The sequence below is a fragment of the Canis lupus genome, chromosome 1, assembly GCF_011100685.1.
Source record: "Canis lupus familiaris isolate Mischka breed German Shepherd chromosome 1, alternate assembly UU_Cfam_GSD_1.0, whole genome shotgun sequence".
Classification (NCBI taxonomy): Eukaryota; Metazoa; Chordata; class Mammalia; order Carnivora; family Canidae; genus Canis; species Canis lupus.
The window spans coordinates 802,856-928,842 of record NC_049222.1 but is presented as its reverse complement, the minus strand read 5'-3'; the positions used below and the strand labels follow the sequence as shown (position 1 = coordinate 928,842).

Genomic DNA, 125,987 nt, shown 5'->3' with positions numbered 1-125,987 from the left:
GGTCCCTGTCTGTGCTTTGTCTTGGTGACGTTACTTTCTATCCCAGCCACCGGCAGTCTTCAAAACAGAAATGGAATTTTTACTTGTGTGTTTGGAAACCACATCTATGGCTCCTATGAAACAAATTTCCCCAGGATTCTTTTATCTGACAGGCTAGAAAGTCATTTCTTTTTAAGGCTGTTTCTCCCTAAAACGTGCTTCCAAGCCGCAATTACACAGATCTGAGATGTGCAGCTATGCCTTTGCTGTGGCCTCACAGTGGAGCCTGTGGGTGTGGTTAAATTATGATTTTTATTCTAAGGGGAGGCTAAGAAACATCTGCTGCCTGATGGAAACCATGTGTTATTACAAGACACTACGTCAGGCGTTTTAACATGACATATTCCTTACAATTGCACTTACTAAACAGAACACCATTACAGAATTCCCACTAATGTTCTCATCACACACCAACTCAACAGCCTTCCCCTGCAACTCACAGGGGATTGATCAGTGCAATTATTTTGTAAAGGTCTTTGTCAGTGGATTCAAAATAACCAGAAATAGTAATTATTATTATTTAGGATTCAAGTGTTAATTTTCCAGCTGAGATGCAGCCTCAGCCTTCCACAGCTACAGGTGTGGATAAAGTGGAAAATAAAGCCGTGTGCACGGCACGTCTTCTGGGGGAGCACACCAGAGTCTCCCTTTGTCCTGTGAGCGGGGTGCTGCTCCTGCGGACGTGCATCAGAAACACGGCCCCGAGATCCGTAGGGAACCTTCCGCCACCAAGGCCCAGGTCTTCAAGGCCCAGTTCACCTTCCTCAGCTGTAAACCTCAGACAGCCAGGTCGCTCATGGGGCAGACAGGAGTGTCAGCACCCACAGCCCCGGGACGGCCCTCAGGCTTCCCCACCCAAGCCGCCGAGCTCCACGTCTGAGGTCCGAGCGGGGCACACAGGAAACCAAGCAGGTCTGGGCCAGCTGTCTGGCCACAGGCCCTCAGGGCCACATGGGGCGGCGAGGCGGGAGAAGCTAGCACCCCAAGCTCGGCCTGTCCGGGGCCCACTCAGACATGCAGGCAGCCCGAAACGGCAGCGGCAGTGCTAGGATCTGGATGTCCTGAGCTGGACCGGCCAGGACAAAACAGAGGAGGACTAGGAAAACCAGGGACGGAAGGGGGGGGGGGCCTCTCCTGCCGCGGGACACTGAGGGCCGTACAGGACTGTTAGGGACAGCACTGTGCCAACGAGGATGGAATGCCCACGTCCCCAGAAAGACAAGTGAGCAGAACAAAATCTACATCTTCTGTGTCTCTGTGGAGCCTCGCAGTCCTCCTGGAAACCCAGAGCCTCAGAGGACCCTGCAGGAATCACCCTGACGCCAAAGCCAAACAGAACATTACAGGAAAACTTCACACCAGTGTCTCATGAACACGGACACAAAACCCTTAACAAAACATCAGCAAACTGTATCTAAAGGCATTTAAAGGATTAAAGGAGTGCCTGGTGGCTCCATCGGTTGGGCATCCAACTCTTGACTTTGGTCATGATCTCAGGGTTGTGGGGTTGAGCCCTGCATCGGGCTCCCCGTTCAGAGGGGGTCTGCTTCTCCCTCTCCCCCTGACACTCTGCACTTTCTCTCTACATAAAGAAATAAATCTTTTTAAAAAATCTTTGAAATGATTATAAACCATGACTGATCAGAATTTATCCCAGGAGTGTAGATTGAATCCGAAAATAGGTCCATCAATAGCTGTGGGAAAATATTATTGACAAAATCAAATGTCTACTCAAAAAAATTTTTTGACATTTTATTTATCTGCCAGAGAGAGGGAGAGGGAGAGAGAAAGAGCACGCACAGGCAGGGGGAGTGGCAATCTCCCCACTAAGAAGGGAGCCCAATGCAAGGATTCGATCCCAGGACCCCAGGATCATGACCAGGGCTGAAGGCAGACACTCCACCCACTGAGCCACCAGGGTGCCCCTAATCATAGCAGTTTTTGAAGAAAGACTTGAGTTCTTTCCCTCCTTAAACTGTGAACAAGGAAAGAGCATCTGTTCTCACCACTTCTACTGAGCTCCTAGTCTGCACAATGACTACCTCCCCTCAAAGAAAAGAGGGGAATGAGAGAAAGGAGAAGAAATGAAAGCCATAAATACTGAAAAGAACAATAAAACATTTATGGATGACCTGATCATGTTTATAGAATATTCTAAGAATTCTACAAAAGAACAAAACACACAAACCAAAAAGAACTACCAGAACTAATAAGCAAGATTATCTCATCAAGATTGTGGATTACAGGATGATCATGCAAAAGAATCAATCCTATTTTCACATAGTATCAACAACCTGAAAATTAAGAAAACAATTCCATTACCATAGCATCAAAAAAAATAAAATACCTTACATTAAATGTTAACAAAAGAAGTGCAAGATTTGTTCACGTAAAACTACAGAACATCGCTGAGGGGAATTATAGAAGATTTAAATAAGAAACATTCCATGTTCGTAGATGGAAAGAGTCAGTATTGTTTAACTTTCAGCTCCATGCAATCACTACCAAAATCCCAGCATGTTTTTGCAGAAATTGACAGAGCAATCCTATTATTTTTATGGACGAAAAGGACCCAGAATAGTGAAAACAATTCTGAAAGAGAACAAAGTCAGAGAATTTACACCATCGGTTTTCAAGCTCACGCTACAGCTGCCGCAATCAAGATCAGCTGGTGTCGGCATAAGGACAGACATAAAAATCGGTGGCGTAGAACTTGAAATTACAGGACATTCATGGTCTACGTGGCAAAATGTAACACAGAACAACATTCTAAAGAGCCGCTGGAGAGAGATTTCTTTCTATTAAGGACCCTCTCAGCCCTATAGTACCTTCCATGTCTATCTCGTGCTAGATTCGAAGCAGGGCATGAACGGACAGCGGCCACCCCCCATCCTCTGTTTCGAATTACACTAAGATGTTCATCCTGGGACCTGTTTTTTTTTTTTTTTTTTTTTTTTTTAATAAACTCTCTCCTGTGGCTGTTATGGAAACTTGGTAGTCATGAGGGGAGAAGCAAATTAGAAGGTAATTTGTACATAAATTACATGTGGAATTTATACAGGAAGACTATGTCCTCTAACACAACATTTAACATTTTTTATTATGAAAGTTTTCAAAACATATGCAAAGATCTTGATGTTGCTCTTACTAGTCCCTAAGTATCAGCAGAGAACCTTCTTCACGCCAGCTGCATCTGCCATTCCTTGTGCTGGATTCTGTAGAAATAAATCCCAGGTGCCATATCATTTCATCTCTAGGTATGCCAGCCTATGTCTCTAAGTGATAAGGATTTTTTTTAAACAAATCATCAAGTAAATCAGCATTAAGCTCCCATAGGAATTATTTTAATAGGGACACCTGGGTGGCTCAGAGGTTGAGCGTCCACCTTTGGCTTGGGGCATGATCCCAGGGTCCTGGGATCAAGTCCCACATCGGCCTCCTGCAGGGAGCCTGCTTCTCCCTCTACCTGTATCTCTGCCTCTCTCTCTGTGTCTCTCATGAATAAATAAAATATTTTTTAAATGAATTATTTTAATAAACAGGAAAAAAAATCCACACATGGACTATCCACATTCAGTCTATAAAGTCTAGAGTTCTTTTTGAAAAGCCTTTTTTACACTCATCTCATGATGTAAAGTCAAATGAGTGCTATGCTTATCTTCCCAAAAATATATCCTTTTCCCATATGCGATGGTGACCAACCTGTTGCCATTGCCAGGGCAGAGTAAACCCACTGGGCTGCAGGGGGTACATTGGGGCTGTCGGTGTGCTCACCCTATGCGGCACTCGGGGGCTCTAGGGTAACCACTGCGGAGCTGGGAACACTGAGGCTGCCTGCAGGCTCTTGGCCTAGGAGAAAGGCTTACTACCCAGATCTGAACCTGATAAAGCAGGGTTTCAAATGAAAACTTGGGGCTTGGGGAATCAGATTCATTCTAAAGTATGTTTTATTCACACCTGACTTGAAATAATAATTTTAAAAGTTAAGCCTAAGCCATAGGGGCAGTGCAAGCCCCCAGAGCTACATCTCCCTGCCGTGAGGAACACACCTGGGGGGAATCTGAGACCAACCAGGCTCTCTCATCCCCTGGGCTGTCACCAGATCATAATCCATAGATGCTCCTGCGGAACTAACCCCAGACTTTACAGCATCTCCCTCTGCTGGGAAGTATGAACAACAAGGACAAAGAGCAGGAAGCGTTGGGGCCTATTTGCTGCCGCAGTTACCTGGTCGCTCCCAGAAAGGAGCTGCCTGATGCAGTCTGGACTTCCACAGGCCCCGAGCGTGGGTCCTGATGCAGACGCTCCCTTCCCGTCAGCTTGTGGGGCTATGATTGACAGTCGAAAGGCAGGTGTGCTAGCCCCTGCCCAGACTGGCATGCACACACCAGCCGCTTTCACCAGCAGCACCTGCCTTCTCCCAGGGGCCACCAGGGCCATTTCCCATCTCCCGGCTATCTGTCCCCTTCCACAATTCACACAGTGTGTACTAGTGGTTCCCTTAAAAAAGAAACAACAACAAAAAAACACAAAACATAAAGGTAGCATGTTCCTTTTAGCCAAAATGCATCTCTTTTCATTGTCCCTCTCTTCTGGAAGAGCCATTCTAGTGGCAGTGCTGGGCAGCCAAGCCCAGGGGAGCGTCGGGGTGCAGCCGGAGGCCAGGATGGTCCCAGGGCCCACGCAGTGGATGAGGGGCATGTCTAACTGACTTGTATCTTATGTGGTGAAGCGCGAGTGTCGTCAAGTTAACCCATCACACAGGATCATCCCATACCCAGGTGCCTCATCTGTCTGCAGGCTGCTTACCTCCCAGAGCCCCAGTCTCCAAGTGGCTGAAAACTCTTCTGTGACAGCGTCTCTCCTTCCCACGCGGGCGCATTCCTGTCTCCACCTTTCACTCAGCCCTTCATTCAAATAGAAGGGACTGGGAGCTGACGGCTCCTCCTGGGCCACAAATGGCCACAACAGGCCAAAAAATAGGCGGGGGAGTTCCCTGTTGGTCTCTCTGATCCAGTTAAACACAAAGAAAGAAAAATCAGAAAGGAGACTTCTACTCCAGGCAGGAGGGCCATGGAGACACTATGAAGGGCCGTCACACTACAAAACAATTAGATTCTAAGACTTGATTTTCATGCCAGAACTGGGTTTAAAAGTAGCAGGGGCATCCTGAAGATTCCCAAGCCAGGGAGACCCTCCTGAACTGGATCCAGGGCAGGGAAGGAGAGTGGGAAAATACAAAGAGTGGGGTGCCCTCAGGGAACCTGCCGGAATCAGGATGGCTTGGGGTTGTGGAGGTGGGGAGGGTCAGCAGCACAGGTGACTCCAGACCCCTGCCCACAAGGATGTGGTAGTGCCCACCGCAGGCCCTCTGGCTCTGGCCATAGTGATCACCATGTTCCCACAGATGACTGTCAACTGAACACAAGCTCACAAACAGCACCAACCAGGAGAGGAAACCATGTATATGAACTGAGTCAGTAGGAATAACAAACAAAACAGACAAACCCACAATCATATCAATTGTTCAAAGGATCAGACTCAGAATCTTAAAAATTAGGTGTAAACTATTAAGGGAAAAAGACAGAATTACCAAAATAAATGAGCAAGTAAAAGCAGACAATAAATGAACATACATATTTGAAAAATATCCAAATACAGCTTTCATTAGTGAAGACTATGATTTTTGAAGCCTCAAAAGATGAGTTAGCAGATTACACACGGACGAAGGGAGGCTAATAAACTGGAGGCACATCAGAAAAAAATGCACCTAGTGCTGAACAGAGACATGGGAAGAAGGAAAATGTAACAAAGATTGAACAGGTGTTACAGCACAAGAAGGCTTAACAAATACTGATCCATTCAGACTTCCATACAACTAGAAGGGAAGAAGTATTTAAAGACATAATGCGTGAGAACTTCAAGAACCAATGAAAGTCATGAATCTAAAATACATCCTAAACAGAATAAAGGAAAAGAAACTCACCCCTACACTGATGGCAATGAAATGAGAGAACATCAACGACAAAGAGAAGACAGGTCACCTACAAAGTCACAAGGACCAGACTGACAGGCTTTCAACAAAGCAGGGAAACCAGAATCCAACGGGAAACGTCTTCTAACAAAACAGATCTCTGCTGCCTGATGGCTCTATGCTGGCCAATGCTAGCCTTCCTCAACAAGAGCAAAATAAGACGTTCTCAGATAAACAGTTTCCCTCCACCATAACCTTGGAACCTCCAAGAGAGTGAGCACCAATGCATGAGCAGGCTGCTGATGGGGCGCATGTACATCCACGTGTCATAAGTAAGTGATGTTACACGAACGTTTTAGATATATGATAGCTAGCCCTTATTTCAACAGTAAGTTTCTTCTCATTGGAATGTTTCTCTTCCTAAAAATTAGTTGTTACTTAAAAAAAAGGAAGACATGAAATATAAGAAAAAATGGTGAGCAAATAAACTGATAAATATACATCAAATAAAAGCAAACATTGTCAACAAATAGTAAGAGTACCTAATTTGGGGATGTAAAAATGCAGAACCAAAATACTGGACAATTTCAGCATGTAAGTCTAGAGAAGTGCCAAGGTATGTATAAGTCCTTTAAGATCTATATATTGTTTGCAAAGAAATCGGAATATTAACTTTACATTAAGTTAGGAATTTCAATGGTGATAAGCAAAAGAATAAAAATGGAGTAAGAAAAAATAAAATAAACAGAAAAGCAGATGTCAATATATCAAATATATCACCAAAGGGGGAGAAGAGATAATAAAGGAGAAAATACACCCCTAGAAACATGAGGTTAAGGGACGCTTGGATGGCTCAGCGGTTAAGCTCTGCTTTCAGCTCAGGGCGTGATCCTGGAGTTCAGGGATACAGTCCCACATGAGACTCCCTGAGGGGAGTCTGCTTCTCCCTCTCCCTCTGCCTATGTCTCTGCCTCTCTCTGTGTGTGTCTGTCATGAATAAATAAATAAAATCTTAAAAAAAAGAAACATGAGGTAAATATGAACGTCTTGGACTTGCAGCTGATAGTGTGAGAATAAACCATAGAAGTCTAGCTACATGTTGTTTATAGCATAAATATCTAAATGTAAGGTACACAAACATTAAAAGTAAAAATGAAGAATATACCAGGCAAATATTTATTAAAAGAGAGTTATGATAGTCATGTTACTTCAGACAAAAACATTTTAAAGGATAAGCATTGTTCAGGGTACAGAGAGAGGGTTCCACACAATGAAAAAGGTTCAACTGATGAAGGATATAAAAATTCTAAATTTGTATTCTTTTAATAACAGCCTCTCACACACAGACACACACACACACACAAATGCATGCACACATACACAAACCTGCACACAAACGTGTACACACATACACAAACACACACATGCACACACACACCGTTAATAAAACTACAGGGAGAGATTGGCAAATTCACAACCATAGAAGAGATTTCAACTTCTCTCTCAACCATTGCTTGGTCAAACAAAAAAATATGTAAACTTAGAAGATTTGAATGACACGTTAGCTTTATTGATTGGGTAGATGTAGAATCCTGAATCAAATACGGGAAAAATACACATTCTTTTGAAGCACATATTAACCTGATCCTGGAATTATGCCAATTGCATTAAATTTCAAAAAAATTATAACATTCAGATTATGTTATCTGACTATAATGCTATTAATTTAGAAATCAACCATAAAATGATGGGAGAAAAATCCCCATGCATGTGGACATTTTTAAATACACTTCTCAATAACTGATTTGTCAAAGAAAAAGATCATGGTGGGGACGCCTACAGGGCTCAGCAGTTGAATGTCTGCCTTTGGCTCAGGTCATGATCCCAGGGTCCCAGAATTGAGTCCCACATCAGGCTTCCTGCATGGAGCCTGCTTCTCCCTCTCCCTGTGTCTCTGCCTCTCTCTCTGTGTCTCTCATGAATAAATAAATAAAATCTTTAAAAAAAACCATGGTGAATACAAAAGAATAACTGCATGATTGACAGTAGGAAGATTGCATATCAAAACGTGAAATGAAGCAGAAGTAATGCTTGAAAGGACATTTATGTCATTGAAGTTTTCCTCAAAAAGGAAATTAAATGAATGAATGAATTCATTAAATTAATGAATTCACCTAAATTAATGAATTTAATATAAAAAACTTTTTGAAAGATTAACAAGTTTAACATCAGCTCACAAAAATCTATTGCATTTTTATATGCCAGCAACAATCAACTAGAAAAGGTTGGAGTGTTTTCTTTTAAAGTATCATGTAAAAACAGAAGTGTCAGCAAAAAAATAAACTAGGAATAGATCTAACAAAAAATGTGCAAGTCCTAAATGGAGAAAATCATTAAAATCTTATTAGCAGACATTAAAGAGAACCTAAATAAACAGACTGATATACTGAGTTTATGGACGAGACAAACCAAGTCACAAAAATGTCACTTCTCTCTTAATTGATTTACAGACTCCAAACAGGTCAGATCAAAACTCTAACAAGTTTTATCAATAAAACTGACACACTAATTTTAAAATTCATGAAAAAACAAAGGCCAAAATATCCACAAAACATGTGAAGAAACTTCCCAGATACCATGACTTATTGTGAAGCTATAGAAGTTCAAGGATAGAGCAGAACAGAAAGTCCAAAATAGGCTTGTGCATCTCTAGAGACTTACTGAATTCCAGAGAGGCGTCACAGATCAATGAAAACAGGATAAGCTCTTCCATACACAGGGCTGGAACTGGCTACCCCCGTGGGAAAGACATCTGATCACTGCCTTACACCATATACAAAACATCCATTTCATATTATTTAAAGTCTTAGCTGTGAAAGGCAAAGATTTACAGATTTTAAGAAGTAAAAAAAGGAAGCTATCTTTATAATCCCAGATTAGGCAATGCATTCCTAAAATGAAGAACTGTTCATCAAAAGATTTCATACAGATAATGAAAAGGACAAGGCAAAAATTGATAGATGATGTGGGTAACATATAAACACAGGTAATCAGAAGCCATGAGGAGCTTCTACAAATCAATAAGAAGACAACCCAATAGAAAAATGAGCCATCAACATGAACAGGTAAGTCAGAGAAGATAAAGCATGAAGGGCAAGAAAACAATAGGAACAATGATTTGGGCAGATGGCCATTGGGAGACCACAGATCTTCACCCAGACCTGCAGAGCCACCCAGGGTGCAGTGGAAGTACAAAGTGAGACGGCCATGTGGGAAAGTGGTTTGGTGTTGCCCAGTAAACCCGCACTTGCTGACCCTGGGACAGAGCAGCTCCACCCTCAGACTCTAGCTCAGGGGCACCAGGACACGTGCAGCACTTTTCGTAAGAATCCCAAACCACCCAAAGGTCCATCTGCAAGAGAAGGTTAAATACATCTTGTCAGCTTCCCACATGAGCTATTAAATAGAAGTCATAATGAACAATAAACCCATAAAGTAATATGAATTCTGGATACATAGTGATGAACGAAAAGGCCATTCAGAGACCACAAACTCCCCATATATGTGTGATGCGCTTTTATAAACCTCAAAAGCAAGCATAGCCACACAGTACGTTTGAGCATCCCTCCACATGCATGCAGCAAAGCCCCCATGGAGGCAGCAGAGCACATGCCAAGTTGAGGGGATTAAGGGGGTGGGACGGCAATGGAGAGCGCAGGCAGTCCTAACAGCACTGGTAATGCTGGAGATTGCAGGGTGGCCGATGGGCTCGTTTTAGGGTTAAACACAGATCTCACTGTCTGCTTAATTTAGATAATTTTTAATGGGAGGAGTGAACAGAGAAAGAGAGATCCCACTAAAGGCTGTTAAAGGTTACCCCTGGGTACAAACGAATCCGTGAGGCTCACCTGTGCTTGCCCCCCCGCCCCCCCCCCCACGCTGCCCATTAACCCCAACTCCCTCTGCAAACCCTGCTCAGGCCCCATCCCACTCCCCCCATGGCCACACCTGGCCTGGTTTCTTGTGAACTCTCCTCGGCCTGTGCCACCACTGGCTGCCCTGCCGGCGCCCCCTTCTCTGCCTGCACCCCCTTCCTCGGCGCCCGCTAGGCCACCCTGCTGTCCCTAGAGCCCACATGCCAGCCCTGCCCCCCCACCTACTGGCGGCTCGCCCCTGCACCCTGGCAGCTCCCATCTGGCACGCTCTCGGCGGGGGAGGGGGGACACTCCTGGGGGACATGCTCCCAGGGAACCCACCGGATCTGCACGCACCTCTCCGCCTCCCTTCTGGGGGCGGCTGTGACTCCTCATCTCACTAACCTGCCCAGCAAGTGACACACTGCTGGTTGTAGCTCAGACACTTCAACAACCACTGCCATCCATAGGGACGCCCTGGGGCTGGGGCTCTCTCTGCAGGCCCCCCACCCCCACCCCCACCCCCACCCCCACCCCTCAGCTGCCAGCACTGCCTGAGCAAAGACCGGAGCACAGGCCAGAGAAGCTGAGACATTTGCCCAAAGGTGCGTGGTAACTACCCACTGCCTGCAAGGGTGGCTCTCCCACCCAGCAAGTAAGCTCGGGCCACTCCAAAACCAACAAAGTCAGGGTTCTTAAGCATCCTAGCCCTGCTCCCTTCTTGCCATACAGGACTCCATCACGGGATCCCCCAGAGCCCCCATCCAGGGTCCTTGTGGGGGATGCCCGTTCCCCTTCTGCCACGATCCTGTTCCCGGTCCTCCCCAGGAAGGGTGAGGCAGGTAGAGAGCAGCCCCTGCTCCTGCCCCAAGAGCTTGGGGGACGTGGACAACTGCAAACACCAGACCGCTCTGGACAATAGGGGGCTGAAAAACAGAAAATCCCAGGGGGTGGAGCTGGTCCTCAGCAAACCGCCCTCTGTGGCCCCTCGGGTCCCTGAGGCAGCTAATGAATCGGGAAGCCTGAGCTTAGGGCAAGGGTGGAGAAACCCCGGTGAAGACACTCGGTGGGGGGGGGGGGGGGGGGGGGGGGAGGATGGAAACAGAGAAGCCAGAATGCAGGCTGGCTCTCTTGGGACGCCTGCCTCACGCCCCCCAGGAGGCCCGCACATCCTAGGGGCGAGGCCAGGCCTGGGAGACAAGCTTCCTGGAGCAACAAGGGCCTACATGGGAAGTCTTCCTTCAACAGGCTTGAAAGCAGACACAGACTGAGCCACACTCCCCACTGCCCTGCACCCGCTTCAGTTCTTGGTGGACTGGAGGCCACCAGCCCCTCCCCCACATGCCTACAGAAGGTAGACTGGGCTGTTGGGGCTGCAGACGTCCACATGTGGCGCTAGGAGCTCCCAGGACAGCCCATACGGGCTGCACGTGGTGCCTCTGAGAAGTCCACGGAGGGCACCAGGCCTGCAGACCACATGGGAGGGAGCGAGGGGGAAGAGTGAATCCTGAGGTCCCCCTGGGACACAAGCTGCAGGAGTGCAGAAGACTCTTTGGAACCTCCTGAGACTTCTGGGGCTGTTTGGGGTGAGACTGGGAGAGGGTGCACCAGCCAGAGCCTGAAAAAGCAGGTTCCCATGACAGCTGGAGTGGCCTGAGGATGGTGAGGGGCTCAAGGGTCACCTCCTCTCATCAGAAGAGGATTCGGGAATCAGAAAACCATGAAGGTGGCACTGCCACCAGGGAGCTAAAGTGGAGCTTGCAAGGGGCTCTTCTCCTGCAGACTAGGGTTGGGAAGAGCCAGCAGCCCCTCCTCACCATGATATGGAAAATGTGTTGCTCTAAGGTCAGGATCAAAATCCTGTGAATAGGAAATACTCTTGGCACGCGGCTACCCGGTGTGAATTCCAGAAAAACGGCACTTGTCTTAGGGCAGCACACCTGCTGCCCAGGCAAGCGGAGGAAAACAGCCACACACTCCCTCCACGGCCTCCCTCAACACCTGGCCGTGCGGGAGGACTCAGGGCTGGAAGGAAGCTTCCAGAGACCACCGGAGGGTCATCGGTGGGGACCAGGGACAAAGAACTTGTGCTCTGGAAGGCCCCTCGGAGTAATATTTGGAGAAAGTGAGGCTCCTTCTATTTGCCTGTTAGAGGCCTACTCGTGTTTTGTTTCTTCCTCAATTTCTGTATTTTTGTTTTTCCAGGAATTTATCCATTTCACTTAAGTCACCTCATCTGTTGGTACGCAGTTGTCCACCTTATTCCGTCATCATCATCTTTATCTCTCTAAGTCATTCCTGACATCACCAAAGTTTCCCTCCCTTTCCCCTGGTCAATCCCCTCAAAGTCTGGCCATTTGTCCGCCTTTCCACCAACTGGCTGCCGGTTTTGCAGGGTCTCTCCGCCGCCTCCGGCGCGCTCCACTTCGGCTGCAGTCGGTGCTTCCCGCCCCTGCCCGTGTGTAGTTTGCTCTTCCGATTCCTGACGGTCCCACTAGGTTCCAGGGGTCGCCTGGACACCGCCCATCCTGCGGGGGGGGGGGGGGCTGGTGCGTGTTCTCAGCCCGAAGCCGCTGCTTCCTCCAGCTTCCTTCCCTGTTGGCTCAGCGCACGTCCACGCTCCGCGGGCAATGGGGGGGATGGGGGGGATGGCCGGCGGTACAACGGGGACGGCGGGGAGGCGAGCCGGGACAGCGAGGGGAGGGGGAGGGGGCCGGGGGACAATGGGGGGACAGCGGGGGGGCAGACAGCGGGGGGGCCGGGGGACACGGGGGGGTGGCCGGGAGGCAGCGGGGGACAGAGGGCGGGGGGGAGCCGGGGGACACAAGGTGAGGCGTCAGCAGGAAGGCAGCCGGGCACGGCCGCGGACCCGAGCGGTCACCGCCGCGGCGGCCGGCAGGACGAGGGCTGGCACCCCGCGGGCACAGGTCACGGCCCCGCAGGCCCGACTTCGCTCGCGGGGGGTCACCACGACACCCAGTCGCTGAGCGAGGCCCGGAGGCTGCGGGGGCCAGGGAAGCCTGACCCTCCGCCCGCGCCCTCCTGCCCCAGCGGCCCAGCGCCCTCTGACCCCGCACTGCGCACGGCACGCCGGGACTGTGGCGCTCCGACGCTCGCGCTGTCTGCCGGGACTCGTAGTCTCTTCGCAATGGGCCTCGGCGCGTGACTACGCTGCGGACGGCGGCCCGCGCGGCATGCCGGGACTCCTGGTTTAACGACCCCCCGGGCTTTGGTGCACCAAGGGACTCGTGGGACAGGGGCGCGCGGCCTGCCGGGAAGTCGCAGTGCATGCCGGGGTTTCTGGGCGGCGGCGCGCGCTGCACGCCGGGACCGCAGCCCCTCGCCGTCGGCGTCCCCGGGGCCCATGGGGCGTGGCCACAGTGTTCCCGTCCGGGCGGCCCCACGCGCTCGTTCCCAGGGCGCTCCGGGCACCCGCGGCCGGCGCCGCGTCTCCCGCGTGGGTGTGTGTTTACACGCGGGCCCAGCGACGCACACGCGCGGCGTCACGCGACGTCAGACGCTGTCCCGGAAGTCGGCGCGGGCCGGGCGGCGGGTGGAAGCCGGTGCCGGAGCGCGAATTGCCGGGCGGTCGTCTTCGCCTCCCGGGCCGGGGCCGCCGTCCCGCCCGCCCGCGATGGGCGCCGGGCCCTGAGCGCCCAGTCCGCCGACCTTCCCGCAGCGACCCCGCCCGGCCGCGATGGAGGCGCCGCCCGCGGGCCGCGTTCCCGCCGAGGGCGCCCCGCCGGCGGCCGTGGCCGAGGTGCGCTGCCCGGGCCCCGGGCCGCTGCGCCTGCTCGAGTGGAGGGTTGCGGCGGGCGCGGCCGTGCGCATCGGCTCGGTGTTGGCGGTGTGTGAGGCCGCCGCCTCCGCGCAGCCCGCGGGGTCCGCCCCTGCCCGCGCCGGCTCTGGGGGCTGCGTGCGCGCCGAGCGCAGGCTGAGGTCGGAGCGTGCCGGTGTGGTGCGGGAGCTGTGCGCGCAGCCGGGCCAGGTGGTGGTCCCCGGGTGAGTGCGGCTCGGGGCTGGGGTCCTGGGCCGGGGCGAGCTGGGGAAGCCCGGCCCGCAGTCGGCACGGGAGACGTCGGCGGCCTTCAGTTGGGTTCCCCGTCGCCGAGATCAGGCGCCGCCCGCGGGGGTCCCGCAGGGGCTTCCCCTGGGGCTTGGCGTCCGACAGTCCTTTGCTCTGGCCTCCGCCCCTCCCGCCTGGCTGGCACTGGCTGCGGCATCTGCTCCGCCTCACGCCCCGCCAGACCTCCCCAGGAGCCTTGTGCTGTGTCCACCTCGCCCCAGCGTTGTTTGCAGAGGGCACCGCGGTCGTGGGCCTGGGGGTCAGGGGCGCAGGCTGCCGGGTGAATGCAGGCACTCTCCGCTGAGCTGTGGCTGGCGTCCTCGGAAGGGAGAGGCTGGTTGGGCCGTGCTGGGGGCGCGCTGGGGCGCGCTGGGGCACGCTGCCGTCACTGCTTGGAGGTCAGAGTCTTCTGACCATCCCGGGCTGGAAAAGCCATGAGCCCACCGTTGTGGAGGGAAGCCCAGTGCTGGTGTCGCTGTGTAGGAGATTCCTGAACTGAAGGGCTCTTTCTCCAGTGACCCAGATGAGGCCAGGAGCGCCCGGACTAGTCAGAGACCAGTTGCAGCTGGTTAGTGAGAAAGTCCCCGTGCGGTGCTTTGATCGCGGCCGCAGAACTAGCAAATCAGAGTAACCCTGTACTTAGCCTCACCCGTCAACCACGTACCTCCTCCAAGAACAAGTTCTCTGTGCTGAGAAGTTTTCTTTTTTTTTCCGTGTTTATGGTGTTTGAGGTTTAGGGGGTCTCTCTGCTGTGGTTCCTCCTGGGCCTGCGATGATCGGGTTCTCCTGGAGTGCGGGTGGGGGTGGATGCAGGGAAAGCACCGAGCAGCCAGGCTTGCCTGGCCGGAGCTGTCCTTGTCCCCACCACCACAGCATCAGCAGGATTGCTCCTGACACATCCACGGTTATCCTCAGGCTGCAAACAGTTAGTTCTGGGAACTGCTTCTGGTTGTGGTTGACTATTCTGATCTGTAACAGGATTGTATGTTTTTGTATCTGTGCTCAGGTAGAGGTAGGAACCGCACCCTTGTCCTGGGACCAGGATAGGGTGGGCAGGGTGGGCAGGCACTAGGGTCCCAGGGGTGTTGACACGTCCAGCACCTTGCCTTGCTGAGCTTCTCAGCAGCATCCTCCTCCATGCTGCTCTGTCCTTGGGCCGAGTCTCATCCAGAGAGTCCTGGGGTGGGGAAGTAGACAGAACGTCTTCATAATTTCCACCCGGAAAAACAGAGTTGAAAATATTCTGGCAAGGCACAATCTGTCAAACTGAACCTGTTAATTATCACTTTATCTAATGATGTCTTTCCTTCTCACCTGTGTGCTTTCCTGTCTGTTGTCATTCAGTGGGAGATGGTGCAGTCCCCAAAGGAAGATCCATGAAATAACCTGGGAACAAGTGTGGTGGTGGGTAAGGACCAACGGGGGTAGGGGCAGGTGTGCGTGGTGTCCACCCAGCTCCCTGGGCCCCCTGGTCTGTCCACAGAAGAATGTCTCCATCAGCCAGGGTCTGGGCTGAGTGCTGCCGGGCAGGGTGACGGTACCAGGCTTGCTTCATAGGCTTGAGGATGAAAGATCAGAGAAACTCCTAGGGAACACTGAGAGTCCAGCCAAGATTGTAAAGTAGAGTTAGGTTATATAGGGTTTAAAATTCTGAGTGCAGTCCACTTAGCGCCCCGAAGTGCTCATCTACAGAGGTCTTGCCTTTGGAAGTAAGGAAGTTACTTTTCCATCCTGGTATTGACATCTCTGATGAGCTAGCCAGAACATTCTTTCAGTTAAATGATCTTATCCTTCCCTGTTGACATCTGCACTATTTAAAAGATTACTCAGTTAAAAACTCTTTATGTCTAAAATTGGGAGAATTGTCACTTTATTTAATTGAACCCACTAAACAATCTGTACTTCAGATGAATTTGTGTGGGTTTTTTTTTTTTCCAGTTTTCACTTAACTACAAAACTATTGGCCTTTTAACCAACTTTATTTGATATACATGCATGGTTTATTTTTATTGCAGTTCTTTGGATTTTTAGGTATCTTTTAAATAAAGACGTTTGAAGCAAATGGGTTTTGAAGCATGATTGGTCTTAAAACTGATGGGTATGCTTTAAGAGGTTATAGCATGTGTTACCATATTTATTTCCATTTTCATGTTTAAAGTTAATTTCAAAGCATATAATATGAAATCAAATATCTGGTTACAGAAGAATGGAAATCTCTAATTTCATGTGTTTTTTTTTTGAACTGCATGAATACTGATAGTAAAGCCAAAAATGATAACAAATAATGTAATAATATGTCAGTTATCTCAGAAAAAGTGCTTTTTTTTTTTTATTTTGAAGAGTGAGAATCTAGACAAATCAGTTTCAAAGTATTTGTGTGGTATCTCAAAAATATATAATTTCTAAAGGTTGTAAGTAGATCTTACAAACTTCTTAGCACTTTATATTTACAAAATTCCTTAGAACTTCAAGAACTTGAGCTAAATGTTGACCTATTTAGTCTTTGTATTTTGAAGAAATTTAGAAGACATTCATGGCTTTATGGTGATGCTGTGGATTATGGGTGCTGGCTTCCTCCTGTCCTCACCGGTCTCTCATGCTGGTGGTGAGTCGGCGGGGGTGATGGAGTTCAGTGTGCTGTGTGCGATGGCTGGTGCGTCCGTGCCCTGCGGTGCTTTCATCGGAGTGTGGTGGGGGGTTGGAGAGCGGCTACTGCTTTTTAAGGCTGGAAGCATTTAAAATTGCAGGGGTGCATCCTGGAGATGATGTTGAAATTCTGAGGCCGTGAGTCCTCCCCTGCCTGTGTAACCCAGCAGTGCAGGGGAGCCTTGGTGCCCCTTGCTTTTGAGACTTGGTAGGAAAATAGAGTTTTGTCAGAGAAGTCTTAGTAGGCCACACTGGCCATACATCGAGTTTTAAGAGAATTCTGTAAAGAATTGCTTTGTGGAATCTCAGTAGCTAAGTCTGGAGATTTTTTTCTGATAATGGGAATGGGTGTTGCCCACTGTTTTTAATTTAGTTTCTTCCGATGATTTGGTTTTGTCTCTTACAAGCACACTCAATCACCAGGCCAGGGGTGGCCGACGTCGTCTCAAGTGCCCTGTCCTGGCTCTGAATGTGCCCAGCTTGAATGGCTGGGATGGTGCTTCAGTCACCACCGCTGCCCTGTGGCCTGTCGCTGGCCCATCACTCAGTCAGAGCAAGTGTACGTTTTCCCTTTTTTGTGAACATAATTCCAGGGCTAGAGAAAAGTTGCAGGAGTAGTACCAAGAGTCCTCATTTTCCTTCCTAGGGTTGAGGAGTAAGCTGCAGATGTGATGTATTTTATCCCTAAAGCTTTCAGTTTCCTAAAAAATATTGTCTTAACCTAACCATCATATGATGATCAGAATCTGAAATAAGGTCCATGCAGGGCTATTTTCTGCTCGTTAGATTTCCCTCTAACGAGCCACTCTTGTCCGAGGAAGCACAGGAAACCCCAGATGTGTGTTAGGGTCATCGTCAGAGCTCCTGGGTCTCTAGTGTCAGGTGGCCCCTCCTCTTCAATCTCATCATCAGCTGGTGGCTCTGCAGACTGGCTGGCCACCCACTCATGTCGTGCTGTGTGCTGAGGCAGGACTTGCTGGGGCCGAGTGTGTCCTGAGTGGGCCACTCAGGCAGCAGGTGTCCCCAGTTTGTCCTGTTCTGCTTTGTCAAGGTGGTGGCTGTCATGAAAAGGTACTAATTTTCCTGTTGTTATTGTGGAGTATCTTGTGAGGGGTACTTTCTTCCTCAGTAAATATCTTTAATTCTCTCATCCAATGGCATCTTGATGATTCTTGTCTGAATCTCCTGTATTTTAATCAGGATCATCCAGTGGTGACTTTCTCCAGTCTGTCACTGCTTTTCCTTTTTTTTTTTTTTTTTTTTTTTAATTTTTATTTATTTATGATAGTCACACAGAGAGAGAGAGAGAGAGAGAGAGAGAGAGAGAGGCAGAGACAGAAGCAGGCTCCATGCACCAGGAGCCCGACATGGGATTCGATTCCAGGTCTCCAGGATCGCGCCCTGGGCCAAAGGCAAGCGCCAAACTGCTGCACCACCCAGGGATCCCTGTCACTGCTTTTCCATTTCTGGGTTGGTTTTCTGCTGTAAGAACAATGAATTGAACCATGTGGACTCTTGGGGTCCTGTTGTTTGTACTGTTGTTTGTCCTGATGCTCCCGATGTCCCAGGTTTGGCCTGGAACTGACCCCGCAGGCAAGACCCCACCAGTCTGAGATCGTGGCCGTGTTTTCCAACATGAATGGTATTGGGGCTCCTGCTCCTCAGCTCTGGAATCCTCCATTTCTCCAAGAAGTCCTGCTTCCTTCTCATAGAGAAGGCCCTTGAGGAAACAAATCTGGGTGCACGAAATACATTTTCCCCAGTGCCCTCATACTGAGCTGTGTGTGTAGAGTGGGGGGACGTCCTTGAGCTCTCCTAACCCACCAGGAGGAGGGAGGGGTCTGACCCGACATTTAGCAGCGCAGAATGCAGGGCACCCAGCTTCCTGAGGCTCTGCTGTGCCTGGTACACCCATGCCCTCTGGCCTTCCCGTCACAGCAGACACAAGCTGATGCGCACAAAAGATTCGAGAGAGCTTGAGATGTGTGTATTTAGGGGGAAATAACTGTTTCAGAAATTGCATTTCATGATTTTTCTGTCGGTTTTTTTCAAGGACAAACCAGGAAAGTTAACATTTATTGGTGACTGACTTGAAGTTCTGGGGCTGGCTCCTGGGCCGAAGTGTTTTCTCTAGAGTGCCACTCCCCTCACGGGGTCGCAGTAGTGGCTATTTGTGGGGTAGAGGGGTAGAAACACTAGGATCACTCCCTGCCTTTCATCCTTGTCTTGTGTCAGTATCTAATTTTCCTGTATCTGCAGAGTTGAAATCATCTTATGCTGAAAAGGGACGTTACTATTATTTTTTTAAAATACTCTTTCCCTGGGATGCCCAGGTGGCTCCGCAGTTGAACACCTGCTTTTGGCTCAGGGCATGATCCCGGGGTCCTGGGATCGAGTCCCGCAATCCAGCTCTCTGAGGAGAGCCTGGCAGGTGTGGCCTTAACCCTGATGGATCCAGTTCTGATATGATGCTGTTTGGCTTGGGGGCCACTTTGCTAGATGTAGCACGTTGCATCTTCTGACTTGGGTACTCTGAGGAAGTTGCCTGCATTTTGTCTTGCATCGGACGACTTGCTTGCCACCTCCTGTCTCCCTACAGCCTTCCTGGTGGGCTCCCCCACCTGGACCCGGCTCACCACCACATCCATGAACTGCGACAAGCACTGCCAGGGTGAATTCAACTGGAGACCTTGTGTTTAAGTTAAGCAAATACAAAGATCCTCTTAATGTTCATAAATACGGGGTTTTGGACTCTTAACACTACAGTTGACTCATATGTCAAGGAGGGTAGACATCAGAATTTTGAAATGAAGGCTTTTTATAAGGGATTACATTCGTTTGTGAGTTATCTGCATCTCTTACACGAGTCACATGGTGATGACACGCATGTGGTGTCACCATGGAGGGGTTCCTAGTAGAAGCTCACTTCATGTGCTAGTCATTGCTCAACATGAAATATTCCTTCAGATCTTTGGGTGATTGGACTTGACCCGAGTATCTCTTGAGAGTGGGGGCCTCCATGCGCCTGTCTCCCGGCCGCCCTCTGACTGTTTTCCTCCTGGGGATAGAGCTCTGCATCGTCCAGGACAGGCTTACAGGATGACACCCCCAATCTGTTTGTCATCTGAACAAGACAGGCAGAATAGAACCCTTTGACCCTGGCATGGAAAGTTACGGGACCTTCAATGTGACCCGTAGGTGAAGGACTTTTAGTGAAAGGTGCATATTCAGGCCACTTGCAGGGGCACGTGGAGTGGTTAGCACATGTGCCCCCACCTCGTATTCCTGCCTGACTACCCGCCTCTCTGGTTGCCTACTGGCGGCAGACTCTGCCTGGGACTCAGAAACCGGGCCACTGCCTCCCCACTCCTGTCAAGGATGCTGTGTCTGCTGGATCTTCAAGGTACAGCAGTGGAGGGTATGCTGTGTGTCACCCAGAGCAGTGGGAGCTGAGGGAACTTTGGGAGGAGGTGCAGCTCTGGGTTTGGGTCCAGACAGAAGGATGAGGCGGAGGTGGTTGAGTAGCAGGCTGGTCTGAGCAGAGGAAGCCCCTGTGTTGAGGGGAGAATCCAGCAGCACTTGGGAGCACTTGGCCAAGCCTGTGGGTCCCAGTGGCCGTGGAGTGGCACAGGGAGGAGCCAGGTCTGCAGGGTGACAAGAAGGCAGGCTGGCATGCCACCAGCTGTCAGACTGTCTTAGCCCAGGTTGCCCTACATGGGTGACCCCACAGCGCTCTGCTGACTGGATGGTGCTGAGGACGCAGCACTGAGCTGCAGCACCGTGCCCAGGGTGCCCCCTGTGCCTCGCTGTGCTGCGCTGCCACGTGGCCCTTGGAACGGTCACCAATAGCTCTTCATCACCAAGTCTGTTGGCGTTGGCCTCGTTGGCTGGTCATCGGCCGGTGTAGATGTGCATTTTAAGTTCATAGTTGAGTGAGTTTTGACATGTGTGCCTGAAAACCACCACCCTGCCTGGGGTTGAATCCACTCGGGATTCTCCTGGGAGCACTTACACTGACATTCCTTTTCTTTCTCAAAATGTTTGTTCCCTGGCATCTGTTGTCCTGACTCCCAGCCTTTGTGAGCAGTGTTTTTATTTCCGTTTTTAGTTGATGTTCTTTTTCCTGCCTATCTCTTCACTGTTGGGGTTCCCCTCAGGCCTGCCTTCTGTTTCTATGAGGTGGTTACATCCTGGCCTGGGACCCACAGTCCATCACACCTGTACTCCCGCCCTGGCCATGTCCAGGCATGCATGGTGGCTGGTGGTGCCTCTACTGCCCTTGCTCTGTCTTCCCGGCCGACTCACTGGTCCTTTTTGTCCCTGGTCCCTGGCAGGTTTCTTCCAGAAACATCCCAGAATGTCCACCACAGCCCCATGTCTCTGGGTTCACACTTCTCCCCGCATTTCCTGCCCGTGCTGCTGAATATAGAGCTTGTCTGGTCAGCCTGCTCTTAGCACCCTTGCAACACCACCTGCGGGTTCTTGGTGCTACATTCAGGGTTCCCAACTGTTAACCTCATAGCTGCTGCTTTCACCTTGCTCTTCACTTGGGACATCTGAAGCCTGCTGCCCCTCACCTGTGCAGCTTGGTCTCACCTGCCCTACCCTTGGCCTGCTTCCTGTCACCTTGTGGGGGGCCGTCCCAGAAGATTCCTTCTGCTAAAGGACATTAATCCTCTAGAATTTGTCACACCCACCCACTTGAGGTTCCCCTTGAATCATGGTGACTTGGGTAAGACAAAGATTTCTCAAGGACCCAGAACATCTGATAAATTGGACTTGATCAAAATTTAAAATCTAATTTTCAAAAAACACTTAAGAAAATGAAAAAGCTGACTACAGAATGGAAACACCTACCTCACAAAGCATTTCAAGGTATTATTGGTTGAGCTAGAGACACCAAACACATCTTCAGGTTAATGTTTCAGGAGAGATTGGTGAAATCCTCCTGGTCAGGTGTTGACATTCCTGAAAACATATTCCCCAGCTCATAAGTTTTACTATAGAAATGAGTAAAGTGGGATGACTGGGTGGCTCAGTGGTTGAGTGCCTCCCTTCAGCCCAGGGCATGATCCCGGGGTCCTAGGATGGAATCCCGTGTCGGGCCCCTGCATGGAGCCTGCTTCTCCCTCTGCCTATGTCTCTGCCTCTTTCTGTGTTTCTCATGAATAAACAAAGTCTAAAAAAATAAAGACACAAAGTGACACAGAATTTTAAACTGAAGACTGGTAAAAGAAGACTCAGCATTCCAGGGGGCAAACAGCAGACTTTTGCCAGGTTCCAGAAGGCCTGACAAACCCTTCAGTAAACCCATTAGCCAACAATTGATACACACTTTTGACTTTTGGGAAAGTGCAGGTCTGTCCTCTTGCCAGCTCTGCTCGGATCCTGTCAGTTGCCTTCCTGGCATGTTGCTTCTCCTCCTGCTTGCAGGAGAGCAGGACAGGCAAGGGTGGGGCCCCAGCAAGATGCAGTCTAATTGCAGGTTGCTGGCAAGGTGGGCTGCTCTGTGGGCAGCTCCACGGGAGAGTGTGACCCTCATGTGGCAGGAGCACGGCCAGGTATCCGAGCGAGGGCTGATTTGGAGGTACCTGCCATAACAGCCATGATGCAAGAGTCCTGGACCCTGGCTGCCACTTGATGTGGGTGGTGTGGGGTCAGAATAAAGGGTGAAGGGGCTGTCATGCAAGGATGTGTGTGGGGCTGGGGATGGTTGGGTGAGGTGCTGCAGAGCCAGCCAAGTGCAGAAAGCCAACCGGGCCGTTGTGTCAAAGCCAGACCCAAGTGCCAGCTCCAGCAGCAGCAGCAGCAGCACAGAACCTGGTGGTGGAGGATTGACAAGATGCAGGGTGCCCAGACTGGAGGGACAGTAAGCCGGAGTGGCGGGGGAGATGATGGGGACTACCCTTCGGCACACAGATCCTCCGTTTCAGGCGGGCAGCAACCTGGAGCGTGAGGATGTCTTTGACCGGGCTCCACACAGATGGGGAAGCTTTGTGTGGAGCGGTGTGGTCCCCTGCAGGACTTGGTTGAAGATGGGAACATGGGGCAGATTTTAGGTAGAGGTTTAAATGGTGCTGAAGCTGAGCGAGCACAACCAGGAAGGGGCTAGAGTGGCAGAGCACATCCCTAAAGAGCGCCAGCACCTGCCACCTACCAGCACTGTGGTTTGGGGTCAAGCATGGGCTGTGAACACAGGGTAGCAAGTCTGGGCCCAGCCATTGGAGTACTGAATGCCTGGTTGTGAGTGTCCAAGATGGGAAGGGAGTAAAGGGGCCCTTGGTACGGGGTACCCATTTGGTACCTCTGTTAGCCCTTGGAAGTCCTTTGTGGTCCAGAGCTCTGAGGCAGTGTGGCTGAGGAAGGAAAAGTGTGTGGCCATCCATTCTGTGCATGGCACTCAGTGGTCAGCCAACTCTCGGGCCTCAGGGTGTCCGTGTGCTCTGTGGCCTTTGTGAGGATGCACCCAGCAAGGCCCTACTTCGCAGACACTGGCCTGACGGGTGCTCTCGGGCCCAGGTCTAGATGAGGCTCAGTGGGATCCGCAGACCCCCATGGCACTGAGTTACAGGGCCCTGGAACTCTGACCACTCAGCCTTTAGTTTTGTATGCCACTTGCCCTACTTGGGACCAGGGTTTGATACAAGCATGCAAAGGAAATTGCCATTTCTGTGTTGGTAAAAACCAGAAATATAATTATAGTTCTATCAGAAAAATGTCTGTGACTCATAGCTTCTCTGTGGACTGGGGACGCTACATGGGAGACAACATTTATCAGTGTTATCCCAGGTTGCTCCTTGCTGTATTAACAGCAGCTTCTGTGTTTATAATTTATCGGAAGTGTTAGAGTGGGGCTCATGAGCATCCCAAGTCCCCTCTCCTGCCAGGACGTCCCTGGTTCCTCCAGCTGCAGCATATGTGGTTCTGTTGTGTTTGCATGAGAGAGATGCGTGGGTGAGAAGCCCCTCTGCTTCACAGCCAGGGGCAGGGCCCTGCTGGGCAGTGCCACCTGCCAGGAGGGAGCTAGAAGTCACTGGGAGAACCAATGTGGGACCTGGAGGTCTATATGCCCCCTGGGGTTATGTGGAATCCAGGGGTTGTACTTCTCTCCTTCCCTAATATGGGACCATTTTCATCTCTATTCTAGGGCGGTTCTGGTACGGTTGGAAGGATGTAGCCACCCGGTTGTCATGAAAGGCCTGTGTGCTGAGTGCGGCCAGGACCTAACCCAGTAAGTACTGGCCCCTCGGGCTGGAGGGCGGGGCCTCTGGGCATTTGAGATGGGGTGACCTACGGGTTCCAGGAGCCTCCACCTCTGATGGCACCCTCCTTATCTGGCGACTTAGGTCCATCTCCCAGGGAGGTGTTCTTTCTGGTTTTGTTTCCCTAAGTTCCGAAGGCACTGGAGAGGTCTGATACTCACCCCCGTGTGGTCGGTTTGCTCTCCTTTCAGCCAGGCAAACGGCACATCTGTGATCAGCCCACGCCTCACTGCTCCCGGGTCCCCTTCAGGTCCCCCCACCTCGTTCCTGGGCTCCTTTTCCACCTGTGGCAGGCGGTCACCCTCGGTAGACTTGCTGAGCAGCATGGACTGTCCTGTTTTGGGGGCTTTCATGTTTTGGGGCCTCTGTTTCAGTGCGGCCATCACAGTTCATTTCCAGGAGATGTCTGTGAGAACTTTCCCATCTGTTCTCAGACGTCAGCCGTTTCAGCAGCTGTGGGCAGAATGAAACTGCACTGTGCTGGCCGTGAACTTCCCCTGCGTGTCAATTAAAATCGTGCCCTCGACGTCCTGTGTGCGTTCTGGGTATAGTTCTTCAGTGTGTTCATCTCCGTGTGCCTTCTCCTGCCCGCAGGCTGCAGAGTAAGAACGGGCAGCAGCAGGTCCCTCTGTCCACAGCCACTGTGTCCATGGTGCACAGCGTCCCGGAGCTGATGGTGAGCTCTGAGGTAAGTCCTGCCTCTGGCAGAAGCTAAGTGTCAGAACATTTCCTGGGAATAGCAAGGAGCATCCGTGGGCCTCTCACTACACAGAGGCTGACTGAGGAAGGTACCAGGTCTGTCGCTGTGATGGTTTCTGGGATAGCCACTGCTGAGACAGGTGGTCTGTGTGCACTGGGTGGCCCACCTGCAGTTTCTATCTTTGCCAAAGGGTTCTGCCCACTAGGGAGGTGCCGGCCCCAAGGGGTGTTGTGGCCGTGTGGTCTCCCTGGCGCAGAACGGGAGGCTGATGGACGGGAAGGCATTGTGCATGCTGCCGTGTGAAGAAGAGTGTTAGGGTGGGGGGCAGGCAGTAGCAGGTGGTGAGAAGTACTTGCAGCAGGCAGTGCTGGCGGAGTGGACGTGGTGTAGAAGGAAAAGACATGCGCTGTGCGCATCCTCATGGAAAGGCTTGGCAGGGCAGTGCTTCTCTGGGGTGGGGCAGATGTATGTACTTGGAACCCTGTTTACTTCTCCCCCGTGTCCAGGGTCTCGTGGGCAGTGCTGGTCAGAGGCATCCTGACACCTTGTATTCAGGGGCCGGGTGAGGGAGGGGTGTGAGGACGGAGCTTCTCCTGTGATGGGGAGGCAGGGCAAGCACCTGTTATTGTAAGTGGGTGAGACAGTTTCAGCGTTAGTTTTACCAGATTTGTGCTCTTGAATGATACATACCGGCTCTATTTTTTGTGGGAAAGACATGTCAGATACAGGATTCTGGCTTTCCTGAATTTTAAGCCAAATGTAAGTATTTAAGAGTGTATGGGGGATCCCTGGGTGGCTGATCGGTTTAACGCCTGCCTTTGGCCCAGGGTGCAATCCTGGAGTCCCGGGATCGAGTCCCGCATCGGGCTTCCTGCATGGAGCCTGCTTCTCCTTCCTCCTGTGTCTCTGCCTCTCTCTCTCTTTCTCTATGTCTATCATAAATCTTTTTAAAAATTTTTAAAAATTAAAAAACCGTGTGAGTGAGTGAGACAGACAGAACTGAGAAGTCAGATAAAAAGAGAAGAAAGTGTCCCCCATTGTTGCTGCCATGACAGATTATCGCTGGCCTGTGTGCACAGCCCTCCCAGGGCTGGACGTTGCAGTCCTATGGCTGGCTGATCAGGACCAGGGGTTTGTCTATAAAAATAGGAACTGAGCCAAGGAGGCATAAGCAATGCGCAGCCCAAGGCCCCTTCCCGGAGGAGGCTCTGTGCTGGCCCCGCGCTGGCCCCAGACGCCACTGCGTGCCCGCCATCTCCAGGAACCCCCTGGGTCTGTCCCACGGGGGGTGGTGCCTCCAAGCATGGCGAGAGGTGTGCCACACCCCTGCCACCTGCCTGTTGCTCCTCAGTTGGCTGCCCTCCTCCCTCCATTTTACAGCTCGTGGCATCCCATCAAACCTTTATGGACACAGCTTTCTTTTCATCTCCTTTTTCATGAGTTAACATGTTACGTTATAGAATTAGATCACAAATCATGTCTTCAGTAGTTGGGACCAAACAGAAGCAGCTTGGGTGGCCATGGAGCAGGCCGTGTGGCTCCCTGTGCTGTGTGAGCGCGGTGGGGCTGCTGGCGTGGTGCGGAGGGCAGTGGCCAACACCTCAACTGCGTTTGTTTGACGAACAAAATTGGATTTGGTTTTGGGTCCAGATATACTCACGTCAGAATCTTCCTTTTTATTTTAACTTCAGCAAGCTGAGCAGCTGGGAAGGGAAGACCAGCAGCGTCTACATCGAAACAGAAAGCTGGTGCTCATGGTGGACTTGGACCAGACGCTGATCCACACGACCGAGCAGCACTGCCAGCAGATGTCGAACAAAGTGAGCGCTTCCTGGGCTGGGCTGGTGAGGAGGGGCCGGAGCCCAAGGCCCATGTGTCTGGGGTGGTTTCCCCAAGCTGGGTCTCACTGGGAGGCATCAAAGCATGCTCTCGCCTCCTGGCTCCCTTTAGGGTTCAGGACCTGGAAGCCTTGAGGCCCAGCGGCAGGCAGTGGTGTTGGCAGCCAAGGAGACACAGTCTGGGTGGGGACAAGGAGCTGGCATTAGGAACCTCTAGGAATCTCTGAAGCATTGAGGGTAGGGGTACAGGTGGGTCCTGGATCTGGACTCAAGAGAGGGCAAATGAAGGCTGGGGTTCTCCAGGGAAATGAAGTTTTCAGAGAAAAGTAAAGGGTCGAGAATGGACCCTTATCTCAGTTAAAACTGTTGCCACGTCCCACCTCTTTGTATGACATGGACCCTGAGAAGCCAGATTTCTTCAGGCACCTTCAGGAGGCATGTAATAGTGCCCATTGACACATGGCTCTCTGAAGGCTGGACTGGCCGATCCTGTCATGGACTAATGAGGCCTTGCCAACACGGGAGCCCTCGGTTTGTAGAATTCTTAGCTGTTGGGCCATCGATGCGTAGACTGTGTCAGAGGTCAGGTTGTCAGCATCTGCGGTTAGCGGTTCTTAACTATGGCAGAGCCTGTAGGAAGGCCTCTGAGGAGAGTGCCAAGGCCAGGCCCGTGGCTGGGGACATAGGAACAGGAGAGGTTTGGGCCCAGCATCTGGTGGAAGCGGTGTGTCTCAGGGTTGTGTTACTAACATGGCCTGCAGGAAGTTTGGCTTCGTAAAGAGCCTCGGCAGTGCAGCATCCATGTGGACCCTCTCCCTCAGTCCCGCAGGCACTGGGGGTCTCCTCCCTCACCGCACACTGCAGGCGGCAGGGGCTCCTCTCAGAGCTGCAGAGTGCCATGGATTCATTCTCGCTGAGGTTTAGTCCTGTCTCCCTAAAAGCTGTGTGCGCTGTTTGTCATATCGGGAGATCATGTGTGGGAGCGACAGGAGGTCATTTCATTCCTAACAGCTGTTCTGCTTCCTGAGTGTCTGAGAGTCAGGGGGACTCTGTGTAAAGAGATACTTGCCGCACGTATGTGGCCATGTGTCTATTTCACAACTGGCTGGGGTTTTTGTTGTGCCTTTGAAGTTGGCACTTTTAATTAGTTTCATTAACATTTGGACTGGTTGTGACGTGCCTGTTTCCTCAGCTTGTGTGATCTACAAGCTGAAGACCCCCGCCCCCGCCCCCGCCCCCGCCTGTGTGGACAGGCCTCAGCTTCAGCTGGCCATGGTGGGTTCCATTCTCCCCTCTGCTCACGGCTCACCCGCAGGCCTGGCTCCCATTGGGCTCCCACTGGCACTCAGGTGCTCACCCACCTGCCAGTGACATCTAGAAAGATGCATTTAACTCCCAACTTTAGAGATCCAGACTTGTGTTTGTAAGGATGTTTCTGTTGCACCTGTGGAATAGGGGAATGTGATTCTAGAATTCTACACTAACAGATGTTTTAACATATGCTGCCAGGTTTGACTAGAGTAGGGCTATTAAAAAGTTAATTAGGACCAAGGTCACTTACTTTATTTTTTTTTTTTTTTTGGTTCAGAGTGTTTTTACCAAGGAAATTAATGTTAAACAGGATTAAGAAGATCAAAGTTTAGCTTCCTTAGGAAAGTAAACTAATTCATGTATTAATCGCATCTTAGCAGTTTGGTATTACTAATGTTCCGTGTCTACTTATGGGGCTTTCGAATACTACGTCAGCTTTGGTGCTGTGTTTGTAAGTTAACCTGCATCTTGAAACAGTCAGTGATCTAGACTAAGTTGCGTGGTTTGTCCCTTCAGTGGGTCTCACCTGCTGTGGCTCTGCTACTCCACAGGGGTTAGTGTTTGAGGAACCGGAGACACGCATGTCTTCACTCAGGGACACTTGCTTTATCCCTTATAGAAAAAGGCCACAGACAAAATAGCACAAAGATCTGGTGACATCGCTGCAGCCTGTGATAATGGGGTCCCTTAGTTGTCCTGAACCAACTAAGGCGGTACAGTCCTCGTAGGTGGTTTCTGGGGTGTTGGTTATGTGAAAGTCCCATGGGTGGGAGGCCGCCCTGACGGTAATTACCGTGGGGGGCACTGTCTGGAGGGGTCTTGTGGGGGGCTCCTGCCTTCTCACCAGACATGTGTGTCCTTCCAGGGCATCTTCCACTTCCAGCTGGGCCGGGGCGAGCCAATGCTGCACACCCGCGTGCGTCCCCACTGCAGGGAGTTCCTGGAGAAGATTGCCAGGCTGTACGAGCTTCATGTCTTCACCTTTGGGAGCCGGCTGTATGCCCACACCATTGCAGGTGGGTGGTCCTGTCCTTAGTCACCCGTCCTCAGTCGTGAGTTAACTGCACGTTGTCCATATGGGTTTGGGTTATTTCTTTCTTTTGGTGACACCCTTAAAGATGGAGGGGAAAATCCAGCTCTGCCAAAGTTGACTCCGTCTCAGAGCGAGCTATTGCTTCCCCAGATGGGTGGGCCACTTGGGCTCTGGTGAGGAGCACACTGCAAGCCCGTTTGAAAGTTGCTCAGGACAGCAAGTAGGCAGAAGAATAGAAACTGGCTCTCTGAGCTTAAAGTTTTTTTATTAATTGGTTTGGAAGTGCCCCTGGAGCCACATTGCTAGTGTCCGTCCTTAACCCCTCAAGTGCAGGCAGCACACATCTCGTTTGTGAGTGAATAATGTGATGGCTCTGGGCTGGCCACACTGGTGTGGCGTGTGTGCACAGGCCTTCCTGGGCCACAAGGCATTGCACACTGCGGCGGCTCCACCCAGGGACCGCCGCTGGGCTCTGGTCCACTCTATCTGTGGACGTTGGTGCCTGCATTACAGTGTGGTCCCGGCACCTCCTTCTTTCTTACGGGGTGGCCAGATTAAGTACTTCTAAGTAGAAGTGTTTTTGCAGGTTAGTCCTGACGTTTGTCAATGGAAACGTTCTTTTGAATCCCCATTTAACATGTAACCTTTGTAGGAAATTTTAATCCTGAGCAAGACACCCGTGCGTCAAGGTTCCCTTGTTGTGTAACTGAAGTCACTGTATTTGCCTTTGTCGAGTGGCTGCTGGGAATGTGATTTGAACATGGTGTCACCACTCCATGGAACTCGTGTGCACCCTTTGGGCTTTGCCTCCTGGCCGCCGGGTGACTTGGGCCTTCGCCTCCAGAGCCGTGGCGTCTCTGAATCTCGGTCAACAGGGCCTACAGGGTAGTGAAGATACCACTGATTCTGATAGGAGGGCCAGGGTGGGGTGCCCCTGGAGGTTGAGAGGACATTCTCAGGGGCCCTTGGGCGGTCTGCCTCCTCCCCCTTTCAGGCTGTGCTTTGTACCTTAGGATCCTCATGTCTCTACATTGTCCAGACACATGGCAGGCCAGGGGTCCCACAGCCACCAGGTGGCCGCCTCCAGCGTTGGCCACAGCGTCGCACATAGTAGATTTGGGAGGAAGCCGATGGCCCCCAGGACAAGTGCCCCACGGGGCTGTGAGTTGGGTGGGCCTTCAGAGGGCAGGTCACTGACAGGAGAATTGAGCTTGGTGCCAGGGGTGGATGTGATTGTTGACAGGGCAGCTGGAGGCCCTGCCATGGTTTCTACAGATTCCTCTTTCTGTCCACTTTGTTTTGAAAGTTGTCATTTTCACAGAACGTGTATTTTTAGTATAAGTTTTGATAGTCCTATTTTTGTTAGAACGATGAAGATCCTGGGGTGCTTTTCGTTTATTTTATTGTAGAGACAATTCTGTGAGTGAGCTTCAGGTTTAGCTGCCCAGTGGCATCAGCGTCAGTATGGGATCCGTGTGTTTATTTAGGGGAACGTATGTTGGGAATATTTCCCCTCAGAGTGCGTGTTCTCTGTTAGCACCTGCTGATGATGGGGGTTGGGGGCCCCACAGATGTGAACACCAGAGGTGGCCCTGGAGGAGGGGGACGGGAGGCTTCCCTGCTCAGCGTGCCACCTGACAGCCGTGCGTTCACAGAGCCAACAGGACGAACCATAAAAAGATCTCCAGGGAACATGGTAAACATGTCTGTGAGGGAGACAGGCTGCCCAGGTGCCTGGTGCAGACAGCCAAAGGCATAGGGAAGCTGCATGCACTGGCAACCAGAGCCCCTCATGGAACATGCTGGGCAGAAATCATGTGCTCATGTGTCCATTGCCCAAGACTGCAAGCTCCCTGGGGGAAAATATCAGCTGGTCATATGTCTCACCATTGTTCTGTTTTCTTTTCAAAGGCTTTTTAGACCCTGAAAAGAAGCTTTTTTCTCATCGAATATTATCAAGGGACGAATGTATTGACCCGTTTTCTAAAACAGGGAACCTCAGGTACGTACTTGGCTGTGTTCATTGAGGCAGAAAGTGCATCAGGCTGGCAATCCAGTAATTCTGTTTACTTTTTTTTTTTTTTTTAAGATCTTATTCATGAGAGACATAGGGAGAGGGAGAAGCAGGCTCCCTATGGGGGGAGCCTGGTGGGGGACTTGATCCTAGGACCCCGGGGTGACACCCTGAGCCAAAGGCAAACGCTCAACCACTGAGCCCCCCAGGCATCCCCTTCTGTGTTTATTCTTCCTGCTTCTGGCTTTATCTTCACAGCGCTCAGAAACCCTGCTGTCTTGTCGCCCAGCCTCTTCCCCTTCAGATCCCCAAGCATCCAGGCAGCGGTGGGCTCCCCCAGGGTCTGAGGAAGGGGTGCTGAGATCAGGGCTGGGGCAGGGCAGAGTGGGAGGTGACGAGCAAAGGGACCCAGAGCTCCTCCAAGAGCTTGGTGCTGGTGTCTCATGGTTGTTTCCCTAGGAGTGTGCATGCACTAATCCTACTGGCTCACTCCCAGATCTGTCACCATCCCATCTGCCCCTGATTACATTCCTGTCCAGCACCCGCTGCCCCTGCCTGCCCTGCTTTCACAGTAGGGTGCTCCCACCCCCAATCCACAGGCTCTTGTACATGTTTGGAAATTTCTTCACTCTGTGCAAGGAACTTTCCCATTTCTACCCAGAAAGGTAGTCCATCCATCTCCCCACACACACTCCCTCCCTCCCGTAGGGTACACTTGTTTTCATGCACATTGGTCCCTGAGGATATTTGGGCAGTTACACTGGGGCCCTGGCTTTGGCTGGTGTTGGTCGTCCTTGTCCAGCGTTTCCTGTTTCAGATTTAGGATGTGGGCACACAAGGCCGTAGGAACCCAGAGGAGAACGTGAAAGTACTTGCTTCAGAAACCAACCTCGTGTGTCCTAGTTACTGTCACGGTGATCAGTGATGAAGACAGATCCATCTAGTGATAGATTCAGGGAGAAGCTACCTACCCCCAGTGAGAACGCCAGAGGGGAGCGGCCTGTTCCCCGGCAGGCACAGGTGATATGGCTTGTATAGGTACAGGCAATGGGGCTCTTCCTAGTTTTTATCTCCCTCATCTGGAGTCAATATGCCAGAAAGTTTCGACTGTGCAAGTTATTTTAGCTGCCTTTTATTTACCTGTGGGAAACAGACTCAGGAGATACTAATTTTGGACACATGAACATGTTTTCCTGGGTAGTTGGAGCCATTAGCGACTAGGGGACTCAGCAGGGGCCGGCAGTCCTCCCAGGGTTATTTCCAGATCCAAGAAGAAATCGGTTTTGTTTTTTTTGTTTTTTGTTTTTTTTTTTAATTTTTATTTATTTATGATAGTCACAGAGAGAGAAAGAGAGAGAGGCAGAGACATAGGCAGAGGGAGAAGCAGGCTCCATGCACCGGGAGCCCGATGTGGGATTCGATCCCGGGTCTCCAGGATCGCGCCCTGGGCCAAAGGCAGGCGCCAAACCGCTGCGCCACCCAGGGATCCCAAGAAATCGGTTTTGAATTTTGAATGCTACCAGCCTGTCTGAATCCCAGAATTGTAGATAGAAATAGAATTTACAAGCCTGTGTGCGGTTAATAGAGCGTGCCTGCGTCTGTCCCATGGCGAACCCTCGCTAATGTTTCTGCTGACTCTGTATATTCTAATAGCATTCTTGGACTTGAGAGCACGTAGGTGCACTGCAGGAAACCATGGTTTATTTCCCACGGTGGAGATATATGGTCATGTCTCTTCCCCCCCATTACCTGAAAACCCTCAGCTGTGAAGCAGAAGTCTGCAGACTGGCTCACAGGCTTGTCACCTGTATTTGTAAATGTCCTGGGACACGACCATTTGTGTGCCAGCTTCCCAGAACGTGGACACAGCCCCCACACTCTAAACTCCACACTGTGGCTCCATAAGGAACATGTGCTGGTTCCTGCCTTAAGGAGTATCAGAGACAGTGGAGAAAGCTGAGTTATTTTAACATTGCTTTGTCTGGAAACTTTGAGAGTTTAAATATGAGCTAAACAAAGTCCCTCGGTGTCATTCCCATCTGTTTCTGTCTAATCCATAATCTGCTTGCTGCCTGGAAAAGATTGTCATGACTTCTAACAGATTATTTTCTTGCAAAATATGCTAGTTCGGGTATGTTTTTACTTCTAGAAATCTCTTTCCCTGTGGAGACTCAATGGTCTGCATCATTGATGATCGAGAAGATGTCTGGAAGTTTGCCCCCAATCTGATCACCGTGAAGAAATACGTCTACTTCCAGGGCATAGGAGACATCAACGCTCCCTCTGGGTCTCGGGAGTCCCAGGCAAGAAGGAAAGGTGGGTGAAGGCCTATTGCCCAGCAGCCCCTGTTGGCAGCTGCCATCAAAGGCTCACTTTGTTTCTGTTCCTTTGTATTTCAGTACTTACAGAGCTGCCTGTCTGTGTTCATGATAAAATAACGAAAAGCACAACGTTTGGTTCTCACTTGGGGTTTTCTTTTTAAATAGTATTGATCTAAGTGTTTTCCCAATTGAATAAAGATGAAAGAATTAGCTTAATTCATTATATTTGAATCCTCCCTGTCATACTGGTTTCTCTTAAAAGATAAGCAGGACATTGGGAATTTGGCCATTGTGATCCTTGGAAAGCGTGAGCTGTGGGGTGGAGCAGCTCCAGCAAGCTGGTGGTTGGCACTGTGCGTTGGCCCAGAGCCTACAGGGAGCCACACAGCTTAACCTATTGGACAAGTGTGAAGCCAGAGTCTGTCTGAAGAAAATGTAAAGTTTTGGTGTGAAGTGTTTCTGATGATCTTTAGTTTGTAGACACGATGTTTGAAGCCTACAGTGACTGCTGTAGTCACGAGGCCTCCCGCAGGGTGTCCACCCACAGCATGGGAGCCTAGAGCGTCCTGTACACATTTTAACCAGTTGTGAAAACCAAAACAGAGTGACCATCTGTGGCCAGAAACCTAAACATTTGCCTTCACAGCTGCAGTTTGCTGAGCCCAGGTCTAGAGACAAACACAGGGGATGGGAGAAGGGGGTTCATGTTGGATGTTATGTAACAGTCACCCTTTGTTTTGTGCACACCTGCAGTAAATCAGTCTTCAAGAGGTGCTGATGGCCCAGAACAAGCTCCGTCCATCAGGGAGATCGAGGAAGGACGGCAGGTTTCTGGGGTTGAGCAAAGTAATGGCCTTGGGAAGCCCATGAGGGAGCTCAATGGGGGCGCCTCTCCACGAGGGGACTGGCCCCTGCCTGGGCAGGAGGAGGAGAGAGGAGCCCGGCCCACCACCCGTGGCCCCTTGGCTGATGGCAAGGGGCCCCCCGCCTGTGCTCAGCAGCATGGTCGGACATTGCCGGAAAAGCGACCTGCTCAGGGCACGGCCAGTGGTGACCTGGACTTTGACCTCTCCAGCGACAGCGAATCAGACGCCCAGTCATCTGATGGTGAAAGCGGGGAGGGGAAAAGCCTGGAAAGGCCTCAAGGAGCACGAGATGCAGGAAAGGCGGCACAGCGGGGCGGCCCCTCTGGCCCAGGAGGGGAGAGGCCCACAGGAGTGAGTCCATGTGCAGAGTCAGCCCCAGATGCGCAGGAGGAGGGCGAGCGGGATGGCCTATGCGGGCTGGCCGGTGGCTCCGCGGACAGGAAGGAAGCCGAGACGGAGTCGCAGAACAGCGAGCAGTCGGGCATCACGGCGGGCGAGTCTCTGGACCAGAGCGTGGAGGAAGAGGAAGATGACGAGGACGACGGGGACGAGGACGACCACCTGGTCTACCTGGAGGAGATCCTTGCCCGAGTGCATTCCGACTACTATGCCAAATATGACCGGTACCTCCGTGGGGACAGCCAGGAAGCCCCCGACATAAGGAAGATCGTCCCAGAGCTCAAGAGCAGAGTGCTGGCAGACGTTGCCATAATATTTAGTGGGCTACACCCAACAAATTTTCCGATCGAGAAGACACGGGAGCATTACCATGCCACGGCCCTTGGAGCCAAGATCCTCACTCAGCTAGTGCTGGACCCTGACAACCCCGACAGGGCCACCCACCTGATCGCGGCACGTGCAGGTAAGTGCACCGGTGCCCCCACTCTCCTTCTTGCCTAGGTGGGGAGGACACAGAGAAGACCTCCCGGCAGGGTGGATCTGCACCACCTGACACGGCGGCTCTGAGAGGGCATGGCTACTTGTTCCACTTTTGCAGTTTTCATAAGCATCATCCTTGTGAGCGTCCCCTCATGATTATATGTTGGTGACGTTGTGACTTCTGTGTCTGCCTGTGTGGGGGTCTGTGTGGGCAAGTGCTGGGCGGGTGCTGTCCATGGGCATCACTCAGCATGGGCGCGGCACCTTTGGGTTTGTTGGTGTGCTGCTGCCGTGTGCTCTGTGTCGTCAGTCTCCTCCGCCTGGAGTCGGAGGTGCACATGGTTGGGTGCAGAGCAGGGTGGGGAGTTCGTGTTGGAGCCCAGATACCCAGGAGGTTGTCAGCTGAGCCTCTGACTTGGGGGCTGAGCATGAAGGTTCCAGCTGGAACCAGATACGTCCTAAATGGTTGAAGCTATGAAAGTAAGACTGAAGTCATTGCAGGAAAGCCCCTCCCCCCCCCGAAATCTTGGAATTTCAGCCAAGAAAACAGCCCCCTAGGAACTGGCAGATCGGGAACAAACACTTAAGACAGTATTGCTAGGAAAACAAAAAACTAAGCAATTACTGTTTTTAAGTGGTCCTCACAAGCAGTGGTGCGGTGTTTCCTAGACACAGCCCGTCCCTGGCTGCTCCCGGCCCTTCTCCTCCCAGGCATGCACCTGCCGAGCCAGGCCTTCCAGGACACTGCCTCCTCACCCTGATCCCACGTGTATCACGTCCCACGTGCCTTTTGCATAAAGGAACAAATAGAAGCTTCATGTTGGTGTGAAATGTGGGCAGACTCTCACTGGAAGACAGATGCAAGCTTGTGGCAACACTCAGGCAATTCCACATGTGCTGAGCCTGGGGCACAGGGAAGGAGTGGCCAGGCTCACCCCTCTACCTGTGGCTTCGGACCCCGGCCTGGGTGCCCAGCCCCTTGTCCTCCCCTCTGCCCAGTCCCACCACTGACAGTGCCAGTAGCTGGCCTGACCTTTGCCCCCCTGCTCACAGCACAGTGCAGTCTACACTTGCAGTAGGTGGGACAGGGGTCCTCACCAGCTGTTAAAGAGTCTTTCCAAGGACATAGACATGTGCACACCAGGGGCACACCCAGGCCTCACTCCCATCCTCTGCTCGGCCTGCTTATAGCCCAGCCTGAGGGTGCCTCCTGCCTGGGCTCCACTGTGGCCACCGTCCTTTCAGGAGTCAGCTGGCTGTAACAGTGTGGTAACCAGGTGACCTTGGCAGATGGGGCTAGGTGGGGCCCTGAGCATCCAGCAGAGAAACCAAGACAGGATGCACCGGGAGAGGCACCTGTGCAGCATTCTGAGCCCACAGCAGTGACGGAGCCTTTGCACATGCTGAGCATGTAGTCATGGGGAAGACGTCCCAAGCAGTTGTTTGCAGGGCACAGGCCATGGGAATTGCCCACAGAAATGGACGGGCGACTGCTGGTTGGTGTGCTGTGGTTGTCAGATCCCTGCCCTCCCCGTGGCCTTCCATCAGATCTCGACCCCGCCCCCCCCCCCCCCCCCCCCCCGCCCCATGACACCATGAAGTCTCCAGTTTCAGGCAGGGTTCAGAGCCCGACTCAACAGTTCACAGCTGCCACATGCCTGTGGCCCAGGCTGGAGTGATGGAGGTCATTTCTCTGCAGGCACAGAGAAGGTGCGCCAGGCCCAGGAGTGTGGGCAGCTGCATGTGGTCAACCCCGACTGGCTATGGAGCTGCCTGGAGCGCTGGGACAGGGTGGAGGAGCAGCTCTTCCCTCTCAGGGACGACTATGGCCGAGCGCAGAGGTGAGCACCTCGCCTGCTACCTGCCTTCCCATTACCATGGCTACTCCCACCCCCAGACTGTCCCAAAACGTTGTCACCCCCATCTCAGTTGCTTTTTTTCCCAGTTATGCCAAATGGGCTTAGCAGCAAGGCTTGGCTTGCCTGCATTTCCTTCCTGGCCTAGAGCAGCATCAGGAACGATGTTGAGGCTTTGTGGGGTGCTGGTGGCCGGGAGACAGTGACCAGAGCGAGGGGTGCTCAGAGCCTAAGAGGTCAAGGTGGAGCTATGGGAAAGGCCCGCTCTGTGTGTTTGCGGGGAGAGCTGCCTGTTTTTTCGGGAACAGCTTCAGAAAACTCTTCCTGTTATCAGAGTTTGGACCTTGTATTCAGGGTTAAGATTCCGAAGCAGAGAGGCAGTGATCGCAGACTCGGGCTGAGGTTCCAGGATGGGCATGCAGCAGTCTGCTCTCTTGATCTGCAGCCCTTCAGCTGGGCCTGAGCCTGTTCCACACTTTCTCACAGCTCTTGTTCTGGTCCCACAGAGAAGACGGCCCAGCAGCCTTTCCTGACAGGCAGGGTGCACTTCCCACTGCCTTGTTCCACCCGACGCCCGTCCACCCCAGGACCCAACCAGGGCCGGAAGTTCGCATCTATGACGCCAATACGGGCAAGCTCATCCGGAAAGGTGCTGTGGGCCCTGGGCCCCCTGGCTCCCTGGCGGTGCACACGGAGCACTCCTCCTTCAGGTACATGCGCCTGCGAGTTGTCATGCAGCAGAGGGGTGCCCACGAGCGCTTCACGCTGCCATGGTCACTGAGAGCAGACCAGAGGCTATGATGGCGGGACATGAAGTTGGGGCTGGCCTTACCCACTTAGGTGTCGGGCCTCTTGCACATTCTGTGCTGTCTTGGTCCCCAACACTGGAACAGGTAGGGCTGGGCTCCAGCCTGAGAGATGTTCTGCATGTGCCAGGCATGCTCACGTGCTCATACTTCCCCATTGCTGTCTCTGAGGAGGCACTTGGTGTGTAGATGGGTGCACACACACCCCAGGAAGAGGAGGAGCCAGCTGGGCCACTCCTGGCACCCCGTCCACTTCTGGCCCAGATCAGACTGAGGGAGGGCCTGGCAGTGGCTGCTTGGAAACAGGAACATGAGAGAGAGAGAGCCCTCGCTGGGTCAGTCCTGCCTTCTACCCTCTTACTCTGAAGACGTGTAGACGTTTATTACAGGACACGTTCTCTATGTTATGAATGTTCATTTTTATTGCTGAAATGTTGTGTAAGATGGTGAGCTTACCCCAGTTCTGAGCACACTGTGTTTAAAGGGAGCCCGTGGATGGGCAGGGTGGCAAAGTGCTGCCCCAGGGACCCACAGGGACATGCGCATCTCCAGGCTCTGGGGAGTGAGGTGTTGGACCAGGTCAATGGAGGCAGCAGGCCAAGGGAGCCACTCCCATGAGGTCTGGGTGGGCACTGGGCCCAAGTGGAGGCAAGGTCACAATTAATGGAGGTTGTAGAGGTGGTTCTGACAAAGTATGTGTCAGGGGCTGTTACACAGGTATCTGGCACCAATTCGCCGGAGGCTGCCACGGCAGTGTGAGGAACCTATAGCCCTGGAGCTGTTGGGGATGGACAGCTGGCTTCTCTGGGCTCTTGGTGGCCAGGGCAGCATGAGGGGAGCCTCGCCCCAACCCAGCACCTGGGATGCTATCCAGATAGAGGCAGATGTGAACAGATGCTCCGGGGGAGAGAGCTGGGCAGGAACGGGGAGGCCAGAACAGCTGGCAGACCGCTCCTAGGCAGTGACCTCAGTGCTGACCGTCAGGCACAGGACATGGGCACTCAGTCTGCTTGAGTGTAGATGTTTGCCTACCCCCTTAACCTATGCCCCTCAGAGCGCACCCCTGAAGTGTGGCTGTGGCACATGGCACACCTTTTATTGGACTCGTTCTCCTAGGCTCGGCTTGGGTGGAGTGAAGCCAGGCTGGGGCTTGGGACAGAGTCCCAGAGAAGTGGGCAGGGCCTTTCGAGTAACTGCTCAATGATGTGGGACAGGCAAATGGGGGAGAGGTAGAGGGTTTCAGCAGAGGCTTGTAGCCTCAACAGAAGCATGTTCCAGAACTGAAAAATCCCAATCTAAGATTAACTGGAAGACAGTAGAAAATGTGCAGACGGGCAGCCCGGTTGGCTCAGTGGTTTAGTGCAGCCTTCAGCCCGGGGCATGATCCTGGAGACCTGGGATCGAGTCCCACATCGGGCTCCCTGCATGGAGTCTGCTTCTTCTTCCTTTGCCTGTGTCTCTGCCTGTCTCTCTCTCTCTCTCTATCATGAATAAATAAATAAAATCTTTTAAAAAAAAAAAAACCGTGCAGTCTGGAAACAGAAATGAGGAGGAGCTGGGACCAGTACGCAGTCCCAGGGCGGGGGCAGATCAATGTGGGTACTTCATCTCTGGAATTTCTCCAAAACAGAAACAGATCCTCAGGTCCCATAACCTGTGATACAGGCTGGATAGTAGAAAACTAGGTGAGCGCATGGTAGTTAGGTTTTTAAAAAAACAAGGAGAAGGGGCATCTAACTGGCTCAGTAGAACATGCAACTCGATCTCAGATTATGAATTTGATCTTGATGTTGAGTGCAGAGATGACCTAAAAACAACTAAAGAATTAAAAAAAAAGAGAGAGAAAACCTGTTTTGTACATATAGCGTGAGAATATACATTTTATGTTATTAACTGGTAATATTAATGCTGATGTTAACAAAGCACAATTACAATACTTTTAGGTATTAGATGCTACTATGTGATACAAGCCAAGTTTATATCCCAAATGTATTTACACGTAGCAGAAGGATGATAGGTTGTTTTAATTGCTAGAAGTACAGCAGGGTTATGACCTTTGAAGAGGGCACAATCACCTGAGTAAGAAAGAGTAGGCTGTTGAGACCTCTCAGGCCGTGGACAGAGGTGAACATTAAGAGGCAGCAGCAGGTGCCATGTGGACGGCGTGCGTGCACGGGAAGGTGGGCAGTGTCTGGGTCCCCTGGCAGGATGTGAGCCATGGAGGAGGTGGAGGGGGTGATGGCGACAAGAGGGAAGAGGGTCACCGCAGGCCAGGTGAGAGTTGACTTCTCAGGTGCTGGCAGGTGCACGGGGACAGCTGCTTGAGAAAGCCCTTGTAGCTACAGACGGTTCAGGCCAGGGTGCGCAGAGATGAGGTGCTGAGCCAGGCAGAGGCTGGGAGTATGGCTTGCCGTTCCCGTGGTGCTGGTGAAGTGGGCCACGTGTCCCTCCTGCTGGAAGAGCTGGTTTGTGCAGCTTGTCCTATGCTGAGCCTAGGCAAGCTCGGCTCCATTGGTGGTGTCCTGGGCGGAGCCTCTGTGACACTGACGGGGGATGACACTGCCGGGGGATGACACTGCCTGGGGATGGGCTGGTGGGAGCCCTGGTGGCCTGCAGGGATGCTGCCCGGTTCCTCCTGAGTCGTGGCTCCTGCTTGTACAAGACGCTCGTGGGATGCTGGGAAGAGGTGCTGTTGTGGGCGGGAGGTGGACATCTGGACCCCTGGCTTGAGGGGCGCTGTGGTGACCTCCTTCCTCACTTCATGGTTCTTGTGGAGAAGTGTTTATACAGTTGGGGTGAGGGGAGCATCCCAAGGAGGGTCCCCTGGTTTCTTGTCGTCTCACATGGACAGCGCTGTGACCCTCTATGTGGGGGTCCCCAAGGCCAGGCTCAGCCAAGGCAGCCGAGCCATGAAGGGTAGCAAGGGGTGCTATGCTGTCCCTGTACCCTGGGTGGATGGATGGTGGCCCCAGGTCAGGTTTAGGGGGACCATGGACTGTGGGACAGGGGTCAGGGGCTGCAGTGAATCTGGGGCTTCTGACTCAGGTACTGGGTCTGATGGCCCAGCCATCCTCCGTAAGTCATCGTGGGGCAGACAGCCCTCCCTCATGTCTGTGCTCATCGACTAGAGTTGGCAGCCCACCCAAGGCCACCGTGCCATGCTCATGGCCCAGACAGCCTGAGAGGGAAGCGGTGCTGCGGTTTATGACATGGGCTTCCGTCACGGGGACTAGATCCTCCTCTGTGAGGCTCTGTGCTGCTGTCGTGACCATCATGTGGTTCGGATTCTCTCTGTGCGTGAAGCTGTGCGTTAAAACCCCAGCATGCTCAGAGCACTAAAGTCAGCTTACAGTCACCTTATGTCACCGAAAGCCATCACAAAATCAGTGCTGTGCAGACGTTTATGTGAGCGATTCCTGCTTTTGAGGCTCTGCTTTTTTTTACTACTGAAAGTTAGATCACCAATCTTTGAGTTAATTCTCTTAAGCATAAAGAACAAACATCTGGAATGTTTAGAACTTGGGTTCAAAGATGCTCCAGGCTTGCCTGGAGTAAGTGGCAGTAGGTCAGGAGTTTGTACAGTGCGGAGGGGAGAAGTAGTCTGGAAACACTTGCAGTGGTAGGCTCCCTGGAACACAGCTGAGTGCTGCCCTTACATAGAACACTCACAGCAGATTACCACCTCTTTGCTCAGAAATGTGTATGATTATTGTGAATAGTGGCACGGCGGCTTGAGAAAACAGAATAACAAGCTTTTCAGCTCCGTCTTTTTGGAGGAAATCACACACTTGCATGGTAGTTTATTTGGAGGTGGCTCTGATGCAATTTTTGTTGTTTGTTTGTTTGTTTGTTTGTTTGTTTGTTGTGAGCTTAGAAGTATGATTTCCACCAAAATACTCATTGACTTGTTGCCAGGCTGCATAGGCATACAGAGGATGTTAGCACCGTCGATGAACTCAGGCTAGTGGTTATCCCGTCAGGGCCATCTGAGGCTCATTCCAAATAACCCGCCACTGTGATGGTAGGCGTCATCTCCTTCCTGACTTGTGTGTAGGAAACTCTCTGTTCTAAAACTAGCGAAAGAAATGACCCATGTATGCAAAAGGGGCGGCCCCTGTCCCCGCAGCAGTCCAGGACTGAGAGAAAAGAGGACAGGGCCTGGGGCACACTCTTATGGGTGCCTGAATAGGCGGAAAGACCCCCTGCAATTCATCATTGCGGCAGAGTAAGGGCCCCCTTTCTGTTTGGAGTGAGAGCTCCTATTTATTTGATTTCATGTTGTACCCTGCACCCGTGTCCCTAATCCACCTGTCCACATGCCGCCACCCAGGCACCTCCAGGCCACCTCTGTTTGCACCATCAGCCCTCACAGATGTGAGGTGTCCACACTGGTATGTCCTGGGAACCGCAGGCTGCAAGGTCTGTGCCAGCTGCCCCTTGAGGCTCTGGTCCCCCTGCTCCTGCATGCCGAGGGCTGCAGTAAGTAGAGCCTGGCGGTGCTGGCACAGCCCCATTCTGACCCCGGAACCCTGGGTAGGCCCCATTGTGACAGGGTGCCTGGGGCAGAGAGCACTGATGCCCTTCGTGTGCTTGTCTGACTTAAGAGGCCCAGAGAACCGTGAGTGTCTGTCTTTCTGACTTTGGTGTTTCTCGTTCTGGGCGGGGGTGCTGGCTCCCTGGGGGCTGTCCCGGTGCTTGCACGAGGGCACTTCTCTGTGAGAGAAGGAAGAGAGGGGAACCACACACCTCACCCACTTGGGGGGTAAAGCTGGGAGGGACAGGACCAGGCCCAAACCTCGGGCTTCACCATGCAGTGACCTCAGGATGGTCCTGGTCCTGGTCCTGGTCCTGGTCCGGGGGTGGGCAGTGGAGCATCCAGGACCCCGGGGAGGCACAGGAACTCACCACACTGTCAGCCTGAGCTTGCTTCCCCGCAAGGACAGAGTTCAGGATTCTGATTCTTTACCTCATGGTTACTATATGCCATTAGCTGTGAATGTTTGTGCGTTTTTTTAATTACGAGTTCTATTTTGAGGTTGCAGGCAGATGTGAGCAGTCGGAGAGAGATCCCGTGTGCCCTTCCCCCAGGTTGCTGGGCCATAGCAGTGTGCAGACCTGCAGGCCAGCCTCCCCACCAGGGGTTCGGGGACACAGAATCACCCCCTCCTGGCCCCTCCTGGCCTTCGGTCAGTGCCCTGCTCACAGGCTTTTGTAGTCCGTGGCCGCCACTCAGCCCACTGCTGGCCCTCTGTCTGCAGTTCCACCTCCCACGGCCGAGCAGCGTTGTGCCAGGGGAACCCCCAGAGGACACCTGGGTGTGGCCTGCCATGGGCCAACACAGACATAGGCCTGCCGCTGCGTGCACTTGTGCAGTCCAGTGCCCAGTGGTGGGACCACTGTATGCAGGGTGTGGGCCTGATTTTGTAACAGACCCCCTTTCTCTGCACCCCCGCAGCGAAGTGTCTTGCGTATCTCTGCCGTTTCCAAGCTGGATGTTTGGTGGAGTTTGACGTTTTTTATGTAGGTGCTGTTTCTTTGTGGATCGTGTGGCTGGAAGGTACTTTCTTATTCTATAGCTTTCCATCATCATTACAGAGTTGGGCAAAGCAAAAGTGTTTGATTTTGATGAATTAGGTTCTGCTTAGCAGTTTCGTTGAATACGCATTTGGCGTCAAGTCTGAAGTCTTTGTGTGCTCCTAGATCCTAGCGGTTTCCTCTCATGTCTTGTTCTAAAAGCTTCATAGCTTTTACATTTTATATTTAAGGCCATGATCCATTCTGAGTTTTCACACAAGGTGTGAGAGTTTTGGGTTGGAGGTGGGTTCTGCCCCACCCTGTTTGCTGAAAAGGCATCTCGGTCCATCACTTCGGTGCCCGAGTCAGGTGTCACGGGTACGTACATCTGTGCGGGTCAGTTCTGGGTTCCCGTCTGTTCCCTTGATCTAAAAACATTTTTGTCTTTTCTTGATTTTAAGGTGAAAACATTGCATTTTTCACTTTCAATAGGATGTTGGCTCTAGGTTTTCTCTTGATGCTCTTTACCAAGTTGGAGGAGTTTCCCCCTCTTCCTGATTTTTGGGAAGTTTGTATCCTGACTGGGTATTAAATTTCTCAGATGCTTTATCTGTAGTGATATCAGTTGGTGTTTCCTCTTTGGCCTGTCACTGAAATTTTACTTCTCTTGTAGGTCAAGGAACCTTTTTCTCACAGTTTTCAAGGCTTTTGTCCTTGTCTTGAAGAATAAACTTGATGACGTGTCCTAGCGTGGGTTTGGGGGTATATCATTTTTGGTTTCACCCAACATTTTGAATCAGAAAGTTGAATGTCTTTCACCACATTTAGGACATTTGTAGCCCTAGTTCTGTGAGGACTTTTCCTGTTTCTCCTCCTGGGATCGGGGACGCAAATATCGAATCCTGTCCTCTCATGTGTTCAGAAAGCACGTTCTTCTTCCCTTTCCAGTCTCCCTTTTCCCCGTTGTTCAGGTGGAGCAATTCTTGTCACGCCCCACGTTCTCTGTCCTCTCCATTATGAAGTTGAGCCCATCCCACCTGTTTTTTTCAAATTGAGGCTATGAAAATGTTTTCCGTTCTGAAGCTTCTGCTTGGCTCTTCGTAGCTTCTGTTTCTTCTTCTTCTTCTTCCTTTTTTTTTTTTTTTTTTTTTTAAGATTTTATTTATTCGTTCATGAGAGAGACAGAGACATAGGCAGAGGGAGAAGCAGGCTCCAATGCAGGGAGCCCAATGCAGGACTTGATCCTGGGACCCCAGGATCATGCCCCGGGCAGAAGGCAGGTACTAAACTGCCAAGCCACCCAGGGATCCCCAATAGCTTCTGCTTTTTCACTGGGTTTTCTTACCTATGTCACATGTGCTTGCAGTCCTTGTGTAGGCATGCTTCACCATCGCGTTGGATCCCAGAGTGGCCATTCCCCACCGCCCTTCTCATTTAGCCGGGGGCCTTCCTGGTTTTCGGTAGGACGCGTGATTTTCCATTGAAGCCCGACGTCTTCACATCACATGGTGAGAGTCGGGGCCTTATTCCCACCGGGTGCTGGGCTTCTCTGAGGTGGACACACCGTGGCCCATTCGCGCACGGGGAGATGTCCACGTCTACACTCAGCCTCCGTTGGCACCTGTATGGGTGTCACTGCTGCTGCCAGGCCGTGGGGGCTCCGGCTGCCCCCCGGGGTCACCGCCGACGTGGGGGAGGGATGTCCATGTTACCACGGGGTGAAGGTGAACATCTGACTCACACCTCCCAGCCTGTAGCGGGGCCTCATTACTGCAGGTGAGGTGCTTGTCTGGGCCCCACCTGCCATGGTCTCCCAAGGACTCTGCCTGGGGGACATAGCTTGTGGTGGTGGCCTACAGCAGAGCACTGACTGGAGAGAGCAGGCTGCCCTTGGGGCTCCATGTCTGCCTGTTAGTGTTCTGTGTTACCCACTCCTCTTCCTGCCCTCCCTCTTCTGTCAGTCCTCTGTGTTTCTCTGGGTCTCAGAGTGAGCCCCCAAGGCCCCCCTGCCTGCCTGGGATGGTTGTCAACTTTGGGATTCAGAGTAGACAGTGAATCTCTTTGTGGTTTACTTCCTCTTGGAGGGATGGTCCCGTTTGGAGGAGCTGCGCAAGCAGCCTGGTGTCGGGGCAGGGGCTCTTGCCCTGGGGGTTTGCTGCCCCAGAGTCCCCCTGCCGAATGCGGGAACTGGGAGCCGAACCATCTGGGACCTCCGTCATGCCATTCACAGTAACAATAAGCTGTTATGTGTTAACACAGTAACACAGCTTTAATGAAATAGCTTGTTTGCCAAGTGGACAAGCAGTCAAGGAGAAGAGCGGCTTGTTCTGCGATTGTGGCTCTGGCTGCTGCCTCTGCCCCTTGGTGGAAACAAGAAGAAATTCTGTGGCCTCCAGTGTGCTGTGTCATTGGTGAAGGGACATAGGGGCCCTCGATATGGTGGCTGATGCAGCGTTCTGTGAGATGAAGCCGCCCCTAGGGGTTCCCTGTCCGCACGTTTCAGGTTGTGGTTAGAACTGAGCCCACTTTTCTGAAGGAAGACTGACATCCTTGTTCTTCAGGAACCTGCTGTTTTCCCACATCGGGGCCGCCGGTCAGCGGGTGTAGTGGTGTCCCTGCGGAGCACAGGGTGCTGGTCCCTCACAGATGTCAGGGAAGGTGTCACTTTGACAGAGGGTACACAGCTGCTAGCACGGCTGCTGCTCTTCACTTTTGGAGTTTGGACATAAAACCCCCATGTTTTCTCAGAATCCTGAGGTTTTCGTGCATCAGCATCCATGTCTCAGGGAGGGTGCTAGTGGCCGACCACGACCGTGGGGCCAGAGGTGTGGGGCAGACTCCGAGCCCAGCAAGCCACTGCGGGGGACAGCTGCTCGGGGTGGACGCAGAGGCCATGTGCGTGGAGGGCGCCCCGCCTGGGACAGGCCCCAGGGCAGAGCACTATGATAACGCTCGCCGGTTTGTCGTGTTAATGTTTGACCATTTCCCAGAACTGTGCGCATGCCATCCTGAGAGGTACCCCCTGCCTCCGGCGGACAGCTGGCTGGCTTCAGCCCTGGGCACCTTCTCTTGGTTCCGCAGAGCACAGACAGAAAGGTTTGTTGGCCTTGTTTTACAAGTCTTACAGCTTTCGGGATGCCCGGGTAGTTCAGCAGTGAAGTGTCTGCCTTTGGCTCGGGGCGTGATCCCGAAGTTCCAGGATGGAGTCCCACGTCAGGCTCCCTACATGGGGCCTGCTTCTCCCTCTGCCTGTGTCTCTGCATCCCTCTGTCTCTCTTTCTGTCTCTCATGTTATTCAAGAATATTCATAAATAAAATCTTTAAAAAAGTCTTACGGCTTTCTAGGAAATTGTTCGTTAGCGCTTCACTTTTTGCCCTTGGTTATAAAACTAAGGGACCCAGTGCAGCGGTGCTATGCCAGCAGGAGAAGGTAGGTGTTCGCTACCAGGGGCAAGGTTGCGGCGATACCAAGCCTCTGCTCTGAGCAGGCGCGTGTGCTGCTGTCGACCACGGTGGCTCCTATAACTAAAATGCTGTGTTTGTGTATGTTTGTGTGCCTGCTCCAAGAGTCAGGAGTCCATCAAAGTGACTTTCCTCATGTGGGACCTATGACGTTCATTTCAGAGTGGTTCAGCCGCCGCGGCAGATGCTTGCGCAAGAGCTGCCAGATAGCCGACCTGGAGAGCAGCCCGGCCCCAGTGGACGGAAGCGACAGCCCAGCATGTCAGAGACAATGCCGCTGTACACGCTGTGTAAGGAGGACTTAGAGAGTATGGACAAAGAGGTGAGGCCCGCGGGCGCCAGCGCGCCGGGGGCAGGGCGGCGACCGTACTCACGCACCGCCCTTGGTGTCCCAGGGACGCTTCCACCAAGACATGCGGCGGCCTTGAGTGATGCGTCGGGGCATCGGCAGCGCTGGAAAGCCCAACCGCGACTCGCCAGTGGGGCCGACGGCCAAGACCTCGTTTCCGTCATTGGCGAGGGTCCGGCCTCGGGCGGGTGGGGCCAGGGCTGCCGGCGGCCTGTGCTGCCCAGTGGGACACCCTCAACGGCCGCCCACCCAAGTCACGGCCGGCAGCCCACTGTAGGATCTTAGCTCCTCCACTAAATAGTTTTAGGGCTCATCAGTGGGGTTTTGTTTCTTCATATGCTTAGTGGTGAGAATAAGGATAATGAGGCCCTGGATTTTCTTTGAGAACCAAATCACACAGAGCTGCAGATATTTTTGTAAGTCAGCCTGTTGTCTGTCTCCGAGTCACCTTCAGAGATGACAGCAGCTCACATGTTAGCCTGTCCCAAGTCCCTCATGCCCTGCCTAGGTCAGCGCCCCTGACAAAGAGGTCCTCCCTGTGGGGCTCTCCGTTGGTTCACCGGGGGTTAGTGCAGAAAACCACCTCATGCATCCAAGCGAATATGGCACCTCCTGGGCACTCCCAGCCAGCCTCTGCCTGGGACAGAAGCTGTGCACTGGCTGGTGCCATGGCGGCCTTGCTTTCTGCTCCAGCACCACGCTCCATGTCCACCGCCACCGCTGGGAGGACGCATACAGAGCAGAACACGTTGCGGTCTATTTTCAGCAGCAGCAGGAAAACGTCAGTGGTTATCCTCAGCACAAACTTAACCAGCAAGATGCGCATTGACCTTATGACAGTCAAACCCTGTTTGCAGATGGGCTTGGGTTCCTTTCTGTGCCATTTTTTTAACATCTCGCAAGTATGTGTGCTGGTTTTTGTTTCATAAAAATGTTTTCTCCAAAAACATTTCCACAGGGCTACTTCTTTCTGTCTGAGGAAGTGGCTGGCCCCACAGGGCCCAGGGAGGAGGGCTGCCTGCACCTGCCTCCCTGCCCTCCTGCCCATCTTGCAGACACACATTCCAGTGTGTCAGGTGGCAACCCTGATTTTGTTACTTGTTCCACGTCAGAGGGTTTTGGAATCTGTGAACTAAAAGCATTAAATGCAACTTTTCATCACTCTGAGGAATAAAAATAAGCCTTCAAGCCTTCCATCTGGCTCCTCGACCACAAGAGGTATGGAAGGCCAGAGCAGCCTTAGACTGTGGATCTGGCGAGCGCTGTGCTGTGCTGTCAGTGGTGCAAGAATAGAGGTCCGGGTCCTGTCAGCCCTACCAGGGAGGCCACTGACACTGGTGTCCTGGCCAGTGGCAGCAGCCGCCAACCCTCCACCCCAGCCCCTCCTCCTAGATTCCTGGTTCTTGGGAAGCATGGTGGGCCACAGACTACAGGGTTTAAAATTGGAAGCTGAGAGGCAGGGACGCAAACACGCATGGCCTCACACATGTATTGTGGTGTCCCTCCCATCTGCAGTTCTGTTTGGAGCAGAAAGGGTCCCCAGGAGCTACGGCAAGTGGCCGAGACTGGACAAACAGTCCATCTTCCTAAGAACTTAGTAACACCTGGCAGTGCTGTGCACTTGGCTGCTAGGTGCGGATCACCTGGAGGCGCAGCAGTGGTGGGTGGTCTCAGAGGAGCTTCGTGTCAGGTTACATGGGGACGACCTGGACAGAGCGTGTCCTGACAGGAGGAACACCCAGGTGTCAGAAGATGCCATGGACCATGCCCACATGCCCAGAGAGGTTGTTAGAGCACCGTGGTCCAGGTGGCAAGAGATGCTTCTCGTCCCTGCGGAGTGCTGGAGAGCAGACACACAGCCTCTATGACACTGGTCTGGGGCCCCTGCCCTGTGAGCTTGAAGAAGTGACGCAGTCTTGCATCCACTTTGCTGTCTCACAAGGTGTGCCACACTCACACAGCTCTGGACCAGGAGCAGAATCCTAAAAGGAGGGAGTAGGACAATCATGCTCCACATGCAACATTCAGAGAGCGCCCCAGTCTGCAGGGCGGTGACCCTGAGGTCGTTCACCAGAGCAGAAGGAAAGGAGGGTGAGGCTCATAGGAAATTTTGGAACCTTGGAAAAGAATCCCAGGAAGTGTCCAAAACCTGGAGCGCGCTGCAATAGAAAGGGGCCATGGTGCACTGGTGACATGTCGGACTGCTCATTTTCTGGTGGCTCATGTCCCTTGGTGGCTATTTGGGTGGATTGCTTTTCCAGAGTCCTGGATTCTGTAGATGTGTACACATTGCAGACTTAAGGGGCCACTTTTCTGCATTCATTTGTTGGATTTATCAAGAACATTTAATTGGATAACAAAATGTTTTCTGTATGAGCTCCTTCAGTGGTGGATCTGCCAAAAACATCTATTTCAAATGCAGTTAAGTTCTAGGAGTTGGAAATCTACCTCAGGACACCCAGCATGATTCGGGACACAGCAGGGGCTCTCTTTCAGCACAGTAATGAGGGGTCCTGGGAATAGGATGGAGCAACATGAGCTCCTGACCTATGTTACTAAGGAGGTCCCCATGCTGCCCCATGCTTCCCTATGCCATGTGCTCCCCTGTCCCCCCCCCATGCTCCCCTGTGCTCCCTTGTGCTGTGTCCTGACATCCCCCCGTGCTCCCCTGTGCCATGTCCTCCGTCCCCCCCATACTCCCCCATGCTCTCCTGTGCTGTTCTGATGTCCCCCTCTGTGCTCCTCTGTGCCGTGTCCTGATGTCCCCCCCCATGCTCCCCTGTGCTGTGTACCCCATCTCCCTCGTGCTCCCCTGTGCTGTGTCCTGATGTCCCCCAGTGCTCCCCTTGCTGTGTTCTGATGTCCCCCTGTGCTCCCCTGTGCCGTGTCCCCCGTCCCCCCTGTGCTCCCCTGTGTCGTGTTCTGACTTATGGTCCCCCATGGCCCCTGGACAATCACTCCATACCTACCGTAGTTGGAATTTTTCAATCTGCCTCCTCCGGCTGCAGTCAGCATTGACAGGTACTCCACAGCTGGGTTGTCCAGAGCATGTCTGTCAGAGGCCCTTTGTCTGGGCCCAGACACCTCTCCTAGCCCCCAGCAGATAGCCCCCACCCCACAGCCCCCACCCTACACCCCCCCTTCATTTCTGTCCCTCCTTTGTTCAGCTGCCAGGGTTCTCTAAACACAGCTCAGCTCGTGTCACTGGAGGCACCGCTCACTGGTGACAGGTACCCTAGGGGCTGTGTGGCCTGCCTTAGCCTATTGTCTTAGTGCCCCAGGCATTGCAGATCCACATCCACCAAACTAGGGTCCAAGACAGAGAGCCCGCCCACCACCACAGTCCCTGTGCATGGCTCCATTCTGCGGGCTTGGCTAACTGCGGCCAGCCATGCCTTGGGGTCAGGTCCCTTGCAGTCAGAAGGTCAGTGGCAGCCTGACAGTGAATCACATGCCCACATCGTTGGCCCCTTCGTGTCCCTGTAGGAGGAGGAGGAGCCGGGCCACGTGGTGAGATGTGGTACGATGCTCTGAGAGCGGCCATGTCCACACATGTTAATGGCACGTCGTTGGGGTCGCTCTGTTTCAGCACCAGTTACTGGTAACCTTTCCCCAGATGCACATGGATAGGGTTCAGGCGTCCCCAGGGCTTTGGCCACGTGCCCCACGGATAAGGGAGGGACTGCTATGTACGCACGTCTGCTGTGATTATTTGTTTAATCACGTCAGTGCCAGATGGTTGTACTTCACGTACCATGGCTCACACGCAGGTGAGCGCCGTGACCTCAGCATCTGCCATGGTTCAGACAGAAGTGATGGGGGCGCCAGCCCATATGTTCACACCGTGGGCAGCAGGTTCCATTTCCACCATCATGTGCGAGATGGGAAGCCTTATTTTGTTGTATGGACGCTTCAGTTCTGTTGAATTGATAGGTTTGTTTCTGATGAGTAAGCGCTATCTGTAAGCATGGTGAGCTCACCCCTGGTTTCCTGCCTCCCTGGGGTGATACCTTTCTTGGGAGGAAGTGGGGCCTCAGGCAGGGGTGCTGCTGTCTGGAGACTCACAGGTGATCCCGTATGAGCTAACCAGAGCACCTCAGGGAGCCACATGGCCCCGAGAGTCTATCCACATGAACAGTCTCATTCAGAGTACTGGCTCTGGAAGGGTCCGCCTGGGGCTGGGAAGCCGCCAGGACTGATTTCAGCCTGGTACCACACCCTACCATGTGCACCCTCCCATGTGCTGCATTCAGTGTAGGACTCCTGCATTGGGAGCATCTTCGCAGAGCTGCTTCTCCTGGCCCTGACGGCAGGTCTACCCCATCTGGCAGCAAACACTGTTTTGCAATTATATTCAGAATAAAACAGGCACATTTTCTATTGGCTTCAAGATGTTGAGACAAAGCAAGTATATTCCAGAAGCTACCATGGACCCAGCTTTGGGGACAGTGGGTAGCACAGGTGTGGCTGCAGCACTGTTTGAGTTCGTGCTTCTGGGTCAGGGTTGTTTGTTACTGTTCAAAACACGTTCATAATGTTTTGCCCAAATTATGGTTCTTAGGGTTAATAGAGTCTTCGACCCTGTGTGATTCTTCACCAGGTGTCACCTCCCAGAGGTGGTGGGTTTTATTGTTAACACCACAGTGTTTTCATGGATCAGGGTTATTCACGTGTGTTTACTTTTTAGGCAAAACACAAGAAAAGCACAGAGTGGAGTACTCACTGTGTTTGTTCCGAGACTGCTGAGCAGTTTTTGTGGTGAGATGTGTGGGCTGTGGTTCTCCCTTTCATGTTAAAGCCGACAACAATCTGTTCTAAAAGTGAAAAGGTTAATATTGTATAAAAACAGAGTGTGTGCCTGGACTCAGTAAGTGGAGTGTTAGCGTAAGTAATCCAGAGACCCAGCAAGCCGTTCGCCTCACATGTGTTGATATGCAGGGAAACATCACAGTTGGGAGAAAAGCAAAGCAGCGCCAACCTGCGTGCCGCCCGGGGGCTCCCCCCACAGCCTCCCCGAGCCTGCAGCTAAAGCCCTCAGGATGGGAAAAGCACGGCCGCAGGGGCACCTGGCTGGCTCAGTCCATAGAGCACATGACTCTTGACCTCAGGGTCATGAGTTCGAACCCCATGTTGGACCTATAGCTTACTTAAAAAAAAAAAAAAAAAAGAGAGAGAATTTCAGAAAGAACCAACGAGCAGACAGGTCCCTGAAATTTCAGTCAGTGTGGGTGTGGCAGGGACGGCAGAATGTGCATGGTGGTGGGTTTCCTGGCCCTTCTCCTGCACCCAGTTCTGGGCCTCACGGAGGTGGGGACGTCTCTTGCCAGCTCTGCTCTGGGCCAGCCCCTGTCGTGAAGCTGTGTAGCCACTGTGGGCAGGCACCCAAGACATGGAGGCTCTGCGGGCAGGAGCCTGCGGCCCAGAGAGGACGGAGGTCCCTTTCTCTGCCTCTCTGCCTCAGTACCGTGCAGCAGCTCAGGGAGCACCCCAATTCTGTGCAGGGGCTGACCCAAGCCTCAGGCTTACTCCATAAACAAACGTGGAACAGATGGCACCATGGCGCTGCACACAGTGAAGCAGAGTGTGGTCTTACCCGCCCGTCCCAAGCCAGGCTGGCCGCCTGCTGAAACAAACACCCGCGTTCTCCAGAGGTTCTGAGAGGGTGTGACATGGGAACTGTCCAGGCCCGATCTGACCACCCTTGACGGCAGGGTTCTGAGACCAGCGCTGCAGGAGCAGCCACAGCCAGTGGCTGTGCTCCCTGGGCAGAGAGAACTGCATGTGATGAGGCACAAGCAGCGGGAATTTCGGAACTGAGACAGACACGCTCACCCAAGTCGCTGACAATCGCCCGACACGCCCCTGCTGAAGTGGAGGCTGCAGAAACCACCCTGAGGACGTGCAGGACGTCCAGCTCAGGATCCAAGCTTCGACGTGTGTCGTTGGCATCCCCAGACAGGGGCAGGACATCGCCATGGGGCAGAGACTTGGACGAATGACGACTGGAAACCACTAGAACTTGGTCACAGGCATAAATTTACAGGTTTCTGATGCTACAGACCTGTCTGGCCAGTCGTAGAATTTCAGGAAAGCAGCGTGACCTTGTCTACACTCCATGTGTCCTCCTAGCTCCCTTTTCCCCACGACTACAGCAAGACTTGGAGAGCGGGCTTGGGTCTGAAGAAGGCCCTGAGCAGCAGGGGCTCTCGTGTGCATGTCCAGAGAGCAGATCTCCGGTCAGGGCCACACGGACAGGGCGCACGGTGTAATTCAGTTTCCATTGCCATGGGGATGCCCAGAAGAAGCGGCTGGAAGATGGCTGAGATGCGGCCATGCCACAGAGTCTCATCCTTGGTGTCGTGAGCGTGTTTGATGAGCAGGAGGTCCTTTCAAAGGCTTTCATGGCTCTCATGGCAGGCTGAATATTTTCCTCTGTGCCCTCAGCCCTCTAGGCTGTGGGGCTGTGCCATCTCCTGTGTGTGCAGCTTAAGCAGCCTCATGGTCCTGCCAAGTGGACTAATCAGGCACCGACATTGGGCAGGGACCCGTGGATCAGCCACAGATACATGACATTCAGGGATTTACGTGGGTCAGCAGGCTTCCCAGGGAACCATCAAGGGAATTCCTATGTGTCTCAATTTGGTGTTGTGTTGGATTCTAGGAAGCATGCAGTTCTGTGGTTAATCATGGATTTTCCAGCTATTTTGAGATAATTCATATGTATTGGCCTGTAGAAAGAAACCCCTTGAGGTTGAAGATAATACATGCAAACAGCATTTTAACAGTAGGAACATGAGATAGGGACACATGTCCTAATTTCTCCTGTTCTAGAGCACCAGTCCTGCGGGCTCAGCCAGGCCAGTGAATGCAGGAGGCCAAAGGAACCGTGGCGATCCAGCCACCTTCCTGCAGCGAGGGCCACCTGCACAGGTATCCGAGCGTCCTCTCCCAGCCTGCAGGCTTCCAGGCCAATGGCAGCACAGACAGCGGGCAGGCTTTTCCTCAGTCTTATCTCTGTCAAGTTTACAGGTCCGGGTAGACCGGGCAGCACTGCCTCCATCCCTTTGTTCTGTGTCCTCCTTGGAGAAAGGAATCTTTAATGCATCTAAACACAACTCCCATTTTATCAAGAGAGGAGGTTGCCTGCTAAAGACCGTGACTGGGAAGTCTGCTTGTCTAACCGATGAGGGCCTTGCACTCCTGTATCTGGTGTCACCCTCCATGACTTCAAGTGATTTGTGTGCACGTGTGTCTCATGACCATCCCACGTCCCCAAGATGTAGGGTTGTCTACACCTGACCTCAGCCAGGTTCATTTCTGCCAGGCCTGAGGAGACTACCCCAAGTGTAAGGCCCCCTCTCTGTGGGGTCTTCCCCAAGAGCACCTGGCTGGCGGGTGAGGCAGATGGGGATCCTGCACCTGTTCCCAGCAGGGCTGGGCTGCACACCCCAGGCCGGGGGGGGCGGGGGGGGGAGGATCTGTTTCTTCTCTTTCTGGGCCCCCTCGGCTGCCTTGTGTCTCCGCAGACAGAGGCTGTGAGGAGTCAGGGATTCTCGTGCTCCTGCGTCTTCAAGTGAGTTGATGGGAACGTTTCCCGGTGCTTTCACTGTGATCCACGTTGGCCCTTTGAGAGGTTTCAGGGGTTAGTTCCATATAAAATGAATTTTGTTTTTCTGTTCACGTACTTTTAGATTCTTATTCTAAAATTTTTACCCTAGTATCTTTTAAATAGTATTTACAGAGTAAATAATTCATTTTAGATTACTGTTTTTCAAAAAGCCCAGTTACCTTTTTGTAAAGAAAAGCTCTGGAGAGATGTCTTTTTTTTCCTGAAACAGTTCCTTTTACGTGAGTAAAGCAGAATGAGGAAGACTAAATTTAAGTGTAATTTAGATACAGCCAGATTTTTATGTGCATCCACAATGTTGGTTTGGCTGTGCAAAATGTTTCTCTGAATCTTGCACACAGCTGGCAGAGTGAACATACACGTGAATTAGTGATCTGCCAGCTGGAAGAGCACCTGGGCTGGTCAGGGGCACAGCTGACACAGCGGGTCAGTTCGTGGTCTCCAAGAGGCTGTGACTGTGGACTTTGGTGGTCACATTTAAAATAACTGATTTTTTAAATTCTTTTTTTTCCTCTTGAAAAGGTATGGTGCAGAGTTAAAGGCCTGAAGTATTTTCAGAGGAAAGTTTAATAGAATATTCTAATAGGTTTGCTCATCAGTGTAGAGTAAATACAGCTGGTTGAATATAGCAGTGAAGTGTGAACGTGGTAGCTTCATAGAATTAACTGCATGATTTCTACTAAATGCCTTTTAGCTTAGGAGCAAACCCTGTGTGTTACGTTTAAAGACTTTATGGTGATCTGATGATTATTGCTCTGCTGGCTTACCCGTTGCTGCACGGTTCCCATATTCTCACATGCTTGGGAGTGACTGATGGTCTCAGGTCAAAGGTGCTCTGCTTGGGGCCCCCCTTTATCCACCAGAGGCTTTGTAACTAGATGTCCCTGCCCCAGACCGCACCTGGGGGCTGGCAGGGCAGGAGGGCACATGCTCAGCCCTTCCTAGGGACAGGCTGTGGCTGGCCAGCCTCGCTGGGAGGCTCCTTGAGGGGCACCACCTAGTTGTCCCTGGAAAAAAGTCAGTTTTTATGAGTTAAATATATCTGACCACCTTTCTTCCTTTGTGCATTTTGTGGAATACACTGGAAACCTGGTCTTTCTGAATTGATGGATTTTTTTTTTCAACTTAACATTTAAGGAGCCATAACATTCTGTGGTTCCAAGTTCAGAAAGCCTGAAAGCCGCTATGAGCATACCCTCAGGCTCCTCCCCTCACTGCGGCTGAGCCTCAGCCTCCCTGCAGCACGTGGCCTGGCAGTGGGGGGCGGTGCCCTGGTACCTGGGGGCTCTGGTCTTAGGTAGACCTGCTGAGAAGTGGATCAGTTCTGTAGCCTCATCTGTTCTTACCCAGATGTGCAGGTCACACCAAGCAGCTCTGACACTGCCTGGACCCACACACCCACCCTTGCCAGATGCCATTCACAAGTGGGGCATCCCAGGCCATCACCCCGTGTCTGATTAGCCAGCTGGGATCAGGGTTCTCACAACCCCGAGGGGGCTCCATCACTTGCGAGGGCAGCTCCCCGACGTCAGGACTCACTCACATCTGGTGGCTTATTAAGTCCTGAAGAACAGGACACCGAGTAGATGAAAAGCCGCCCAGGGTGAGGTCCGTGGGCTTCCGAGCGCAGAACCTGCTGTCCCCGTGGAGTGGGGGTGGGCCGCCCTGCCAGTCGTAGGTGGATGTGATCAACCCGGAAGCTCCCCGAGCCCCGTACTTTTGGGATTCTGAGCAGATGGGTCATTGCCTCCATCTCCAGCCCCTCCCCTGTGGGGAGGACGGGGACTCCGGGCTTCTCCTGGCTGCTCTGGTGACCAACGCCGTCCAGATGCCCACCTAGAGTTGCCTCATTAGAAAAAAAGATGCCACCTCAGCCAGGAGCTCCTGAGGGCTGCGGGACTCTGCCAGACACTGGGGACAGAGACCAATAAAATAAAAGAAATGCTTTGCATTTCTTTAGCAGTTTTACAGATCAGATAAACTTGTTAAATAATGATTCACTGTGAGATCATAAAAATTATGTTGACTTATGGAATTTTTGACATCAGTTTGGTGTTTCTGGATATATATTTTGGGGGGAAAACACGTTCAGTTCTGAAGCATGGTGCCTAGGACTCACTGATGCACATGTGAGTGTGGTCATCTTTGCATTCCACTGTGCACCTTTTTTAATAAGCTGATGTTATCATCCTGGAACGTTCTGGCACTTCTCAGGCAGTCATATGCTCAGGGATATTATGGGGGTGTTGAAGCAGAGCTTCTGAGCCTGGGAGTTCCCCCTGAACTTCTGCCCTCCAGGCTTGGCCACAGTGACCACACCCACAAAAGGCTGCCCTGTGCTGCCGGACCCCCAGCCACACGCAGCAGGGGATTTTGCCATTTTTTTCATCACATACTAAGAACAGAGAAAAATAGCTGTTTCACTTGTGCCAGGAGAGCATCACTTCTTGAGAAAACAGCATTGTTCCAAAAATGTAATTGGAGGTGCTAGAAATCCAGACCGAGTGGCAAACGTTTCTGTCGCACAGTGGGTGACCTCCCACTTCTTACGTTCTCCTTTTCACCTGATCTGTGTCGTGATCCAGGGTCTTTGTTAGAAGACCAGGATGAGTTTGAGGTCATGTGGAAGGCACGCCCCCCGCCCCCCAAATCAAACATGGCTCCTTCTGACTGAAGGGGTGTCAGGAGGCAGCTTTCATCCCCCTTACCTGGGCAGCTGAGTTGCGCTGCTGGGAGAGCCTGGGAGCCTCCCATGCTCCGTGTCCCATGCTCCGCGTCCCTGGGGCCCTTGCTATAGGGGAGCAGGGAGGGCCGATTCTAGTGCCCATGGCTGTTAGTTCCCATCACCCTCATGTGGCATGTCCATAAGTGGTTCAACCTGAGGCCTCTGGGAGCGAACACACTGCCTGGACACAGCTGGGACTCCAACCTGAGGCTCCAGAGCACCTCCTAGAACGCACACGTTCTGTGCAGCTCGTTGATCATGAGCACTCTAATAGAATGCTCTGATTTTCACCATTAAGTTCACTAGTGCGGTAGCAAGAAAATCCCCATTAGAATTGTGCTGCTGAGAAGTGACTGGCCAGCCCTCCGCGTGACCTGCCCCTGGGATCCAGGAGGACCTGGTGAAGCCACACGGTCTCGTGGTAGCAGGTGGAGGGAGCAGCCCGGAGCCTGGACCTTCTTGGCTCGCCCTCACCCTCCCTGTGCACCTGCTCTGTGCCCCTTGGAGCCAGCTGCCGGGGCCAGACAGCCGTGGACCCGGGACCCACGCGCCTGTGGTTGAGCCTGGGCAGGAGGTCATGCACGTTGGTGTAGGGGCCAGGTCCTGGGACTTGTCTGGGAGGTAGATGTGTTCACACGCTGACTCTCCTCCTCTGCCAGGTGGATGACATCCTAGGAGAGGGCAGTGACGACAGCGACAATGAGAAGAGGAGACCAGAGGAGGAGCGGAAGGAGCGGCCCCCACCCCGGGAGCCCCAGGCCACACCCGAGGCCACACCAAGCAGCGAGAGGACCAGGGCAGGCAGCCGGGGGCCCAGGTAAGGGGGAGGGGCAGGGGGGGACGTCTGCAGGTGTGTCACAGAGCAGACCCTTCAGACTAGCATTCTCAGAAGGTTTCACTTATGGTGACGTGAACTTTTATCACGTTTGTGATTTCAGTTATTCCTCGTGGAGATTTTTCTGCCCCTGGGCAAGCACTTTGTGTGTAGTGGGGTTAGTACAGACCCCAGGACGGTGCATGGCTGGCACAGCATGGCACAGCCCCTGCCCCAGCTGGTCTTCTCTCAACTTCCCCTTCTGCCATGGAGCATAGTGGGGCTGCCTCAGGGCTCGCTGCAGGTCAGTGGATCAGGGCCGGCATACATGTGTGCCCTGCATGTGCTCTGCCGGAACTGGGCTCTCCCTGTGTGGGGGTGCTTCTCTATATCCACTCGTCAGCTCTCAGCCCGTCTGGTCCAACCCTGGGATGTTCTGACAGGAGGAAACAGTTCAGAAGAGCTTAGCTTGCTTGAGCAGCCCTGTTACAAACAGGATTGGGCCGGGATCAGAGCAGCCAGTGGAGAGAGGGCGGAGGTTCCTGGTTCCTGTTAAGTTTTACTCTGAGAGGGGATGCCATGTGCCACCGAGCCGCAGAGCAGGAAGATGTCAGCCAGTCACAGGGCGCTTGTTGACTTGCCAGTCCCGCGGCGGAACTTTCCAGAGCACAGCGGTGCTCTTCACGGTGGTGAAGTGCTGTCCAGTTATTTTAGGAGCTAATTGGCTGAACTCTGTACCAGGGGAGGGTGAGCTGGCACGATCATTGCACTGGGTTGTCTTCAGCCCTGTGCGGGGGTCCCACCAGGGTCCCTGACGAGCTGGTGGGGCGGCACTGGCCAGCGCCCATGACGCGTGACATCTTCTCACTGATGTATAACACACTCAGCTTCCGGTCTCGTGTTCTCTGCCAAGTAAAAGATTCCGAGCAGTTTTCACTAAGACTCAGAAAGGCCTGGTAGGAGCCCACTGGGAGTGTCCTCTCCTTGTGGAGACATGGCTGTGGGCGTGCAGCCAGCTGAGGCTTGGTGTGCACCGAGCCCAAGAGGGCACGTCGTGTCTCTTCATTTTCACCGGGTCGTGTCCCAGAGAAAACAGGCCCCAGGGATTTGCTCATGAAGAACATTCGCTCTGATGAGGATCGGTGCCTGCCTTCTAGACTAGAAGCAGCCGCATGCTTGGTCCCGAGGGAACAGGTTTCCTGCGTCTCCATGCTCAGCCATGCGTGGGACAGAAAGCCCAGCCACCCACTTGGGAGTACCCGGTCTTGGGAAGCATCTAAACAAAAGGTACCCACCCAGCAACAAGAAACTTGAAGTCCTCCAACATGTGGCCTGGGGGTCACGTTTGGTGGGGGCCGGGCCCTCGACAGTCGCCTCCTGAGTGTCCCGAGGCCAGAGGCTAAGGCATCAGCTCAGACTCAGCTGGCCGTGTGGGATGCGCTCTTACCTCCTCAGAGCTGGCTTCCGCTTGTCCCCAAAGCAGGGACTCTGTCCGTGCTCCTCCCTGCCTGCTAACCCCTGCTGGCCTGAAACTCCCCCCATGGGGCTGTGTCAGGAGCACCAGGGTTTCTCGGTGTGCCACATGGCTCTGAGCCCTACCACAGCAGAGTCAGGTGCACTGGCTCCCCGGCTGCTATCGCGGATGACAAGTTTGTGGCCCTTGTTTCTTTCTCTACCAGGGAAGTTGGGAGACGTGCTTCTCTGTGTGTATTTCACCCTTGTTTATGGATCGTAGGTGGAAGTGAGTGGTGATGGGAATGCGGGGCTGGCTTCCACAAGAGCGTCTGGGTGGCAGCACCTCTTGCTGAGTCCATTCAGCCAAGCTGCTCTGTGGGATCTTGAGGTCCCTTGAACTAGAGAGTGAGTTGTAATGGAAGGAGGGAGGCAATAATTTATCTGTGGTTCGTTCTTTTTTTTCAAATAACAAACATCAAATGCCTGTTTTACAGCACTTTCATTCCTCGACATAGGGATAAAGAAGTTAAGTATGTGTTTGAAAAGCATTTGCTCAAACCAGTTGTCTTCAAGATGTTAAAACATCACGCAGACACGTCATCATCACCACCGTTTGCAGGTGGCGAGGCGGCTGGCGTGGACAGTGTCCCCAGGGTCTCACATCAGGACCATCTGTAACCAACGTTTGCTCTCTGCTTACATTTGGGTGGGAAGCAGGGCACTGTGGGAGTCAGGGTAAGGCTCTGTTCAAACTGGAGTCTGAACAAGTGAAAATGACAGTGTTTCTACTACAAAACCATTCATTAACTCATTAACTGCCAAAAATACAGCGTCATATAGTTGGTAACATTGAAGAAATCTGCCTGTAAAGGTTAATAACTGACATGCATCCAGGGTCCTGCCACCTGGCCACCTGGCCCCCTCCCTCTGTCCACAGAGCAGCAGGTGGCCAGCCTGTGCTGCAGATGCGCGGACAGCTGGGGGGCTCTCTTTCCAGAAGGCTCCGGCAGTCCCACGGCAGCAGGTACACTGGCTGCACAAACAGTGTACCTGCACAGGCTGCACTAGCAGTGCTTTTTGGTGTTGGGTGATGAACTGCACTAGGGAGATGTGTTGTTCACTGGAAACAGTGGAGGAACAATTGAAATCTGTACTGGTTGAGAATGAGCCTTGCACAATGGTTGCAAGCCCAGAAAACGGCTCAGGTGGCCGGGGTGGACATTGGGACATTGTTGTGACCCCAGTACATCCTTTCCTGTGGAAGCCGGCAGGAGCATCTCTGCTCACGTGGGCAGTAGGACATTCACGTGCTTCATGCCCTGTGGCAGCTGCATGGTGTGCGTCTGTACCAGGGGTCAGGGCCTTGTCTCCTGTTTCAGACCCCTGTGTGCGGGGGTCATGCTCTTGTGCACATGCATCACTCAGAATTCTGAAAGGTCAGAGGTACTTATGGTGCCAGCCTGACACTGGGTGGTCATGTGGCTCCAGGGAGGGTGGTAGAGGTGTCGCTCCGTGAATGCAAGTGGCAGTGCTTGTTTCTTTTTTTTTTTTTAATAATATATATATATATATTTTTTTAAGATTTTATTTATGTATTCATGAGAGACACAGAGAGAGAGAGAGATGCATAGACACAGGCAGAGGGAAAAGCAGGCTCCACGCAGAGAGCCCGACGTGGGACTCGATCCCGGGTCTCCAGGATCACACTCTGGGCTGCAAGCGGCGCTAAACTGCTGCGCCACCAGGGCTGCCCCAGCAGTGCTTGTTTCTTACAGCACGGTGTCTGGTGATCACTTCTCACCAACACAACATGTAAACAGTAGCGGCACCATGGTTCCATCTTATTGTCCTTTTCTCTTAGGGCTGTGCTCAGGCTGGACCCTCAGAGGCTTCCCCCTAAGGAAAGTGACTTTGCCAGAACAGCCAAGCTGGTCATTAGGCACACAGCAGCTGCCCTGGCCACAGAGAGGCCTGACCCAGCTGCTGCAGCACAGGAACCACAAGGCCTGATTCCACACAATGGAAAAGAGGCGGTGGGAGAAGTTGCTGGTGTGCACGGCCCAACCTTGGAGCCCACAGAGCGACTCCCACATGACCTCCAGAGGTGCACAACCACCGCAGGTGCGCTCCTGGGACCGAAGGACCGTGCAGGGAAATGAGAGCAAGTAGATGGACGATGCTGCGAAATGCAGCAGGGGCCCAAGGGTCGATGGGAACCACAGAAGAAAGAATTAGCAGTGTGGCATGTGTGCTCAGAGACATGGGGCCATGGTAAGCTCTCCCACACGCCCACAGCAGGAGCAGAGGAGCACGAAGGCAGAAGGGCAGGAAACCTCCACCTGGATGGAAGGCATTCCCACACGCCTAGAAAGCTCGACTCCACGCAGGGTCAGCCAGAGATCCACACCCAGACACGTTGTGGTAACAGTGCTGAAAGCTGGAGACCACACACATGGACAGCCGAGAGCACCTGCAGGACTGGCAGCCAGCTTCCCGTCAGAGACACAGCACATCCAGTATTGGAGAGGACCCCACAACCAGACAAAACTCCATCAAAAGTGATGGTGTGATGAGGATGTTCCCAGCTGGGATCGTCTCTGAAGAGAATTGGTTGCAAGCCAGCTTGCCTCACGAGAAAGACCGAAAGGAGCTGTCGTGCCGGGAAGCCAGGGACCTAGACAGAGCAGCATCCACACAAACACCTTGAGCACCGTGCGGGGATCAGGGAATCATCAGGCAGCTTGAATTTATACTTTTCTTCTTTCTTCATGTCATCGACACAAGGAGCAGTTGTGGACGGTGCTGTGTATGGAGTTGTCAGTGGGGCCTGTGGTGGAGAGCCGGAGTGTTCACTAGTGACCACACACGGGCCATAGGATCAAGATGCTTGTAAGAAACAGGAAGTTAGAAGGTTTGCTTGATGTGGTGTAAGTGTGTGCGTGTTTTCTTTCTTTCAGCTTCTGTATAAGCTGTAAAACGACGTACAGGGTACGGGTTCTAACAGTGTGTAGCACACGTAAACACCCCAGGAATGACAGAAAGGGCGGCCCTGAGCTAAGGGCTGTGTCCGTGCCCATATCTGACCTCCTGAGACACGGATCAGCTTGCCATCCATCCTGACGATGTGACGTGGGGTAGCAGCGCAGGGACGGCTGCTGTCCTGCCATGTTATGGGAGACAGGCTTGCTGCCAAAAGAGGGCAGCAAAGATGAACGGGCTCAGAGCTTCACAACCCTGCAGCACAACCAGTGTGAGTGGGCAGTGATAGAGACCAGCTGTCCGGCTCGCCTCTGTGCTCCATGTGGTGAACAGTGCTGATGGAGCGAGTGGCTCAGCAGCACGTGGAAGCCGCATCGATCGTGGCAAGGCCAAGAGGCAGGAGACGGACAAACAGCCTCTGGGTCCTCCCACAAGCCTGTGGGACGTGCCGGTGCCAGGAGTCATGTGAAAATGCAGCGTGCCCATAGGGCCCGATACCACCGTTAAGAGGAGTTGCACCATAGGACCCGTCCTCCTGGTCCCGAACAGTGCAACCCCCGCCTCGGGGTGGTGGTCGTGGGGTGCCCGCACTGTGCCGAATAGTGGTGCCTGTGAGGCCAGACCCTCGGGAGGCAGAGTGCGGAGGTGAAGGAGGTGCAGCAGCCTCCTGGTCTCCCCTGCGAGGGCATTAGGAGTTGTCTGGGGACGTCACTGTCAGGCTTTTCAGAAACTTGCAGCCACTGTGGTCCACATGGTTTGGTTTTGGCAAATGTCCTAGCCCAACGCCTACACATTACTGTGAACCGCGTGTCGCTTGGTTCCCACAGATGCCCCTGCAGACCTTACGGCCTGCTCAGGCTTTCCGGCCAGGATGTTCTTCAGACGGTGGGGGTTCCCTCAGTTCTTTGAAGATTTGTGTCCATGGTTTTAGTGGCATAAACTTGCATCTGTGGAGAAGAGCCTCTGACCAACTGTCAGGCCAGGCAGTCAGAAGCCATGAGCACACTCCACGGCGTGACCTGAGGAGGCACGTGGACACCCAACAGCACACGCTGCCATGGCCCCAACCTCACACTCACCTTGTGTGCTGTGCGGGATTGTAGCAAAATCACTGAATCAAGTCAAGTACTTTATTTTTTTAATACTTGCCCATGTCCCAGAGAGAATGGTGTGGATGTTGTTCCGGGTCCTTCTGTGACCTGGGTACACAGGCCAGCAGTCCCCGCCCCAACCAGTGTCACGGGTGCACTCCTGCTGGAGCAGTGCTGTGTGACACGTTCTCCGCGGAGACAGTTGCCTGCACACGGCTTGGGACTCTGCTCTGCTGCGACCCCTTTCTTGGAGGCCCCTGCAGTGTCTACTTGGTGAGCCTGGCTCCGCAGACCAGTTTCCTTTTCAGCCCAAGTGTGAGTGCAACACACCTGCAGGCCAACAGGAGGGTCCTGGTGACAGGGAGCAAGGAGCTGCCTGAGGCCAGGGCCCTTGGTCTGTATGGCCCATGGCCGGCTGCCTTCTCCACGGCCACTGCAATGCCCCGCACAGACCACAGCATGCAGCACGGTTTGGCTGCTGCCCCATAGTTGGTGTCAGGTGACCATATGGCCTGGGCAGGTTCCCTGTGGTCCTGCCTGAGTCGCTGGCTGCTCCTGATGTCCATCCTCCTGGATCCTCGTGGTCAGAAGACGCCCACCGTGCTCACGTGTACCCATGCTTACTTCACACTGGGCACGTGTTGGAGAAGGCAGCTAGCTGCCTCAGTGAGCCTTGTACATAGCTGTTTTGTAGCACACAGGCCTGGCCGTCCCACACACACGCACACGCCTACACGAGACAGGTGTGCTTGTTGCAATAGTGACCTCGTCAAGTGCAGCACTGCAGCTTCTTTCTGCCAAAATAAACCAAACTGCTAACCAGCACATTGAGGAATACCTGCTGCATGGGTACTGCTTGATGGTCATTGGTCAGATGCCAGTGACAGGAACCATCACATGCGTAACGGGCAGCAAGCCTGAGGCTCCAGAGTGTTCCCTTGCATCAGTGGTTCAGGACAGGACCATCAGGGAGGAGACATACATGTGTTGATGCTGTTCATGTTCCTGCTGGAGTCCACGCTGAGCATCGGATGATTTTCCAAGCTTTAGGTTTTCTCCAGGTTCCATCCATTAGCATTTCTGTGCATCTGTGCAGTTGGTTTTAACAAGAAAATACAAATGCTGTGTGTCGCACTCTTTTGTCGTTCACCGGCATTTATTAATAGTCATGACCAGCAGACCTGTTTCCAATTTCTGAAATAATTTTTTTAAAGGGAGACGGAGGGACACCTGGGTGGCTTAGTGGTTGAGCGTCTGCCTTTGGCCCAGAGTCCTGGGATTGAGTCCTGTATCAGATCAGGCTCCCCGCAGGGAGCCTGCTTCTCTCTCTGCCTGTGTCTTTGTCTCTTTCTCTGTATATTTCTCATGAATAAATAAATAAAATCCTTAAAAATAGTAATAATAAAAAAATAATAAGATAAAGCCTGGCCCAAATGCACAGCACTGGACAAAGTGCTCTCAGGGGTCCAGGAAGAGGGCAGGTCTCCCCAGCATTTGGCCCACAGTGGAGGCTGGGGTATGACAGGGCCCCCCAGGGCTGCTGCTCCTAGAGTGCCCCTCTGAGACTCCAAACCGGCCCCTTTAGCCTCATCTGCTGGCAGTATTGTTTTTTTTAAGTAAATAGTGTGCTTTCCTAATAGCGTCCAGGGTTTCAGATTTCTGGTACGGCCTAGCTGATGTACACCAGCGTATACCATGCGTGTGCTGCTGTGGTGTGTATATGTGTGTGTGCACATGGTTGTTCAGGGGCTGAGCCTTGAGGGCAGTCCCTGCCTTGTCCCATGAGGCTTGTCGGGGTCGTGTCCAGGTGACCCAGGGCAGGCATGGGACCAGGCCTGTTCCCAAGCTGTGTCCATGTCCTCAGCTCAGTGTTGCTGCTCCCAGCTGGTGGGGTGAGGTGTGGCTGCACTAGCTGACTACCCCCACCCTGCAGAGCTGCGGAAATGCCCACATTCTGGGCCCTGTGCTTATGCTGTCCCCAGGTGGGAGGTGCCCAGTGCGGCGGAGCCTTGGAGTGGAGCGCAGGTGTCAGGTGCTGGCATGCACTTCAGTTTGTTGTCAGGGTGATTGGTTTTGACAGCCGCCTCATGGGGGGTGGGGGGTTGAGGCAGTGGACCATGCGATGGCCCCACCTGACTGCCTGGGGTGTGCCTGTACGTCCGTGTATGGAGGTGGCGGGGCTAGCACTGACACACCTGTCCTCCTGGTGCATTGTGTGCTCATTCGTGTTTGGTCTTGCTGGAGCCCTGGAAGGAAGGCTGGTCACGGCGGCTCCCGGGTGGTGGGATGGGCCCAGACAGCAAGCCTGCCCTCCGTCCTCCTGCCGTCCTCAGTCACACCTGCCACACTCAGGGCCCGGCCCTTGTCGTCTCCCTGCATTCTCCAGGGCTACAGGTGGGCTGTCACTGCTGGGACGCCCTTGAGCATGGGGAGCAGACAGAGCTTGTGCCGCGCTCCAGGTGTCCAAGCGCCACATCCACAGAGGACATGGCGCGCTGCGTGTGTATGTGCGTGTCCCTAGGTCCACGTGGGGTGCCAGCGTGTGGGTGCATGCGTGCCTGTGCGTGCATGTCGGGGCACGTGGATGCTGATGCTGGGGCGCGTGCCCGTGTGCATCAGCATCCTCCAGCACAAGCATCTGACAGCCTGCGTCTGTCTTGCAGAGGCCACAAGCGGAAGCTGCCCGAGGAGGACGCCGGCAGCGCATCCAGCGGGGAGTCCAGCGGGGAGGACGAGGAGGGCAGCAGCTCAGAGGCAGACGAGATGGCCGCAGCGCTTGAGGCAGAGCTCAACGACCTCATGTGACCTGTGGGGCAGGGCGCAGGGCAGACACCGCTCTATCCCTGGGGGGCTCCAGGCCGCATGGGCCCTCGCCTGAGGTTTCCTTTTCTCCGGGAAGACATGTATATTTGCAGAGCTCCACATACAGAAACAATAATTTTGCAGAAATAGGTGTTTTTAGAGGTTTTACTACAGAAGGTCTACTTTTCTAAGGGACAGTGTCCTGGGAGGTGGTGTGCCAAAGATGCCGCAGTGGCCCACACAGCCTGGTATGCAGTGGGCAGGCAGGACATGGGGCGGCAGCCAGAGCTGCCCCTGTGGGCCAGGCAGCGGGCGGGTGCACGGGGCCCTCCTCCTCCAGGACACAGATGTAAAGTTTTGTATATCTATTTCGCATTTGACCCACCAAGCGGATTTCTCTTTCGTTTAATAAAACTCCTTTTTGTAAGCTGGTTCCCTGGCGTGCTGTGCAGCAGGAGCACATCACGGGGAGCAGATAACCTAGCTCACCCGTCTAAAGCGTGCCATGGCTGGCTGCTCATTGTCACACTACCGTGGGGAGGCCTTCAGAAGCGTGTCCCAGAGTGTGAAGAACAACGGAGGATTCTGTTCCCATGGTGATCAGGTTACGGGCACCGGACCCCAGATGACCCAGGACACAAGGCAGCTCCGACCCTGGCGACAAGCTGGAGAACAGGATTTGTCATCTGCTGTATCCCCCAGACAGCTAGATGGCACATCGTCCCTGTCACTGGGGTCCCGGGTCTGACCCGCAGGCCCACCAGGTTCATGCAGCTCCAGTGAGAGCGGGTCCAGGGCCCCTGTGCTCTGGTTCCCTATTTCAAGCACGTGGTGCTTCAGATGTGGCTCCTGCAGAGCCAGGGTGGTTTTGGTGGGAGAGTGGGCTGTTGCTGCAGGGCAGGGCCACCCCGGGGTAACACTGACTGGGAAAAACAGCCAACTCTGGCTGGGAAAAACAGATGCCAAATCATCTGTGCGACTGTCCCAAACGACGTCTCAGTAGGAAGTTTTAACAGCCTCAAACTCACTTCCCTGAACATCAGGTTTGAGAAGTCTAGTCCATAGGAGGGCCATAAGGAAATCCACGATCAGAGTTTGAAGAGAGAACTGAAAGTCCACACAAAATCTTTGCACAAACAGGTAATAAATTTTAGACCATTTATTTAGAGACATTGGAAAATCTGTAACTGGAAATTTAATGAAATTTTTCTTTCTTCCTTGGGAAATAGGATGTTGGAGTGGATCTCCTGTCCTGTCAGAGTTTTTCGTGTTTTCAAAACATGACCCTACCCGGTCTCAGGCCCTGTGTCCTCGGGGGCGTGGGGTCAGGGCCGGGGGGCTGCGGCCGCGTCCAGGGGGTCTCCACACGCCATGGATGTCACCTAGTTGCACACGTGAAGGGTGGGCTCCGTGCTAGGGGAATCCTATCTCTGCAGAACGGTTGGTTTAAAATGAAATTCGGCCCTGCCATCTGTGCCCGCCATGTGCTGCCCTCTGTGCTCACCTACTCACCTGCAGCCTCGTCTGAAGTGCAGCTTTTCTGTGTTGAAAGGACCACCAGGAGGGAAAGTCCCCAGGCTGCTGACCTCACTGTAGCTTAACATTAGTCTAATTGTGACCTTTTAACACATAGAAATCAAAGATGAAGAGAAATGGCTAGAATCCTGCCACCAAGTTGAATCACGTTAAGGTTTCACTGTGCTGTTTTAGTCTGTGTGTATTATTAAATAGACGGTTTTAGAGCAGGATTGGGAAGGTACAGGCTTCCCATAGTCTACCGCCGACCCATGACCTGTGTCCCCCAGCAGAGGCTTGTGTGTGTCACCATGACGAGCCTACCCTGGCACATCCATGGTGTGCATCAGGGTGACTCGGTGGTGTGCATCCTGTGGTCCAGACATGAAATGTCACAAATCCACCATTGGGGCAGCATATAGAGTCGAGTCGCTGCCCTAAAAATCCTCGGTGCTGCCTGTTGCAGGCTGCCCTGCAGCTGGACCCACAGCCTGCGGCCCCTTCACATAAGGACATGCCCACCAGGTGCCTCTGTCTTCCTCAATATCCAGCACACAAAACCCAGTCTGCAAAATTCCTTAAGACAAACTGCCTGGTTTCTTCAAAATAATCTAAGGAAGAAAACAGAACCGAGGGAAACCTAGTGGTTAACTCCCAGGCCGTGGCTTATTCAGGCGGCAAATCCCATGAGCTGGAAGCAAGACGGGCAGTGCGCCGTGGGTACCCACGGGGTGTACCACGTGTTCTAGATGACCTTCTTTAAGAGTTCCGTTTGTTAGGAAACACACTGAAATACAGTGTGTCTGAGACTGGCATCAAGACGACGATGAGGGAGGCAGATGGAGGGATGGAGCTCCTGGTGACAACAGCACCCCAGGTCAGTGGTGCCAGGCGGGAGCGCCACTTCCTGAGGGACAGACAGCACGGACCAAGGCCTGCTCTGTGCAGTGCCGCTGCGCCCGGCAGGGCCAAGCACACACACGGCTTCAGGCACATCCCTGCTGTCTTTCTAAATCGGATTCGGGTTCATCTGTAGCAAATATAAGAAGGGACCGGTGCCAGTTTTCGGTGCTCATTTGGGAAGAAAAGGCTCCACACAAAGCTGTGTGAGCAGCAGCTGCTCCCACTCCACAAGACTTGCCCCCATTTGGCTCTACACTGAGACCCTCTTGCCTTTATTAACAACCTTGTGCCTCTTACACGTCTGAGGAAAACCAGATAGTGTGTTTTCTGAGCCCCCACAAATGAGAGAACTGGCTTCTCGCTGTTGTGTCCCAGGAAGGCCCCTGAGGTTAGATCTTCGCTGGCCTGTGTCCCCATGGGAACCTATGGGCTTGGTCCCACCCCTGAGATGCCGCCCCACATTGAAGGTCCCAGCTCTTTCCTCCAGAATGCTTTTAAAATTTTTATCTTTATAATTGTTTTATTTCAGGATTTCTTTGGATAGTATGTCTTTCTGGACATTTTTTGTATAGGAACCAGTCTGCAGGCAGGAATGCTTTTTTAGTTTAAACTGTCTTTGTTGCTTTCTGCCTGCTTACTCTGTGTTTTTTGGAAAAACTTTCTCTTTCCTGTCACTTGTCATTCCTTTGTCCTCTGTCCTGAATTTTGGTGGAACTTCTCCAGTTAGCGTCCATGCGGTCTCCAGTCCAATCCTCAAGAGGCGCAGCGCCTTACTCCTCCTGCCATGTCATCCTGGAGGCGGGAGAGCTTCCCTGCAGCATTGCCTCATTGCACCAGTTTCTTGTCACATCCACCTGGCGACCCGCACCTGACCACCTCCAGAACCTTCCACCCCATGTCCTATGCTGTTGCTTCCTCCTAGAGCACCTGGTTCTTCTGAAGTTTTCTTCAAGTTCTTGTGTTTTATAATTTTGTAAAAGATAGTTTCTCTTACTCTGTTTTTCAAAGACATTAGGGTTTCTAAGAATGCATTCATTCTCAGAGGAAGACAGATCTGTCTGTCCTCAGAGCACAGTGGTTCAAGATGGTATCACTATCCTGTGTTGGCAGCAAAAGCAGCCCAGCCCCCTGACCTGCGGGCTCAGGGCTCGGGCTTCCTCCTCTCTGCTCTCTGAGCAGGCTTCTTCCCTGCTTGGTGCCTGTGCACATGCCCTTTGCTCTGCCTGACATGCCTGCCCATCTCCTGTGGTGCTTGGCACGGCCCTGGCCTTGGAGGGACTGCCCCATGTCCCCACGTTGTCCGTGTCCTCGCTCCACCTGCTGTGTTCTTGGCTGGCTGAGCCCCGTGAGCAGGAGTGCTGTTTGCTGGGCCATTGTAGCTCCTGCACTCCACACACAACCTGGCTCCTAATAGAATCAGTGGAGTAAAGGAAGGAAGGGCTCCTTTCCCAATGTTTGCGGTCACGTCACGTGGTTGGACATCACGTCCTTCAGTTCACTTCTGTTCGGCGCCCCGGTGCCCTGTCGCCGGTGGGCAGGGAGCGGGGTGTGGCTGACTCCTGTGCCTTGGTCTCCTTAACCCCTGTGGGCTGAGAGCAGGTTGGGGAAAAGAAAACTTCTACCTGAGAAGTTTTAGAAACCTTTTAAAAGATACTTTCTTTAATTTAGTGTGGAACATAGTGATACATACAGAAGAGTGTTTATGAAATGTGTGTGCTCTTTAAAGAGAAAGTAGACAAAATAGGTCAGTTGGGCAAGAACGAGAAAAGGCATCCAGACGGGGAAGACGGTGTCCGCGGGCGACGCTTGGCAGGTAGAACACCCACAGAAACCCTCAGGAAGAGCGCCCTCCAAGGCTGCAGGGGCGGGATCCATGGTAAAGCAACTATTGTATTTCTGTAACTAGCAACGAGTGACCCAAAATGAAATTGAGAAAATAAATCCACCTACAATTACGCCGAAAAGAATAGGAAGGCACGTGCACACCGTGCACTGAAAGCCTCGCTGGGACATAAGAGTGGAGGTGTCTGTTCCTGAGCCAGAGCACAGGCTGTTGTGCTGCTGACACCCCCGGCTGCTATGTGGCTCCCACACCACCCGCCGGGGTCCCAGCACCTTGTGTGCAGACCCGTAAGCTGCTGTGGAAACATGAGCAACCCCCGTTGGTCCAGTTGATCCCAAGGAGCAGGAGTGGACTCGGCAGATTCACGCTCTGGCCTCAGAGCCATGGTGACGACAGTGTGGCTGCGTGCGGGGGCTGCAGTGGGACTCCCCCACACCATGCGCAGCATGAATGGAGAGAACAAAAAGCCTACATGGAAAAGCCAAAGCAGGGACGCCCCTGGAGGAAACATCTTTGTGGATCTCATGCTGTATCACTGATTCCTTGGGCACATCGATCAACGCCCCCACACGGGCAGGTCACAGACTTCATTGCAGCTACAACCTGGGCACTTCAACTGGTGCAGTCAGGAGAGTGAGGACCCACAGGAACCACATCTGGTAAGACTGGTGTCTGGAATGTGGAAGGACTCCATAAGACAACCACGTTGTCAAAGGGACCAGAGATGGGAGCTGATGGCTCTGCAGGGATATACCTGTGTCCAAGCCCAGCGTAGCCTCCCGCATGCAAGCTGGGCCACGTGGTAGTAAAGTAGGTCCATTAGGGTTGTGTTCTCGTTGATTTAAAGTACTTGGATTCTATATTTTTTAATAATCTAATGAGCTCCTGGGTGGCTCAGTCGGTAACGCATCTGCCTTCAGCTCGGGTCCTGGGATCGAGTCCTGCATCCCACTTCCTGCCCTGTCTCTGTTCTTCCCCCAGCTGCTTGTTCACTCTTCCTTTCTCAAGTAAATCAAAAGAGAATCTTTAGTAAAAATACCACTAGTATAACAAAAAGACAACAACGTGTTGGTGCTGTGAACAGACCCCTTACAGCAAATACATGTGTATAGCGTGTCACATGTGTGCGTACAAATACATACTGTTGGTTCTGTGTCTGATTTTGAAGTGTAAGAGGGGAATCGTCTTCCTCGCATAGCATATTACACATTTGGCGTCTGTCTGTGTCAGGGCAGGTAGCTCGCAGGCACGTGTCCTCGGTTCTCCTGTTAGGGGAACATTCCAAACCGTGTGTCTGTTCTCTTCATAGGTGCTGCTTCCAGCTCCTGATGCGGTTGGGCTGCACGGGATGATCTGTGTCCTCAGTCACCTCACCAGGGTTGGTCTTTAGTGAATGTCCTAGACAGAGCTGCCACTTCCCACACCCCTCACAGGCCAGCAGGGCCATGTCTGTGGACAGAACCTTCCAGGAGCCCTGCAGGCCACCAGCCTTCCCTGACCGTCTCCAGGACCTGAGTCCCGCACTCAATGGACTGACCTTTCAAATCCTGCCCTGTCCTCGTGCATGTGGATGACCAGTCATGGTCCCAAGACAGGAAGATACTCTCCTTCCCTGCGGGCCATTCCTAGATAAGGTGTGGACCCCCAGAGTGCGGGCTGGGTGCAGTGCACACACTCTGGCCACCTCCCTGCAAGACTTGGGCACCTGCCTGGTCAGGCGGCGTTTTCTCCACCTCGGGCAACATGTGCATACAGCAGGGGCTCAGTAAAGGCTGGAGAAGATTCGAGCTGAGTTGCTGAGCCACGGCCCTCACCCCACAGGGTTACATGTGTTGGGCTCTGGCCCCCAATGCGTCCTGGGGCTGCGGGTCTGTCACAGATCGCAGGGCTCTCGGGATGACCAGCAGCCGCAGCCCCACGACCCTGCTGTGAGCTAGCAGGGGAGCCCCCAGCCCCCAGCACCAGCCCTGTTGGCACAGCTGCTGCTGCCCCGTGATGCAACATCAGGCTCACAGGCCAGCTGTCTCCCTGTCTCTCCCGCTCCGTGGCCCGAAAAACAAACACACCTCACCTCCTGTGTGCCTCGTCCAGGCTCACCTCCTACCACAGAGCCCTCCATGTGGACAGGCTGGCCTATGGGTGTCCCAGAGCACTGCACAGCACCAGCCCCCTACACGGGCCGCTCAGCCCAGGGACCCTCCCCCACAAGTGGTTCAGCACCGGGCCCCCCACACACACACGGGCCCCCAGCACTGGGGATCCCCCCACGTGGGCCCCTCAGCACCCAGGACTACCCCCCCACATGGCCCCCAGCACCAAGGACCCCCCTGATGTGGGCCCCTCAACAGCCGGGACCCCCCACGCAGGCCACCAGCACCGAGGACCACCCCCATGCAACCCCTCAGCACCCAGGACTCCCCCACCCCCACCCACGCGGTCCCTCAGCACCCAGGACCCCCCCATGTGGCCCCTCACATGGCTCCCCAGCACTGGGGACCCCCCCATGCAGACCCCTCAGTACCAAGGATCCCCTGCCCCCTCCCCACCCCAAGTCCTATGGAGGGTGGTTTCCAGGCAGCCTTTTCCGTGTCCTTCCCGGGCCCCAGGAGGATTCCCCTCCTAACCGGGCCGCGGACGCCCAGAGTCAACACCTTGTTGCCTTCAGATGCTTTTAGGAAACGTCTTGTGGGGGCTCCACACCACCCAAGAGCAGTTCCCAGCCCGCCCCACACTGGCCCGTGGGATCTTAACCTCAAGGTCTCCCTGTGGGGGAGGGCCATCTCTCTGTCCCCCAGGTCTGTCCCGAGCAAGCAGGAGCTGACCAGCCGGGTCCCTCGTCCCAGTGCCCTTGGGGGGCAGGGGCGGCAACATGCTCCCAGCCCTGCCTGAGGGGACCCCAGCACCCTGGGCTGAGCGCTCATGCAGGGTCGCCCGAGCTTTGGGGCTGTGGGTGCCCTGCCCCAGGGTCAGAGCTGCGCAGTGGAGAAGAGGTCAGCCCCCGGCTCACCTCCCGCAACACGGAGCCCGTTCCCTGCACCATTAGTGCCTTGTGTGTCCTCGTCAGGAAAACGGGAGGACGGAGAACGCACGAGAGCCGGGAGGTGTTCGAGTGCTCATCAGTCTGTGCCCCTGGAGCCCCAAGACGGGAGATGGGGCCACGGCCCATGCCTCTGACAGGCCCAGAAACACCCTGCTCCGCTTCAGGCCATTGGTACTAAAATGGTGGATGGGGGCGCCTGGGGGGTGGGCCTCAGGGGTGTACGTCTGCCTCGTCTGCCTCGGCTCAGGTAGTGACCCCGGGGCCCCAAGACTGATGCCCTGCAGGAGGCTCCCCGCGGGGAGCCTGCTTCTCCCTCTGCCTGTGTCTCTGTCTCTCTCTGTGTCTCACAAGAATAAATAAGTCTTTTAAAAAATAAAATGGTGGAGGGAGGGAGTGCAGGCAGCTGGCTGGGGCCTCCAGCGCTCACCAAGAGGGCCTGGCTAAGGACTAGCTGAGCCCGAGTCGGGCACCTCGCACCCGCAGGCCTGGCGGAGCCGCCACGGGGGCTGTGGCCACAGGCCCACTGTCCTCAGGAGCTGCCCTGGGGCCCCCCGGCCCCCTCTTGCCGTTGCTGGATGGACACACCCGGACTACGGCCCCCCGGCCTTCCGTGGCCCGAGGCATCGGCAGGGAGGCCTGCACATGGGAGAGACCAGGCCGCCCTGCCCCGCCTTGCGTCACCCAGCCCCACGCCCCGTGGCCTCCCCGACCATCTCAGGCCCCACACCCAGCGGCCTCCCCCGGGAGTCGGGGCAGCTCCGTCCCAGCGGAGCTGGGCTGACAGGCCTCATAACGGGGAGCACAGCGGGGCAGGAGGGTCCAGGGGCGCAGCAGGAGGGGCAGGCACCACCGTAGGCCCCCTGGGCCCCGCCCACAGAACCGGCCTGCACATCCAGGTGGCAGGACGTGGCAATCAGGGCCACAGACTGCCCCCCTCAGCGGAAGGAAGCTACCCTGCCACCCACCGTCCCTGCCCATTCAGCCCCCGGGTGCTAGGCCCGAGCTGTGTCGGAGCAGAGCCCCGCTCAGCGGGTGCCCCTCGATGCTCCAGGGCAAGAGGCCCTGTGCTCTCCCCATGTCAGCTTGCACGCGTCACATGCACCTGGGGGCAGCCGTTCCCCTGCAGCCCTGCACTGCGCACAATCCCGTGGCCGCAAGCCTCAGGTGCCTGCCACGGCCAGAGGTCCGGCCCCGCTGGGCGGCCCCGCAGCACCTCCACCTGGCGTGGCCCGTGAGGAAGGTGTGCAGAGAGTGTCCTGACTGATGCAGGACACACCGTCAACACTCAGCACCTGTACTTAGTGCACGTGACCCTACACACACAGCCCGACATGCACACAACCCGGCCGATGACCTGAGACACGGTTTCCCCTCGCACTCCCCTCGCCGCTGTTCAGCTGTGGCCACAGCCCCGTACCGACCCGAAGGCTCTGTGGCTCCTGCGCTCCGCCCACCGCCTGAGTCGATGAGGCACGTTCCCCACGTCCAGGAAGGTCACAGGAAAGGCAGGGGCACAGCAGAACGTCAGGGCCGCTGTTCCAGGCAATTGCATTCCAGGAAAGTCCATGGATTTCAGACTCGAACCTCAGGAAGGGATGTCCTGGTGGCTGAGCTGCTGCAGTGGAGCCTCAGGCTCAAGGTTGGGACTAACTGGGGGTCGCACCACATGGGAGGAGGGCTGGGGAAGCCCCTGCCCCAGGGCCACCCTGATGGGCCCAATCAGCCCTGGGGACTCGGAGGCCCCGACCCACACCCGCTGCTCGGCCTGCAGGAGACGGACAGGGTGTCTGCTGCCCCCAAGCCCTGGGGACACCCTGGCCTCCAGGGGTCATGTCCAGTCCAGACCAGGCGGCCGGGTCTGTGGGGAGGAGCCAGCACCGTCCTGGCCCACGAGCCCTGGCCGGGCGCTAGGCAGAGGCAGGTGGGGTCTAGGCACATTCTTGGGGTGGGGTGGGCCGAGGGTCTGCCTCCCCACTGCCCAGCCCGCTGCCCGCAGGTGTCCTCTCCACTGAAAAGGGAAGTGAGAATCTCAGCCACACGGTGTCATCCCCAGGGCAGCGGCCTGAGACCCAGCAACCCTGCCCAGCCACCCTGACTGAGCTGGCCCAGCCCTCTGGGCAGCCGTGGGGACACCCAGCAGGCCCCACAGGGATGGCTCTTGGGAGGGGAAGGAGCCCCTGGAAACAGTGAGCGGTGAGCGCCGCTTCAGAAACCATGAGTGCACTGCAGGGTGCCTTCCAGACATTCTTCACGCAGGGCACTGGGCTGACAGCTCCTGCGCTCTGGAGGGTGGGGGCGTGGAGCTCGGCTGCCCTGCGGGGAAGTCCACTGGGCAAGACCCTGGTGGTCAGCATGGGTTCCCTGCCCCACGTGTCCGCCCACAGGGGATGCTGCACATGAGGACTGCTTCCCGCAAGTCCTTCCTTCTGCCCCAAATGGTCCTGGACACTACCCCCAAGCCCTGATGTCCTCGCTGTGGTGGGGCGGACGGCAGCCCAGGACCCCAAAATATGCAGCTTTGCCCCCGTGGCACCCACAGAGCTCTAGGGACACAGAGGCGGGGCCGTGCCCAGCTGCTCAGCCCCGAGCAAACCGAGAAGGTTTGTTTCTTCCACAGGGAGACTGAGGATGTGGCCGGGGCACCCGGGGGACTCGTCTGCCTTGAGCTCAGGTCATGACCCGGGGCCTGGGGTCGAGTCCTGCGTCAGGTTCCCTGCTCTGTGAGGCATCTGCCCCCCCACCCCCACCCAGCCTGCTCGCTTGCTCGCTCACTCGCTCTGTCTCTCAAAGAAAGAATCTTGAGCACTAGCATCTTCCCCGGGCGTGTGTGTGGCTGGCTGAGCAGAGGGGGGTGCCTTCACCAGTGCCGCGGCTGTGACACCGAGTCCCATGGTGCGAGCCCGTCAGAGGCTCAGAAACCAGGGGAAGGGGACCCAGAAGCTCCTTCACAACACAGAACCATTCCCGGGGGTGACATGCACTGTCCCCCACATGGCTGCTCACACAGGCCCAGAAAGTCTCCACAGTAACAGCCATTTACAGGCAGAGGCGCAGGTCCCTGTGACCCCCATGTGCAGCTCTCACACCTAGGTACCTCTTGTTTGTACAGCGTGACCCTGGTCATTGGGAGGGGTCAGCTCTGATTCGCAGCTCTAACTCTTTCGGGAAGAACGTGGCTCTTGGTGCACACGGGTCAGTGCTGTCGGGGAAGTGACCCATTTCCCACCTGGCCCTGGTGACAGGGCCGCAGTGACAGGGTCCCGGTGACACGCCCCAGTGTCAGGTCCGTGACAGGGCTGCGAACTAAAGCACAGATGTCTGCAAAAGAGAAGAGAAACAACTACAACATGAAAGTCACGTCTGAGGCCCCACAGGCCAACCGCCCCACCCCCCCGGGGGGACTTGTGCAGATGAAACCACACCTGTGATGTCACCTTTCCCTTCAATGAAAGTCATTCTGAAAACGCAGGCACAGACCAGAGCCCAGGACAGGTGCTCATCATGACAGGAGGACACGTCGGTAGGACAGGAGGACGCCCCGACCAGAGAGGAGGATGCCTCGGCCAGACGGGAGGACACCACAGTTGGGGCATCCCTGGGGAGCATGGAGCTGCGAGGTGACCTCACTCGGGATGTCACCGCACGTCCTTAACAAACAGAGAGCAGCCAGGGGCTCCCTCAACCCCCACATCCAGTGGAAGGAAGCGGAAGCTGCCCCCCTGGGCCAACAGGGCACCCATGTCACTGAGACTGCCCCGGAAGTGACAGCAGGGAGGGTGGGGGTGCCCACAACGCTGGTGTCCAGGTGGGGCTCTGGGGCCGCGTGGCTTAGAGACGTGGTTGACGTCTGTGTAGCTGACCCGGGGACGACGTCTTCCGCTCCAGAGTCCACCCCAGGACCTCCTGCTGCTCCTCCAGCCTCATCCTGTTGGGTCTCTGACAGAGCCTCAGGCCGTGTCGTGACCGGGACTGGGCGAGGAGGCCTGGTCACCGTCCCCCAGCCTGGGCCCCTCCATGTCCTCTTGGTCAGTCCCCGCTGTGCCATGACGGAGCTCCGCCGTGGCACCGAGCCCTCCCTTGTCCCCGCAGGTGGTGCCAGGTGTCCACGGAGCCATATCACCCGTGGACCTCGGTGGCCGGGCGAGCGTCATCTGCCGGCTTTCCACTCCACCTCGTAAGCATAGGTATGGGGAGGGTTCCGGCAGTGCGCACGCCGGCTGCCCACGAGTGACCTGCAGCCACTACCGCGGAGGCTTCTGCTGAGGTTCTCCCCCACCGCCAGGGGGAGCCTTGCCTGGACACGCACACCTCCCGCGGGGCCTCGTGGCGCACAGCCCTGGGAGAGCCTCAGAGGCAGCGTCCAAAGGACAGACGCCGTGGCAGCTCTCGTTGGCTCTGAACACAGACAGCAACGCTGCCCCTCGTCCACCTGACCCTCATGGGTGCCTCAGCACTGCATGAAGAGCCGCGTCGGTCTTGCAAGGTTTCCAGAACATCAGGCCAGGATGCCCACGGCCAAAAGCAGGGCCTCACGACCACCCAGCCCGCTCCTGGCACATGGCTCCTCAGTGAGGAAGCTGAAGATGCACAGAGTGCAGACAGACGGACAGATGGATGCCCCCCCCTCCCCCCCAAAGCAAGCTTTCCTAGGGGAAGAGCGTCTGACCTCAGGTCAGAAGCCAGAAAAGAGCCATCGTCATGATGGAGGGTCCTGAGGGGGCAACCAGAAGGGACAGTTAGGAGATGGGGGACAGCAGGCTCCAGCCTTCCTGTAGGAGGGGGAGGTGGGGGGCGTCCTGGGGGAGGGAGGATCCTTGCAGACCCTCAAGGAGGAGGGAGACTGGGCCACTCAGAGGGCGACAGACAAGGATCTTCTTCTGTGTGTTCAGAAATATCAAGGTCACGTGCCATGTGTCAGAGAAATGATGGAGAGAAACATGCTGAGGATGACACACGTCTGGCGTACACAGCTTCCACGTGGATGGACATGTGTATGTTGGCAGCGCAACAGGAAAAGTATATACTTAGCAACAGAAAAAGGTATAAACATGAAACCCACAAACATATGAACCTAAATCCTGTTTGCATATATTTCACTATAAACACATACGTTCCCGCGGAGGGAGAAGGCAGCCCTGCAACCTGGCAGCCCCGCAGCCCCACACGTGGCTCTCACCCCCCACCCCACCCCCACCCCTGGTTTGCGGGAGATCCTCCCAGACTCTGTCGCTGCTGCAGCTACTCTGGGGCCGCAGGAGTGAGGGCTGGGGACCCCAGGGTCCATCATGGCCATAGGCTTCCTTCTGTGTCCTATCCTGAGACCCCCAACACCTGTTGCCTGCTCTCGCCGCAGAGGGCCCCCCAGAACGGCACAGCAGCTCTCACCAACAACAGGGCCTTTTAAGGGTGGCAGAAGCCGGTGGGGACCCAGGGTCACCGGCCCAACAGGGTGCCTCCCCCACCCAAGGGCCTTCGCTCTTACAGCACTGACCTGGTGGCCTGAGGACCAGTGGTGCCGACTGGGTACCAAAAGTGGGGGCTGCAGGCCTCCGTCAGGCCCCACGTGTCATCGTGTCATCCCCCTGCTCCATGCCCTGACCTTGGCTCCCTCTGTCCATGGGCACAGCCCTGGGAAGCAGGGACAGGCTGGCAGGGACAAGCCAGAGCCCCCGAGGCCACGCCCCATAGGCCAGGGTATCCTGGACGTGGAAAGCACATGGGCACACGCCCGGTGCACCCCAAGGTTGTAAGCACCAGCTGCCTGCTGTCTGCTAGCCTAGTCCTTCTGCACCCCACCCACTCCAAGGACGTGGCTTCCTGGGGCTCCCGCACCCCATACCCCACGTCTCCATGTCTCCAGAGAAGGCCCTGGCACTGCGCATAGCCAGACAGGGGAGCCCGAGAGACCACGGAGAGCGCCAGAGGGGGAGGCGCCTATCAACACTGTGGCCCACATGAGGGCGACCCCGAGGGGGCTGCTCTGTGGGGAACGGGCCCCAGACCTGAGGCAGGGGTTGAAGCCAAGACTGTGAATATGGGGAGTTGGTGACAGTGGGACGGGTGGCCTGGCCTTTCTGTGATTTCAGGGGGGGCAGAAACCAGGAGCCCAACTGCTGCTCCCGGCTGGGAGGCAGTGCTGTCCTCAGTTCAGGGGGGACACGGTTCAGGGGGGACGTGTGCATGGGAAGTGCCCAGGACTCCGGATGTTCGGTCAGCTCGTCGAGTCTGCATGGAGTCAGGCTGCGAGCAAGGAGCTGCAGAAACAGGTGGGTCCCTGCGGAGGAAGGACGGCCTCCATGCACAGAGTGCGTCTGAGAGCCCTGAGCCGGCACTCGGGATGCACGGGCCCGGGGAGGACACCCAGCTGGCGACGTTTAGCACAGGGGATGCCTGGCTCACACCATCGGGGACACGCGGAAACAGCGAGGCACAGACACCAGAGGCAGGTGAGCGTCCCCCACAGTGGAGTCCCCTCGCTCCCCATGCCGCCTCCTGCACCGCCTGGCCCTCTCTGCCAACGCCCCATGCTGCGCTCCGCCCCACCCCCACCTGCCTCCTGGGCCAGGGGTCAGCGCCCACCATCTTAGCTGTCACTCAAGGCCTGTCCTCCTAGGACCCGTCCAGTCCCTGTGCAGCTGAGATGTGGCAGCTGCTCCCACCAGAGGAACGTGGCCTGCAAGGTCTGCTGGAGGAGTTGTGGGGCGCATGCTGCCCTACAAGGAAGGGGGTCCTCTCTGTGGGTGTGCGGCCCAGGCTCAGGGGCTCAGGGGCCCAGGGAGGAGGCACCCGAGATGGGTGTTCGCCCCGCAGGGCAGTCAGCCGAGTGCGCGGTCATCACCCACACTGGTTCCAAACCCCGGGGGATCAGGCACCTGCTGAGGCCACCCGTGCCGTCCTGAGTCAGCTCCCTCCTTGGCGATGAGGGGGCCTGCATCCCCGGGACCGTGGCCTCACGTCCCACACATTCAGAATTAAAGGAGGAGGCTTTTTTATTCTTGCTACACTGAACAAAATACTCACTCAGTGCCGGGCACATGGCGCACACAGGACACACGGGGCACACGGAGACACGGAACACACGGGGCACATGGGGCACACTGCTCCGCATGAGGAAGGCCCCTGTGTCAGAAGCTGTTCTGTGGGAGGAGAAGCCCCCGAGCACCGAGCACCCTACCGCCGTGCCTTGACCACGGGCTTCCGTCTGCTCTGTGCCCCAGTGACACCCTCCAGCAGCTGCCCCACGGCAGGTGTCTGACTGCGTCCAGGTCAAGAAAGCCACAGGCAGAGGTGACTCGGACAAATAACCCTGTGGCCGTGACCCTCGCCTGGCTGTGGAGGACGCCGGGGAGGGCGTTCAGGGGACGACAAGGACTTCAAGATGGAGAGGATTTGCATCTGTTTTTTTTGTTTTAGCGTTTTGGGTTTTTTTTTTTTTTTTAAGGTTTTATTTCTTTACCCATGAGAGACACAGAGAGAGGCAGAGACACAGGCAGAGGGAGAAGCAGGCTCCATGCAGGGAGCCCGACGTGGAACTCGATCCCAGGACCCCGGTGTCACCCCCGGAGCCCCAGGCAGATGCCTAATCACTGAGCTACCCGGGTGCCCCCGAGTCTGGTTTTAAATGCTCAAACTGAGTGCCCGGCCGGGGGTCAGGGGGCGCTCAGCAGAAGCTGGAGAGGGGTGCATCCCTGTCGGAATCCAGCCCCCCGGGGAACACGCCCTGTGTGGCACATCCCTGGAGCCGCTGGGGTTTGGGGTGCAGCACCCCAGGACTGCACCCTCTCCCTGGGGGAGGAGTCCTGCCCCCTCATGGCACCACGGGTTCTGCAGTCAGGGAGCTGCCCCACTGCCCTGCCCCGTGACCTGTGAGCTCCTAACATTCTTCCAGAATGTTCCCTTTCGTTCTGCAGGACCAGCTCGGTAGTGAAGGCCTCGCCTACACAGTGGGTGGAGCCGGGTGGAGTGTGGCGCTGCTTACGGGGGCAGGCTGCCCGCCGCCCTCCCGGAGGTGCCGTGCTCACCCAGGCCCTGTGGGAACCTTCGGACTGTCCCCAGCCTGCTCGGGGCAGGACCAGGTGTGCAGGTGGGGTCTGTGCGGCAGGACACGCGGGGTCGGCGGGGGGCGGGCGGCATCCCCAGGCCTCCGCGGGTGAGGCTGGGGAAGCTCTAGAGCACGGAGGGCACGATGCGGGGCGTGGGTGAGGGCGGCTGGCCTCAGCTTTCCTGTCGTGACGGAAGCTAATTTCTACTAACAGCCGTTTAATGACCGCCCTGCTTCCAGGCTGGCCCAGCGCCCCCCCTTCCCCCGCTGGGAGCTTAGGGCCACGGACCTCCTCCGTGCACACGGCCTGCTGCCCCCACAGCCTCCGAGGACCCCGCCTTTGTCACAGAAGCATCTGTGCGTGGAGAGGCCCGGCTTCAGGGGCTGGGTGCACGGCCTGAGGCCCAGATCAGGTCGGCACCAAAGGCCCCGGGGGCTCGTCCCACTGCCTCGCTGCCCCCTCCCTGCCTTCTTACCCAGTACCTGTTTCCAGCTGGCCTGGGTCACCCTGTCCCCCCTATGACCCCCACACCCCTTAGCCCCCTTCTGTGCCATGTGGGGGGCCGTCCCCCCTGTGACCCCCAGCCTCCTGCGCCCCCCTCAGGCCCCCCTGCACCCCCCACCCCTCTGTGACCCCCCTGTACCCTTCCAGCAGTAAGCAGATCACAGAAGGACGTGATCTCCCCATGAAAACAATGTGTTGGGTGGCAGGTCACACAGACCACCCAGAGCGCCAGCCCCCAAGCACTGCAGTGGCCTCAGGGTGCTGACCCAGTGACCTGGTGACCTGAGGCCACTGTGAAGGGTCTGAGTCCTGCTGGCCTCCTAGATTCAGTGTCACAAAAGGACTGCCAGACTCCTGCCTGGCCCGGGGTCGATGGAATTAGCCAGCGTCCCTGGCTGGAGAACAGAGCCAGCGGACCCGCTCAGCCCACTCAAGCCCCCAACACCAAGGGTTAGCCCTGGGTCTCAAGGCCCCATCACCTCCCCTGGGAGGCTCCCCCAGCGTGGGTCCCAGGGCTCACAAGCTCTCCGTCCCGTGCACACCTACCTTCTCTGGGCAGCACCAGACGGGCTGCCTCCCGGCGCAGGTGAGCTGTGCTCCATCCACACGGGATGGGACCCTCCCCTCCCGTACCCTCCCGGCGCAGACCCGGCCGATCTGGCCACCTGCAGTCCTGGGATCAGATATTTTTGTTACGGATAACTGGACATTCCATCCCTGAGAGGTCTCGGGGTGCATGCAGGACACAGCCCCTGCACCCTACCACTCAGTTCTGTGTCTGGTGTGGGCAAGGACATCAGGCACACCTGCTGCTGTAATGAAGGCCATGACTCAGAAACCATGTGGCTCTACCTGGCAGGACCCCAAACACTGAATCTCCTCTCCTGCTCGCAGTCCCTGTGACCTTCCCCATTGGGGGGGGAGGGCTGCACTTCCTTCTAGAAGCCAAATGTTCAGCTTTATAACTTGGCCAGAGTCCAAATTGAAAAAAGTGGAAACAATAGTTTTTTTGAGAAAGCAGGAAAATGTAAAGCTCGCAGCATCTGGCATCTTTCCACAGCTGCCGTTTCTGTGATCGCTGTGTTTGTTGTGGCAAAAGCTCCTACGTGGCATCTGGGGAGGCCCAAACGCCACGCTTTCCCTGCTTGAAAACTGTAGGACACCCTTCCATTTTGGGTCGTGTAACCTCAGGCTCATTGGGCTGGGGTGGGACTTGCGTGTGACTCCAGAGCAAAGCCAGGAACCAAGCGGGCAAGGAAGACGTTCTAGCCCCGGGCCTGTGCCTTCCCAGCCTCTGCGATGCCATGACTGCTCCCTCGATGTTTCCAGAACTTCGTATTGACCACGGGGCGGATTAGTGAGGGCCCGGTTCCTGGACGCGGCAGGAACTGCGGGCACCGCACACCCTCCACACCCTCCTTTGGCTGCTGAACCTGCCCCAGCAAATGCTGGGCTCAGGACAGGTCCTTGAGGACTCCCTGAGGCCCAGGCACTCATGGCCACCCTGTGCCAAGCAGTGCTTTCCCACAAGCCTCCCTTCCAACACCTGGCCACAAACATGTGGCTTCCAGAGTCAGCTAGGGGTGTGGCTGCCAGGGGTGGGGGGCCACCTACTCCCCTCCCCTCTGCTCAGGCCTGGGCCCCCACCTGTCATGCTGACCTGTGAGGTGCCCGGCACAGCACCCAGGACACTGGGCAACCTGCACACGGGTCTTGGGGCCCATCTGCCACCTCCTGGGAGCTGCAGGCCGAGCTCAGATGAGGGGGGTTCCGACAGAGCAAGGGGTCCTCTGGCCCCTCCCGCAGGTCAGGTCCTCCTGCAGTGATGCCTGTGCGCACAGCAGGGCTACTGCCCAGCGCCCACAACATGAGGATGAGTCTGCTCCCCACTCAGAACATTCCAGCAACTCTGCACTCTGGAGCCGCCATGATGAAGACAACAGTTTTGCTTTGTTTTCTGTGGGCTCCCTGTGGGTCTGAACACAGTGTCCAACAGGGATGGAACGACAGGGAAGCATCTGTCCCAAATCCCTGGGACAAATCCTTTGAGCTGCAGGGACACCAGAGGGACAGCGGAAAGGGCTCCCCGCTCGACCTGCTCACCCCACGGCCAGCGGTCACCTGACCACAGGCACAGAGTGGGAGTAAGGGCACCACATGTGCTCAGTGACACAGTATCTTCTAAGGGCCTGACGGAAAGTCACAGGTCGTTAGGAATCATCAGAAAGGCGTGTGGGTGGAGAGCCCGGTACAGCTGGAAAACGGCTTAGCGCGGATGCAGCAGACCAGGTGCGCGTGAGGGTGGGAGAGGGGAGCATGGCCAGACAGCATGTCGCCAGCAAACCCACCTCCCGCCCTCCCTTTGCTTGGCCCAAATAAACGAATTCAGAATGTAGCCATCGCCACCTCACCTCCCCCAGATCTCGACGCCATTCTTGCGTTCCTCCAGAGAACCTGTGCTCCTGCCAGTGCCAGTCTCCATGGCACTGGGGGTGACAGACACAGGCCAACCTGGGGGAGAGGCACTGAGCCAAGGCAGGTACACAGCGAACGGGAGTCCACCACACTTGCCTCCTGCCCATCATACCTACCTCCTGCCACATCACACCTGCTCACCTTCCCATCTCACCTGCTCACCTGCCCCATCACCCCTGCCTCCTCCCCATCACCCCTGCCTCCTCCCCATCACCCCTGCTCACCTGCCCATCTCCCCTACTCACCTATCCCATCACACTTGCCTCCTGCTCCTCACACCTGACACTTGTCTTTGGGTCTGTTTCCCATGACAGGAATTTTTGCATTACACGTGATTGGTCCATACCACACAGTCAGTGGGTGATTATGGAAAGTTCTGGAATGAGTGAGAAGAAATTATTTTACAATAGGAAATTCAATCAACAACACTGTTGATGCACACCACAGGTGTTTCCATCGTGGATGTAACCAGTCGCTTGGGATTGGCATGCGCCCGTGCAGGTGAGCTGGCTGGCCACACCCCAGCGGAAGGGCACCAGCAAAGGGCACATCCACATGGGTTGTCCCAGGAAGGCAGAAACTAGCAGGCGAGGCCGCATTACCCCTCGTCTACCTGCTGGTGAATGAGCCTTGTCTGGGCCACCTTGGGTGCAATCTATGCTGCGTGCTTGTCCTCTGACAGGAGCCTCAGCCAGTACTATGCTAATTTTAAACATGGGCTCAGCTCTGGACCCCATGCGAGAGGGAGGACTTGGGATGACTCAATGCACAGCCACGCAGATGAGTAAAGTGCTGGCACATCTTATGAAAAATGCTAACAGAACTGGAATTATTTAGCTTGGAGAAGAGAGGAGACCAACAAAGTCACCACCTGGAGCATCTCCCTGTTTGGCTCCTGTGGTTCCCACTGTGGGGGTTTGGGGCTTCCGGGGCGACAGGGGCAGACGGGGCCAGGAGGGGCTGCCCATCACAGGCCCACGGGCAGGGAGGGCATTGCCCTCCTGAGCACTGCCAGGAACACGGTTTCTGTCGTTGCAGCGAAGAGCCAGGCGTGGCGGGCTATCCCTCCGGAGCGTATCTGAGATGTTATTCAGCTTCCCCCACCGTGATGACCATGAGGTGAAGTCTAAGGGGGGAACCTTGTTTCAGCCCAAAATATGGTGATTTTCTTTCACAGAGAATTCAGAATTTGGACATCATGTAACACCAGGACGCTCACATGGGGGGTCTCCACCCCAACCCCGGGACTCCCTCCCCCATGTCCTCCACAGCCAGGCTGGGTCACGACCACAGGGGTATTTGTCCAAGTCACCTCTGCCTGGAGGGTCTTGGGTACATGTGAGGGGCTGGGCAGCCTGTTGAACTTCCCGTGAGGCACAGGGCCCCCCAAAGTGACCCCCAACTGTGAGGGAGCCGGGCTGAGAGGCCGTGTGCAGGCGTCCTGGGGATTGTGTGCTCCGCACACACCCCCCCCATCCCAGCCTGAGCTGCCATGGTGCTTGTGCCTCTGGATACAGTGACATTATTCTGGGATAGAAATGAGACATGCTGGGCCTGTCGGATCCTTCCTGGGACTGTTGCCAGAACTTCCCTGCCCGGGAGGCTCCAGGATAAACCTCTGCCTGTGTGCAGTACCTGCAGAGAACAGACCAGGAGGATGGCAGGGTCCCCAGGACCTCATCTGAACCCCAACGTCAGGCCCCTAGGGCTGGGCCGGGAGCAAGTGGGTTCGGAGCCACATCCTCCATAAGCCCCGCCAGTTCGAGGAGGTTTCTCACCCAGAGCCCTGGCAGACGCACCTGTTGGGGCCACAGCATTTTCAGTACAGGGGGGAGATCTAAGTGAGTAAAGATGAGGCCAGTCCGCTTCGCAGCGCGCAGAGGAGGGAGGAGAGAGGAGCGTGTTTATAAAGCCTACAAGCCGGAAGTGCAGCCCCCCCTGCGCCCCCTTCCCCCCCCACCCCCCCACCCCGTCCTTTTGCACCATGGAGCATGGAGTTGGAGCTGGGAGGTTAGGGTTCCCCGCTGTACTTCTCTGTGCTCACCTGTCCTATGTCAACAGCTAGGATCCCTTTGCCTGAGAGGGGGATGGTGCAGGTGCTCCAGGGCACAGACAGTCCCTGAGTTTTCAGTGGAAAACAATGGCGATGACCCCCCCCCAACCGCAAGAAGGTGGGCCCTCGCAGCTGGGTGCCAGGATGCTGGTGCCCCCGTGGATCCAACCGACAAGACAGATGAGATGCTTGCGGCCTGGACACTTGTGATGGGGATGCGCCAGCGCCCTGTGGCTGCCCCCCACAAGGAGTGCTGTCCTGCGGCTGGAGTCCCCCAGGGTCCGTGCCCACCTGTGCAGTCCTGTGGCCAGAACCCCAGGTTGTGTTTGCACCCGGGCCCCCTGGACGGCTCCAGCTTGGTGAACGCAGACTGTCTTCATCCGCTGCCCCCATCACACAGAGTACAGTGGTCCCTCCCACCAGGCGTGAGGCCCACAGCACCAGCCTCTTGTTCAGAGTGGCCCACAGGCCTCAGCTGGCCGCCTTGCCCGGGACCACAGGGCCCCACCGGGAGGAGGGCTCATCATCCATCGGTCTGGCCCTTTCCCGTACAAGCTCTACCTGGGGCGATCCTTCTGGAGCGTTCCTTGCCTCTTCAAATAGGAGGACCCTCCCCATTCCCCGGGCACAGTGTCTGAATTACCAGACGGGCCAGGCCGGGAAGGGCGGGGATGGGGAACAGGAGAAGCCCCCGACCCTGAGCCAGAGGACCCTATGCTTTCCCGCAGATGTGTCATCTTTGCGCTTTGAACAAACACAAGTATAACCCAGTGGCTGCCACATGCAAGACGCTGTCCCAGACTCTGCAAGGGACACCGGGCCCGGTGGGAGGCCAGGAACCACACGCATGCAGATAGACGCACATACGTGTATGTGCATCCATGCATACCTCACCCTCGCTTACACACGCTCATGTGCACACACACACACACACACACCCTGGCCACGTGCACGCACACCGCTCAAACACACATAAATGACACCAGGGTAAAGCAAGGAGGTGGCAGCGCGAAGGGCCCAGGAGTCCAGAAGCGAGCGTCACAGGACAGCCATGCCCTGGGGTGGGCTGTGGAGACACCTCCGCCCTGCGGTTGTTGGCCAGCGTCCGAGGCAGGTGGCTCCCATCTACATCTATGGCCTCCCTGGACCCAGGTCAGAGCCGAGGTTACTGTCCCTACCACACAAGCAAAGCACGATGGTGTCATGGGCAAAGGCCCTCAGGATTTCCAACGACCACCACCAAGCTGACGCTTCAGGGCCGTGAAGGGTCTCGGGCTGTGGGCTCTGCACACACGCCCATCAATGCGGAGGGAAACATCATGGCCCTCACACACTTCCTGCTGCCAGGGCTCCCACCCCACCCCAGGCCTGCGTGCGCAGCAGCCCAGAACCCGGGACAGGTGACCCCACCCCACCCTGGCTCACAGTGCTGCCTCCCTAGTGGCCCCGGAGGGAGGGGCACCCCGAGATCACCACACGGGCAGGCCATGGACGAGCGCGGTGCAAGGGTAGCCTCGGTGCTTTGTCCCTGACGTTCCTTCCAAAGGGACCTAACGGACGCCTCTGGTCCCCGGAAGCCCGAGACCGTGTAAACCCCGTGCGTGGACTTTATTTCCACCTGGCTCTTGCTGCATCTCCCCCGACTCACAGGTTCGCCCCACCCCCGGGCCCCAGACTGAAGAGTCATCAGCATCAAGGGGACGCCTATGACCCCAGGCTTCTTCCTGGTCCCCGTTAACAAACCCCAGAAGCCAGCGTGGGGGCCCAGCTGCCCTGGCACACCGCCCCAGATGCTGGGACCATGACTTTGTGCAAGGGGAGTGTTAGCAAGGGTGCAAGGCTGAAAATGAGACCAGGGAAAAGGTCTAAGGAAAGGGCAACTGTACCTTGGAATTTTAGGAACCCCGCACATTCTTAGAAGCTGGTCTGGCTACATATTTGAAGGAGTTGGAGCTCAGTGGGTGGCATGCAGGGGGAGTGGGTGCGTGGGTTCTGCGGCCAGAACGGGCTTTGACCTGAGCTGAGGGGGAGTCTGGGCGTCTGGGCCGGCTCTCGGGCGCCAGCCTCAGCAGGTGACAATGGCAGCGTTCACGCGGCCAAGCATCCAGACGCTGAGAATGTCTGGGGCTTGGGGGTTTGTGTTCAGTTAGGAAGGTGCTAAGGATGCAGCACGAAGATGCAGAGGAGGGGCAGGTGCACCTGGGCTCCGAGCACCGAGCACTGAGTTCCAAGCATTGAGCACTGAGCACCGCAGACCACGTCTGCCCCTTCCTGCCCCAAGGGACTCAAGAAAGCCGCAGCCATGCCGACTGCTGTGCTCACCTTCGCCTGATGGACCCTGCCACGCTCGCCTGCGTGTTTCCTGCACCGTTAGCCTCACATACAGGAGAACACTGGTCTCTCCATGCTATCGTCTGCTTCCTTACCTATATTTTGAGGACAGTGGCGACGAACGCCTGCTGTGTGTTTCCAAGAATGGCTCTTTGCTCTGTTCGGGTTGGCCGTGTCAGGGGAGAAGGGGCAGAGTTCTCTCTGGGCCTCGTTTGCTCACTACTGTCTCCTGCCTCTAGGACCTGAGCCTTTGGTGGAGGCTGGAGATGGGGAAGCAAGCGCACAGGAGGAAGAGTGTGAGGCTGAAACAGAAGTAGCCATCCTGCGCATGTGCACGCAGCGTCTCCCTCAGGGCTCCGTGGGGTAGCTTGGGGCCTGCGTGGACACAGCTGCCAGGCTCCTGGGGGCAGCACTGGGTCTGGCACATCCCTCGCGCTGTGGAGCCTGGCACTCCTGGTAGCAAGAGGCTGCTGAACTGCCTGGGAGCAAGTCGACAGAGTCAGGAGGCAGGGAAGGGCTGAGGGCTCTGCTCTACGCACAAGACACAGGCCATTTCTAACGATGCCAAGTAATTCAGGAAAAACAGCAAGTCCCCATCACGCCAACCCCATTCAGCACCCTGCACAGGACTGAGCAGCTCAGGCAACGTGAAGTTATTATATCAAATATGAGAGAGTTCTGAGAAGCCAGGTGGGCGAATCGGATGTTCCCTGTGCAGCCCAGAGTCAGGAGGGCAGACGTGTCCAGGGAAGCAGAGAGTAAACGAGAGGAGCCCATCCTAAAGGAGTACGGTGTGCGTCCCAGAAGGGAACACCCATACTCACAAGGGCAACCCCGGGAGGGGTCCAGGAATTGCCCCTCAGGGCACGGTCCTCGGGCATCCACAGACACAGTGCCACAGACACATCCCCCCCACTGGCTCAGCAGAGGCCCTGCAGTCCACAAACATCCCGTGCCTGGAACGGGTCCCCGCCCAGTGCAGGGCAGGAGCTGACCGCGAGCATGACCCGAGTACCCACAGTGCACTGCCTTCGATCCGAGTTCACAGCGAGTCCCCACCTTGAGCCAAACTGTAAAGTGCGCACATGTCCCACGTGGAGCGCGGTTCTCCTTCTGGGCCACTCGGTCCGAGGCACTCGCGCCATCCACTTGTCAGAAACACGACAACGCAAATGCAGCCACATGTCAGGAGACCAAAGCCAGGTGAGCGACGGAAATGTGGGGCTGGGAACTGAGAATGAAAAGTGAACAAAGGAGAAAATCTGAGAAAGCTCAAAGGGAGATGGGACTGCTTGATCCATCAAAAGCAGGACAGAGCAGATAAGAAAGAAGTGTGACATGGCTAAGAGCTGCCCTCCAGGGTTGGGGGCAACTGCAAAGTGACAGGAGAAATCAATGCTGCCAGCTGTCAAGAGGAAGAAAAATCTGAGAACAGAAATGTTTTCAAGTCAAGACTGGGTAAGGCCGGGAAGGTCCCGCGGTGCCGGAGGCAGTGGCTGGGGCGCAAGAGCCCATGTCACCGAGACAGAGGGTGGCAGGTGTCAGAAATGACCCCATCACAAAGGCCAAGGACGGAAAGCTGAGAGCCGGCCAGGCCCACGGGGGACGCTGGTGTTCGACAGCCAAGGGCAGACCAGACATCTGTGGGGACGCACCCAGGGGAAGAGGGGCAGGGGACAGGGGCAGGGTGCTGCACCCTGGGCCTTCTGCAGCAAAGCAGGGAAAGTGTTCCAACCGACTGTGGCAGTGGCTGCATGCCCCTGTGGATGCCCTAAAAACCGCTGAACCACATGCTTTAAGTGTGTGAACTGTCTGGTATCTGAATTCTATCTCGATAAAGCTGTGGCCATAAAAAAAAAGGAAGAAAAAAAAAAGGGAGGGAATGTGATGTGCCGTATCTGGGTTTGAAAAGCAGCCAAGAAATGAAAATTAAGGAAAACTATAAATATCTAGAAAAACTGCTCTGGAGAATATTAGTGAAGAAAGGAACCAACGTCTGTGTCTGGAGAAGCACCCACTGGCTTCCTCACATGCACGTGTACAAAATCTGTGTATGAAACACACCCTGAGGTGCCAGCGACCAGGAGGCAGAAATAAACCGTGCCCTGCACAGGCGGCTTCCCAGCCGCGAACACACTGGAGCCTGGAACACATTAAAAGTGTTCGTTTCTAGTTAAGTAGTGAAAATCCAGCATACATTATGGTGCCATTTTTGGATATAAACAAAGAAAATATTTTTAAATTAAACGAGAGCAAAATGTTTTGGTACAAATATTAAATACCCAAACGCAGCAGTGATAAACTCTGGGTGATGGAGATTTGTACTTTTCCCAGAAAGTTTTTTGATTTTCTACAATGAGCGTGTAATATATATATTTCTTGTAAATGTTTGCTCCTTTTCCAAAATAGAAGCTACGCAAAATGCAAATGCATCAACCAGCACGTGAATTGAATGTTATTCGGAAAAAGCAGCAGAGAGCCTACCAGAACGAGGAGTGTCCCCTTCTGCAGCCCTGCCCCTGGTTCCTGCCCCCATGGACCCTGGCCGTGTTGGGAAACAAGGACATGGGCTGCCCAGAGGCTCAAGGACCCCCGACGGGAGCCCCTCAGTGACGCTGCCTCGCTATGATTTCAACGTCCAAACGCAGATTAAACAGCAGGAGGTTTGGGAGCAGCTCATGTGATAGAAGAGGAGAGACGCATAGGAGGGGGATTACAGACTGGCCTGCAGGAAGCACACACCGAGCCCCAGTCAACAGAGGTGCACACAGCCTGCCCCGTGCTCTGAGATGCCTGGGGCAATTTCCCAAAGGCTTTCCAGAAAGTCTCTGCAGACACCTCCCAAACGAGTTGGGTGACGCAAGTTACTGGACAGTCCAGGTGGGAAGTAGATTGCCCCGGCCCAGCGATCAGGCCCAGGTCAGCAGCAAGCCCTGGACAGAACCCAGAGGCACCTCAGGGCCATGAGGCTCAGCCCTGCTCTGTAGGCAAGGACTGCACCCTCGCCTCAGACGAGCAATGTTCCTCCGGCTCAAGGTAAGGAAGGAGCTAATATGTCACATGATAGAATTAAGTTTTCTGAGACATCTGATTTTAAAGAACCAAATAAGTGAAAGTTATGGATCAGGAGATAATTTTTAAAAACTTGTAGGTCTAGAGATTTTTGTTGAGTAAGAAGCCAGGGCTGCTGAGAATGAGATGTCATGCAAAAGAAATGGAGACCCAGGGCTCGAGGTCTGGGACAAGGAGGGGTGGGCTAGTGCTAGTGCACTCTGCACGGAGAGGAGGGTAGGGTCTGTGAGGAGCAGCCGGGGTGCTGTAGGGGTGCCGATGTCCTCCCGAGAGGACAGCAGGGGACCCAGAGAGATTGTAGACCTGCACCACACGCCTACCTATGTAAATAAAACCACCAGCTGCTGGGCATCCCCCGAGCGGAGCCTGGCACATGCCAAGAACTTCCCTGAGTCATCCTGTTTGCTTACTTATGTGTTCAGACGTTCCTAGGGTTGGAGGGTTTCTGGGCTAAGGGTCTGGCCTACCTCTGCCTGGGCAGCGACCACGTCCATTGCGTCGGGCTTGGGCCCCGAGAGCGGACTCTGCACTCTATGGCACACGCCACCAACGGCAGCCGCCCCAGGAGCCGTCACGGAGGTGGGACAGGTGGACTTCCACCTCCCCAAGGAGAGGCCTCTGCTGGTCGATTATCAGCCAGTGTTTCTGTGGAGAAGAAGCCTTTCCGAGGTCTCCGTGTTCAGGCTCAGGCTAGAAGCAACACTTCCTTCCTGGGAACGCAGCAACCAGCGTCTCCTCCCCAGGGCTGGCTGGGTCGTCCAGGATTCGGATACCCCAGCGCCTGGTGTGTTGGCGGGAGACCATGACTGCGCGGGATCCCCGGCGTCTCCTGACTCGGGCGGCCTTCCCGGGGGCTCTCGGGTCCGCGCCCCCTCCCCCGGGGCTGCTGGGGAGCGGTTCTGAGGGATGCGGGGCGGGGTCTCCGCCTCCGGAGCCGCCGCGGTGTGTGTGCGCGAGCGCGAGCGCGGCCAGGCGCGGGCGAGGAGCGGCTCCGAGGCTCGTGCGCGCCTCCCCAGCGCCCGCTGCGAGGAGACCCAGCCCTGCGCCCCGACTCCGGCCGCCGCGGGGGTCCGCCCGCCCCCGGGGACCTGCCCCGCCCCGGGGACCTCCGGCCGGGCGCGTCGCAGGGGCCGGGCGGGGCCGGGGGCGGGGCCGGACTCCGCGGGCTGCAGGCTCCCGGGACGCCGCGCTCGGCCCCGAGGAGGCCGCGGCCGGGCGAGCGGAGCGCTCCGAGTCCCGGCCCCGAGGTAAAGTTACGCGCGCGGCGGAGCCGGGGTCTGCTCCGGAGGGTCTCGGGGCCGAAGCGTGGGCTGGGGAAGAGGCAGGAGGCCGACCCCCGGGATCGTGGGGACGGGGAGACGGGAGGGTCTACCAGGGAGGGCTCCCGGCGGGCGCAGGGTCCACGCTGGAGTCCCCCCGGCCGGGACCGAGCCGGGGGCGGCGGCGTCTTCCGGAGGGGCCCGGGCCGCAGCTGGCGGCGGGGCGGGGAGGGGGCACCGTCCCCACGCGGCGCTGGCCCCGCGCGCACACTTGCTACCCGGTTGCGCCGCGGAGGGGGGGCGACGGAGATGCGAGAGGGGCACCCCCAGCCCCACGCCGAGATCCGAGGCCCCGGGCAGGCCGGAGGGCGCCCGGAGGGAGGCGCGCTTCCATGGAGGGCTGCGCGGCCCCATCCCGACCGGGCTCCTACCTCCGACCCGTCCGTCCGCGTCGGATCCGCCGGAGCCCAGGTGACGGGAAGGGCGGGAGGGCAGAGCGGCCTCCGCCACCGGGGGTGACCAGGGCTCCCCCTGCGCCCGCCCCCGCCTGCTGGGTGGGCGCACCTGCCTCGCGCGGGGAGCAGGAGGGACGTGGGCGAGGGCGCACCCTGTGGCTGACCCGTCGTGGGGCGGTGAACGCCACCCCTCATGCCCACCCCTGCGCGCACTGCCGGGCCTCCTGCGGTCACCCAGGGCGAGACCTGAATGGTGAGCCCCACCCCAGCCCCAGCGCAGTTAGCGGAGAATTTTGCGAACTCGGGAGCCTGGGGAGCCTGGGAGCCGGCCCTAAGGGGCCGCCTGCACTGGTGCGGGCAGCAGATCCCAGGCGGGGGCGGGGGCGACAGGGGGGTACGAGCGGGTACGCGGGGGAGGGCGTGCGGGCAGCAGGGGGGGGGCGGACAGGGGCGGGGAGGGGGGTAATGGGAGCCGGGGCTGGGGAGGAGGGAACGGGAGCCGTTCGTCTGCGCGGGTCTGCACTCTGGAGGTTCAGGGGTGACCGTGGGGCCCCCTCCCCTCCCACCGTGGTCCAGAGGGTTGGTTTCTGGCCGTCGGAACAGGGCCACGGTCAGGGACCACTACTTCCCTTTGTCACCTTTCGTCACCTCCACAGAAACCCCAGCCCAGCGCTTGTGTCTGGGCTCCCATGAATTTACTTGGTCTCTAGAATTCCTTGGGCTGCGCAGACCTGGGGTTCCTCCAGCGCCTGCTCAAGGCCAGTGTTTGGACCAAGTGGCATTTGTGAGATGGATTCTGACTCTGCTGGTGCGTCTCGGAAGGGCTGACCTCCTTGGACTGGTTGGTGGCCAGCCCTGCTCAGACAATGGCTGGGGAGGAGGGTGGGCAGGTGAGCCCTCCATGGTGGTCCTGTGCGAGGGAACCCAGGCCCAGCAGAAGAGTGTCATGAGATGGTTGTGCTTCTGCTGAGAAATCCTGGAGGGGTCCCACAGACCCCAGCCAGGCTTGAGCAGAGGAGAGGCTATCCTACCCTCGCCCCAGCCTGTGGGGCTCTGCAGGTGACCGCTGTCCTCCCGAGGCTTTGCTTCCTTAATAATTCCCGGTTAGTCAGTGAGATGGGACTGCTCTGGATGCTCCTAAAGGTGAACTGGGGAGGGGGGTGCATTGCTGGCAGGCTTTTGGAGTGGGTCCCTGGGGCTTTCCAGCCACACACATGCTGAGTTATACACTGTGGCTAAGAAAAGACATATTTGTTTCTTAATTGGAGACAGGTTAGGAAAACAACTTTAAGATTCTTTCCAAGGCCCGTGCCAAATAGTGTTCTGATCCTTTTCCATTTACAATGTATATATTACACTTTGCAAAAGTTTTTTTTAAACCTTGAGATTTCCATAATTCAAGAAAAAATTGAGTGTTTTTGTAGGCATGGGAAGAAAAGTAGGGAATCGCATTGTTAGCTGGCACAGAACGGGAGGCTGTGCAGTTTTTCTGTTCTATGCCTGGCACAGAGTCCTGGGCATGCCAGATGCTCACAAAATATGAGCTGGTTGATGAATTGTTGGAGTTATAATTAAGAGTTTCTACCCAGTGTATGGCCAGGCACTGAATTATCATAATTACAGCTGTATGTGCCACAGTTAATAGGTTGTCCAGAGCTTATCGGCTGGTAGGAAATGATAACGTGTTGGGGTTTGCCTCGCAGAGACAGGTGGGGTCTGGGTGTCTGGGGAGGATTTGGCAACCAAGGGCTCAGCAGCGCGTCTTCCTCCTCCGGTCCCACAGTTCCGGCTGCTCTTCCGCTCAGGTGCTGGAGGGCAGGACGAGCTGAGGAGTGTTAGGAGTAGGAGGGAGTTTCAGCTTCTGCAGCGGGTGCAGATGTGTGGGGGCGGGAGTGAAGGGGAGCAGGTGGGGTGGCACCAGGGCGTGTGTGAGCTAGGGGGTCGGGGGGCCACCGCGGGAGAGTTGCTGGAGGCAGAACCTGGGAGACGGGGGAAGGTGGGCTTTTCTGGACGACATGGGTGTCGGAGGAGTGTGGCCGTGTAGGTCTGTGTACCTGCGCGTCTGTGTATGAATGAGAATTTCACAAGGAATAGGGACATTTTAGGGCTGATGCCAGAGAGCCCCAGTGCCTGATGGCTCACTCGCTCATGGTGGCCGGAGTAAGGGCAGCATCGGGGACCCCCTGGCTGGCAGCGAGGGGCCAGCTCCTGACACCTGGCTGTCCCTCTCTATGGAGGACGGCCCTGGACCTGGCCAGGGATACAGCGGCTCCTGGGCCCCCCACAGCCTCTTAGCAGTGATTGATGTGCCCTTCAAAGCCAGAGAGGGGGCAGCCCCAGTGGCGCAGCGGTTTGGCGCCGCCTGCAGCCCAGGGTGTGATCCTGGAGACCCAGAATCAAGTCCCATGTCGGGCTCCCTGCATGGAGCCTGCCTGCTTCTCCCTCTGCCTGTGTCTCTGCTTCTCTGTGTGTGTGTGTGTCTCTATGAATAAATAAATTTTAAAAACCTAAAAAAAAAAAAAAAGCCAGAGAGGTGCTCAGGGCTACTGAGAGGGTTCAAGACCTAGGTGTCCAGCGCCTCCTGTCCCTGGGCTCTGGGGCCAGCTCCTCATTTGGCAGCTTACCTGTGGGCACCTTCAGTCTTCCCGAGGCTCCATTCAACAAACAGATCTATTTGTAAGAGCAAACCTGCATCACAAACCACCTTGAGAAGCAAACGAACCAAATGTCAAGTGGGCGCACCCCAGAAGGCTGCCAAGGCTCTGCTCCCAAAGGAGCCCTGTGAACAGCCTGTGTCCACCTCCTCGTGTGACAGGTGAAGTCAGACTCACAACCTGGTTACCTGCGGCTTCTGTTATTAATACCGCTTGAGCCCTAGGGGTGCATGTGCCTGTGAGAGCCAATGCAAATGTCCTGGGCCTGTGGGCCACAAGCTGGTGGCAGACGTGTGACTGCTCGTGTTCTCTGATTTCTCCACAGCAACAAAAAGCCAGGCTGAGCTGTGCCGTAGCTTTCTGACTTTCAGAGGGAAACTTGTACCATAATATGTTCACTCAAAATGGAAATATCCAATATTTTAATGTGATTGTATGTTTAGGAAAAGATTCGTCAAAGTATAAGGTACAAACAGTGCAGGAGACCTCACGTGGCTCTTTTCAATTAGCGAAGCTAAGATAATGAGAGCGTTCACAGGAGTGCATGCACCCCAGCTCTGTCCTGCCCAGGGCGTCGAGCCCTCTCCTGCATCCGCCATCGATCCGTCCGTCCCAATGGCTGCTGGTGCACCTGCTGGGTGCCAGCCCTCCCTCTGCCTCCCTCGGACCCTAAGGCATGGTGAGGAAGGCAGAGAAGGGTAGGCAGTGGCCAGAGCTCACCATGGCAGTTCCCAGAATTTAATGAAATTCCCGGGTATTTTTAACCTTCTCAGGTATTTGAACAATGAAGTTTAAATCTTAGGTTAGACTTGAGTAGTTGTGGGCACATGAAGTGGAAGGCAAGGGTTCCAGGCCGCAGAATCTCAGGAACTGTCCAGTAGTCTGATCGCCGCAGGACAGCAGGCTTGTGTCTATACAGGAGCAGCACCAGCTGGACACTGTGTGATGATCCCGGCAGGACTTGGGAGGGACTGGGGGGGACTCGGGGCGTGGAGACTGGGAGGGACTCAGGAGCAGGACTGGGGGGTGGGACTCGGGGGCTGGACTTGGGGGGGACTTGAGGGGGACTCTGGACAGGACTCAGGGGCACAGGGGGTCCACCCCCAGCTACTGCGGCATCCATGGGCTTCTGTGCCCGGCAGCTGCCCACACGGCCCTCGGGTGGTGTGAAGTCGTTGGCTGATGCCTTCCCCCAGCCACACCCCTCAGCTCCAGGTTGGGGGGTTGGGGAGGCCCAGGGAGTCAGATTCTCAACACTAATTCTGAGTGATTTTCATCATTTTGAAGGTTAGAAGTTCTGGTTTGTGGCTGGAACTGGCATCGAGGTAGCAAGACAGACAAGAGAAAGTAGCCCAGTTTCCTGTCTCCGGGGTGTGGTTTCCTCTCACTGGGAGTTCACAATCCTGGACCGCCCCGTCCACACCGTGTGTCTCAAGGTTCCCCGGTCTCTCAGCGAACTTAAGTGTAGAAGTTTCCGAAAGCTCTTTGCTAGGAAGTCCAGGCCAGGGCAGGGCGCTGAGGTCAGGCCTGGCTGTGCTTAGGCCCCTGCTGACCAGTGCCTTGCAGTGCCCCCTTCCTCCCTCTGCTCGGGTTTGCACTCAGGGGGCAGAGTCACATGTGCGGCCAGCGGGTGTCTGATCATCCTCCAAGCAGACATGTAAACCCGTTTGGTAAAAGCCAGGAAGAGGATTCCCCTTTCTTTTGTGTTTTTGGGGTGTGGCCGTGCCTTCATGGGTACGCTCACAGGAAAATGAAGTGCGTGACAAGGGTATTTTATTTAATGTCAGAGCAGTTAATGCAAGGGAGTGAGATGTTTTGATGAAATAAAATGCATTAAAAGTTAATGTTCATTATGTGGATTAGTCACTGGGAAACCAAAACCGTCCTCTTGGTATCTGTGAGGTTCGAGCGTGGTGTTGGGAGCAGGCGGTGCCTGGTCGTCTGGCCGCTTTTCTGGGGTTTTGAGCACAGCTCACATGCGGCTGGTTCACTTTTCCTTCAAGAAACGCATAGTTTCTGACTGTGAACAAATTTCCTTGATTATTTTCCACCAGAAGGAAAGGACATCTTTTAGATGAGGAAGGATAGTGAATATATAGGGTGGCGGCTTCAATGCTCAACAGATTAGAGAGAATTCCAGAGTCTGGAGAAGATGGGGTATAGGAGCCGGTGGTGGCGCTTGGGGTAAACAAGTCGGCTGTCCTCTGGAAGCTGCGATACATTGTGTTCCTGGGAAGCCCGCCACTGGGGCCTGCGGGGTGCGGCGCTTCTGCTTCGAGGCCCTCGCCGGCCCAGCTGGGTGCCGCACCCTGAGACCCAGCCTTGGGCAGACCTGCTGGCAGGAGAGCTGCGTCTAGGCCTAGCGGGAGTGTCTGGATGGGGCCACCCTTCCCAGTGAGGTTGGCATCTGGGCCCATCGGTCATGTCTGGGCTCACGCCCTTTCCCAGGAACTGCGACATTATTTTGCAGCAAAGGACATGTGACCCGGGAAGGCAGGCAGCTCTGAGCCCAGGGGCGCGACAGAGGTGGTTTCTCCTGTTTCCAGACGCAACACATGCAGGTGTAAGTTGCCTATCACTGCCTCCACCACGGGAGACTTGGAGACAGAGGTTAAAGGGAAGCATGCACTGTCCACCTCCTGTGAGACCCGCCCTCCAAGGTGATGGCCCCCGACTACGAGGACCGTCCTCCACTGGCGGTGTTTGCATGTGTCGGCTTCACTTATGTCTCATGTTTCTGCTGGTGCTGCATGTATTCTGTGTGGATTTGTCAGTGTGTGTCCACGTGTCCTTCTGTGGTTGGCCACGTGGACTGTTTCTAACTTCCCAACTTTCTAAATGCCCCAAAGTACCCCTAATACATGTTTTCATACATAAATGCTTGAAACTTTGCACTGGGTCAAAAGGTAAGGACGCTGGGGGCTCTTGATACATATCAAGTGGTTTCTCAGGAGCCACCTGTGCAGTGCAGCCCGTGGAACGTCTGGCTTGGGAGGTGGGTTTGAGCCCCGCATCTGGTGCGGCACTCAGTGGGAAATCTGCCAGAGACTCTCTCCCTGTGCCCCTCCCCCCCCCCACACTGTCTTTCTCTCTCTCTCTCTCTCTCTCTCTCCTCCCCCCTCTCAAATAAATAAATAGATCTTTAAGAAAAACACTGCTTCAAGGGAAGTTGTGCAGCTGCATCCTCTTCACGCACCACCCTCCACGGCACGCTGGCATCAACTCTATCCTCTGCCTCAGATCCCCACAGCCAGCGTCCTTTTGCTGTAGGAGTGATGCCCAGTCTCATGAGATAGCCTCGCAGGAAGCAGTAGTGAGCAAGCCTATGCGCTGCTGTCGGCCACTGTCCCTGGGCCTTCAGTTGTGCATGCAGGTGCGTGCACACACGTGTCCGTGTACAGGAGGTACCGGTTACCTGTGTGTGTTCCCAGAGACCGGTGCTGCCCCTGGGAAGGCTGGCCCCCAGCGCTGCCTTCTCATTCTGGGGTGGGCCTGTCTGTGGCCCATTGTGTGCCCCATCTTGGTGTGGGCTTCTTCACAGGCCACCACATACGTCGTGACCCTGGACTTGCCTCCAGCCCCGGGACCACCCAGCCACATAAGCACCGCCGTGCAGGGTCCATCGTCCTCAGGGCTGTCTGTGGTGGGGCCGCACATGTGTTATGTTAGGAGACAGCATGCGGAGTGAGCTGGGTCCACAGAAAGTGAGAAAATGTGTCTCTACCCTCTAAAGTCTCAAGTGTGGTCATGGGGAGGAGCTGTGGGCACATACAATAGATCCGCACACTCATACATGCATACATGTGAGCCTGGTGGGTGGTGGAGAGCTTAGGCAAGTTGCCAGCCATGTCCTGACGAGCAGATGCTCCTCCAGGGCTGGCTCAGCACTGAGGAGACACCCAGAGGACGTCCCCACAGGGTCTGACCTGCGAGGTCTGAGCTGGGCTGTCTGTGCGTCACCGTCTTGTTTGAGTCAATCTTCCTGATGTCTGTGTGAGGGGGGACATGCATGACCTGAAAACTCACCCAGGGCGCCTCTGAGCCTTGTCTCCACCGAGCATGGGAGCCTGTGACCTCTGAGAGCTTGGTCACCTCCCAAGACAACAGGCAGCCTGAGAAGCCTTCCATCCGTGCTTGGCCCCCTGTTGCCCCACAGAGCGGTCCTGCCCCATAGGCCACCCATCAGTAGGCCTTGCAAGATCTCATGGGTGTCTGTCTCCTGAGTGCATCCAGTGCACGACCCTGGGCTTGGGGATTATTCTGGACCCTTCAGGCCTGGAGAGGGAGAAGCCATCTGTCCCCCCAGGAGCTGGCACGGTTAGTACCTATAGGAGGAGGCTTCTCTGCTGCCCTTGCAGCATTTCCACCAGCAAAGTGACCTCTTGCTCCCCTTTCTGGTGCCGGCAGTTTCCTGAGACCGTGTGGTGACATCTTTCAGGCTGTGGCCAGAAGTAAGGGCTCATGAGCCTCCTCAGGTGAGTGAAGGTGAAAGCAGCGCTGCTTTGGGGCCAGAATTAGAAATTACTAACAAATAGGAGTTTGCATCGTTTTCCTTTCCCTTGTGGGTCCCAGCGGCTGACACGTTCCTGGATGCTCATGTAGGGCATCAGGCTGCCACCAGAGCGGCTGTCACTCATCTGTTCCTAAGTATAGTGTTGGAATCACCCTACCCTGGGGCCACCTGGACAGGACTTTGGGGAGACTCCCCAGCCTTCATGCTAGAGCCAAGGAAGAGCCCAGAGCGTGGCAGGCTCAGGCCCATGGGCCTCCCCTGGCCGTCCCGGCCCTGCGCCCCAGGCCTGAACATGCAGATGTGGCTTTGTGGCGAGGGCTGCACCCGGGACACATTCCAAGCCGTCTCCAGCATCTCTGCTGCCCCTGGTGTGTGGCCTGAGTCACTCTCGCAGGCGTTCGATCTCCCTAGGGGAGCATGACGGGCATCTGAGCTTTACGACCTCTCACACACACGACGCACTTAACCTTCACAAACATCCTGAAGCAGTTGTGTTTAGTTTTATAGATAAGAAACTGCGTAATGAGTTCAGGGTCACCTGTATCTTAAGCTGATGACAAAGACGAATTTTCTGACTCAAAATCTACTCTCCCAGTTTGTCCCTGGCTGGTGGCCCCTCCCTGACTGTTCTCTCACTTTGGGCACATGGCCATGGCCCCTGTGGGGCTGGCCCTCCTCACACCACGGCCAGAAAAGCTGGTCCTTCTTCGCCGCCCCAGATCCGACCTTGCAATTGTACAAGAGAGCCCGGTGCACTGCCCCCAGGTCCATAGACGCCCGGGCACTGCAGTGCCTTGGGGGCCTCCGTCCTACCCTCCCTCCAGTGAGGAGGGCCTTATGTCCATGGGGCCTTATCTCATATGGTGCCCACGGCGTTCTGCCCTAGATGGGAAGCCTCTTCACTTCTTTTAGAAAACACAAGGGCTTTTCCCACGACGCTGACTGCCCTGGCCCCCCAGGCCCTGGAACTGCTTGGGTTGCAGTTCCTCCTCCACCCTGTGGGGACTGTACCTGCCGGGCTGGTGGGGCTGGCAGCTAGCTCAAGGTTGGTGTCTGCTCCACCGGCGGCACCTGCATTCAGGCCAGCCTGGTGCCATGTTCAATCAGCCCTGCATGGCTGTCCTGTTCCTGAGCAGAAACGAGCCCCACCAGTCTCAAATCAATATAACTTACAAAATGGTATTAATTCTTTCAAAACTCCTAAGAAAAGACATTTCCAGGCTTGGGTGGTCTCACTAGGAAGTTCTACCTTTTTTTTTAAAGATTTTATTTATTTATTTATTTATGAGAGACACAGAGAGAGACAGAGAGAGAGAGAGGCAAAGACACAGGCAGAAGGAGAGAAGCAGGCCCCATGCAGGGGGCCCGACATAGGACTCAATCCCGGGACTTCAGGATCACATCCTGAGCCGAAGGCAAGTGCCCAACTGCTGAGCTACCCAGGCGTTCTTCTACCAAACATTCAAAAAGGAGTGAATTCTATCAACCATTCAACAAACAGGAGAGAACTCCTGATCCACTTTACGAAGTCACATTCCCTGAAGACGAAAGGAGAACACCCAGAAAGGAACCACAGGTCAATATCATCCATGACCTTAGACACAAAATCCTAAACACAATATTAGCAGATTGAATCCAGTGATGTATGGGGGTGCTGGACCGCATGAGATTTACTCCAGGCATGCACGGCTGGTTCAACATTCAGAGTCCACCGTGTCCACAGAAGAGACACACCATCTCCTCAGTTGGTGCAGAAAAGCCTTTGATAAGATCCAACACCCACCTGTCATGAAAACTCCCAGAAAACTAGGCGTAGACATTCACCTGGATAAAGAGCATCTACAGAAGCCCTGAAGCTAAGAGCGTGCGGGGTGAAAGGGTGAGTGATTCCCCCCTCCCCCGAGAGCAGGAACAGGGCAGAGCTGTGCCCTCTCGCTATTGCTCAACCTGGTCCTGGACATTAGAGAAAACAGGAAAAGGATGGGCAGCCCGGGTGGCTCAGCGGTTTAGCGCCGCCTTCAGCCCAGGGCCTGATCCTGGAGACCCTGGATCGAGTCCCAGGTCGGCTCCCTGCATGGAGCCTGCTTCTCCCTCTGCCTGTGTCTCTGCTCTCTGTGTGTGTGTCTCTCTCATGAATAAATAAATAAAATCTTTAAAAAAAAGAAAAGGACATAACAGGGGTGCGGTCAGGCAGGAAGAAGGATAACATCCCTGTTTGCAGATAGCAGGACTGTCTACGTGGGAAATACCAGGGGAAGTTCCCCAAATCTCCTAAGCAGAAGGAAAGATGGGCCGTGTTCATGGATTGGAAGACTCTACAGTCTAGCTGTTTGCTCTCCCCAGCTGGTCTGTGAAGTCAATAAAACCTCTCTCAAGATCCCAACAAGAATTTCCGTAGATGCAGACAGCTGATCCTGAAATCCATGTGGACAGGCACGAGTGCTGACATCGTAGCTACAACAATCTCAAAACCCAGAAACAAAGTGTGAGTCCTCGCTGCCTGATATTCATGTTCATTATGTAGGTCAAGGAGCCAGGGCCGATGACGCTGGCCGAGAGGCAGACAAATGCACACGATGGTGAAACCATTCGGACCCAGCCCAGAGTGTCCACCGATTCTTGACAGAGTTGAAGAGCCAGGTGAGCAGAGCAGCACAGCCTTTACAACAAGGATGGTGGAACAGCTGGTCATCTAGACGTGGGGGAAACCTCATCCTTCACCTCACACCTCATAGGAAAATCAGCTCAAAATGGATCACAGATTTAAGTGTAAAATGTTCAGCTACAAGATGTTTAGGAAAAAAATAGGCCACTCATACCTAGGGTTAAGCAGTTTTTAGACCTGAGGCAAAAAGCATGATCCATAAAAAGTAGACTTGATAAACTTGACCTCATCAGAATAAAAAAACTGCTTGTCAAAGGACCATTTAAGACCAGAAAAGGAAAAGCTAAGTGAGAGAAAGTATTGGTGAACTACACATCCAATAAAGGAACAAAATCTGTGATACATAAAGAATTCTCAAAACTCAATAGCTACACCCCAAAGAAACCCACAGATAAATAAAATATACAATAAATGAGCAAAATATGTGGAAAGACACTTCACTACAGAGGATATACAAAGGATGGAAGAAAAGTCGTCCCACAGCATTAGCCATTAGGGAAGTGCAAGTCAACACTGAAGGAGGTATCACCACACACTTGTCAAAGTGACTAAAATGAGAAAATACACACAACAAATACCAACGAGGACGTACAGACATGAGCACTCATCAAGTCAGTCGTGGAGCTGCCCTGCGGCCTAGCCGCTCCTCTCTGGGCATCCATCCCACAGAATGACACCTGACGTGCACAGCCTGCACACCTGCTTGCTGTGGTCATGTGTGTACTAGTCCAGAGCTAGACATGACCCACATGTCCTGTGGTGAACAGCCATCCTGTGAGACGTCCTTGCCACGAACACTGCTCAGGCTCAGAAAGAGAGAGGTATTGATGCACCAGAGGTTTGGACCGATCTTCAGGGAGTGATGCTGAGTCAAGTAAGCCCATCATTCTGATGATTCCAATTTACATTATATTCTTGAACCGACAAAATTACAGAGATTGTGAACAGATTAGCCATCGCCAGGAGTTGAGGAGGCAGGGAAGGGAGGGACCTGCTGGTGCTAGATGTCCTAGTGGTGGAAATGTGGGGGAGCCAGGAGAGGACACAGAAGCCCTTTATATATTTCCTCAACCACTTGTGAACCTACTGATGTTTCAAAATAAATTTAATCTTTAGGACGCATGTGCAACTATTTCACATAAAACTTCGTAAAAGTGCTAAATGTCACCTTGAAAGTCACCTGTGAGGCTAGGATTGGATTTGAAGGGGCTGTGAGGGGGATGGTAAGGATGGACTGTCCCCTCCAGGTGCTGTTGGGGGGAGGGTATAGCGGGACGTGGACTGTCCCTTCCGGGTACTGTGGTCAATGTTGTCTACTACTGTGAAGGACCTTAGTTGGGGAGGAGGAAGGCTTTTCAGAGCTGGGCTTTGAACGTCAGGATGCTCCGTGTGTGGTGGAGGTGAGCATAAAATACGGTCAGTGATGCGCACAGCTGAGATGAGGACAGCTTCCCTTCTGGAAGGAGAAGCTGCCAGAACAGTGTGGACGAGAGTGAGGTGGATGAAGGAGATCCCTCATCATCTGTGCCTGGACTCCTGGGACAAGGAAGGAGGCGTGGGGTTCGACACAGTCCACCCAGTGCTCTGTAAGCAGACAGCACAGCCCAACCTGTCCCCCAACCGGGTCCTCCGCCGTCCTGTTCCCGTCCACGTCTTCAGAGCAGAGGGCAGCCGTGGTCAAGGAATCTGAGGATGCATGACCCTGGCCGGGGAGGTCTCATACCTCGCTGTGGGTGGCCCCCTGGAGCCCCGCCCCCAGAGCCCAGCAGCTTCTGTGTGGGGACAGCGGGCCTCAAGCAGGGGCTCCCGGGGCTGCCCGCCGCTGGTGATGGGGTGACAGGCATTCTCCTCCCTCCACTGTGTTGCACACCTGAGGTTCACCCTCCCGGGGTTTGGGTTCTAACTGAACATGAGTTTTCACAAGGATGAACCTCACCTCATTCAGGTGAGTCACAGACGGGAACAGGAAAGACCAGCACGGGTTCTTGCATGTGCTTAAGGCACAGAGCTGCGGCCTGGCTGGGCCACCTTCTTCCGTGGTGATCCGCTGACCTGTGAGGGGGCTGCGCGGCGGGGGGTGACCCAGAGGACAGGGGTGGGGTGCGGGGGCGGGGATGGGGGGTGCTCCTTGCCACTGGGCCTACAGGCGGCCTCGGGTGGCAGCGAGTGTCCTTCTGCTCAGCCGTCAGCTCCGGGGCCCTGGACACGTAGGGGCTGCACACCTGATGTGCCATCTGCAGTTCTGAGGTCTCCCTCCCTGCCCGCCCCCCCCCCCGGGGGGTCAGTGGCCATGCGGGCCATTAACACCATGTGGATGGTGTGGGAATGAGACATTTGAGTTATTTCAACCCATTGGTTATTTTCCGAATGTGGATAAAGGGCCTGTTTCAAATTGAACGCAAGGCTGTTACTACACGTGGTTGTGGTTGAAGATTGTGTCTTCAGCTCTTTGTCATGGGTGCTAAACTGATCCCCCTGCAGAGGTCCTCACAGCCCCACAGGGGAAGCTGGGGAGCCCTTGCTGACCTCCCCACAGGGGAGGGATGGGCGGGGCAGCCCAGCCTGGGGACAGGAAGGAGCACAGACTGATGGCTGCACTCCTACAGGATTTGCAGCAAATGCCCAGGCATGGGCAGGTGGTGCTGCGGCCCCTTGGCCCCTTCACACCACATTGTCCCCTGCAGCTGTCACACAGCTATCACATGGCTGTCACAGGCTTGCGTGGTCAGCAGGTGCTGGGTGGTCATGTCAGGGGGCACATGAGCTTCCCAGGATGTCCTGTCCTGTGTCCTTGCCCATCGTCTGCCCACACCCTCTGCCAGTCCCTCTGCCCTACCGTTGTTCCTGCACTCCCTCAGTTCTCATCCTGGACCCCACCCCAGGGCTGTGGGGGTCCCCAGGTGGTGGGTGGCAGCCACCCTGCAAGAGGGACCTGAGGCCACAAACAGGATGGTGCACTTCCCAGAGTGAGAGCTCCCTGTCACTGGTGGAGGTGGGGGGGGGGAGGTGGATGTGCAGGGCTAGGGCCCAGCACAGAGGTGGCAAACTCGGGTATCCAGAGCCTCAGAGGAGCCAGAGGGACTGTGGTGAGCCCCCCTCCTCCACTGGCAGCCACAGGAAACCCCTGAGCGGCGGGGAACTGCAAGAATCCTGAGGCATCCGAACAGTGCAGTTGCTGTGAGCTTGTCACCCATGAGCTGTGTGGGCCGTGAGCATTGGGAGCCATGGGCGGGGGGTTGTGGTGTCGGAGCAGGACTGCTGCAGGCTGAGCTCGGCCACCATGCGGAGGTTCTGGAGCCTTGGGGACCCTGAGGTGACCTCTGCACGAGGACCCGGGAGGCACAGAAGAGAGGGACGGGGACTGGCCCCCCAGGCCTGTCCTGCAGTGCCCATATGAGCATGGGCCGTGCCGTGTGTCCTGGGAACTGTGAGCGGGCAGCCTGAGACCCGGGCCTCCCAGCCAAGCACCGAGCCCTGTGAGGGCCACCATGCGCACTGCCACCGGGAGGGGAAGCAAGCCGCACCGGGCCAGGCCCTGTGAGGAATCCAGCATGCTCCGTTGGACATGATCCCCGTTGTCCGTACGGTAGTCAGCGATGAGATCAGAAGCGGCGACATGGCTCTGGAGAGGGTTTTACTGTAAAACACGCAGACTATGAGGTCAGTAAGCATCCAATGCAGGAACAGGACCACACTCAGGCCCCCCGTGGCCCCCTCTGGGCCGCTCTCTGCCTCCCCACTGGGCCCCTGCTCCCAATCCAGTCCATGCACACCTGCCACCCCAGCCCCAGCCCCGGCAGCTGCTTCCTGGCCATTGCCTCCTCTTGGAGGCACCATGTCCGCTGCTGTGAATGATGCTTCTATGAACATGGGTGGCCAAATATCTGGGTTCTTGTGGGTAAGAACCCGGATGTGGGGTAGCTGTGGGCTCCGATGGCAGTTCGGGTCTTAATGTTTTGAGACACCCCCGTGTCGTGTCCATGGTACCCGTATCACATCATATTCCCAGCACCCCAGGCTCCCAGTTTCCCCCACCAACACCTGAGGGGCTTCCTGCGGCTGTTTGCTTATTTGTTTTATTTCAAAACCATCCTAAAGCATATGAAGCGGTGTCTTTGATTCCGATGTCTGTCTCTCCAGGGCTCGGGGCCATCACAGCGTCCCGTCGCGCGTGCTGACTATCCCTGTGTCTTCCTTGGGGAAATGCCCGTTTACACACTTTGCCCGTTCTAAGACTTCTGTGTCACTGCGGATTCCCCGGGCTTGTGCAGCATTCTAGGTGTTGAACATTCCCTGCCTCCAGTCTGATCTGCGAGTTCTTCACTCTGCGGAGGCTGGTGTTTGATCAAGTACACGTAACCTCTCTTCTCCTCTGTTCCTTACTTGTCTGGTGTCATATCCAAGAGCTCATTACCAGTCCAGCGCCGTGACAATGTACCCTGGGTTCTACAGTGTTGGCTCTCACATTCACGTCTTTGATGCATTTCGAGGTGATTCCCTCACCTGCAGTAAGACGACGGTCTAAGCTGTTCGTTCTGCGCATGGATGTCTGGCTCCCCAGCTCCATAGAGTCGCCTTGGTGCCCTGCAGACAATTGTGTGACCACATGTGGTGTACAGGTCTCGGCCCCTGCTCCATCCCTAGGGCCTGTACATCTGCCTTGATGCCAGGACCACCCCCCGTTTGCAGTGTGAAATCAGGAAGTGCGAGATCTCCAACTTTGTTCCTTCTCAAGATTGTTTTGGCTGCTTGGAGACCTCATGTGAACTCGGAGGTGGATTTTCTGTGTTGGCAAGCACATGTTGTTGGGACTTGGACAGGGGGCGTTGAGTCCAGGTCGTTCTATGGGTGTAGATGACCTGGTACCATAAGTCTCCACTCCACGAATGCAGGGTATGCTTCCTAGTTCCTGCAGCCTTTGTAGGGAAGAAGACTTACCTCCTTGCTCAGGTGTAATCCTATGTATTTCACTCTTTATTGTGCTATGTACATGGAATACTTTTCTGTTTACAGTGGCCGGGGCCTTGTGGGGTCTGGGGTTCCGGGGCCCCTCCCCACATGCTCCTAGCCTCCCTCATGATGCTTCTGCCATGAGGTCCTCAGGGCTTTACAAGCACAGACAGAGATCCCTCCAACCCTCCCCCAGTCCAGTGACATCTCCCCAGGTCCAGTGACATGAGGACCCCCATTGGGACACTGTCCACTGGGCTCCTTGTCCCTAGTGCCCCTGGGCCACCCAAGGACAAGCTCCTGGATAAGAACATGTACCTGGCACAAACACTCTCCAGGAGGGTCTTGGCTGTCATGGGTAAAGGGGTGGCACTCACTGACCCCGTGGGCCTCGCACCTGACCTGCTGAAAGGGGGGGCGGGGAGTGACTTTGCAGGAGCAGGAAGTTGTCCCTACGTAACTCATTCTTATCCGTAGCACCTATAGATGGAAGAGAAGGGAGAAACAAACTTCCTGCTGCTGATGGGAAACAGCATTTCTTTCAAAACTTTTGTTTTCTGCTGAAAATCACAGCAACTGACACACAAATGATCTAGAGCCATAGGAAGGTGTCTCATCCAGGGCCCTGATGGTGCCATGGAGGGTGCCCTGTGCTTTCAGGAGCAGGTAGATGGCCTGACGCCAGGAGACATGGACGCCAGCACCAGCCCCGTCACTTGGAACAGCTCCGACCTCCAGAAGCCTTCTGGGCCCAAGGCAGAGACGCTTCTCCTGGCGGAAGTGTCTGGAAGGCACCTCCTTGCAGGCAGAGCTCAGGGCACATGGGGCGTTCAGGGCAAGCCACTCCGCAGTTGGCCAGAGATGAGTCTCTGGCAGCCCTGCCACTGAGAGGAGCCCCTTGGTGGCCATGAGGCCATGGCCCCCAGGTCTGGCCAGGCTGCTGGGTCACTGAGGACACACGGTCCACCCCCTTGCAGCACAGGGCCCACCTGGCCAGGGTAGATGCTCCCAAACATCGGTGTGTCTGGTCAGAAACGGACACCATTGGCTGCCGTGAACTACATGCTATGAATGACGTGCCGTGAATACCTGGTGGAGGCCATGCGTGTTCGCCTAGGAGTAGAGTTGCTTGGTTGCACATTACTTCTGTTTAATTTTTTGAGGATCCGCTAGACTATCTTCATGGTGGCTGCAACCACTTACACCTCACAAGGCACCCAGGGCGCAGGTTCCTCCAGCGCCTCACCTATGCCTCTGGTTGTCTATCTTTCTGACTCAGCCATCCCAGCTGTTGAGAAGTGGGGTCTCTGGCGGTTGTGATTTGCATTTCCCCAGTAGCTGATGCCGTTGAGCATCTTTCCGGGTATTTATTGGCCATATGTGTGTCTTCTCTGGAGAAATGTCTATTCCAGTCGTTTGCCCATTTTTGAACTGGTGGTCTTCTTGTTGAGCTGTAGGAGCTTTTACATTCTCCCAATATCAAGTCCTTACTAAATCCATGACGTGAAAGCGTTTCCTCCACTCCATGGGCTCGCTGTCGACATGCCTTTAATTGCGCAAAGGTCTTTGATCTGATTTTCCTTTTGTTGCCTGTGCGTCCGTGTCATGGGTAAGAAACCATTGCCAAACTCAACGCTGGGAAAGTCTGACACTATGTTGTTTCTAAAAGTTTTAGGGGATCCCTGGGTGGCTCAGCGGTTTAGCGCCTGCCTTTGGCCCAGGGCGTGATCCTGGAGTCCCGGGATCAAGGCCCGCATTGAGCTCCCGGCATGGAGCCTGCTTCTCCCTCCTCCTGCGTCTCTGCCTCTCTCTATATAGGTCTATCATAAATAAATAAAAATAAATAAATCTTTAAAAAAATAAATAAAAGCTTTATAGTTTTAGTTCTTGAAGTTAAATTATTGATCTACTTTGAGTTAAGTTTTATATGTGGTGTGAGGAAGGGGTTCATGTTCACGCATTTGCACATGGATGTCAGTTTCCCCAAAGTGTTTGTTGACAAGGCTGGTTTTTTCCACATTGAGTGGTCTTGGCACCTTGCCTAAAATCAACTGACCATGGGGCACCCGGGGGCTCAGGTGGAGGAGCGTTTGCCTTCGGCTAAGGTCATGACCCCAGGGTCCCCAGATCGAGTCCTGTGTCAGGCTCCCTGATCAGTGAGGGGTCTGTATCTCCCTACTCCCTTTCCCCCCACTTGTGTGCATGTTCTCCCCTCAAATAAATAAATAAAATATCTGAATAAATAAGTAACTCCCACTGGCCATAGATGTGAGGGTTTATTTCCAGACTTCTGTTAAATCGATAGGATAGGTGGGGATGCGCTGGTCTGTGAGCCAGGATCACACTTTGACAGTGGTTACAGTGGTTACTGTAGTAATAACCAGTACAGTACAGTGGTTACAGTAGTACAGTGGTTACTGTACTTTTTCATATGTTTTTAAATTGGGGAGCATAAGACCTCAACTGTGTCATTCTTTTCAAGATTGTTTTTGCAATTCAGAGTCCCTGGTGTTCCACGTGAATTTTAGAATAGGTTTTTTTTTCTATTTCTGGAAAAAACGCTGTTACGATTTTGATGAGCCATCCTAGAGGCGGGCTGAACATCCTGGTAGGCTTTGTCTTCAAGGAAATCGCGGCACTGATATTTGAGGGAGAGTGTGACACTTTCAGTAAAACTTGTTAAATCCAGGGCAGCCTGGGTGGCTCAGTGGTTTAGCGCCACCTTCAGCCCAGGGCATGATCCTGGAGACCCAGGATCAAGTCCCACGTCGGGCTCCCTGCATGGAGCCTGCTTCTCCTTCTGCCTGTGTCTCTGCCTCTCTCTCCATGTGTCTCTCATGAATAAATAAATAAAATCTTTAAAAAAAAAAAAAAACTTGTCAAATCCAGATGCAAGGCATGTCTCATCCCGGTGCCCAGGGTTGAAGCAGGAAAAGATTTAAAAAACTTCTCTGTTTGAACTATTTTAGATTTAGAGAAATAGGGATCCCTGGTGGCTCAGCAGTTTAGTGCCTGCCTTCGCCCTGGGGTGTGATCCTGGAGTCCTGGAATGGAATCCTGCATTGGGCTCCCTATATGGAGCCTTCTTCTCCCTCTGCCTACGTCTCTGCCTCTCTGTGTGTCTCTCATGAATAAATAAACAAAATCTATTAAAAAAAAAAAAACGATATAGAGAAATGCAGCAGGATTAGCTCAGAGCTTCCTCACCCAGCTGCCATTGGGTCACATCCTAGGTGACGATGACTCGTGACCCAGGCAAGGAGCATCATTGCCCACGAGCATCTGGGCCCCGGGCCCCCTCAGGTTCCCATGGCCCCCCGCAGGCCTGCAGCCCTCCCTACATATCCAGATGTCCGTGGGGTGGGGGCTGCTCGGCCGCAGGAGCATGACCACCCAGGCCCTCGGCCTCCCTCGGACCATGCGAGGCGGAGTTGCACTGATTCTGCAGGATGTGAGGGCAACATGGAGACCGCCAGGCTCCCAGGAGTTCTGGCAGGACAGGAAGGTGCTCAGAGGGGCCCGTGTCCTCCGCCCCATGGTGGCCCATCCTCCCTCCTCCTCCTCAGGCTCACCCGTCCTCAGTTCCCCCTGCATCAGCAGACAGATGCATGTGTGCTTCTTACACACCAAGTGTGTCATGCTGGATCTGCCTTTACTGCTGGCACGGTCCCCACGGTCCACCCAGGAGGTCGACCCTGCGCACCAGGCCAAGCTGACCTTCCTCATCCCCCACAGCTGAGTGGACCTGCCTCAGTCGTCCAGCGTTTGGTCGCCCCGTCGTGAGGCCGGTCCCCGTGTTCTGCGGCGAGCGGCCCGGGCACTTCTCGTGGGTCCCCCTCCCCACTGGCACCCACCCACACTCCAGCCCCGGGGCGAGCCACAGTCCCCACAGCTGGCCAGTGCTGCGGCCGCATGTCCCCAGGCTCCCAAGTGTCATGGCTAAGAAACAACGTCCGGGTGTTGGTGGCCCCAGTTCCCCTGCTTCTGGCTGAGCTAAAAGGTCCTTGAGTCTGAGAGCCGTTGCTGTCCCCGTGGAGTGGCCTCTTCACGGGTTCAGCCCACTTCTCGGTGTGGTTTGTCCCTTGTCCCTCAGGCCTGAGAGTTCTTCCCCTGCCAGCTTTCCTTTCCAGGGGCTCCTGGCTATTCTCGCGCCTTTGGCGTCTCGCGTCGCAGGACTAACTCTGTAAAACGGCTTGCTCTGTTTTTTACTGGGATCGAATTGAACGTATGGATCAACCTCGGGAGGAAAACCTTCGGGCTAAATGCTGTGCCGTCCTTGGCGAGAGGGGAGCGTGCACCCCGTGCGCCCCGTTCTACCCTCGTGATTCTGGAGGGCTCCCCCGTGGAACACGTTCCTGCACATGCAGTCCTCGCTCGTTGCTGTTGCGAAAGCCCCTCTCAACCCCGCGGCCGCTGGCCCTCGTCATGCGGAGGAAGCTTTCCACCCTGCCGGCTGCCACTCTGCTCAGCTCTTTCCTCCAACATGTAAGTGTTTTACCGTAGGTTCCTGAGATTTTCCAAGTGCACGGTCACCTGCTCAGCAAGCAGAGACAGTTTTACCGCATGGGTGGGTCCCCAGGGATGGTGCTGGGTGCCAGCAGGTTGTGTGTCCCCCGCTCCCTGTCCTGGTGGGTGCCCTCCACGTGTCTCCACTGGACAAGACTCCGGGTTTGGGCCCTAATGGGTGGTGCATTGCCTGTGAGCTATTCCTCAACTTCTTGAGCGTCAGGTGCTTCCCAACATCCATGGAGATGATCGTGACTGTCTACCCCTAGGACTATTTCTGTCGTGTACAACATCAGGGGATTTCCTGCTGTTGACCCTGACTTGCGTTTCTGGAATGAATGCTACTTTTTCTAGTATTTTTAAAAGTCACATTCAGTTCTTCCTGTTTAATAATATTTGCTTAGATTTTTTTGCACTGATTTTGTAAGTGATATTGGGCTGTAGTTTTCTTTCTTTGCAGTAATTGCGTTGGGTTTAAATATCAGTGTTTCCTCCTTCATGAGAGGGATGCAGAGGCCCTGGGACACTTCATCGCATGTTGGGACTCTCTGGTCTCTTGGGTCGGGCCTTGGCACCTTCCATGCGGTGGTTCTTTTACATCTTCTTTGTTTCTTCAGGGGACATTGGTGTGTTTACATCTCTGACTCTCATGGGATCCACCTTGATAGACTGTGTTTCCTGAGAAAACTACGCATTTCCTCTAGGTTTCCAGCTTTATTTGCATGGAACACTGCCAACTGTCTCATAGTTTTTCTCTTCCATTTCAAAAGTTAATTTCTTGAATATAATCACATGGCTTAAAAAAGGGGGCGATAAAGAAGCTCGAGTGACAGGAAAGATCATCCTCCTAGGTCATCCTAGCATCAGTGTGTTCCTAGCGACATGTTACAGCATGTTGCCCACCTCAGGTTCCGAATCGGCTGATGTGTAGTTACAGGAGACCAGCTCTGTGCTGTTGCCGAGGGAACCACCCCCCCGTGGAAAGCAGCTTCCTTGCCTGAGAACTGCAGGGGCTCCGTGACTGAGGAGCCACCTGCTGCCTGATGCCCACTGATGCCAACTTGAAGCAAGTCCTTGGGGGTGAAAGGCTGGTGCAGGCTTCACACAAAGGCCAGTCACAGTGCCACAGTCAAGGGCTTCTGTCTCACCATATAAAGAACCACAGGATGGGACTCCCCCAAAGATCAGATGGTTTCATTCCTTTCCCGGCTGCTAACGTTGCTGGGTCCTCTGAAAAAGAAGAAAGTCAAAAGTAGGGATGCCTGGTGGCTCAGTGGTTGAGTGTCTGCCTTCAGTTCAGGGCATGCTCCCAGGGTCCTGGGATCGAGTCCCACGTTGGGCTCCCTGCATGGAGCCTGCTTCTCCCTCTGCCTGTGTCTCTGCCTCTCTCTGTGTCTCTCATGAATAAATACATAAAATGTTAAAACAAACAAAACAAACAAAAAACCAAAGCAGGATTGAAAACCATAGTGGAGAGAGCAGAGACGACGTAAATGCCCTGCCCACCCGTGTGCTGCCCACCATGGAAGCCTTTCCTTCCAGAAGTCTCCTTACGCATCTGCCCCAGGAAGAGGAGCCCATACAAAAGGCCAGTGTAGGTCCATGCAGTTGTGTAACCTGCTGCTCTTTGGGGTCACGTCCCTGGCATCCCTGCGCGGGGTGAATAGGGAGTCCTCAACAAGCCGCAGAGGAAAAGGCCCTGAGGCAGAGGCGCAGGCCATGGCTCGGAGCGCTGAGACGTGCCCCTCGGCTGCTGGGGGATGAGCCTGCAGGAAGGTTGGAGCGAGGCCGACAGTGTGGTCCCCAAACCTGCACAGGGCAGGTTTGCACCCTAAGCCCTTCACGTGGACATTGTCACTCCAGACTTCACGTGAAGACTTGCTTCTACAGAGAGTGGGCAGCACCTGGCATCCTGGGGGTGCCGAACCCCTGTGAGGAAGCGAGGGTCAGGAAAGGAGGCCCCCCCCCCATGGCCATGCTCTTGGCACCTTGGCCTGGTGACCGCAGTGTGTGCAGTTCCTCTCAGAAAGTTAAGTGATGTGTGTTCCATGCTGTTCCACAGACATGGCAATGATTAATTAATTGCTTGTTTTACAAATTGATCTGAAAAGGAAATGACTAAATAAGAATTGTCATGATTGAAAAATAAAATTCAATTACCTGGAAACTTTGCTCACTGGCTATTCCCTGTGCACTCTCCATGGCATGCGAAGGGGCCCCACCAATCTCCTGGGGACACCACAGGGGTCTCAGGCCCTGAGCTCCAGCCCAGGGCCCCTGACCTACAGCACAGCAGCGAACCCCATGGTCGTGGAGCCAGAGCTTGGAGGAGCCTGGCATCTGGGGTGACAGCAGCCCTCCTCCCTCTTGGGTGCCGGGGACACTGATGGGCAGGCGTTGGGGCAGGGGACCTGCTGAACTGCCTAAGGATTTCAAACAAGCCCCTGTCCACTCCCCCCTGTGTGTTCGGCTTTAAGAGCCTGGCTGTGCCAGAGCCGTGGCAGCTCAGTCCCAGCCCAGCGAGGGCTCCCTCCATGACAGGCAGGGGTTCAGGGACAGCAGCTCCCAGACTTGTCCATCTTGGGAATTATTTAGGCCATAAAAGCACTTTTTTGTTTTTTTTAAACATTTTATTTTATTTTATTTTATTTTATTTCATTTTATTTTATTTATTTTAGAGAGAGAGAGAGAGCGCACTTGTGCAGATGGGTGGTGGGGTGCGGGAGGGCAGAGGGAGATGGAGAATCCTCCATAAAGCAGGGAGCCTGATGCAGGACTCGATCCCAGGACCTGGGATCACGCCCTGAGCCGAGGGCAGATGCTCCACTGCAGAGCCACCCAGAGGCCCCAAAGACCTTTTTTTAAATGTGGGTCATGTGTGTCACCATTACAGGCTGGAAACTGATGGACAGGGAAGAAGCCCCCAAGGACCTCGTGCCCTGGGGTCCGTGTGTCATGGAGGGTCCCGCAGGGCCGGGCCCCGTGTCCCACAGTCCATCACAGGTGAGAGCTGCTCCGAGTGGACTTGGGAAATGCTAGGAGGAAAGACTCAGCCCCCAGGGGTGTGAGCCACCACGTAGGATGGCACTTCCTCGAACCTGGGGCCCAGACCCAGCGGGACACGCCGCCCAGCTGCCCCCTGCTCAGCACCCACTGCCTCAGAGTCTCTTCTCTGGGCTCCACCAGCAGAAATGCGGGTGTAAACAGCTGCCTCACAGACGAGTGGGGTTGACAGTCCGTCTGCAAACAGTGTACCAACTATGACCCTTTACCTTGGGGCACGAGCACCTCGACTGCCTGGAACAGGCTCCTCTAAATACAGGCAGGTGCCGCGTCCACACCAGGACGTGTGCTCAGATCGCAGACACTCACGGGGCCGTGGACTGGGGCCAGGCCATCTCTACACCAGCCTGGAGGGGCCAGGGGCACACCTGGGATCTGCCCCACCCCGCCCGGGAGACTGAGGCAGGCCGAGCAGGTGGGCGGCACAGCGACTCCTGGGCTGGTTCTCGGGGAAGGGAGGGGAGGAGATGGCTCTGGGCTCACGGGACAGGACAGGTGCGGGGCCAGGTGGTGGAGACCCCGATCCAGGGGGAGAGGGAGGGGATGCCATGCTGGGGGCCGTGTGGGGCTGACTAGCAGGAGCCCCAGAGGGACGGGGCCAGGGCCCAGGAGGATGGGGGCCTGTGCTGGAGCCTGGAGGCAATGCTTCTCACATCCCATAGTGTGCAACCTGAGCAGACAGGAGATGGGGAGAAGAAGGGGCAAAGCAGGGGGACAGGGCAGTTCCCAGGGTAGATGGGAGGGTGGTCTTGGGGGGAGGATGTTCAACAGCCATCGTGGTGTAGGTGGTAAGCAGATGGGATAAATCCTAACCTGCCCCTGGAAGGACAAGGTCTGTAACTGGGGGGTGGTGGCCCAGGTGACAGGGTGGAGGTCACAGCATCCAGGGACCCCCAGCTGATCCACCATGACAAGATCAAACACTGAAAACGTGCTGTGTCCTCACATCCTCTAACACATCACCGCCCAGCCAGGGTCCGGGGGTGCCCAGGGCTCAAGCCATGAAACATCCCACTCTTGGTTTTTAGTCAGGTCGTGGTCTCCAGGTCGTGGGTTCAAGGGTCACATCGGGCTTCCAGCTCAGTGGGGGGTCCATGTCCCCCCCCCCCGCACCTCCCCCACTGGCTCGCTCTCTGTCAAATTAGTTGCATAAACCCTTTAAACAAAAATTAAAAAGTAATAAGACAAGGATTTGACCTATTTCAGGGATCTGCACGCGCTGGCAGAGGCGTTGACGGGACGGGATGGGACGGCGCCCCCTGTGGACGGCCACCTAGATGAGCCAGCGTGCAGGGACACCTGCCTGGGGTAAGGAGCAGGTCTTCCCACAGCGTCCCCCTCAGAGGACCAGAGGCTGAGTGGGTAAATGAAACCAGTCCCTGAGACAGTGCTGACTATGTGATGCTGCCAACACCCCGATTTCCTTGGAGCTGAAAAGAGGAGTGAGCAGGACGGTGGGCCTAGGGGCAGGACCTGGGCAGGACCCAGGCCACAAACAGGGCCACTCGGATGCTGGGGCTGCAGGACAGCTGCCTGCACCCCTGACGCCAGTAGGGGACCCCAGGTGCTCCCTCAGTTTGACCTCAAGAGCCTCAGGGAGAGCGGCAAAGCAATGACCTGGGGTCCGCCCACCCTGGCCTTTGTCCTGTGAGCCCTGAGGCTGCAGCCCACCTCACCCTCTCTCCATCCTCCCTCTGTCTGTATCCATGTCTGCCCATCCGTCCGTGGGGCAGAGCAGCAAACCCTGTGGAGCCGGAGCTGGAGTGGGAGCCACACTGTTTGGGGTCCAGCCCAGGATCCCACACTGAAGGCTGTGGGGGTCCAGGTGCCCACCACGCGTAGAGAGAGTCCCCAGCTGCCTCCCACACCTGCCCCCCAGGCTCTCCTTCCCCTCCCTCCTGTGCCCCCCTTCCCCTGCCCTTCGGGCCCTCCCTCCCCTCCTTTCCTCCATCCCCTCCCTCCCCTCTGTCCTCTGCCCCCCTGGGTCCCTCCTCTGCACCCCCTCCCACACCAGCCTGGGCCTCCCCCTTCTTCAGTCTTTGTTGCTCCTTCCCTCCTCCCTCTCCCCACTGCACTGTTCTCCAAACACCACCGGTCCCTCCATGTCCACTCTTACCTGGAGGAGAGCTAGACATCATGTCTTTCAGCCCTGGGTTTGCTACCCACACCCTGACCCCACAGGATTTGGGCAATGGGCCCCAGATGCACATGCATGAGGCCGAGACCCACAGGTGTCCCCTGACTCGGTCTGGGGTGCCTGCCTTGGCAGCGGGAGTCCAGGGACACAGCCCTGGGCCAGCGGGAGCTTCATGCACTCTGGCATCCGTCCTCTTCAGGCCCACCGTGTGCCCACTCTGACCCCCGGGCAAAGGCGGGGCCATGAGCCAGAATGTGTGGCATCCAGCTGGTCCCCTCGTCCATGTTCCCACCGCGAGTGCGTCCACTCCCCAACGGGGAGGGTAGAAGCCTAATTTCCTTAAGAACCGGTAGAGGAGGATGGTGTGTGACTGTCCTGCTGCCTCCGTGTTTCTCAGGCTCAACGGCCAGCTGAGGGTTTGTGGCGTGTAGCCTGACCTCTTGCTGCACTTTGTTTTGTTTTGTTTTGTTTTAAGATTTTATTCATTTATTCACAAGAGACACAGGGAGAGAGAGAGAGAGAGAGAGAGATTGAGAGGCAGAGACACAGGCAGAGGGAGAAGCAGGCTCCATGCAGGGAGCTGGATGTGGGACTCGATCCTGGGACTCCAGGATCACGCCCTGGGTGGAGGGCAGTGTTAAACCGCGACCACCCGGGCTACCCTCTCGCTGCACTTTGATGTGACCATCGGCACCGCTGGGAGTTTCTCGTGTGCTTCTCACCATTTTCCTCTGACACATCTTGTGGTTTGGGGAGTGAGGAGGCAGGAGCTATGAACCAAAGTCGCCACAGCAGATTTAGGGGCCCACGTTCACTAGCACAGTCCACTGATGGGTGAAGGCTGAGCAGGCCAGAGAGCGCAACCAATGAAACTGGGCAGATCAGTGTAGACTCAGCTGTCCCGTCTGGCCCAGACCTGTGCACAGGAATCCAACAGGGCACATCACGCACAGCACAGCTGAGTCCTCGGCCGGGGCCACACTGCGCCTCCATCCTGGGGCCACAGAGGCAGCTGTAACGTTAGATGGAGCGGGCCGGGGAGAAACGTCCTTGGGACCCACAGCAGATGATCAAGAGCACAAATGCCCAACACAGAAAGTAAGATCACGAGAGTCATGTTTTATTGGTGAGTTTTTTCGTTTTTTTTTTTTTTTTTTTTTTTTTTTGGCTGTTTCTCTCCTGCTTTTTTTAAGTGAATAAGATCACACGTAAACAAAAGTTGAACTCATGGTACACGGGGACCTGGTGGCCTATATGTTCGTGTGTGTACGTACAGGAATGGGTGCATGTGCTCATACATACGTGGAACAGTATCCATCTGGGATGGGCTTACAGAAGAAGGTTGGCCCTGTCCGTGACCACAATACCACATAACACCGAGGAAAACTGACGGTAATGAACACGTCACATCTGAATGCAGATTTCCCCAATTGTCCCAAAACTGTCTTGTGTAGAATTTTTGGATAAGATTAATTGGGTTTATACAGTTCATTGGCTACTATGTCTCTATCTCTTTGACTCTTGATTCTAGAACATTCCTCCCACGTCATTGACTCTATGAAGCATCCAGTTGTTCTGCAGAGTGGCCTTTCTGTGTGGTGTTTCCCTAATTTCCCTACTGCCTGGACACAGGGATGTGGGTCTGTGGGTCTGATTACCGGGTGTCCTAAGGGCAGAGCCAGGGGACTGTTGGTGGTGTCAGCCACTGCACATTGCGTCATGTTCAAGGCCTGTGGCGTCAGCACGGCCATGCTAAGCCGTGCGGTTGGATTCAGGACTGAACCCCACATGTACTCCCTGTAGAGCCACATCCCCGTCACGATGACAGGGGAGCCAGCGCAGGGCAGGCACAGTCCCCGGTCGGGGGCGGGGGGGCAAACATTGATTTCCCTCCTCTGCACGTCTCTTTCATCTGCATGTCTGCAGACTCACGGGCCTCTATTTCCTCGTGTTTTACAATAAACTGAGTCATTACACTTCCATGCTCAGCACCAGACCCTCCTGCATGTGGCTGTTCCCACCAGAGCACGTCCCGCATCCCATCACACAGCACTGGCTCTCCCCCTGGACTCTGCCTGCCTCCCGTCAGGAACTGACCCTTTCTGTGATGCGGCTCACGTGGGAGGGATGCGCCTGTGATGGCTAAGTGCTCCTTCAGTGACAACAGAGGGTGTTGAGCTGTACAGTCAGATGCACTATGTGGAATGTGTTCTGAGTGGCTACAACAGAAGGCTTCTATTCGAGCCACAGTCCTGTACATAATGCCCAAGATTCCCAGCTTTCATTGGAAAATCAGCCGTCATACCACCAACCAGGAAAATCTCAAACTAAACGAAAGACAGTCAGTAGACACCAATGTTGAGTTGACACACACGTTAGAACTACATAAGCAGCCTTTTAGAAACACTTCAATGAGTAATTACGAACACACTTGATGCAGACAAGAAAACAGTCTCAACAAGGAACGGAGTCTCAAGGAAAGAAGAGAAGATGTGAAGAAGAAGGAAATGGAAATATGATAAATGATGTGAAAAACTCAGTGGATGGATTCAAGCGCCAATGAGGAGGATGGATAAAAGCATCTGGGTCTGCGAGGCTGACCCCTGAGGAGCCGCCAGGAAATAGATCTGGGACACAGGGTCATGCCCTGAGCCGAAGGCTGATTCTCAACCACTGAGCCACCCAGGTGTCCCTAGAGCTTCTTAATTAAAAAAAAAAAAAAAGAGAGAGAGACCACTTCAATAATTTTTTAAAGCACAAATGGTAAAAAAATAAAATAAATAAAATAAAGCATAAACGGTATAAAGAAAACAAATACCAATTAAAAGGCAGAGAGATTGACAGAACGGAGACAGAATGGATGGAAAAACATGACCCGATTATTGCTGACAAGAAATCCCCTTCACTGTATGACCTCAGCAGGTTGACAACCAAAGGCTGCAAAATAGTGGAGCAAACATCAGTCAACAGGAAGTTGGCTGCATATCGTACTTGATGGAGTGGATGAGAGCAGACCGGGGCCAGGACACGGAGGGACGCTACCCCTGCTGACAGTCACATCTCAGAGACCAGCAGCACTGAGTGTGCGCACTGCATGAGGCCCCAGTGGGACTGGAGAGCTGCTGGCCGGCTGAACCAGCTCTGAGGTCAGCACAGGTCCTCTGAAAACCCAGGGAGCTTTTTGTAACTAAGGAGAAATGTATTCTGGAATGTACACAGATAGGCAAGGCACCTCGAGTCCATGAAGCTGTTGGAAGGAACAGGAGGTTGGAGCCAGGCCGTGTAGGCGCGGAACAGATGCTAGCCACTCCGGGGATGGGACACAGAGCCCACGGGACACCACCTGCCCAACTCAGTTTCCATTTTCGTCTAAGATAGATTTGAGAGAGCGCACGTATGTGGGAGGGGCGGGGGGGATCACGCCCTGACCCCATCCAGCTGCAGATGCCCCCCGGGGTGGTGTTTGAAAAAGGCTCAGAATGACCCAGTGAAGGAAAGGTAGTGCTTAACCCGTGAGGCTGGAGCAGCGCGCAGGCCGTGAGACGGAGCCTCCACCCGCATTCCCACCTACAACGAGTAACTCAGGTCAGATCCCGGAGCTGCACGCAAAATGTGAGCCCTGTGACCTTTAAGGGAAAGTAGAAGATCTTCGGGCTGTTGGACTCGGGGTCTCATTCTCAACACCAAAGCAGAGGCAGTAAGAAATGATACATTGGACTTTATCAAAGTGAAAACTTTTGCTCCACCGGCCACTTCACCCAGAAGGGAAAATAATCCTTCCTGGAAACGTTTATAGCAGCTTTGTTCAAAATGATGAAATCCTGGAAATAACCCCATATCCCTCACCTTGGGGGTGGGGACCCAGACTGTGGCCTCCCCCAGCCCCGAGCCATCACCGGGTCGAGAAGCCAGGCGGCTCTGGTCCTGGGGGCTGCCCACCAGCCCACCTCTCTGCCCTCCTGGGTGCGGGGTTCTCAGCTCATCTACTTACTTATTTAAGCATTGTCTCCAACCCTGAGACGGAGTCACAGGCTCCCCAACAGTGCCGGGTTTGACCAGAGGACACAGAAGGTAGCTTAGCAGTTGCCGGGGGTCATGGGGGGTGTTGGGGAGATGAGCCTTGCCCCCACCCCTGCCCAGGGTTGACGTCTGACTGTGTACCTGACAACCTGCAGGGAGGCTGGGCCGCAGATGCAAGGGCCTGGCAGCCAGGGAAGGGTACCCGAGATCTCTGCAAGCTCAACATTTACACTGTAATTTTAAAAAATCTTTGAGGTAGGACGCCCAGCCGGCTTGGGGTCTGGTCATGACCTCCGGGTCCTGGGATCGAGTGGTGCCCCCTCCTCCCACGTCAGGCCCCCTGCTCAGCGGAGAGTCTGCTTCTCCCTCTCTCCCGGCTGTGCCCCCTGCACCTGGGCTTGCTCGCTCTAATAAATAAATAAAACCTTTTTAAAAAATCAGAAAGGAATTATAGGAATGATCCCAATAAGTACCAATTTTTAAAACTATGAGAATCTTCTAAGAGTCATGTTTTATTTGGAATTATTTCCTTCTGGCTCTTGTTTTAACTGGTGGGTGATCTTCATCATCACTCACGTGATGCTTATGTCGCAGGACAGTGGGAATCTCGAATGAAGGGTTCGTTAGGCTGTGAGCTCTCGCGTCAGGGCCCTGCGCCCTCACAGCCCCGCACGAGCCGGCTGCTAGAGGGGGCGTCTCTCGTGGAGACCACGTCCCTGTGGTCCTGGGCATCTGCTCTTGTGAACACAGGTCATCTCGGAGGTTAAAGGTTTCCACCCCAAGCAGACTGCACCCGGGGAAGACCTGACAGGCCGGGACAAGGAGATGGCCGTGGGAAAGGGCCAGGGTCCTCGCCCCATGAACAGGTGCTCATGGCCTCGGCGGCTGCCATTGAGGACCCAGGAGGGGGTCGGCTCCGTGAAGATACCAGAACCAAAGCCGTGATGGGAACAACTGCCAAGGCTTTCACTGCTGTGCTCATCATCTGTTGTGTGAAGACAGGAGTGGCTGCTGAGCAGAGCACACACTGCTCTGTGCTTCATCCTCGCCAGGTCGCCACCCGTGCAGCTTGGGGCCTCGCCCTCCACCGGCTTCTGCGTGGACGCCTGGTGTGACAGTGACTTCCCTTGCGTGGATGCTTCAAGGACTCAAGCGTAAGCGGGTCTCATCCTTGGCACCTCAGACATCGCCATGAGTCACTGCCGTGCTTTCTGTGCCCCGTGGGCGAGGGGCAGCACCCAGCCAACGGCAGGCAGTGCACGCATCCCCGGGGAGGGGGGGGCACTCTGGGCTGCAGGAGGGAGCCTGGGTCTGGAAACCTGCCCAAGCTGTCTCTGCTGAAGGAAAGACGCGTCCCTGGAGCAACTGCGCAAAGCCCTGGCGGGGCCTGCGTCTGCTTACAGCCCTCGAACCTCCAGGGCACCAGCCCCCCCCGGGAGGCAGCCTCCACATAAGCGAGTGTCCCCACGCGAGCATGTCCAGAGGTTCAGGGTGATGTCTGTTCATGATGATAAATGTCTTTGTTACATTTGCCCAGATCCTCTGTGACCTGGGGTGACCTCATTCTGTTGTCACACATCTGTAGGTGGGGAACCCCGGGGGCCCCCAAAGCACCTCCTTGTCCACCTTAGCCTTCATTCCTTTATTCAAAACCCAGACATTCCCCCCCCCCCTCAGCACCTACTAAGCGCAGGTGGTGTTACGGGCATGGGTGACACCGCCCTGCCCTCTGGTGGTGGTGTCCTTGCTAACTGCCCGCTCCCTGGGCAGGCTCTTCAGGGACAGATACTCACGCAGGCAGCGGGCACAGCCAGGGGGCCTGTGGATCTGTGGTGGTCACGGCAGCCGCCAGGCTCTCCCATCACCAGCATCGGGGTCGCCATACATGTGGCAGATTCCCCAGCGGCAGTGGCGATGTCAAGAGGCTCACATGGACAGCCCAGGGGTGCGGGATCCATCAGGCCTGGGGCCTCGGCTGCAGGTTAGGGGTCAGGCGGGAACCGGCAGGTGGTGGATGCTGCCTGGTAGTCGGAAAGCCACGCGTGGCCCCTGTGCCCTCCTGGCCTCCTCACAACATGGCCCCCCGGGCCCCTCGACGAGGCTCCTGAGGGACGGGGAGCTGGTGAAGGCCTGTCCTCCAGAACCACGTGGCATGGCATCCGCCGCCTGCTTCACCAGCTGCGGCCCCGTCCTATTCCACACGCTGCTGCAGAACTCCACGGGGAAGCCGCCCCCACCGGGACGTCAGCCACACTGAGCTGGCGAGAACTGATGCTGCTACACAGGCCGCAGCCTAAAGACCAGAAACATCGTGCCTCTGAAACACAGAAGTGCACGTGTGTACACACCTGTCAACATGTGTGCATTAACAGCTGTGGAGGACTCACCTGAGACACTGTCCGAAACGCTCACATGACCTTTGGATCCTTCAGGGCAGGTGCCACTACTCCCGGTTTACAGGTGTGGGTGTGACTTAGCAAGTAGGGTTGCACGGCCCCGGGGGCAGGAGCCTTGGGGCTCCTGACCGACCGCGGTGGGGCTGAGCCATAGCCATCACAGGTCATGGGCTGCCACCACACCGACCCCTGCTCCCTCGGTGACAGGCCTGGACAACTGGCCTGCCCCCTTCTCAGAGGGCTCGCCTGCCACCCAGACAGTCTGCACTCCTCGCTCCCTGAGGAGCACCTTGCGTTCAACTCAATCTCTCCTCTTTCTTTCCACTTAATCACATCCAGGAGCCCGGGCACTGAAGGCTTGACTCACCCCTGAGGGGACGATGTCAGTCAATGAAGAGGACACTTCCCGATACTGAGGCGCCTGCCCCGCAGCGTCCCGGAGGAGTGTGTACAGCCCCGGGGGCAGGCGTGCCAGGCCCCTGACCATGCCTTGGCCTCCCTGGGCCAGCGTCCCCAGGGACGTGCCCCTCGGGGTCCCCCCGCCACTCCAGGCTGCAGCCCCTCAGAGCTACTCTGTGGAGTCCCGGCCCATCGGGGGCAGAGCTGCAGGTGGACTCCAGGCCTGCCCACCCCCCCACCCCCCCACCCCCCAGACCCCGTGCTCTCTGTGCACCGCAGCCTCAGGACGCAGGCTCCTGCCTCCCTAGGACTTGTCCTTTCTTCTGGGGAAGCGACCTGGGCCGTATTCTCGGGCCGTGTCAGCTCAGACCAGTTCACCCAGGAACCTCCTGCTGGCACTCGTGAGCAGGACAGCCTGGCCGCCAGTCAGGGGCAGGGGACGCGTGGGCCAGACATGCTGGCTGTCTGGAGTGAGGCCGGGGCTCACTTGTCCCTTAGCTCATCCCTCGGCGAGTATTTCCTGACCCCCCCCAGTATGCTCCAGGGACTGTTGGGGTGTTTGATAGGGCGGCAGCAAGCACAAGAGACAACAGCCACACCCTCGTGGGCCTTCTATGCAGCAGGAGCAGACGCACAGCGGATGCCACAGAGAGAAGAGTGCTACAGACAGAGGGACCAAAGCCTTGAGGCTGTGGGAGGATGGACATGGGGGTCGGGGCATGAACCTGGGGAGGACAGGGGCACAGGTCGGGGGTGAACGGGGGGAGGGATTAGGGGTCGGGGTGTGAACCCGGGGAGGAGAGGGGCTCGGGTTGGGGTGTGAACCAGGGGAGGACGGGCATTCCTAAA

The 125,987-nt window shown here is 55.2% G+C and overlaps 2 protein-coding genes and 1 long non-coding RNA gene across 8 annotated transcripts in view; all 3 read left to right on the top strand.

The window, feature by feature from the left end:
- Positions 1-13,350: 13,350 nt before the first annotated feature.
- On the top strand, positions 13,351-72,389 carry CTDP1 (CTD phosphatase subunit 1). 6 transcript variants are annotated; one of them, XM_038525717.1, is made up of 14 exons: positions 13,610-13,929; positions 23,787-23,870; positions 24,496-24,589; positions 26,293-26,421; positions 28,616-28,766; positions 30,695-30,785; positions 32,947-33,113; positions 33,872-34,846; positions 36,563-36,704; positions 37,226-37,429; positions 46,664-46,823; positions 57,862-58,019; positions 59,174-59,303; positions 66,205-66,770. In XM_038525717.1, the coding sequence occupies exons 1-14, from the start codon at positions 13,625-13,627 to the stop codon at positions 66,319-66,321; spliced, it is 2,907 nt and encodes a 968-aa protein (XP_038381645.1). In that variant the 5' UTR covers positions 13,610-13,624; the 3' UTR covers positions 66,322-66,770. The 6 variants fall into 6 exon arrangements, with proteins under 6 accessions (XP_038381646.1, XP_038381645.1, XP_038381648.1 ...); XM_038525718.1 differs by lacking the exons at positions 13,610-13,929; positions 59,174-59,303; positions 66,205-66,770 and adding exons at positions 13,351-13,388; positions 61,333-62,325; XM_038525720.1 differs by lacking the exons at positions 59,174-59,303; positions 66,205-66,770 and adding an exon at positions 71,914-72,389.
- LOC119870433 lies at positions 41,586-46,636 on the top strand. The gene is made up of 3 exons (XR_005353263.1): positions 41,586-42,143; positions 44,406-44,547; positions 46,121-46,636. It is a non-coding gene; the product is annotated as an uncharacterized LOC119870433 (long non-coding RNA).
- A 28,236-nt stretch (positions 72,390-100,625) lies between the features above and the next one.
- Positions 100,626-125,987, top strand: part of KCNG2 (potassium voltage-gated channel modifier subfamily G member 2) — a 55,437-nt gene continuing 30,075 nt past the window's right edge. The window contains 4 exon segments of the mRNA XM_038525704.1: positions 100,626-100,964; positions 112,735-113,102; positions 116,017-116,126; positions 117,393-117,494. The gene's annotated coding sequence lies outside the window, so the exon portion shown is untranslated.

Coding starts and splice junctions, on each gene's coding strand:
- CTDP1 (XM_038525716.1), top strand. CDS start 13,625: ATGGAGGCGCCGCCCGCGGGCCGCGTTCCCGCCGAGGGCGCCCCGCCG. Junction 34,847..36,562: donor CCTGATCGCGGCACGTGCAG/GTAAGTGCACCG, acceptor ATTTCTCTGCAG/GCACAGAGAAGGTGCGCCAG. Junction 36,705..37,225: donor GACTATGGCCGAGCGCAGAG/GTGAGCACCTCG, acceptor CTGGTCCCACAG/AGAAGACGGCCCAGCAGCCT.